The 139954-nt window shown below is 46.2% G+C and overlaps 8 protein-coding genes across 11 annotated transcripts in view; 5 read left to right on the top strand and 3 right to left on the bottom strand.

The window, feature by feature from the left end:
* DMBX1 (diencephalon/mesencephalon homeobox 1) overlaps positions 1 to 5818 on the top strand; it is a 17667-nt gene extending 11849 nt beyond the window's left edge. The window contains exons 3-5 of the mRNA XM_042874087.1: positions 2975 to 3153; positions 4594 to 4948; positions 5418 to 5818. Coding sequence (XP_042730021.1) covers positions 2975 to 3153; positions 4594 to 4948; positions 5418 to 5818 — 935 coding nt within the window. The remainder of the gene's footprint in view (positions 1 to 2974; positions 3154 to 4593; positions 4949 to 5417) is intronic.
* A 27020-nt stretch (positions 5819 to 32838) lies between these two features.
* On the top strand, positions 32839 to 42106 carry LOC122181474 (fatty-acid amide hydrolase 1-like). The gene is made up of 15 exons (XM_042873980.1): positions 32839 to 33043; positions 34084 to 34197; positions 34468 to 34611; positions 34905 to 35038; positions 35708 to 35914; positions 36374 to 36414; positions 36940 to 37064; positions 37254 to 37379; positions 38103 to 38200; positions 38560 to 38659; positions 38934 to 38974; positions 39443 to 39482; positions 41153 to 41261; positions 41574 to 41719; positions 41809 to 42106. Exons 1-15 carry the CDS (start codon positions 32867 to 32869, stop codon positions 41935 to 41937), a joined length of 1731 nt encoding a protein of 576 aa, XP_042729914.1. The 5' UTR covers positions 32839 to 32866; the 3' UTR covers positions 41938 to 42106.
* A 494-nt stretch (positions 42107 to 42600) lies between these two features.
* Positions 42601 to 55210, top strand: LOC122181573 (vitamin D3 hydroxylase-associated protein). Of its 2 annotated transcripts, XM_042874124.1 has the most exons (16): positions 42601 to 42740; positions 44475 to 44602; positions 45532 to 45645; positions 45970 to 46113; positions 46347 to 46480; positions 46797 to 47003; positions 47350 to 47390; positions 47693 to 47817; positions 48361 to 48486; positions 49035 to 49132; positions 49808 to 49907; positions 50653 to 50696; positions 51258 to 51297; positions 52895 to 53003; positions 53766 to 53911; positions 54086 to 55210. In XM_042874124.1, the coding sequence occupies exons 1-16, from the start codon at positions 42731 to 42733 to the stop codon at positions 54212 to 54214; spliced, it is 1695 nt and encodes a 564-aa protein (XP_042730058.1). In that variant the 5' UTR covers positions 42601 to 42730; the 3' UTR covers positions 54215 to 55210. The 2 variants fall into 2 exon arrangements, with proteins under 2 accessions (XP_042730058.1, XP_042730057.1); XM_042874123.1 differs by lacking the exon at positions 42601 to 42740 and having other exon boundaries at positions 43994 to 44602.
* Positions 55211 to 58925: 3715 nt separating this feature from the next.
* LOC122181568 (vitamin D3 hydroxylase-associated protein-like) lies at positions 58926 to 67431 on the top strand. Its single transcript, XM_042874117.1, has 15 exons — positions 58926 to 59313; positions 60135 to 60248; positions 60563 to 60706; positions 61504 to 61637; positions 62014 to 62220; positions 62607 to 62647; positions 62981 to 63105; positions 63246 to 63371; positions 63540 to 63637; positions 63782 to 63881; positions 64369 to 64412; positions 64838 to 64877; positions 65374 to 65482; positions 65671 to 65816; positions 65913 to 67431. Exons 1-15 carry the CDS (start codon positions 59119 to 59121, stop codon positions 66036 to 66038), a joined length of 1749 nt encoding a protein of 582 aa, XP_042730051.1. The 5' UTR covers positions 58926 to 59118; the 3' UTR covers positions 66039 to 67431.
* NSUN4 (NOP2/Sun RNA methyltransferase 4) lies at positions 67202 to 70516 on the bottom strand. The gene is made up of 6 exons (XM_042874118.1): positions 70405 to 70516; positions 69686 to 70092; positions 68841 to 68995; positions 68511 to 68665; positions 67893 to 68017; positions 67202 to 67709 (listed from the first exon to the last, which is right to left on the bottom strand). Exons 1-6 carry the CDS (start codon positions 70501 to 70503, stop codon positions 67436 to 67438), a joined length of 1215 nt encoding a protein of 404 aa, XP_042730052.1. The 5' UTR covers positions 70504 to 70516; the 3' UTR covers positions 67202 to 67435.
* Positions 70517 to 71499: 983 nt separating this feature from the next.
* Positions 71500 to 72926, bottom strand: LOC122181364 (cytochrome b-c1 complex subunit 6, mitochondrial). Its single transcript, XM_042873817.1, has 4 exons — positions 72822 to 72926; positions 72691 to 72717; positions 72393 to 72554; positions 71500 to 71762 (listed from the first exon to the last, which is right to left on the bottom strand). The coding sequence occupies exons 1-4, from the start codon at positions 72861 to 72863 to the stop codon at positions 71730 to 71732; spliced, it is 264 nt and encodes an 87-aa protein (XP_042729751.1). The 5' UTR covers positions 72864 to 72926; the 3' UTR covers positions 71500 to 71729.
* A 330-nt stretch (positions 72927 to 73256) lies between these two features.
* Positions 73257 to 82053, top strand: LRRC41 (leucine rich repeat containing 41). 2 transcript variants are annotated; one of them, XM_042873627.1, is made up of 10 exons: positions 73257 to 73365; positions 73451 to 73537; positions 73934 to 74004; positions 74743 to 75910; positions 77275 to 77520; positions 77953 to 78117; positions 78681 to 78779; positions 79276 to 79398; positions 79814 to 79889; positions 81114 to 82053. In XM_042873627.1, exons 1-10 carry the CDS (start codon positions 73257 to 73259, stop codon positions 81346 to 81348), a joined length of 2379 nt encoding a protein of 792 aa, XP_042729561.1. In that variant the 3' UTR covers positions 81349 to 82053. The 2 variants fall into 2 exon arrangements, with proteins under 2 accessions (XP_042729561.1, XP_042729562.1); XM_042873628.1 differs by lacking the exons at positions 79276 to 79398; positions 79814 to 79889 and having other exon boundaries at positions 73305 to 73365; positions 81114 to 81305.
* A 30-nt stretch (positions 82054 to 82083) lies between these two features.
* RAD54L (RAD54 like) lies at positions 82084 to 101324 on the bottom strand. 2 transcript variants are annotated; one of them, XM_042873625.1, is made up of 18 exons: positions 101297 to 101324; positions 101130 to 101210; positions 100813 to 100932; positions 100061 to 100121; positions 96980 to 97115; positions 96087 to 96156; positions 93482 to 93770; positions 92879 to 93003; positions 91147 to 91297; positions 89095 to 89221; positions 86945 to 87019; positions 86388 to 86518; positions 86174 to 86284; positions 85908 to 86031; positions 85520 to 85598; positions 85233 to 85412; positions 84085 to 84248; positions 82084 to 82944 (listed from the first exon to the last, which is right to left on the bottom strand). In XM_042873625.1, the coding sequence occupies exons 1-18, from the start codon at positions 101297 to 101299 to the stop codon at positions 82743 to 82745; spliced, it is 2229 nt and encodes a 742-aa protein (XP_042729559.1). In that variant the 5' UTR covers positions 101300 to 101324; the 3' UTR covers positions 82084 to 82742. The 2 variants fall into 2 exon arrangements, with proteins under 2 accessions (XP_042729559.1, XP_042729560.1); XM_042873626.1 differs by lacking the exons at positions 96980 to 97115; positions 100061 to 100121; positions 100813 to 100932; positions 101130 to 101210; positions 101297 to 101324 and adding an exon at positions 96835 to 96951.
* Positions 101325 to 139954: the final 38630 nt, after the last annotated feature.

The following is a 139954-nucleotide window of genomic DNA, read 5'->3' as shown; positions in this document are numbered from 1 at the left end:
TCTGACAACAGGAGAGATGCAGAAGCATTGCAGTAGTATGCTGAAGCTAAAGTTGACACTTTGCTGTGCAACTCCAGAGCCCTTTCCAGAAGAGATCATCTTCCCTGACCACATAAAAATTGCCCATCTGCTTTAAGCAAGCTTTGCAGCTGTCTGATATATTGAGGAAATTAAAAAAAAGGTGAATTTTCAGGACAGTCCACTCAAGTGAGTATGCCATGTAGGCAAGGTGGTGAAGGTCTTGGTGTGTACCAGTGAACCACTCTGTCTTCTCAGTCTTCTCAGCAGTAAATTTCCCTTATCCATCTGCTGAAGGAAATGCTAGTAGTGGCCACCTCAAAATGATTCCTTGAGCCACTCACTGTAGCCTATGGGATCTCTGGGAGGCCATAGGGCAGAACTGGGAGTCAAAAAAAGGGATTCAAAGTAGAGAGGAGACTGATCCTGTCTCTATTACTTCAAAGTGAGGACAAATGAGCAGTTTGCTTGTCCTGGTCACCCATTCTCTCCTGGCCTAACCGTTCCAGCACGTAGATGATAAGAGGGGAGTGGATGACCCCAGACCTACAATGTGCCTCCCAGACCTTGGTCTCAAGGTGCCTCTTTCCTAGATGCAAGTATTTTATCAAAGATTTTTGTCATCACCTGTTATCTTTTACACTACAGGATGGAGGACTTACTGTTTTTACCTTAACTAGGGTAAAAGAGGGAGATAAAAAGATGAAATAAAAAGCTCTTCTGGTATTGTTGACTGGGGGATTCGATTGGTCTTCCAACCTCTTATCTTTAAAATTAATATCCCACCTGGAAGCCTTTCTGAATTAAATCCTGCAGCCTCCTTGTCTGCTTATCTTTGGTAGAAGAAACGCATTACATACCTATGAGCTGGTTCCTTTGCAGTTGCTTCACATTCTGTTACTTCTGAATATCTTTCAGTGCAGGGTTATAGATCTCATTTGCCTTCTAGGGACAGTCAGAATAAAGCAGCACAAAAGCAAACGACCTTAAGTCAAAAAACAGAGGTTTCTGATTGTAACTGCAAGGCCTCACCTGCAATTTATATTCTTCTTGCACAAAGCCTGAAAACATAGTTAAAACATTAAAATAATTGCTGGTTAGCTCTCGTTGGAGTGGCCAAACTTAATGCATGAGCTGCTGCCCCTGGGGAGCTGGTTGGTCTAACTCTGCTCTAGAAATTCAGGAGTATTGCAGCCTCCAGGTAGGGTGTTAAACCAGCGTCCTTTCTCCTGCTTTCTTCTTCTTGAAACACAATTGTTAGCTTTGTAAAACATTTAGGAGCAGCTTCAACTTCACGTCATTGCCTCCAAAGTGGCAGCTTTTACCAGTTTCAATTACCCAAGAGCTTGGATACCTTGAACACAAAGGTCTCTTGTACACACCCAGGGCCATACTGCATTTGGCCGAAGCCTTTTGCCCCAGTCAAGTCTTTTCCAGGTTGCCAAACCCACACTGCTTTGGCAATAACCCAGAAAGGCGCAGCAAATGCTGACCTAGAATGAAACAGCTGGAAGCTGGGAAGAGGAATGCTCGAGCAGTGCAGGGCTGATTCGCTACGCTCGTTAGCTGACATATTTGGAACCCAGCTGTGTGGTTCTAGGGCTGGCCCGACAGCAGGTTTTCTTTTACTGTTTACATTCATGCCACGATACTCATGACAAAAGCACAAGCAGCAGTGAGAGCCATCATCTGGCTCCTCACATTGATAATGCTGATTTTTCTCCCTGGTAGGTTGTTTTCTAGTGTGTTTATCCCTCTCTTCTACTGGAAGTCACATTCTTAACTGAATTAAAAATGATACCAGACACCGCTAAAGCTCTTTCTGCATTTTCCTCTTTGAGAGCAAACCTCTTGCCAGACTATTTCATTCCAGCACTGCAGCACAACATGTCCCAACTTGAGAAATACAGGGATTTATTTTTCATTCTAAAATAACTTATTTTCGTTGATTTAAGATCTTTCTACTCCCACCAACTGTTGTGCAATAGTAACGCCTGTGGTAAAATAATAACCCTTAAATGTGGGCCTCAGATTTCCCCCAGCCTGAATTTCTTCTCTGCTCTCAATTCTGTGAGCGCAGTTTGCAACGTCAAACCCTCTTAGCAGCTCCTCCACCAAGATGGGCTCAGCACACGAGCTCTAGGCTTGCAGTCAGCAGGGCTGGGTTGGGTTCCTGGCTGCCTTTTCTACCCCAGATGCTGGAGCGTGTCCACGCTCAGTAAAGCACGTGCCTTCAAGCTAAACACAAAAGCACATGGGCTTAAGTGCTTTCCTGAACTGGAGCCCAGGACGGCTTTCTAGTGTCATTCCTTAAAGACTACAGTGAGCAACACACAAGGCACTACAGAATAGCGAGCTCAGCCTGGTTTCTGGGAAGGTGTATATCTTCTAGTGCAGCTACAGCCAACAAAACAGGCTTGGGAAAGCTGTGTTTGAGCTGTATGGACTCTTCCCACTGATCAGCACACCATGTCATGGCAGCATTGAAGCCTATCAAAGCTCTGCCCACGGCTTCAAGGAGAGCATGACACGCAATGTTGGATTCCTCTCCCATTTGCCACAGGGAATCCACACACCTCATTTTCAAATGTGTTTCTTAATGAAAGAGCCTTAAGAGGTCTAGGCCACATTGAGGGCTGCGTACCTTCATGTTCCACCCCAGTGATACTGGCTTATTTCAATCTAATTTAGATCAGGAGTCTCAATAGTTCCCACAGCTGTGATACAAGTAGGTTTCTGCTCCAGAAGAAGCTTTCTAGTCCCAGGTTTTACCTCCTCAGACACCTCAACTAACCAGCAAAAAGCATGCGTGGGTTTTATTAGATCTAGAGCCCATGAAAACACCACTGTGTTGGCTCATCTGCTATTAGCAAGTGCTTCATTCAAATGTCAGCATACAAATTCCAATAATTAAATTGGCCACTTTTCTTGTCTTCCAACGGCTGTACATTTCAAGACATCATTTTGGAGGCACGTTATGGATCCCAGCACCGCAAACAAAGGCGAAGCCGCACGGCCTTCACTGCCCAACAGCTGGAGGCACTGGAGAAGACCTTCCAGAAGACACACTATCCAGATGTAGTGATGAGAGAGCGGCTGGCTATGTGCACAAATCTGCCTGAAGCCAGAGTCCAGGTACTGCTGTTATGTGGGTTTGTGAGTGGGGATGATTAAATGAATGTACTGGGGTTACAGAATTATAGAATTGTTTGAGCTTGAAGGAACCTTTAAAGGCCATCTGGTCCAACTCCCCTGCAGCAAACAGGAACACCTATAGCTCCATCAGGTGCTCAGAGCCCGATCCAGTCTGACCTTGAGTATCTCCAGGGATGAGGCATCCACCACCTCTGAACTACTTGTGCCAGTGCCTCACCACCCTAATTGTAAAACACTTTTCCCTTATATCCCATCCAATTCTCTCCTCTTTTAGTTTAAAACCATTTCTCCTTTCCCTCTCACAACGAACCCAGATCTTTCAATATACTCCCAATGTAACAAAATATTTCATGGCAAATACAATTATCAGTGAAGAGAGAGAAAAAAACAACCAAACGAAAAAAAGAGCCCCAACTCCTAAACCATTCAACTGAGGTCACAACATATGCTAAAGAAATTCTAAATCCCAGCCGTATTTTTTTAATTTAGGGTTGACTGAAGTGCACACTGGTTTTCATCTGTTCTTTCGCATTTCTTTGGGGAAAATTTTAGAAACATCAACAGAAGTCTACTTATTTATTTATTTGTAAGGCTTTTCTGGCTTTCTCAGAGGAGCAGAAACCCAAGTAATTCCATCTGCTCTTTTCCACCAGTGTCAATAACTGTAACATCTCAGGCCAAGGCTTTATTTATTTATTTATTTAAAGGACTAACTTGTGCAACTTGCTTCATAACCTGCTGGTGGAATGGTGCTTGCATTGACAAGACAAAATAGCAAGCTCCTCACTGGGGATAAACAGTGGAAAAAATAATTATTTTATACGAATGTCAAGCTATTTTGACCTTCATGATTTCTGTTTCTTCATCTAACCAACCAAAAAAACCAGTAACAATATTTACAAACATATTTCTTCCAGGTCTACTGATTCTAGTTAAAGGAACGTGGGTTCTCCCTTCCCTTCCCTAGATTCACTTCCAAGATACCAGCCTCTACCTGTAATGATTTATGATCATAATGACTTACTTTGACTGTCTCCTCTGTAGTTTCGATGCACTCAGAATGACTTTAGCAATCACCATTTGGAGCATTTTTCAGTGTGGTGTAATCAAACAAAACTACAAGACATTCTGATTGGATGCAACAACCTGATCAATTTAGAGAAAATGAAACAAAACAATGAGGTGACTTAAAAAAAAGCAACACGTAATGACTGATGTTTTTCGATATATTTATTGTGCTACTCGTAGAAGCACTAACAAAAGGTTAAGATACAACAAAGCGGAATGAGGTTTGGGCACAGTGGTATTGCAGTATCTCATACGTGGGAGTCTCCTGAAGATGCCCTACCGAATGATGCTGAATTTGGCATTATGTGTGATTTTCAACATTTTTCCCCTTTACTATTTGTGACATTGAAGGTTTGGTTCAAGAACCGAAGGGCCAAATTCCGGAAGAAGCAGCGTAGCCTGCAGAAGGAGCAGCTGCAGAAGCAGAAGGACTGTGAAGGCAGTCACAGTGAGGGGAAGACAGAGCCACCGGTGCTGGAGACCCAGTCCACAATACCTGACACTGAGAAGACCCAGAGCCTCCCAAGTGAGGTGAGCACGGACCTCAACCTAACCCTGTCAGAGCAGTCAGCCAGTGAGTCGGCACCCGAGGACCAGACTGACAGAGAGGAGGAGTTTAAGAGCACCTTGGATGAGGCTAAAGTGGACAAGAGCCATGGTGTGGACGGCAAGGCTTTGAACTGCAAGAGAGCAAGCCCAAAAGCAGGTGAGGGGCAGAATCTTGGTGGTAATTGGGAGCGGGTCCTTGATGTTTCCAAAGGGGATGCTGGTGGTTGGGTATTCACCCTTTTTCCCTATGGTTTGGGTGCTTGCTTGTAGGCTGTCCAGACTTGTCTTCTTGTCCCCAGCGCTAAATGTGTCCCATGGAGGGCATGATATCTATTGAAGCAGGATGGCAGAAAGAATAAAGACCTTCTGCTCAGATTACAACTCGGGGAGAACAGGGTCCATTAAGAGTCAGAAAGCCACAGCAAAGATGTCAACTCCATTTCTAGGAAATAAGATGCTTGGAATGGACATGCGTTTTAGCCTTTCTGTGCTAACACAACTCTTCTCTTTTGCAACCTGGCTGCACAAGAGAAGACCTTGCTGCAGTCTGAACCCTACTAGGTGCAGACCAGCACCCACATCCAGCCTGCAAAAATAATCTCCGTTCCCTCTGTTTCCTGATGCAGAGTCTCCCATCAGTGCGACTGTGACTCCTTCATCCAGCAGCGGCCTGGCTCAAACTCACTCCTACTCCTCCTCACCCCTGAGCCTCTTCCGCCTGCAGGAGCAATTCCGCCAGCACATGGCAGCTACCAACAACTTGGTCCATTACTCCTCCTTCGAAATGGGGACACCATCTGCCATGCCCTACTTGGGCATGAATGTCAACATGGCGCCTCTGAGCTCCCTGCACTGTCAGTCGTACTACCAATCGCTTTCCCATGCTCAGCAGGTCTGGTCCTCACCCATCCTGCAGGCCTCCAGCTCTCTTCCAAGCCTGAACAGTAAAACAACAAGTATTGAGAACCTAAGGCTCCGGGCAAAGCAGCATGCAGCATCCCTTGGGCTTGATACCCTACCTAACTGACTGCCAGATGGGCCACCACTGCCCATAAGAAGATGCACCAGAGGTTGGCACCAGACATGTCACTCCTGGAATCCCTTCCACCTTCATCTCTTCCTGGAGTAAGGTGCTCCCTATCAGGGAAAACTTTGCATTTATTAATGTCTTACTAGCAACACACTTGCATCAGACATTGCTACTGGCTTAGTCTTTAAATATTTAAGGAGGAAGGGGGAGAAGATGTGTGTTTAGACAGATGAACTGTCCCTTTGGACTGCTGTGAGATAACATTCAGAAAGAGCCCCCTCACCTCAACCCCACAATAATGTGCCAACTGTGTTATATACACCCTCTTTTGTTGTCGATGCATTCTTTGGGAAAACAAAGAGTCCTGCTTTGTCTTGTACATAGTTTACAATGTTGAAAGCACCCACTGCCCATGTGTTACTGTCAGTGTTACAGAACTGTGCCCTCTTTTGCTTTTATTCCCCTTTCTCTCAGTTTTGGTAGCTAGTCCCAAAGTCACAAATCAGCCACGCTCCCAACCTCAGCTCGCAGCTAGTTGCTCTTCTTGGGTTCAGAGTCTTAATGGTGCTTAGAGCAAAGAAAAACCATTATGCAATTCACTGCTCTACTTCGCTCTTCTCTGCTAACGCTGATATTATAGCGGCCAGGAAATGATGCAACGGCGAATTTCCTGTTTAAGCACTTCCAAAAAGGCAAGCGTTCTTTCCTTTACTGTCTAATAGCACTTGTTCACAGTCAGAGGACAAAATACTGGCCAAATGCTGCTGGCTGGGGAGAAAAAATGAAAGCCAAACTCACGTGATTACTTTTGACTTGATTGTTTCCTCTTTGGTCTTCAGTGAAGTGTAAACTCCCCTATTTACAAATTATGGGGTTTTCTTTTTGGAGAGCATTTTGGTCTAGCTTCGGCAACAGAGAACAATAAAAACTTTGTATGAACTCCCACTGCGTTCATACACCATGAATTATATGGTTCTTTGACAAAACCACGATTAATGCAAGCTGTTCTTAGAAAAACGCTCCGATCACCAAATTCTACCCTCAAGCTGCGCAGCTTCAGACCCTGGTTAGCAAGTGAGAATGTAACAAATGAAAAATGCTGGAGGCCAAGCAAGGTGGTAATCGGGGGCTTTCTATTCTCTGCAGCAAGGAGTAGACACACTCGCCAAAAGTACAAGGTCCTCAAGTAACCAAAACTCACCAACTGCAAAGTGATTTCAGTCCACAGTTTTGGCCTTATTTCTCTGGAATGACCCTTCATTTTAGTAATCCACCCAAAGTGCTTTTCCTTCTTGAGAAGCAACCTCTCTGCCAACCCGAAGGACTTCTTTTTTTTTTTTTTTTTCCCCAAACCAAATAAATGCTTTGAACTCACCGCACCAAGCAGAAGGGAGGGAGGAAACCCAGATCTAATCTAATATTGCCTAGGACCAAAAATGCAGACTGGCTCTGTGGCAGGTACTAGGTTGGAATCCAAAGGGTGTCAGCCAGGTCTGCCACTAACACGCAGCAGAGCTGGGCTAATTCACTGCAGGCCATCATCTGGTCCCTACTTGATTTAAAGAAGAAATGTAGAGGCAACGTGTGCGCAGCCTACACACCCTCTTGCTCCTGCCTCACTTCATACTAAGGCAGAAACCGTAGGTTGAGTTACCTCTTTAAACATGAGGGGGAAAGAGAAGGAGTGTTTTCAACTCCAATAATACATCTTAAAAAAGCATCTAAATCCCTTAAACTGAGACACAAGAATAGCCAGATTTGGTGGGAAATGATACCTTATCCCTCTTAAAATTGTTGCAAGAAAGGGAAGGGCAGCTTATTGACTGCACAAACTTCCAAGGTAAATGGAACATCTTCCCTAACTAGTTCTGCTCTGCCAAATGCTTCATTTTGGGCCTTTCTTTCCTTGTTCAGCTTTCCTGACTTTGTCAGATCGCTGCAGAATTCTATGCTTTGCCAAAACCAAATGTATTTGTAGGTCGTCAATTTTTGGCTGCCATTTTCAAAGGACTCCAATTAAAACCATCAAAGCGCATTTACTGTCTGCAGAAAGATCCCTTGAACATCCCAGCTTTCACGTCGGTAGCACTGGGCACCTGTCAACCAAACCAGGGACATCAGAACAAAGCTTTCATTTTTGTCCTCCCCTTCTACAAAAAGCCATAAACCCCCCTTTTTGTCACCGGGGCAGATGCAGCCTTTCCATGGGATCTCCCTGCTCATCTGCCTCCATCTGGTGTAGACAGATCACATTTCTTATGTTGAGATTATCCTGAATTGGGATTAAATTGCCTAATATTTAAAAATAACAGGAAAAAAAAAAAAGAAAAGGAAAAAAAGAAAAAACAACAACACATACCATTGCTTCAAATCTATATAAGCCCACCAAAATATTTAATCCCATTTTTTTTTCATTTTTATTTTCTTATGGCCAAAATTAACTAAAACTTCCATAACGAGAGTAAGCTTACGCATAATGCAAAAACTGATTTGGAAGCACAAAAAGAAAGAATTCAGGCTCCCAGCTTGTACAACTTCTGCAAAGAATTATCTGTCAAAACAGACCCTTTCCTGCAAATTGTTTTAATGCCTCTGGGAATTTGGAAAAAAAATAGAAATATATATATATGTATATAAAGAGCAACTCCCCAACCAATTCAGGGCTATATATAGTATATAGTATATACAGTGGAAAGACTGAGGGGAATGGTACTGTGTCTGTCATTCCTCTTCACATTTTAAAAGCCTGAAAACATTATTGAGTGAAAAGGACAGATGCAAACCTCCCCAGACTGCTGATGGTGAAGGTGAGGTCTGCTTGTTCCCTGTCCTTTCCGAGCTATTTGGGAATCTTTTGATGGAGTCTCAGAGAACAGAAAGAGGATTCCCTCCCCTTGCTGTCCCTGCAGAGATCTGATCCACTTCCTTTCCTTGGTGAACCAGCCATGGCTTCAGCCCTTGCTTATTGCATTTGTAGGGTTTTAACCACGGTCCATTCAGCGTAAGGGCCCATGAGAAAACAAGTCATGATATTCAGGGTAAGAGTTTGCAGCAAAATTTCTCCTGCTCTGCAAGAGAAGTCTGATATGTATTAATAAAATGAAAGAGGTATTGAAGTGGTGCAGGAGAAATACCGGTAATGATGCTGGGAGGAAGAAAAAAAAATGCTTTTTTTCCCTTTTTACATTATTTTTCTTTTTACGTCAAACAAGGGGAAATATCCTTTATGTTTTACCCTTTATCCTTTGTTCCTCTACGGGAACAAAGAGCAATGCAAGTTTTTCCTCCACTTCCCCCATCAAAAATCATCATTTAATGTGCAGGTAATAAAAAAATGCTCCCAAACATAAAAATAGCCCTCAACAAATGGATTGCTCCCTGCATCTCTTTCCTCAGTGGGGCATTTTGTAACAAGGAATTCTAGCAGCTCCAGGTCTCTGTTACCACTGCAGCCAGGGCAGATGGACACAGAGGGATCTGTTTCTGTCCCATGTGCCATGCATGGTATTTCCATTGGCACGACAACTTAGAGCAACTTCAGGATACTTCTGAAGAGTTCACATGAAAAGGATTAAACAAACCTCTGTAGAGAGGAAATGTAAATTCAAATCTACCATATTCTATTAGTTTAATTACAGTAGCTATGAAACATAACTCAATTAGGCTTAAAAAATTCAATTACAGAAATTTCCTGCTGGTTTTTACAAGCTGTGTTGATTTTTCTATCCCTCCTTCCTTACTCCTCCATGTACCCCTTGCTGATTTTTTACAGTCTGTCCCAGAGCAATGCAATACACCTCCTGCGTTTACTATTGAGTGAAAAAAGCTATTTCTCTAAGTAGATCTGCTTTCACTACAAACTCATGATAGAAGGTTAGAAAAAGATTGTTCCAATAAGAAAAAAAAAAATAATCCAGCAAAGCATGAACAAACAAACAAACAAAAGTAAATGTGTGGATTCTCGCCATGTCCCAAATCAGCCCAGTGATGATGAAACATCCTTTGCTTTCCAGACCTCTCAGATGCACTGTTTCATCCCCAGCTATGTGGACAGTGATGGTCATGTTGTCCCTGGTTTGTAGGAGATACTTGAGGAAGGGATATACAAGCCAAGCTGCCGATGTCACCTCTTTCATAAATGGATGCCTCTGTTTGATGAAGGTTCTGATTAATGCCAACACTGATTGTGCCACTGGGACCTGTAAGTTCAGATATGTCCCAGGTTATGAAATCTTACCTGTTTCAGAAGAAGCTACCAAGAAGCTGCAGATGCCTTGTCACTGGAGGTGTTGAAGGCCAGGTTGGATGGGACTCTGGGCAGTCTCATCTGGTGCCTGCATTAGTGGTTGGTAACACTGTTAATGGCAGGTGGATTTAGATGATCTTTGAGGTTCCTTTCAACCCAACCCATTCTGTGATTCTATGATTTTAAAGTAAGACACCAACACTGCTTTGAACTGCTCCGATGCCGCGGTGGAACAATTGCACTGATTTCAAACAAAATTTAGTCCTAACATTAATTTGCAAAGAATAAAAAATCTGTCTTATATTAACAGAATTGTATAATTTATTTTTATTTCTGGAGCAGTCTGGGCTCCAGGCTAAAAGCCTTCTGCAAAAGCTGAGAAAGACACAAACAAAACTCGTAGTGCATCTGCTGCCCTACAAATGGCCAAAGCCTTTTAAAACTGTTCTAGTTACTGAGCAGGTCTGTCTCATGCTGGAGAAATTTAGGTGTGTCTGTGCAAAAGAAAACTACTTCTTGGTTTCTTTCCTCATGCCAGGAGGCAATCAATCTTTTTGCTGTTCTAACCCAAGGTATACAGTTAGCTCCAGTGTGTAAACGTGTTTGTGTGTCAAACCTATCTTGCAAAGGAACAAAGGCTTCTAAAGGAAAACAAAAAGGAAAACAAAGTGATATACTGTACAGATTGCTGTAAAATTGAGCTGTAGTGTAAGAACTTGTGCTTTAGAATTCACTATTGAGGAACTCAAACTTGTATCATATTTATTTATTCTGATAGGTAAAAGAAGAAGAAAAAGAGTTTATATTCATTTCAGAAAAGCTGCAGCATGATGCTATGTACCAATTGTGCCAGTCCTGCTTTCTGTAAAATTATTGCCTGTTTTCATACACCACTAATAAAAAGGGGAAAAAAATCAAGGAAAATTTATTCTGTGCATCCTTCATTGACAGCTACCCAAGAAGATTGGCATGGGTGCAAGCAGGTCAACCTGTCAGTGGTGGCTGCATGGGGTTTTTTTTAGCATGGGCCAGGCATTGGTGCCCGTGTCAAGACCTGTGCTTCCCTGCCACATGTCCTTGCTGGTGGTGACATGTGCCATCAGCCATCATGCAGGGAAGGCACCGAATGGCCAACCTCATGGGGATCAAGGAATCAGCATCTTGCTGTTAGAGTCTACTGCCTCCAGACAGGATGGCAAAGGAAAGTCCCCTTTGGCTGCAAGATAGTACTGAAAGGGCAGGCACAAGGGGTCTGCTTGCCAGGCATCTTCCAGCACAAACCAGGAGACAAAATCACGCCTTATTGGGTGGTGGTTGGAGAGACCTGACCAGAGACAGAGCTTGGTTTAAAGGTTAAGTCTGGCTGTTCTCAAATGGTTGGGCCTTTCCCATAACTTGGGCAATTTTCTATTGCTTTAATGGAAGATCAGTTGCCTTTTCTAGGTCAAGAAAGCCAGGATGGGCTGCGCTTGACAAGATAGCATAACTCATTCCTCTACATTGCTACTCTCTGATTTAGTCAGAACTAAATGACGGAGATGGAGAGGCTTCTGTTTGGGCAAGAACCTGGTGATGATGTTTTTCATCTTGGCTACAGATCTAATTTGATGCTTGATGGAGCTGATGGGGAAAACAAAGATGGAGCTGAGATTATTGAGATTTTACTGACCTGTTAATGAAGCTCTTGAAAAAGAAACTAATCAGAATGTCTTCTGCATAAACTTGACCGATATGACTTCCTAGATTCTTTTCCCAACTGTAGAAACATGTTAGTGGAAAAAATGCAGTCGGGAAAAAATAATTGGGAAAGTAAAGCAAGTTCATTTGTAATCATGATTAATGACTTTTCTCATATTATTCTCAAGAAAAGTGATTTTCTCTTAGACCAGGCAGAGAGCCAGGAACAGTGGGAATATGAAAACAGTCTGAGAACAACCTGCCTGCAATATTTTTAGTTGATTTCTTTGACCCATTTCTATCAGTGCCTTTGAGGACCATTTGATCACATGCACACAAAATGTCAGTCACCCACCATTGCCTTAGACTGCAACTATTTCTATTTGTGCTCACAATGAGAGGATGGGTCACGTAGCTTTATTAATCACTAGATTTCCCTTTTCAGTGCTGTTGCAGGTTTGCTTTGAGTATTCAAAACCCTTTGGGAAAGAGAGTCCGGAAGCTTCAAGGCTGTCAAATATCACACTCACTATCTACAGGCATCCACCATGGTTCTATGCAATTATGAGTATGACTTGATTTTGCCTGTGGCACAAGGTTGACAAGACATATTCTGCCACCTGCTAAAACTGGAAGCCAAACTTTCAGGAAGTTCAAGGTGATATTTTGGCCCTAAGAGCCATGTCCGAAAGTTTGTTCCAGAAAAATACAATGTGAGGGGAAAAATAAGATTTGAAAGAGCTCCAGAGCTCAGTATTAACTGCACATGTGGCATTTTGATCCATTTCCATAAAGCATAACATAATATTTGCTAAAGAAGAAGGAGGAGGAAGGGGAAAAAAGACCACAGTTAATATTCTCCTTCGGATCCCCCATTTGCTGATTACTCTGCAAGCTGTGTAATTGGGTGTCTCTGGCAATATGATGAAATGTGCCACAAACATCAAAAAACGGTGCTGTATTAAATCTGCTTTTCATAATCTCTTCTCATTTCCCAGACCTGAGACATTTTATTCAATTTTTCCTGACTAAGTTGATATGTAAAGCCATATAAACATATCAATGCAAATAAATACATATATATTTTTCAAACACTCATCGAAATGCACTCATTACAAATATTTGCATCAAGGATCTCTCACGTTGTTATTACCCTAAGTAACTCTTTTTTCTTTTTGTGCTACTGCATTATTTTTAAGAAGAGTTTATGGACCTGCAGGCTACTTCTTTGTATTTCATTAACAACCTCAACTCCATCTATCATGTTTCAGCCTTATCTTACCTGATTAAAAAATCATTTCCCTATTTGCATTAAGTGCAAAAATCTATGCAAAGTCACCATAATGTTATTCAAGCCGTGGCATAGCAGTGAAGATCCTATTACACACTGGGGCTGTCTCTGTTTTCAGAAGCTGCAAGTCCAGAAGGGACCATGCTGGTCTTTTATTCCAACCTGCTGCAAGGCACATGTCAGAGAAACCTCTTTTGCCTTTGACAACACAAATATTAAAAATGCCTAAGTGACTTAAATACCTGCAACTTTTGTCCATCTATCACTTGAGGCTTTTGCATACATTTTACTCGGTGTCTTCAGGATTTGTAGGCTCTTTTCTGATGAAGGCTGGCTTTCTGTGCAGCCTTGGGAAATTCTTCTGCTCCGTTGCCCAGTTCTGTCCCACTGGCACTACAGATAGCCCAGTGACTCCAGGTGAACATGACCTTTTGAGGCTGAAGCCCAGCCTCTATTGAACAGCTCATTCTTCGCCTTTTGAAGTCAAAAGAGGAAAATACTTTAATTTCTCTACTGTCAGGATAGCATTCAAGTGAAGATGCAGTAGGACTGTATCTTGGCTATCCTAGGCATGCCAGGTTGGACTCAGAGCATAGAAGGCGTTTCGTTTTCTGGCTTCCACAGGCTTGAGACAAGCCAAGCCCATTTCCCAACTCCACTTCTCCTGGGAGCCACCAAAGTGGTGGCTGTTCCTGCTGACTTTTGAGCCCCTTCTCACATCAGCAGCATCTCTACAGGGTTCCCTCTGTAACGCTCCTCCTGCAAATCTTCCCAAGAAGCCCCAACCAGGGGATGCAGGGATGCAGGACAGCATTAATCTACCAACAGCCAGAGGCAGAGAGTATGCCCCATCCACCAGGAAGGTAGGGATTTCCTGCAGTTTGGGCTTCTTTCAAACACATTCTCTCTGCATTAGAAAAGCAAAATATCAGTGTTGGATTGCACCATATCCACAAGAAAACACATGGGAGAACTGATAAACAGCGGTGTGAGGTTTTTTCAATAAACACAGCAGAAGGTCCAATAAAAAATGACGTCGGTAAGATTTTTCATCTCCTTAGAGATCAAACTTCCTCCTTATGTTTTTCAGAGGGAGCATAATGGAAAAACACATCATGGAATGGCTGTTTTGCTCTAGGACATGACTGACGAATCTGGGTATGTTTAAAACAGCCAGGATAAGACAATATAAATGAACACAAAGTATTCTGCAGTGTTGACACCATCTGTGCAGGGCTGATTTCCAGCCCACTACCCACCATGACTGCCCAGCTTGCCCACAGCATGCAGACCTCAGAACCATTGGGTTGTGCCCTTTGCACTGGAAACAACTGGGGGTCAAACCTAAGGTCTCTGCAACACCTGCTGAACAAAGAATGAGCCATTTCACAGGGTGCATTTTTGCCTGAGGAACTCATTTCCACCAAACACTGGGAAGCTGCAAGTCCACACATTATTGGTCATGGGTAAGTGCATGGGGAAGAGACAGGGCTGGAGCTATTTCCTATGAAAAGATGCTTCATCCACACAAGAAAGCCCAGATAAGGCACCTGCTATTCCCCGACTGATGTTGGAGCCATTGTTTTTGCACAGTAAACCTAACTTTATGCCTCAATTTAATCAGAACTACAGCAGTAATGCTAATTTATCTGATCTTCCTTCCTTATGGAGTCAATTCATAGTTGACAAGAGCCACAAAGACTGAATGAATTGAGCCAATGGCCACCTCCATGGCTTGGAGGCTCCAGCCCTGGGTGGCTGCCAGGTACAGGAGACTATTTCTCCAAGGTCTCCATGAAAAGAAGCAGAGAGAAACAAAGCAATATAGGAGCCAGTTTAAAATCTCCATGTGGGTGTCCACATCTATCCAGGGGAACATACGGGAAAAAGTGAAATCCACTGCATAAAACATAGCTGATGGATTTTCATGTGTACAGACTTCTTGTTCTTCAGTTAAAAAAATGAACTTTCCTATAAGAAGACAAATCACTCTCGTGGTGGAAGTGGCTCAGCTCCCTTCAGCTTGTGATTGTTCAAGGTAAAAAATGTCACTCAAAAGTTATGCTCAGTTTTGCAAAAATAATAATAATAATAATAAAAGGTCTCAACTGACACCCACCCAACCTCCTCCACTCTCCAAGTAAAACTGGGTACTTTTATCCATCTAGTAAAACTCCTTGTGATTGCCCTGTGGAGACCACCAAAGATGAAACTCTTCTCTCCAGGAGATTACCTGCTGCTGACGGACCCACCTGAGGAATTAAGGACACATTTATTGAAGAGCAAAGCGTGCCGGCTCCCTGAACACCCACCCTGCTCCACCCCAGCCCTCTCGCCCAGATAAGCCACCTAACATGTTTGCCCAACCTCCCTGGAAAGGCATTTTAAAGGAAGAAAAACCTCCTTCTGATCCACTCTGAAACATGAGATATCTCTCAACCCTCTGTAATGTCTTAATTTCCTCTCCCTGCTCTTCGTGTTGGAGACTATTGCTCAGGCAGGAATGTTTCTGAAGTAAGACAAAAAAAAAATCACATTTGTGGGAAACAGTGGAAGGGACAGCTGATGGAGCAGAGGGAGTAAATTAGTCTTTGGAGACACCCAGGGAGAAAAGAAAGGTGTCTGAGTTGTTGGAGCAGCTTCTCTTTGCACAGAGCTGCTCTAACTGGCATAAATTGAGATGAGAGATATGCTTTTGATTTCAGCCACATTTCCCCTATTTTATTTGTTTGCTTTGCCTCCGCCTGCGCCTCTCAGACACCTTGAGATGTCTCGCTGTCCCTTGAAAGTGGCTAAGCCCACTGTTGTCCTGAGAAGATGCCATCTTTGAAGCGCATCAGCATCTGGGTGGCCCATAGCATGCATTGTGGGATGGACAACCACTCGTAACAAGGGCTGAGCACTTCACTGAGCTGTGGATTCACATAGCTCCATCACACAGAAGGTTTTGTGTAGGGAATGTAGAAAGACTGATATCCCAAACAGTGAGCATCTTATCTAAATACTTTCTAGGTCCAAGCAGATTAGTACATTTTTCCCCATTTGAGCTCAGTTTTTGTTTTTTTTAACTGAAAATGTGTTTCAATCCAAATGTTTCATTTCAGCATTAAACAGAACCTTGCCAGTGGACCAACTTTTTTCCCTTTTCCAACAGCATCTGAAAAAAACATCTCCACTCCTGCCAAAAAAAAAAACAAACCAACAAAAATACAACAAACAAACTAACCCTCTCTCTATTTGCCTTCACTTAACAAAACATTGAAGCTAAGCCCTCAGAGCATGTTGCTGAATGAGGACCTCTGTTTGGCTACTTCGGTTGGCATTGCTTTTTGGCACATCTGGGAGGGGATGAGGGCTTACCTGGTGAACCTTCAGACAGTCAGAGACAACGAAAGTGGGCACAGCTCTCTTTTCTTAAGGATGAAGTGGAACACACATCAGCCAGGATGCCTTGTACATTGAAAAATTCCTGTGCTGTCACGCTTAACTAATAAATCGTTGAGCTATGTAAACAGGGCCAGGATGTTGGTTATTTATTTATTTGTGTGAAAAGAAAAGCGACTTGTCTGCAGGTTGCTTGCCAAACGCATGTCAAGCAGCGGGGAAAGAAAAATCAACAACAAAGCCAGTTTAAAGACAAAATATGAAGAACCCCAAATTGGGTGAAAATTGCTTTCTGACAGATATCACCTATTGCAAACGAGACAGAAATACAAGTAATCTTGTAAAATGAAAGCCAAGGACAGACTTGTACCTGCCTTAGATGAATAAGTATCCCATTATCTTGAAGAATGAGGGCCTCGGGCTGTGATTATGCCACTATTGTATTCTAAACAGCATGGTTTGTCAAATGGAATAAATCCTAGAAAAATCAAATAAAAAAGGGATCCAACTTGAAGCTCAGCACACAATTTATTATTTTGTTTAATGTCGCCCTCTCGATGTTACTGATTATTGGGCAAATAGCACCGTGTTTAAGCATGTGTTTAGTCTCCTGTACCCCTTGCAAGCTCACAGCTGTCACCCTATCACCCTGTGCCAGCAACAGTTCAGGCCAATATCATGGAAACAAACTCGATATTTGAGCCTCCTTCTATTCGGATGACTCTTGGGGTTGCTTCTGAGTGATGCAGTGGCCAGCATGTTGTAGCACACTGGCAACACCAAACCAACTAGGAGGTAGTAGCAGGCAGTTTTGTCGTTAATTTATGAGGTGGAAGCAAATCTCCCACTGTTCTTATTCCATTTTATGGGTCCCGGTGATTGTTGAAATGGCTTCTCCTCTTTCAAATGTACCATCTCGTGTTCTATTATGTCTCAACCTGTGTTAAAAAGAGAAAGGAGGTGTAGAGTACCAAAGAGATTATACACATCATTGGGTGTTAGAAACACTTGATATTGCTTTAACTGCTTGAGTCACAGCATGGGACTGGACATGCTGGAATGTACTGGAATGAGTTGCCCAGAGAAGCTGTGGATGCTCCATCCCTGGAAGCATTCAGGGCTGGTCTGGATGGGACTTCGGGCAACCTGGTCTAGCAGAAGGCAACACCACCCATAGTGGGAGGTTGGGACTGGATGGTTTTGAATTTCCCTTCCAACCCAAACCTTCTTATAATTTTGTGGTTCTGTAGAGCTGCCCTTGCACAAGATGGAAACACTGCTGTGACAGGGGGACTGTGAGTATGAAAGAGACAAAACCATTTCTGCTTTGGATTTGGTTGGCTTCCAGAAGCTGTATTGCTTTTTTTTTTTTTCATGGGGGGTTAAATCCCACGATGAACATTTTTCTGTTACTCTGTAATTGCAGAGCTGACATGGTTCCCAACCCGACACATTTGGATGGAGTTACTGCAACTTGTTGATATGGCTGTGAAGGTATTCTGAATTTACCAGCTATGAGACCAACCTAATGACTTTGCCTTCAACTTGCATAACCTGTTTCTCACATTTTCATTTGTATTAACTGTTGAGTTACATTACAAAATAATAATAACAGCAGAAATGGAGAAGGAACATGTGAGTGACACACAGGGATGCAGACAGAGAATCTTTTCTCCAAATAGCTCTTGTGATTCTGCCCCTACTTGCCATGCATCTTCCCTTCTACTCCCATGACCCTATCTCCTTGTGCTCACCTTGCATGAGGAGCGATCTTTCACATTCTAGTACTCTAAATGACTGAGGGTTATTGAAAGCATAAGTCTTAGATGTGAAAATACCACCGTTCGTCATCTCCTTGGAGTAGGAGCTCTAATGGCACATTGTGCTCACACAACGAGGGCTGATCAGCATAGGGAGCAATGTGACAAAGTCAAGGAATAGCAGCAAAGAATGATGGATTTAAAGAGTCAAAATAAAAGTGGGCACATTTTATTTAGGTAGAGTTCCAACTGAAATCAATAAGAACTACACAATATAGCCTGGTAGTTTGACTTGAAAGCACTATTTGTTAACAGCTATGAAAAATTGAAGAATTTTTAAAGTCTAATTTATTTTACATCATTTTGTGTGGGCTGTTTAACTTCATTGAACCTCATTGCTTTTGGACGCGGCAACGTCGTTCATTCTCTGTTTCACATCACTGCCAGCTGGGAACATCAAAGAAGTTATTCTCAAATCCCTAAAATAACTAGAGAGATTTTGTCATTTAGATAAAGGACATTTTGACTTCAGTATTCAGCTGTCAAATATCTGTAAAACACAAGGGAGAAACTCATTTAAAAGCCAAGATGGCCCCACATTCACAGGACTTCAGAAGCTGGGTTTAAGCACCTTTATTCTTCATCTCCCTCACTGCCCAAATATTATATAGGGAAGAAAACCAGTAAGAGCAACGACTGATGCTTCTTCTGAGCACTTTGTAAATCACTTTGGCAAAAGTTTTCCTGACACTTTCTAGAGAGGAAGAATGGTGGGAAAAGAAATGCAGCAACATAATAACTCATTATACAATAGTTACCTGTAATCATGACATAAAAAAAACCTGATTTGTTCTTTTCCTAAGCTGCTTTGATCGGCCCAGAAATGATATTACCTGCACAACTTCCTTTTCCAACATAACCCAGGAGCAATGGCAGGGTTTCTCTTTGCTTTGTGCAGAACAGGTGAAAAACATTCCACACCCATGCAGTCTGAGTATATTACCCAAACAAACCCTGACTGGAGTCCAAATATCTTACAACAACCTTTTCTTTTAATCATGTTTCTTGTGGAACACGTGTGTTAGAGGGAGCAACACAGGCCCAGCTGTTGTGTCTCAGTTTGGAGAAATCTTGCCACCTTCAAAATTTTCTTTGTTATCATAGAACCATTAAGGGTGGAAAAGACTACAAGAATCACCCAGTCCAACCACCAGCTCACGCATCACTCAGTGCCACAGAAGTGCTACCAGGGCTTTAGCCTTTAAAAAGAGTGTGAGCAACTTACAGGTGGTAACTTCAAAAGCCTTCAGCTTCCTGTAATGAGCAGAGGAGAGTTTCCCAGGTGAATTTAATACCAGTTGATCCTACAGCCCAGGCAAGCTCAGTCTGCTTTCATTTTTTTCATTTCGTGTGAAAATGCCTTCAAAATTTGCCCAAATTTCTTCTCTTTTAGAAGCATTTTTAGTTCTGTTGATTCTCAAACTATATATTTTTTTCTTCCTTATTTCCACAGTCTTTTGCTTTGCTGGAACTTCTCCTTCCTCGCATCTGGAAGATCAAGCATCTAGCCCTAAATATTTCTAATAAAATTCCCACTGGGATGACGATCCCACCTTAAAAAAAAGAAAAAGAGAGAAAAACAATTGAATGCCCGACAAAAGCCATGAAGTCACGTGGTAAATAAATAAATAAAGCAAAAGCTCTTATATATATTTACCTTAAAATCTGCTGGGCACTTCAGCGCTACCCGCCATGGCTTTATTCCATTTTTCCATCCCCTTACAGATGGGCTGCCTGCTCACAGCCATCCCCTGACCCCTCTCCCAGCTCTTGTGCTGTGGGGTGACGCTCCCAAGCGCCCATCTCCCCATTCAGGGCGACGATTGTGCTCTCACCACTGCACTGAAAGCCCCGTGCAGAGGGGAGGGAAAGAGGGGAGAAGAATCCAAAGGAGCTCTGGCACCCCGGCCCGATAAGAAACTTTAGCCCTATTCAGCGGCTGACAACCGCTTGTAGAATATGATCTTAATCCTGTTTCTAACATTCTTTTGCCGTTCGGCCTCCTTATTCCAGGCTGTATTCTTCTAACCGCCGCTTTAGCAAATCCCCCAAATAGAATTACTGGGGGAGATAAACATCAAAGGGAATTCAAGAAATCTACAGTAGGTTCACACAGTAGGGGAAAGAGGGGCAGGTGGGGGTCAGTGGAAAGGGCTGCCTTTCCCCTTGCCCTCCATCCCTTTCTGGTTGCATTCCTAAAGGCTGCCTCGCTATCTCCACAGAGCGGCCCCACAAACCTGCCTTTAGTACTTATTTTCATTCTTCTTGGGTTTTGTTTTTGTTTTTTGCTATTTTTTGTTGTTGATGTTGTTTTGTTTTTCTTGGGAGGATGAGAGCCCAGTAATGCAAAGCATTCTGCATAACTGGAGAGGTGGCAGATGCCCCATCCTTGGAGACATTCAAGGTCAGGCTGGACAGTGCTCTAAGCAAAATTTTGGGGCTGTAGGTGTCCCTGTTCATTGCAGGGGAGTTGGACTGGATGACCTTTAGAGTTCCTTCCAACTCAAACAGTTCTTTGATTCTATGATTACATGTAAAAATGACTCTCTCCCCAACAGAAAGGAGATAGGGAAGGTGGATGTGGGAGAAGGACAGAACAAGAAGAGCATTGCGAGACTGCCTGGTGGCTCCCAGGAGATAAAAATCAGATCATCTATAAAAGAACAGAGACCTAAACCCAGAGCTCCCACCACCCGCATGAAAAGATGAATTTTCAACTAAGAAATGGGGCAGCTTCTTATTTCTGTTGTATCCAGTGCCTCATTACATGTGATTTGGAAAAAAGGCTTCTTTATTATGGCTTTCCTGTTTATCAAAGGAGGCTGAAAATCTTTGTACACTCATTAAAGCCTTAGATTGACAGCTCATCAACCCCAAGCCTCAGGAATCCAGCTGGATCACAACATATTATCACCATGATCAGGTTATGCACCATGGTGGAGACTTTCCAGGTCTTCTTTCATCCAACTGCACGTCAAAACTTGTTTTGGTCAATGCAGAAAACCTCTGAATGCAGGGCACTGACAAAGAGGGCCACCTTACAACAGTTGTTTTACTTCCTTTTAACACATCTTGTGGTTTTGGCATCTCACCTCTCCAGAGAAAGGCACGTGGAGAGAACAGGCATTCCACATATTCATCATGTCCAACAACAAGAGGGGGGGGAAATCACAAAAGAGTGTGCCATTTTCAGCCTACGCAACTTCTGTCACACATTTTCAGCGTAAATGCTTGATTTAAGCCATATGATAACCATGAGTCACTTTTACAACCCTGACAGCCCAAAGAACATGGGAATGCATCATCCCTCTGTTCATCTCTGGTTAGATCTGAAATGGGAAAGCATCTCTCATTTTGAATACTGTTTCAAGGAATACGTGTACTAAGTGGAGAGAATCCAGAGAAAAATAATATGAATAACAAGGAAACGTTATCCATAAAGAAAAATTACAAATATTGACGTTGTGTTATCAGTAAAGAGAAAAGCATGTGGAGCTTCAGACACATACCTCTTTCATCTACATGAAGAGCACGCTGTGAAAGAGCAGGAATGAAGAAAACAGAACACATCCCATGCTAAGGAATTTATTCTTTAAGTTTTGCAATCACAATTTGTTTGTGGAGGCTCTTATGCCCTGTGAGAAGTTCCTAGATCTCATATCTGTTTGGAATACGCCATGTTATTTGATACGTTGGGAACAGCTATTTACTTCTCGCACTTTGTGTGGCCTGAAGACTCAGATATTACTAGACTGTTCCCAAATCTCTGTTTCCAGCTTCATAATCTAGTCTGTCACCCTGCACATCACAAGCCAAAGGACTTCAGTGAATTAATTACCCCTTGAAACAGGGAATCTATTCTCCCCTTTAAGCCTGCCAACAAGAATGAGCTTTCCCCACCTCACCTTCAGCAAACTGTTACTGTGGTTAATTACTCTCCTAGTCCATGTTAATCTCTCTATGAGATCCTGTCTCCTCTTAAGGCTTGTACCTCCTTCTCGAGTTGCTTGAGATTTCATCCTTGATTGCTGATGGCATCCATTGTCCTTCCTGATTATAAAAAGCTCAGCTAGATCAGTTGCACAGGGAGGCTTAAGTGTTTCCAAGACCATAATGAAAATTCTTTTCTGTAGAAACTGTGACCCAGACATGAAACCTAGCCCTCAGTGGGAGACTTCTAATTTCATAGGAGACAAAAGCCAACCACATTAAAAAAAAATTGTCACTGGCTTGAAGAATGGGGATTTATCATTCAGGTGAGAAGTACTCCATCACCCCTCACCCACTGTTTCATTTAGGGTTGTGAATTTGTTGTTGTTCTTGGGATTTATTTTAAATCAGCAGAATGGGTTTGGGAACACTTTGTGTCTGCCCTGTCTGGATGATGGGACAACCAAAAAGTTGGTCAGCTTTCAAGATCCAAGGCTGTTTTCTTGTCTCTGTCAGTGTTTATTCTGACCTGAGGCCCAATTTGGGGAAGATCTGGGAAATAGAAAGGCCACGTGGTACAAAGTGCACTTGTCTCCACGGATGAGGTCAGAGCAGCCATTCAGATCATGGCTCACCCCACACACCTCTATTTCTGTCCAGGGAAAACTAAGCCTCAGTGTGCCCTTCCTGGTTGCATCTATCTGAAATAACTTTTGTCTTTTTATCCAGAAATGTTACTCCTCATGCTTCACTGCTAAGGACTCCACCAAACCAAGTGGTCATCAACCATTTGAGGTGGGGCTTCTAAGCAGTGAGCTGCTGGGAAGAGCACATCCTGTCAATAGACATGGCATGTTCAGACACCTCAATCATTAACTCCATTTGCCACTTTTCAGTTGGAAGCTGCATCCACCAGAGACCTCATGTCCAAGGAGCATCTCTGTGTTTGGCTTGGTTTTAGGATGTGTGAGCCCAGCACCAAAACATACGTCATACAGGAAAGTGTAAAATATCCAGGTATAAATTGCTGTTTGATTTCATCCACAACAGTGTTATCTCCGACTTCAGTACAAAAGTATTTCCATGGGGCCTGAGCTTATGGAATACAGTGGTCTCTGGAAGTCCTTAACCTCATGTTCCTGGTGTGTAGAAAGATTTATGTCCTTGTTGTATGCACTTATAGCTATTCTATTGAGGTTGGTGTAACATCAGGAAGCCCCAAAAATACATATAATAAAGAATAAAAAGCACAATATGGGTGAGGAGGAGCTTAATAAAGACCAGAAGAACCCTGAGAAGCAGCATGATAGTACAGTCCCCGCACCAACCACACAGCTTTCTGTTTAAGTGACACAGCATACCCTTTTTTCATGAATTTACAGAATGACCTTTCTGTTATTATCAAGTAAGGCAAAAAAGACTGCACAGTGTTCAATGTGCTACAGAAACGGGTTACAAATTTGGGCATCCAATTGGTCCAACATGAGGGATCCTTCTGTATGACCAGAATTAGGACTCATTCTACATGTTCAGGCTCTGGCTACACCACAGCCATGTCTGGATGAGTCCCAGGACCCCACCACTTGCCTTCTCCCCTTAAATCAGAGCCTGGGTTTCCAAACAGGATGGTCAGAAGCAGGAGCTGAGTGATGCAAAGCACCCATGTGCCACACAATGTGATCAGAGCTGCAAGGATGTCCTTGCACTGGGAGGCTCCCAGTCTTTTCCACACCACACCGTTGCAAAATCAGCTTCTGGGAGGACTCTGTTTCTCATTTATTTCTCCTGGTCCTGTCCATGCTTCCCTCATTAACCCTGCCAAATTTCAGACAGTTCTTAAAACAGTTCCAATTAACTGGCTTTTCAATCAGTTTGATCAAAAATGCTTTTGCTAGAAGTGAAGCACGCCCGTGTAATCAGGAATTTCCTGCAGGACAGCCACTTTCTGAAAAGAAGTTTAGATTTCCTTTTGGAAAACAATCAGCTCAAAAAACAGAACTATGTGTCTGCGTAGCCAACATTTTCCTTTTTATTTCTTCCAGAATTCACAGCAGATTCTTCTCCTCCCCCCAAAATTTCATTCTCGTCAAAATATTTCATGGAGAAAAAGCAAACCAAAAGCACTCTGCCTTGGCTTGGAGTTCAAACACATGGGGATTTTCACACAGCCCAGACCTGGGGCTTGGAAACACTCTGGCTTCTTGGCAAAGCTGGTTCACCCAAGTAGCTCAGAGGCACACCTCCTACCAGCACAACACCAGGCAGGCTAACCCACCTCTAATGATTTCCAATATAGATCTGCTAAAGCTTCCCTTTCCAACAAATATTTATTTTTTATTAGCAGCAACTATCTGAGGGACATACTTCCAGGGCAGGAGGTTTCTCCCTTTCCCCCCTTGGTGAACCTCTAGATGTCCAAGTTATGATTTTCTACGCATCATGTTTTCCCCTTTCTCACCAAGAACCAGACCAGAGGATTGCTGTGATTTATTCAAGCAACAGCAACACACACAGCATTTCTTCACCTGACCAGATTGCTGCAAGAGGTTCATCTTGGCTGCATCCCTCCCTGCTCCTAACGCTGGGAGATTAGATAGGGAAGCCAGATAGCCTGGCTTTGGAAGCAAGCAAATGAACAACTCTAAATACCTCCGTGGACCCAGTGACCGTAAGTCCTTGGTGGTGGCTGGTCCTTGTGGGATAATGCCAGGAATAGGCATATTAAGCACATGAATGTCAAGTCCTAATTCATCTCTTTAATGTTGTACAGTAGCAGGACTGTACCCCCCTGCTGTGGTGTAATTTCACGCTGAGGAGTCTGATGGGGCTTCCTGCAGACTGATCCTTTATGGATCAGAAAACTCACTTTTCCTTTGTATTAGAGGGCCCGGAGATTATCTTATTAACCACCTCCATGCCAGCTCAGATTAAACACCAGCCTCTGTCTCTTCTGAGGACTCCTGTTTGTGAGTCTTTCCCATTCCTACTGGTTCACACTGCAGAGGTGAAGAGCACTAAAAAACCTTCCATCAGCACGTTTCATACTTACGTAGCAGATGGGCTACTTTGCATTTTCTTGGCTCAAATGCGACACTGACCTTGCTTGAACACTATACCAAGTGTAAGCAGCTTGGGGCACTCGCACTGGGGCTCCTGCATCCTCTTTTCAGCCCTTAGGTGATCTGCAGAGCCATCAGTCTCATCAGTGGGAAGGCTGGCTCAGACGGTGTCATGGGACAGCTGACAACTGTTCAGGACATCCCTGTCCCTCCAATGGTATCAGGCAGTGCACGTGGGTCTGGAAGGTGGCAGAAACCCTAATGTGTTCTCAGAGACTTCTCAGATGGGGGATTTTCCAATTGGAGGAGACAAAAGCTCTCTGCTTTCACCTCCCTGAATGATGCCAGAGGGCCACCCTGTAGACACGTCCCAGCGTGTAACAGGGGATGATAGTCTATAATCTCATTTTCTGGGCTGGCTGCCCTTCTGGTGCCCCTCATGCTCCATGTAAATCATCTGAAGTCTGGTTTCTTTGGTTCGCAGAGCCATTCTTCCATCGTCTGCTTCTGACAGGCCCCTGGCCGAGCAGGGAACTTGTCAGCAGAGACAGTCCCTGTCCCAGGACAGTGCTACCAATCATAGAATGGCTTAGGTGGAGGGGTCCCTGCAGATCATCCAACCCCCCTGCCATGGGCTGGGTTGCCAACCACTAGATTGGTCCTTTGATTTGATCCTCTACGGCACAGTGCTGCAGCGAGGGCAGGACTCTCATCCACGCAGTTTTGGCAGAATGTGAGCTCCCTTCCAGCTGTGCTCAGTGGATTTCAATTATTTGGGGTGAGGATATTGTTCCTATCCATTCACATTGTGTCGAGCCACAAACCCAGTGGCAAATTTCAGCCTTTTTGCAGCTCATGAAAAATAACCTGCTTTTTATCTGCAGCAAACAGCATCGCCTGGGTCTTATCATGGCAAATTCTCTAATGGCTCGCCAAGCATTAAACAGCCCTCACCTGTCTATAGGGCCGTGCTAATATCTTCCCAGCTGCTATCCTGCTGGAGCAGGGGCTGGTTTTAAGAATTCGGTCAATAATAAGGGCGGTTGGGTTTTCTTTTCTAATGCAGAGAAAATAGTGAGAGATTTCTTGGTTTAATTGTAGCATTATTCTCATTCTGATTTCATTTTACACGGGAGGAAACAAGCACCTCTGTTCTACCCCAGGTTCGCTTTAGGGTACAGGAATACGGAGAATGGTCAGCAGTTAGAAACTGTTTCTCACATTCTCCAGGAAGAACTATTTCTTTTTTTTTTTTTTTTTTTGCAGACAACCTACTTAAGAAATCCCATGGGGCAAACGTGCAACTCAAACCCTTTCTTTCTGCATTTACTGCCTGACATCGCTCTCCTCTGCCTGCATGAGCTGGTTCAGGTCAGCATTGGAACTGGGGCTCTACTGCCCTTTCCAGCCAAGGATCTGAAGGTGACAGGGGAGACAAAGTCCCCATTCTACCCAGCGCTGTGGGTTTCCCGAGGCTCAGCTAGGAAGAAGGACCCTCTCCAATCCTCAAGCCGTCAGATCCCGCAGCAGAAGGGAGGCTGTTTGTTTAGACCTATGTGGGTTAGGCAGCTCAGACTTTATTCTTGCACTTTGATAGGTTCCTAAATGAAAATCCAATAATATTTTAAGCAGAACGAGTTCCCATGAAAGTCATTTCTAAATCGCTTGGCTCATCCTACCTGTCGGCTGGATCCTCCATCCCCACTGTGCTAAGCTGGGTGTAACAGCACTGCTCCCAGCCCTACTTCCCTGTGCTGAATCCGGCCCCACCAGGGCAGCACCCGCTCCACTGCTTTAATGAACATGTAAATAGATGGGAGGCTTCTGGGCAGGGTGACCCTCCCGTCAGGAAGTTCTCCAAAGCAGCTCGGAGAAATAATACTTTATTCCTGGCCGTGCAAATAACTGATAGGGACTGGCTAAGAAGGGTTCATGCAAATACTCCCGAATTAAGCTCCGTCTGAAGTGAGAAAGGGAAGATGATAAACACACCCGGCTTTAAAACTGCAAAATATGCTTTGCAGGCATGAAACCGGAGCAGTAACAAAACTATCTGACATCATATTAAACAGCAAAGCATTTCTTATTCTCAGGGCTGCAGTTACCTAAAACCAGAGTCCCATTAAAGAGTCCTAACTATTATTTACATTTCTAAATCTTAAAACCATTAACAAAAGCCACTTAATTCAATTACTTTCCCTGGGCGCCGATGCTATTACATTATTGTCATGAAGCTGAGTTTCTCTCTTTTCTTAATTCATTCCTCTTTTCTCTGCACTGAGTGCCTCCCCCTCCTCCCAGTCTCCCTCTCCCCAATGTCATTGTGTAGAACTAATGGGGTAAACTGAAATGGTATCTGTCCTCATTGACAGGTTTATGAGAATTTAATAAAGCGTGGCGCGGATAAAATGAGATATTACAAGGCCACACAAAGCTGATTGACTTCTCCACGTCAGCATTTTTATTTGGTTATTTATTTATTTCTTCTCAACGCGGGGGTGATCTCACCAGTCCAGAGGAGATGAAGGGAAAGGACAATGCGGAGGAACATGAAGGACCGATTGATCGATCAACTTCTTCACTGTGCAGGTGGGCCTTGCTGCTCTGCACTTTGCTGGTCGCTGGGAAGATGGCCCCTCCAGCACTCCATGTGTCTGCATACCAGTGACTGCTTCCTCCCATTGGGGGTCCGCAGTGCTTCGCCATCAGTGTTGTGAACCGAGCCTCTGGTTGTCCTGGCACCAACGCACAGCCTGAATGGGGCAGAGCGGTGCTGTGTGAGTTGTGTGTTTGTATAGGGATGAGATATGGGGTGTTAAAATAGTCCCTCTGCACCCACCTGGTGGGCCCACCCCATGCCCAGAGCACCCAGAGCCAATTGGTGCACGATAATCACAGCCTGTAACTGGATTTGGAGGGTCCCCAAGAAGGAGGATGTCGCCAACCTGTTCCAACAAGGCACGGGGCTGCCCTGCACCTCAGCTTCCCCTCTGCTCTATGACCATCCTGTCCGTGTAATGTGAACTGCAGAACACTAGCAGGTCTGCACAATCAAATCTCCTCTCCAGGACTTCTGGGGAAATCAGTGTGGATTTTTAAGTGTGTTTGCTCTCATCCCATGGCACACAGGGAGAGCTGGAAATCCAGCCAGTGCAGTAACTGGCTGGTTGTCTCCCTCTCCTGGCCTGTTCAAAAAGCAGAGCTCAGAAGAAAAAGGAAAAAAAAGGAAGGAAAAAAAAAGAAAAATGTGGGGTCTGTGTTTCCCATGCAAGGAAAAGTATGATACTGGTGACCAAGGGCTCAGCACAGCCACACTCAGAGATGCACCAGGACCACGTTCACCATTTAGGACCCCATTTAAATTTTTATCCCAAACTCTGGAATAACATTTATCTGGAAGAAGGCTGTCAGGATTAAATGTGAGGCTGCTCCTGCTAGACTCAAAACTAGGTTTCACGGGGGAACAATTTTATCCATTTCTCTCTTTCTCCTATACACAGTCAGATGGGTGGCAGAGATACCTTAGCAGAACTGTGCTGGACTGAAGGCAAAGTCCTGTGCACAACAGTAAATCCTCATAGCCACGGTGCTCAGGTCTCTCAGCACTGACCGTATGCAGAACCAAGCCCTGCAGAGATGCCCTGCCTAGCAAAAATTCCATCCAGGTTTGGATGGAGCAAGAGCAAATCTTGCATCATTTTATATGAGCACTTCGAACCGCCTGAAATCAAAGCGTTTCTCCCTCAAAACTTGGGCTATCCCATCAACACATAACTCAGAAAAGAGCCTTCTGCTTCATTCAGCGCCCCTTGCAAATCGAGGGCACAAAGCAAGTTTTTAGAAAGCGAAAGACTCGTGAGAGGCCGATTTCCACCGGGCCAGCAGCTCAATCCTGCTCTCTGGTGGCTCACATTCGAAAGGCCAACTGCATCCAGCAGAGCTATCTTCCTGAGCACCGTGTTTCCCCATGGGCTGGAGGGGAGTTTGTGCTCTATTTTCTTTATTAAAAACCTTAAGATATAGTTCAAAAAGAGATGGATACCATTAAGGGTTTGACATTTGCCACTTGCCTTACAACCCATCCAACAGCCTTTCCTTGGCTGACTCCGTCTACGCATCCGCCAATATTGTGCCTCCTTGCTGAATCATAGAATATCCCGAGTTCCACTTCTGCTGTGCCCATCACCACCATCGGGATCCCAGAGCTGGACAACCACTGCTTGTGGTCCCAGGAATGGTTTCATTAATTCAACACACCATGAGGCAGCATCTTTGTGGATTCAATAGGAGGAGAGGGGAGGGCCTCAAGTTACACCAGGGGAGGTTCAGATTGGATATTAGGAAAATTAGTGGTGATGCAGTGGCACAGCTGCCCGGGGAGGTGGTGGAGTGACCATCCCTGGAGGTGTTCAAGAAACATGGAGACGTGGCATGAAGGAACATGGTTTAGTGGGCAACATTGGTGGTAGGATGGTTGGACTGGATAGAGTTCTTTTCCAACCGTAATGATTCCATGATTCTGTGATCTCATGAAGCCAAGTCTCATCCCTTGCTGCTCAGAGGAGCATTTGACCATTTTCTCCATGTTGCCTTCAACCTGTCCACTTGACAGTCAACACGCACTACAGGAACAGTCAACACAGTCACACTGACAGTCAACACAGTGGTGACCCCTTATGCTTTACTCTGCAATGTGCATTAAGGAAGGAGCCAAACTTTTCTATTCTGGCTCTGCTCCCATTCCCGAATCATAAGAAGTGCTCAGCACATAAATGTATGTAAATCTGTGGCAGTATATCCGCAATACCCTGGTGTCTCCTGCTCTCCTCCTCCCTCCGAGCTGCTGGAGTAATTACAGTGTAGCAGTGCCAACACCAAGAATTTCTGCTGATGAATGCACTCAATCTAAACACAGTTTTATGTATCATTAATTCCTTTAGCATTCAAAAAAAATAACTTTTTTGATGGCAGATAATACTGTAATCACTCACAATTGCCAACACAATTATCTTCATTCAGCTGTGTAAAGCAACTACTGGAGTAATTTTAGATGCTTAAATATTTTTCTCTCTCTCTCCTCTTTTTTTTTTTTTTTTTTTCTCTTTAGTTTTTAATGTTCACATGTTTACATGCAAAGCTGTTCTGATTTGGGTTGTTGTAAGATGGGCACTGCTAGAAATGAGTCCTCACTCCTTAATGAGTCCTCACTCCTTCATTTGTGTAGGGAGGAGGTTTTCAGAGCCTGACCTCAGTGCTTTCAAGGTGCACTGTTTGCTTAAGTTTGCTTAAAGTGGTTTTAAACAACCCCAGAGATCTCCCAGAGAACCATAGAATCATTAAGGTTGTAAAGACCACTAAGATCATCTAGAGAAACTGTCAAAGAACATCCGTGATCCTGGGGACCTGTTCAGCTTTTCCTTCCTTCCCACCAAGGGACCATAAAATAGCAGCACCACACTTGATACAGCACAGCTGACTGGACATGAGAAGCACTTCCCAATATCCCATGTCCCTTTCTAGCCAGAAAGCACCAGAATTTAGCATAGCAAATGGATGCATCTGCACCTATTTGTTATGTTTCCCACCTGAAAGTCACCCGGGCTGGGAATAAGAAGACAAGGGAAAATATCTTGCATATTATGTCATCCGTAATGTTGATGGGAATACTATGACGAATCCTTTTGTTCTTGCGAGTTGATGAGCTAACTAAGTAGTGAGCCAGCTAGTGATCCCCATCCTGCCCCCTGTGTAAGAAGCAAGTGCCCAAGGAGCAAAAGATCATCTTCTACTGATAGAGGTGTCTTCTATAGGTAGAGCTATCTACAAGGTGAATGCCAAGGGTGTCACCAAGTGGATTGTTTGGTTGAAACATGCCATTTACTTACAGAGAGGAGAAATGAAGAAGACAGATCGCTGTGAATGTAACTTGGATCTGATTGCAGAGGGCCAGGCCCTGGCAAGGGGGATTGGTAGTGGTGGCAAGTAGTTAACAGCTGGGAGCAACCTGATAGCAATAGGGTGAAATGGGAGAATGGTAGTGCGTGTGTTCCTGGTGACAGAGAACTATTGCTCATTGCTTCTTCAGACAAAAAGGGCAGTAAGTGCAATCAGCCAAGGACAGCAAACAGGAGATGCTGCTTCCTGGAGTGTGTGGATACGCTGTGAATGCCAGAGCTGGATTGCTTCACCCAAGAAACATCTATCTGCACATGCACACAGCTATTCGTCACTAAAACTTGAGAAGCCAGACATCTCCAGACGCCAGGAGATGGCGTTGGAAAACATTCCTGTGTGCTTACCATGCCCTTGGGGTCTGCTCTCAGCTGCTGTCAGACCAACCGGTCCTGCCAACAGTGTGTGCTGTGCATTTCTGTCCCTCCCACAGTAAACACAGCTTTGTGGCACCGCTGGGGCAATGTGGGAGAGGCAGGGGCAAGATCCATCCTAATATGTATCATCCCAAAGTTTGAACTTTGCTAATGTGTATGGAGATAAAAGCAAGACCTTGCCACCCTGCTGCCCTCGGTCTGCATGGGAGTGCAGTGCCCTGGGGAGGGCTCTGTGATCATCTGAGCCCCACTGTCTGAAAGGCAGAGAGGAGAAAAGAATGAGAGAAAAAAAACACAAGGTCTAGGAAACAAAGGCTATTCTTGCATGTAATATGCTTGACCCAGATAAACAAGGAGCTGCTTGTCCTCAGACAGAGAGCAAGAAGCTGTAAGCAATGAGTTAAAAGAGCTGAATATTCCCAAGGCTGAATATTGCCATCAGCAAAGCCGATGCCAGGACTCTTTGTGCATGGAGCTGCATTTCAGCCCAGGGCAGTTGTGCCAGGGCAGCCCTGACAGCCGGAAGGCTGAGGGAAAGCAGGTGGCCTGAACCACAACAGCAGGAAGCCGGGGCTGGAGATGTGGAACGCTCTGCGGTGTTCTGTAGCTCAGCTCTGCATCTGTCAGGGCTGGCTTAGGCACAGTGTGTCCTGCAGGGAGATAGTGGGAGGGAGAAGATAGTCCAAACCCTTCCCAGCAGGTTTTCCAAACTCAAATATTTGGGCATGAACTTTTGCAAACAGTGAGTGGTTGGTTTTTTTTCGTGTTTTTTTTTTTTTTTTTTTTTTTTATTTTTTTTTAAAGACAGACTCATGGAAGGCCAGTGAGAAGGTAGAGGTGTTGGAGCTCCCCTCGAACCTAAGCATAGGGCCTTAGTAAGACGCTGCTTTCCACTGGAGGATGCAGCCACGAGCAAAGCACAGCACCATGCCGTGCTCTACTTGCCCTGAAGCAGACGGCTGGCATGTTAACTGTTTCTCTCCCCCCCTCTTTTCCTCTCACTGCCCCCCCCCCGCTCTCTCGGCGTGCTCAGTCAAGGTTGCAGCCACACAGCTGACAAGTCGCAGCGGGGCGGTTACACACACATCCTCCCCGGCACAAAGCGAGAGCAGCACACGTTATCAACAGAAGAACCGCAGGGCTCTATCCGGAGCGCTCCCCGCTGCCCAACCCTGCGCCCAAGCAGCGAAGCGGTTAACTCGCTCCGCAGGGCCCGGCTCAGCCCGCCCTGCCAGGCGGTCCTCCCCGGGTTTTCCTCCCTCCTCTCCACCTCCGCGGGCAGCCCGAGGCCGGCGGGGCGTGGAGCGGCATGCGGGCTGCCGTGCCTTCGGTGCCTGCCGTGCTGTGCGGCTCGGCCGGGCTGTTGCTGCTGCTCCTGCGATGGCGGCGTTGGAGGGGGCTCTGGAGGAAGGTGAAGGAGGCTCGGGAGAGGCAGGAGAGAGGCTTGGAGCAGATGGACAAGGCTGTGCGCGCATTTCGGCAGCAGGTGGGTGCAGGAAGCTGCGTTCTCCCCACCCCTGGCAGGGTTCGGATGAGTTCCCCTGATCCCACGTGTGCTGAGGACGGGGAGAGAACAGGGCTTCCTTCCTTCGGGCCGATGAGAAGCAATGCCTGCAGTTTCTGGGCAGGTGTTTGGGAGTGAGGATCGTGGGTCCTCATCTGCAGTAATTCTTTAATTTTGAATGCTGTATGGCTGCACCCCGCAGAGATGTGGCCGGAGCGCCGCTGATGAGCGTGGTGTGGTGGGAGGGAAGGGCTGCCCGCATCGTGGCGGTTGAGTGCAGGAGTCAGCAAAAAGCCGCTCGCAGCAGCAAGAGAAGGAAAATCCCAACGCCACGTTTAAAGCGCTATTTCTGCCTCCTGGCCTCACCCGCCATGGTTTTACGCTCAGCCTCCCGCTCGTTAAGGAGCCGTAGGAAATGGGAGAGGCCGTATTTTCTAGCAGAGGCCAAAGTTCGGCGGCACGGCGAGACCCAAGGACAGCTGGCAGGCTGTGGGGGCTGCTCGCCACAAAGCCGGCACGCCGTGCTCTGCGGTCACATCCAGCTGCCCAGCTTGTGGTTCAGAGCCCAGCGTGAATCTGGTGCTCATCCCTGCTAGGGAGATTTCTGCTGGCCCCAGATGAACTCCCTGCATTCAGCCAATTTGTGAGCTCCCTTGGTGATGCCAGCAGCTCTGGCACCATGCTGTTTTCATTCTTTGCTGAGCAATATCTAAGAATGTGGCCAGTTCCCCCCACAGTTCAGTCAATCATGTATTACAGAGCATCTCCTCCAGGGCCCAGCTGAGACCTGTCTGAGCACAACAGAGCCGAGGAAGACCGAAGACTGAGCCAGTCTGGCTGGGAAGACAGGACTGCAGAAAGTTTGGGTTTTTGCTGACCCTGTGGGTTTGATTCCATTACCAGGAGCAAATATTACGTCTGACCACTGAACAGCATTTATTTTTAGGATGGAATACAGTGGGTTCCAGGGGAAGAGGGAGGACCCCATCAGTTAACCTAACCATGTCCAACCTTTCCCATAGCATCCCTCAGTGAACTTGGTCTCCATCCTCTCGCTGTCTTTGCCGGAGCTCTCCAAGAGAATCCAGGAAGGTTCCCTCCCTCCGGAGCATGTCTTCTATGCCTACGTGAGAAAGGTGAGGGTTAGGTGCCTGGTGTCATGGCCTTGGGCTTGGTTTGGAGCAATGAGGAGTGGTAAGCACCACCTTGCACCTGTGTAGCCCCACATCTTTGCAAGGGCAAGTGTTGGGGTTTGGCACGAAAGCTTCTTGGCAAGGAACAAAAAGGGCTTCCTGATGCCAGCTGGGGAGGTGGGGAAGCAGGAAGAGACAAGTGTGCTTTTCAGAATGTGGTTGTCCAACACCGCAGGCTGTGTCTCATGTGTAGGCTTTGTCTCTTTTCCCAAGGCCCTCCAGATTGCTAGAGAAACAAACTGCATCACGGAGTACATGCAGGAAAGCGAGACCCAGCTCCAGCACACAAAGCCTGGGGAGAAGAAGGGTTTGCTCTATGGGGTGCCTGTCAGCATCAAGGACTCCATCAACTGCCAGGTACCACCAACATGATGTGACCGAGCTTTGAAATTGGGTGGTGGGGGGAAGTTTAACCTCAGCTTCATGTCATAGCTGATGCAGAATACGCTTGCTGTGGTGGATGATAGGATTTGCTGCCCATTTCCCACACAAGCCAACAGAGAAGGCTGGTTGGATTTTGTTAGCAATACACCACACAATGTATATGTTCTGGATGGTGCGTGCACATGCTTTTAGATTGAGATAAAAATACAGGGTTTGGGGAAAAGTGCAATCCTGCATTTGGAAACCTGGTTGTACTCTGCCCCCAGGGCCATGACTCTATGTTGGGGTTTGTGAAAAACATCGATAAGCCCGTGGCAGAGGACAGCGTGCTGGTGCAGGTGCTCAAGAGACAAGGGGCAATTCCATTTGTGAAAACCAATGTTCCCCAGTCCCTCATCAGGTACATGAGCAGTTGGGGCTGGGTTTCTATCAAGTCTTTTTCTCATTTCGCACTTCTTGTTAAATAATGACCCCATCACAGAACGGCTTGGGTTGAGTTGGAAGTGACCTCAAAGATCATCTCATTTCAACCCCACTGCTGTGGGCAGGGTTGCCAACCAGCAGATCAAGCACCAGACCCTTGGTGTCTCTACACTTTAATGCCACTCAGAATGAAAATTCATTCTAGCTTCACATGAAACAAAGACAAAGGAGAGCAGGAGAAGAGGAGAAAAAATGCCACCCTTCTTTCCTGTGCTGGGTGTTTTGAAATCACTTTTTTTTTTTTTTTTTTTTTAATTTAATCTAATTAACACCTCAGCAGCAGGCCTGGCAGGGCCAGTGCAAATGTATGTATGGAAGAGGAGGCTCATTAGCTAGTTAACCTTAAATTATCCTGTTTCCAAACCTGCTGTTGTGTCTGCCAAGACTGCTCGCAATGTTATTGATGTGGGGTGAGGTCAGGTGTAATGTCCTGCTCATGTTCCTCTGCCCTGCCAAGTGACCTGTGGCAGTGCATTTCTGGGGACAGCTTGTCACATCCCGCCCATAAGGGGAGGGAAGGAGTGACCAGGTTCTGTATCAGCAGTTGTCTGTGCTCCCCTCATGTGCACACTCTCTGTCTCTCCAGCTATGACTGCAATAACTTAATCTTCGGTCAGACGTGTAACCCCCTGCTCTACACCAGAACTCCTGGAGGCTCCTCCGGTGGAGAAGGGGCACTCATAGGAGGAGGTGGGTCCATCCTGGGCTTTGGCACAGACTTAGGAGGGAGCCTGCGTTTCCCTGCTGCCTTCTGTGGGATCTGTGCGCTCAAACCTACCGGGAACAGACTCAGGTACTGCGAGTGATCATGGAGTCATAGAATGGCATGGGTTGGAAGATACCTTAAACATTAATGAGTTCCAAACCCCATGCTGCAGGCAACACTGCCAGCTACAAGCTGTAATCTCTCAGGGTGACACCCACCACCACCTGTTTTGTTGTGCTGGGATGCTCCTGTTTCTGTGGGCAAGAGGAAATGTGGGAGGTACCAGGAAGGGCTCACTTCTCCCTCCTGCCCAGACACTTTCTGGAGGAGGGAAGCATCAGTTCCCCCACTACAGAGGCAGTGGAAGATTCTACACCTGCGTGCTAAGAATGTATAATTGTTTCTGATGGGTCAGATAACGACCATTCTGGCCTAGGTTGGGTGTTACTTGGGCTTCCCCTTCAGCCAACCTCAGCATCTGCAAAGGGAGGGCAATGTGTTCCTTTCTCTGAAAATTCAGTGGCTGTCTTTTGTTTCTCTTTGCAGCAAAAAAGGAGTCATTTCTGGTATCTTTGGGCAGAAGTCAGGTAGGAACTGGCAGTTGCCCTGCAGGGAGGGAAGAAAGGCAAGGTTGGGAAGGACTTTGAGCTAGCTAGGGTTAGCTTCTCCTACGTGTTCAAAGAGAAAAGCAGGTTCCTTTTCAAGGACTCTTTCAGAGAGCCACCTGCATACCCAGCTCTGGAGAAGAATGCTGGAATATGCATGAGTTGTGTGTTACACAAACCCAGATACATCTTCTAACCCTCCAGCTTGCTGTGATGTCTGCCACGGCTTTGTGGGAGGTGGGGTTAGTGGTTGGAAGGATGTCTTTAGTTGTGATCCGTGAAGATTTTGTTCTACTTTGTAAGCTGTGCAATGGAGAGATATTGTTGGATAACAACTCTGGGTCTGTAGCCATGGGGCTGTTGGTGGGAAGGGACCTCTAGACACTCCTAGTCCTGGTTATAAAAGGAGCTGCTGCTAACACAAAACTAAGTCAGAATGATGCCAAGAGGGGGACATGTCCCTTTAAAGACCTTCTGCCATAAAAGCTTTCTCCTGGTTTCCCTTAGTGACCCCAGCTGTGGGGCCAATGGCAAAAGACGTGGAGAGCCTGGCACTGTGCATGCGAGCACTGCTGTGCGAGGACATGTTCAACCTGGACAGCACTGTTCCTCCCCTTCCCTTCAATGAAGAGGTAAGGGACCTGGCAGGGGATGCAGGGCTGTGAGAAGAGCTGTTGTTTCTTAGGCAAAGTGCCATTGGCGTGCCGACCTGTGATGTTATGTGGTTTGGTATGATGGTGAGATAAGTGCCCTGCCCTGCGTCGTGTGTGTGCTGTTGGCTTCTGACAGTCTTTCTGCTAGAGCTTTTCCTTGTTCTGCAGGTGTATTCCAGTACACAGCCCCTCCGCATAGGCTATTATGAAACAGATTTCTTCACCATGCCAAGCCCTGCCATGAGACGTGCTGTTCGGGAGACAAAGCAGCTCTTGGAGGAGGCTGGCCACACGGTAGGGTGTTGCATGAACCCAACAGACGTGCTTCAGCTGTGCTTCCTTTTGGCTTCAGGACCCAGGAGTGACCATAAAGCACATTTGTCAGGGAAGGAGCCTTCAATCTGTTCAACTTCCCACAACATTTCAGGTTGGGTATTAGGAAGAATTTCATCTCAGAAAGACTGGTGATGCATTGGAAAAGGCTGCCAGGGGAATTGGTGGAGTCACTGCCCCTGGAGGTGCTTAAGGAAAGAGCGGATATGGTACTTAGGGACATGGTTAGTAGGCAGTATTGGTGGTAGGTGGACAGTTGGACTAGATGGAAGTCTGTCCCAACCATAATGATTTTGGGACTGTATGAACATTCATAAATAAACCCATTTCACCTCTTGTGTGTGATGTTCTTTGGCAGGCAGTTTCACAGGTGTACTGCATGTAGCATGCTTGGAAAGCCACAGACTGGTTTTGTATCTGGAAACCAGGACCCATGGAGAAAATAAAGGGGCAGATGCAGATGGCAGCTCATCTGTAGCCAAGCAGTCCTTGTGCTCTCTGTCCTTCGCTGCTGGTTTTGGAGGGTTCCTTGTACTCTGGGGTTGGTTGGATATCAAATGGCTGAGCCCCTCCTGAAAGGATGTCAGAAGGACCCCAGCTTGGGCCTTTGCTAGCCTTTGATGGCTCCTGCCATGCAGCTTTGTTGTGCTTGTGCCACTGACACCTCATCCGTTGTCTTTCCAGCTGGTGCCCTTTGAACTTACAAATGTGGACTACTCGCTTTATAACTTCTGCTTCAGGGGAATGTTTGCAGATGGAGGTGTCACTTTTCTCAAGAATTTGTGAGTATAACCCAAAATAGCTTGTGTGATTGGTGCCTGTCTATGGAAGTCCTCCCTAGACTTGGGCAGCAGATCTACTGAATATGGACAGTGGCTGATCTGCAGAGGGATTTACTGGGCAGCTAATAATCAAGAGATTAAGGTGAACTTTGGCTCTGTTTAAGACTGCTACCAGCTTTGGTAGATCAAAGGAAACTGGGTGCAGAGCCTATAAAACCATGGGAAACGGGAGCCCAGAGGAAATGAGAAAACCTTCTTCTCATTGAGATATGCTATTTAGAGGAGTTGATCCTGTGCAAGTTGATCTCCTGTAATTGCTTTCTAATACTGTTCAGCTAAACACTCTTCTGCTTTTTCAGTGAAGGGGAGCTGGAGAAAGGCAACTTGGGGATATTCTTCTGGTTGGCGAAGTCACCAAACTGGATGAAAACTCTGCTGTCCTGGATTACCAAACCCTTTGTAAGGTGCACTACTTCCTAGCTTAGATGAAGTCAAGCAATAGGTGTCTCCTGTTGCAGTAAGACTTAACCAGAGGGAACTCTCCAGGCTTTGCATACTGGTTGTGCTTAGACACTTCTCCTCCAAACTGGAGAGACGTTATTTCTGCCCCCTCTCCCCATTTTGGGGAAAAGCCACAAGTCTTGCCTGAGCACTACATTTGTGATGCAGATGGCTGAGAGGACAGAGCTGGGATTAATGTAAGCTATTTTCTTTACTACTTTCTCTTTGTCAGGTGCCTCGGTTGTCAAATGTCATAAGAAGTTTGAGAGCAAAGTGAGTAAATGCCAAACATGAGGGTTTGGGTTTCTCTTCAGAGAGCAGCAATGTTTGCTACATTAGGGATACTTCCCTGGCTGCATGCATCTGAGAAAATACAAGGCAGAAAATACAAGGGAGGGAGCAAACTGAGAGCTGTTTATATCCATGTCATAACTAGCACTGCAGAGCTTTGCCAACTGTTGTAGCGCTGAGGATGGAAAAAAGGGCGGGCACTTGCAGCCTCTTGCTTATGAACTGGATGAAGTTTGCAGGAGTGAAATGTGCTGACTGCTTTGCTACTGGTTAATGCATCTGTCATGCAATGAGGGGAAAGCTTGAGCTTTGCCAAAATCCTCCCTTGGCTGCAGCTCCAGGAGCAGAGCTCACCGGTGCCCATCTGCTATTTGATGCTTTTCTCTGCCCACAAAGCTGCTCTGTGCAATACTTCTCACTAACTTGCATTGGTTTTGCTTCCTTTTTCAGCACGGTGGAAGAACTCTGGAGTCTTCATCATGAAATTGAGGTAAAGCATAGGTATCCCAACCTTTCAGCTTGCCTGGGCCACATTGAGTGAAAAGGATTTGTCTTGAGCCACATACAAAGTATATAATAGAGTTAAGCTATAGAACTAACTAACTTTTTAAATATTATTTTTAATTAAAATATAAAAAAGAGCAGCAAAAATGTAAAATTAGTGGGATATTTGACTTAATTTTTGTGAAGCTAGTGCATCAGGCTGGTTCACTGGAAGTGGCTGCAGTTCTTAGTGAGCTCTCAAGGTTTTCATCAGAGATTTTTGATGAAGTACAAGAAGGGTAAGAATTCAAATATTCAGTCAAATATGATGATTTTTTTTTTGAAGTCTTGAAACCTCATATAGAAAAATATGCTCACATTTTTTGCTGTTCACAGGGTTGGGTTTAGTCAGTGTAACAAAATGCATGTGATTATTTGCAGTAACTTGAGCTGGCCATAATTTAAGTTTCATATTGAACTCGGTTTTGAAACATAGCACAGACAAGTTGATTTTCACCAGGAAGACAGGTGTGTAACTCATTTAAATTAGCAGTGACATCCCCCAGAAATGCTAACTCTGTGAGCCATTTTCATCTTCGTACTCTGGCACAGATTTTTCCTTTGACTCCATGAAGAATTTGATTTCATTTCACAAACCATAAAATCTGTTCAGCATTTTACCCCAGCTTAGCCACCTTCCTTCAGAAAAGTGAATTATGTCCACAATAAAAACATACCATCCATACCTTTCAGGAACAACTGGACTAGCAATGAGCCAGTCCCTTGGACTTGATGAAGTTACAGCTTTGATGACAATCTGCATGACATTATCCATCTTCAAAGCTTTTGCACATAGATTTTCTTGATGTATGATGCAATGATATTTCATCACAAGTGAGTTGCTGGCAGCAATTGCATCATCTCTTATTTTATGTCTCTTTTTTACCAACCATTGCTTATCGGTAGCTATGCCAGATCTGTTGACAAAGGTTAAAGAAAATTGCTTTAATGTATTTTTTTTCTGCCTCATCCAATTCAAGAGATTCATTGTGTCTTCTACAGGCACCAAGGAAGCCATTTCCTCAGTGACATTATATTCATTACCAGCAACTCCTATAAAAATGGCACATCAAGCCATACCTGTAGCATCAGTACTTTCATCTGTCACCAAAGCTTAAAATTTGACATTAGCAGCTTTATTTCCCAAATTTCTTTCAATGGACTTTCTATTTTTTTCAGTTCTCTCATCCACAGTTTTTCTTTTTTTAGGTTCTGTTTTCTTTTGAGATACCATGAGATGGGTTGAAATATTAGTACTGGTAATCACTGTTATACTCTCCAAGTGGTACAAGGGCACGTAACATGTAGCACACACAGGTTTCAGTGTGACTGTGTGTGATGGTGTGACAGGTGAGGTTAGCACTGCACTACACCCTTCCCTTCTCCTGGTTTCAGCTGAGGCAGCATTAATAGCACATTGCTCTTTGGTTGTTGCTATGTGATGGGTATGCTGGGCCTGGCTTCTCAGTAGAGAAGAGCTGCCATGGCTCCCCAAAAGCCACTGGATTTTAGGATTTGGACTGATGTGGTTCACCCCACAGCTGATGGAGCCCAGCGGGGCTTCAACCATAGGACAGTGCATCCATCCCACTGACCACCGGTGTGTTTGCCCCTCAGGAGTCTTGCCACCAGTTCATTGCCCAGTGGAAGAAGCTGAATCTGGACGTGATGCTTTGTCCCATGCTGGGCCCAGCTCTCCTTATTGGCTACCCAGCAAAGCTTTCAGGTAGGACTGCCTGGTTGACCTCAAGCCATAGCCTCCCTGCCAGTGTAAATGGGAAGCATTTTTCCTCCTTCCCCTGCTTTCTGAGGCACTGGGCAGCAGTGGGAAGAACTCAGCTCTTGGGCAGCTTGGCTTCTGGACAACCACCCTGGTGTGTGCAGGAACCAAGGGGCAGGCTTCCATCCTGCAGCCACTGAGTTCGCAGCACAGATGCCTATTAGTTGGAAGTGGTGTTGGGCATTCACGTGTGCTGTGATCAAACACAGAGGGGGGTGAAGGTTCTTCCTGTTGCTGTGAGCTCCCTTTTTCCCCCAGTGGCAGTCAGCTACACCATGCTGTACAACTCCTTGGACTTCCCTGTTGGTGTTGTCCCCGTCACGTTGGCGACAGATGAGGATGAGAAGGAGCTGAAGAACTACCAAGGCTATTTCCGAGACTGGTGGGACCGGGGCCTGGCAACGGTGAGTTGTGCCAGGTCCCCTGGGGGGTACAGTGTCCCCATCTCATCTCTGCCATATCCCCTACCCTCTCCCTTTTCTTTTTGCCATAGGCTTTTAGCAGTGCCGAGGGGATGCCGGTGGCTGTGCAGTGTGTGGCCTTGCCGTGGCAGGAGGAGCTGTGCCTCCGGTTCATGAAGGAAGTGGAGACACTTGTCATGAAGAAAAACATGATTGTCTGAGTCCTCACCCAGAGCGGGATTTGAGCTCAGAGCGGTGCAAGCTGCCCTCGCATCTCACCTGCCTGCAGGACTGGCATTCCCATCCATGATTGGGTGGATTGTGGAAAAGTGAGATGAGGTCAAATGTTTACACCAATTTACCCAATACAGTGATTTTTGTTAGTGGAAAGTCTGTTTCAGGTGTGTTTTTGTGGGGAGGTTTGGTGGTGGGTTTTTTTTGTTTTTGTTTTTTTTTGTTTTTTGGACATGTTATCTAAGACACTCAGATTCCTGCTTTCAGTGCCATAGGAAGGGTTTGTGCCTCCAGTTCTCAGCTCCACAGAAGTTGCATTATGAGGGAGGAAGGTTTTTCCTGTCACGCACCGGCAATCAAAGGTCAAAACTAAACCTCTGATAAGCAGGGAGGGAGCTGGACCACTTCCCGGATGGTAGAGCTGCTTACACCACACTGGCATGGGTGAGCATAAAGGGGAAAAACTGGTTAGCAACCCCCCATCCCTTAGGTACGCCTGCCTTCCCCAGAGCAGAGGTATAAACAGTACAGCTCGCTGTCTTGCACAAACCCAGCAGCACGCCAGTGTCAGAGCCCTGCTCTGCTGCACATTCGTGCCTTCCATTTGCAGAGGGAGCCAGGCCAGGTTTTCAGCGAGGTCTCATGGCTGCTGGCAGACACCCACACCGCGATTGGCAGCGGCGGCTGCTCCCAAAAGGCATCTGTGGGTGTCTGAGAAAGGAACTCCGCAATGCGTTTTGCTGATGCAACTGCTCACAGATAAATCGAAACAAAGCTTTGATGGGAAAAGGTATGGGTGCTTTGGTTTTAAAGGCATTGTTATTGTTTAAACCAGAGTCATAGAAATGATAGGTTTTCGTCAGGAGCTGGGCAGAGGGTTTAGCCCAGCCTGTCAAATAGCAGCCCCAGAGCTCTAATTCTCTATCAGCAGGCTTTAAAAAAGGAGTGGAAGAGGAAGGGAGGGGAACTTCAGGCATCCCAGGACTGAATGCTATGTAACAACAGCTCCAGAGAAGCTTGGACTGAGTTTTTCACCATTTGTAGGCAATCACTGCCTACATGGAAAATATTGGTCTGGGATTTTCTGTTTGCACTTTAAAGTTCGAGTTGGGAGGAGATGGTCCCAGGAGGAGGAATGCCCACGTGTTGGCCTGAGCTGGCAGGGTGTAGCTCACTGCCCAGCCAGCCTCATTAGTTTAACCAGTTTTGTTAACCAGTCTCTCATTAGCAAGGAGGTGGGTGGGACATAGGAGTCCTACGGGTGGAGATGCCAGTGGACCTAAACCAATAAGGATTCTTCCGGAAGCCCTGAGCAAAAGCCTCCAACAAACCGTGCCCACTGCCAAGGGCCAGTGCTGGGCTTACTGTGTGGTTTTGGGAACCTCAGTCCAGAGCAGGCAGTTGGCCCTGAAACTTAAAGCTGGGATGTGTGAATGAGGATCACCTCCCCACAGTCAGTGAGGAGAGGTTGGTGATGTCCACGCTGACTTGGCTGGGTTTTGCTGTCCATCATGGATGGACAAGAAGGACACCCTCTCCTTTCCAGTTAGCAATCAGTTTCTCAGTGAAGTCTTGCTTCTTCTCTGTAGTTCCCTTCCTGCTGCCACAGTAATAATTCCATGGGATGTACAAGCAAGGTAACACAACAGCAGCACGAGCACTGGCTTTCAGCTCCCAAGGAAGACCTCTCCATTCGACAGTGATGACTTCCCAGGACCCAGTCTCCTTACAAGCTCTACTACACTACTGGGAGTAGATGGGATACTGAACCCATCAGAGGAGATTTCCCTGATATGGATTGCTGAAATACTTTTTAAGGAGGCTTGGATAGAGAATGACAGAACAGTCATACTCCTTGGAGGCAGCTTCAGATAGGTCCTTCCAGTCTGCCTTTCCAGAATCATTTCCTGCTTGTGCTTAATCTTCACTGCAAGCCTTTTGTTCTCCTAAGCTCCCTCCTCTCCAATAAATGCAAGTTCCCCAGAGCAAGGCTGGCCCAGCCAGTGCTGAAGGCTGTGCGTGCTGTTGCTAGGGGAAGAGAGATGACAGTTGGGTGCTTCTAGTTAATGGGCTTAACTGCTTATTAATTATTAGATGTGGGGATAAGCCAGGCCAGGGTTTTTAAGATACTCAGCTCTGTTAATCAACTATTTCTAGCAGCAGGCAGTGGCCTGGAGAGCCACAACCTTGAGGGACATCCCCTCCAGACCTCGTGTGATCCAAGTATGCAGCTTGCAGCCCAACCCACAGTGTTCCTTGGGCAGGCAGACCCTTTCAAAGTCCACAGTCTTAAGAAGTCCATTCCTGGATTTTGTTAACACAACTTTGTCTCAGAGCTGATCTTGCCCAGAAGGCAACTGAATATTCTTCATACATCAACTCTCCTTAGGAGAGGGTAGGAGACCCAAGTGTTTGTAACTGCACCAGACCAGGAGAAAAATCATGATCCAGGAGCGACTGTGGCAGGTCCTAGACCCCTTGTGGGCTGACCCTCACGTTCTCTCAGCCTTGTTTTGTGGTTCAGCTTCAGCCATTGTGCTGCTGAAATGGCTGGGTCGCAGGAGAATCCAGCAGAAGATGGAAGAAGCAAGAAGAACACGGGATCTGGCTCTGGAGAGAATGGAGAAGGCAGCTCGCAGGTTTAAGCAAGAGGTAATTTGGGGAAAAGCATGTGTGGAAGGATGGGATTGTATTTTGGGTAACTGAAGAAACACAATTTCTGATAGATTGTGGGGGCAAAGGCAGGAATATGCATACTTTGGATCATTACCAGCTTTTTTTAAGGGTCATCACCTCTATTGTTACCAAAAATCTCAAGCTGAGAAGGCAGCCTAAAGGAGATATTTTGTAATACAGATTATGTTGTGGGAATCCTGAGCGTGAGTGATGGATTGGAGTCTGAACCATATCACTGCTCATCTGTTCATCCTGCTAAGACTTTCTGCTCCTATCCTCCTCACCTCTGCCATCCCAACATCTCACATAATCGTAGAGTCATTAAGATTGGGAAGATCAATATGAATATCTTGTCCAACCATCAACCCACATCTGTGATCACTCTAGACCTTGTTACTCACTGAACATCTTGAAAATCTCCGGGGGGAAGGAGGGTTGACTCCACCACCTCCCTGGGCAGCCTGAGGCAATAACTTCCAATATCCACCACACTGTCCTCAATGTACAGGTCCCTCTAACATCTGCGCCTCAGTGACTGAAAGCCATTTCTTCCTCCATACCCCTAGATCAAGAAGCACACAGATTTCAGAAGGTTCAGTCTTTGGATTCAGGATTGGTCTTAAACCCAAAATGAACACCAGTTGCTATTCTGTTCTTGGAAAGGAGCAGTGGGAGGCTACAAACAGTCTACACGCTTTTTTTTCTCCAAGTTAATGATACATTTTTGTAAAACTTTAGCTGGTTCAAATGCCATATAACAGATCTTTGTCATGGAAACCAGGCTGAACTGTGACATCTATTCAGGGTCATTGCCAGGCAGATGTTAGAACATGGGATTTGCAACCTCAACACCAGCCTTTCCTGTTGTCTTCCTCTTTCTGCACCAAATTTCTTTCCCTTTGCAGAACCCAGGCACCCAGACTGCACACATCCTCTCACTGACCATGGTGGAGCTGGCGGAGAAGCTGAAGGAGGGGTCCCTGTCCCCAGAAAGCGTTCTCTACTCCTATATAGGCAAAGTGAGTGATGTCTCCAACATAGAGAGATGCTCCAGGGCTCCTCTGGTGCTGCTTGCAACCAGCCTATTTTGTGGGAGAATGGCAATGCATGAGATCACAATTTGTCAGGATGGATGAAGGGTGGCTTGTGGCTGAATCCAGAGATCCAGGGCAGAAAATTATCCCCAAAATAAGTATGTAAAATTCATAGGTAAAGTCTGAATAATGATTGCTGAATGCTGGAGGTTTGAGGAGACTGAATTCTCAGCTTGAAAACACAAAGTGCTGTTTCTTTCCTTCAATCTATTTATTCATCTTGCTACTCTATCCAACCTCTCTGGAAAGGCTCTGGAGGTGAATCAGGAAGTGAACTGTGTAATAGACTTCATTCATGGCTGTGAGGATCAGCTCCAGAAACTGAAGAAACAGAAGGAGAAGGGGCTGCTCTATGGCATTCCTGTCAGCATCAAGGACCACATTGACTGCAAGGTACATCCCTAATTCCCCCTCCCCTTGGCCTGGGGCTGGAAACAGACAAGGATGTCCACGATGTCTCTACCTTTGTATATGGGATCCAGCTTTATCCTTTTTACCTTATCACAGCTAACCAAGGGTGCCCTCAAACAAGGATGCTTTGGACCATACATGTTATTTCTGTAGTTGTTACAGCTCTGAACAGCATCTTTACTGGTACCTAGAGAGCTTTGCTTCCTATCCCCAAGGGTCATGTCTCCACTGGTGGGATGGTGAAGTTTCTGGGCCAAATGAAGGAAGAAGACAGCGTCATCGTCCAGGTTCTGAAGAGCCAGGGGGCAATCCCCTTTGTGAAAACCAACATCCCGCAGACAATGATAAAGTAATTTCGTGTGCATCTTCATGAAAACACTGTGTCATGCAAGTCTTGTGAACTGAGAGTGAGTGGGGCCACATGCACAAGTTCCCACCCTCTTCCAAACAAATCACGCACGCTGAATTAATCTCAAACTACCATTCCTTGGTCTTTCTGTAGAATGCTACAAAGAAAGTATTTATTTTCGATGCCTCTTTCTTCCTATCCTAATCAACATATCTAGTTCACAGTGATTCTACCCCTAGCATTAATTATGCATTGTCTTGTCTTTATGATTTGTGGAGATAGAAGTACTTCATTCACCTGCTGTTCTTCTCCCCAGCTATGACTGCAGCAATCTCATTTTTGGCCAGACGCTGAACCCCCTCAACCATCAGAAGACCCCCGGGGGCTCCTCAGGAGGGGAAGGAGCTCTGATTGCAGGGGGAGGCTCCCTCCTGGGCATTGGCTCGGATGTAGCTGGCAGCATCCGCCTGCCATCCAGCTTCTGTGGGCTATGTGGGCTTAAACCCACAGGCTTCAGGATCAGGTACACCCTAACAACTGTCCCCTTCCAGCTAATGTAGAGGGTGAAAAGTTTTTCCTGCAGTGCACCAAACTACACAATAAATTTCTGTTTATCAGAGATGGGTTATTCTCAGATGAGGAATTGCTTAAGCACCAGGGAAAGGAAATGATAAAAAACATCTCTAGCACCTGGCAACTTAATGCTCCTGGGACTCTTCCTAATCTAGAAGGGTGCCAAGTCTCTGCAGGGCCTTTGGTCCTCCTAGATAGTCACTGGGGCAAATGGGAAGTCTGCAACCCAGCATGGTGACACACCTTAGAGCATGACACCTTAGATATCTAATCTGCTTCTCCCATTCTGCTTCTAGCAAATTGGGTGTGATTTCTCCTATCGCAGGAATGAGCTCAGGTAAGTTCATCCAGATAATATATTACTACTGCCAAACGTTCTCTGCTGTTGGCAGCGTGGCTGCAGTCCTTGTTCCTCTTGAATGGGACTTGTGCCAGCAGAAGGCTGGCCCAGAAGATGGCATCCTGCCTCTGAGACTTAGGGACTGTCCTTGGCAGGCTTCCTTGCTCACTTCTTGCACATTCATTCCCCAGTCCTCTTCCCTGGCCTGAATAAAACCCCTCTCCTCTGGGCCACTACCAGCTACTATAAGGGAGCACCAGGCCCACCTGCCTGAAATAATGGGATCTTTGTGCTTGCAGTGATAGGGATGCTGGGGCCAATAGCAAGGGATGTGGACAGCCTAGCCCTCTGCATGAAGGCGCTGCTCTGTGAGGAGATGTTCCGTCTGGATCCCACCGTGCCCCCCATCCCCTTTGATGAGGAGGTGAGGCTCAGAGGCAGTCCCATGCCTCCATTTGTCTACCACTAAAGAGAGATCTTGAGAGATTCTCATCTGGTTTCATACCTGAAGACAGTGAAGGGGAAGCAGTGCTGCTGATCAGACGGGTCCCAGCACGAGCAACCATGAGAAGAAGCCACAGACAGGGTTGGCAGACGAGGCCTGCTGAATGCTGATCCCTACCATTGCCTTCCCAGCAATGCCTGGAAAAGACTTGTTGGCTTCCTAAAGGAATTCATTTTTCCTGATCAGAGAAATTCACCCCTCACATCTTTAAAAAGAGCCTTATTGAGAAGCCATGAACCTAAGAAATCTTTACGCTTTGCAATTATCTCTCTGGTTCTGCCCATTTGCTGCTTTCTGGCTCAGGTCTTAGCATCTTTCAATTGTCCCTGCTATACAGACAATTATTCCTGACATATGGCTCTTTCCACTAGCCCAAATGCCCTGTCTTTCTTCCAGCCCTGTCTGCCTTCCTAGGAACGGTCTGATCTGGTACATGTGTCCAAGCAGTGGCTCTTCTCACAGGTTTACACCAGTTCAAAGCCACTTCGGATTGGATATTATGAAGAAGATGGCTACTTCCAACCCTCACCCAGTATGAAACGGGCCGTCCAACAGACCAGAAAGCTCCTCCAAGAAGCAGGGCATACAGTAAGTTTTCACACCTGTGGTTACTAGGAGCTATCATCCTGCTCCTTACAGAGTCTGGACAAGTCATTTCACATCTCTCTTTTATAAAGAATGCCATGGGACAGTGTTTTTTCCATCATGTTTTGCATCTCCATAAGCATCAATCTTGCAGCAGCTTCCACGATCCTGCATCTGCTGAATCCAGTTTACAGATTTTTGGGTGGAGTACAGGTTTGGAGCAGTTGAGCTCCCAGGAATCACTTCTAGCCTAAACTACACTGTGGTTCTGCCAGTAGTATTGTCTATATAGAGTGTTGTTCTAATGACAAGTATAAATTAAGAATATTTGGTGTTTTGAATACTTGGCCTCTAAATATACTTTTCTAAGGAGCAAAGAAGAAAAGCCTATGTAAAGTCATGTAATTGTGTGCTAATGCCTTGGAAACAGGAAAGGACAGAGGGCAGATGGCAGCAGCCCAGGTCTCTTTGAATATGGAGGGAGGTCTACACAGGGCTTTGTAATCCATTTGTCTTTCTTGCCTCTTGAACAATGAATGGTTTTCCGGCAGATTGTTCCCTTTGCACCACCTAAGATTGACTACATGGTAGATGAACTGTTTACCAGAGGGATTTTCTCAGATGGTGCTGCTCACATGGTGGACGCTTTGTGAGTAAAACTCATTGCTTTCAGTGCAAACCCTGAGACTTGACACGGTGTGACCAATGGATGCATCCAAGGTGCTTTTGTTCCTGTGGATGCATGCTTTTATGAACATGATGGTAGGGGGATTGTTGGACTGGATGATCTTAGAGGTCTTTTCCAACCTTACTGATTCTATGATTCTAAAGAGAGAGCAGCAGAGGAGTGATTTCTGGAAGGGAGAATTCATCATGGACAGCAACTATCTCACTACAGTAGGTCACATGCGTGGGTAACCCCGTAGGGTAACAGCATGCCCTGTGTCAGCAGTGCTGTGGCAAATGTTTTTATGCTTGTGATTAGTCTGTGGCACATGGGGAACAGCACAAGCTGTGTAACTTCCCACAGAAGTGCAGAGGGTGAGCTCTGCTGAGCAGCCCGATGCCCACCTTGCCAATTGCTCACTGCCTTCCCTTATAATAGGGAAAATAGGATAGGAAAATAGGGAGAAGGCTTATGGGTCAAGATAAAGACAGATTGCTTGCTGATTGCTATCATGGGTAAAGCAGACTCAGCTTGGGGCAGTCAAGCTGAAACCAGCTCTGGATTTGACTCTGGGGTATGGTTGGCCACCTCCAAATAGGGTTGTGCCCTCTGGCACAAGTTTCTTGTTCTGAGTACCTTTGCTCTCTGTCCTTCTAGCAAAGGAGATATCGTGGATCCTAATCTGAAGTCCCAGTTCAATACTTACAGGCTTCCTGCTTTGGTGAAGAGGATCCTGGCTATCATTTTGAAGCCTATTGTAAGTATGTGGAGACGTCTCATCTGTGTTCTAGGAAGTTGGGAAGATGGGGAACTTGACACATGATGGGCTGCACCACTCAATGCTTTGCTGCCTTGTGTCAAGAGTCTGGAGGTTTTTAAAACGCCATATTCTTAAGTAAACTTGGTCTCTATGCAAGGATCTAAACATCATCTCCACATCCAGGAGATTTTCTCCAGGGCTAGCAGTGCTGTCTAGAGCCTTATTCCTAGGAGTTGTTGTAATTGAATTAAAGAAGGGCAACAAAGGGTCTGAAGGGCCTGGAATAAAAGTCTGATGGAAGTGGCTGAGGGAACTGGAATTGTTCAGTCTGAAAAAGAGGAGGCTCAGGCAAGAACCTATTGCTCTCTACAATCCCCTGGAAGCAGGTTGTAGTGAGGTGGTCAGCCTCTTCTCCCAGGTAACAGAGATAGGATGAGAGGTGATGGCTTTCAAGTGGCTTTCAAGAAAAGGGTAGGTGTTGCACTCAGTGACATGGCTTAGAGAGTGTGGTGGTGATGGGCTGACAGTAGGACTGGGTGATGTTAGTGGTCTTTTCCAACTTTAATGATTCTGTAATTCTATGAATGTGTAAGTTATTGTTGGATTACAGCCATCTCATTGGAAACTGTACCTGATCTTCAGAGCCACTTCTACTAGGACAAGAAGCATGCCCAAAATAAAGTCCCATCTATTTCATCTGCATTGTTGACTAATCCCAAGTTTTTCTTCTTCCCTACCAAAGTACCCACGAATTGCTCGGGATCTCAGTGCTCTCTGTGGAGTGGGGTAAGTGGCACTGAAGTAGAGGAAGGGATTCACGTGGATGTATCCACTGGGTTCATGCAAGTAGATGCCAGCTTGCTGTGCAAAATTACTATGGCTCAGCATGGTGTTGTCTAGGGTGAGGCATCAGAAATTAAGGGTCCAAAGTTCCTCATTGTGGCAGGGCTAGGATATCTCAGCTCACACAGATAAATGCAGCTTTCCTCATGGTTAGGTGGATTCTGGTACTCAGAAGGCAATGTGCCAAGGCAGTACAGATACCTGCATATGGATGCAGTATGATGTGAAGTGCAGACCCCTCTGAGAGACAAAAACTGAGAGCAGTTGAATTTAAAAGACTGCCATGATTTTTGTCTAGGTCAGAATAAATGATATCATGGCAGTAGGCTCTTTTGATGTATGCACAAGTACACGTGGACCCTGTGGAACCATCTAGGCAATGCTATGACTTGTTCCCGGGGTGGTCATGTAGTTCCCATAACAATGGGCTATTTGTACTTGTATTATTATTATTGTTTTCTGTTGCCACAGTCCCAATTCCAATCAATCTTTTCACCATTCCAGGTCTGCCAAAAACCTCTGGGATCAGCATATAGCTGTGGCGGTAGGATGATTTATCTTCCTTCGTAAATACAGTGAGGGATTCCTATCATTGGTTTCACCTCTGTGATGGATCTGGTGTTGGGTCATCTCAAATAAAGCAGCTGGGCTTTTCAAGCAATGCTAATGTAGAGGTCTCTACTTGCTTACTCTCCCCAGCCCAAATTAGGACAGAGTAAAAATCTGCAGTTGTGAACTCTTTGGCTCAGATGTACTTTGTATGAACTCATTTTGGTTCAGCAATGTGGGACAGGAAGTGTTATCATGGACAGCTGAGCCCATCGCTGCTCACAAACCAATCAAGTTCCTTTTCAAAACAACCTGGGTTTTGCATTTGCACTTATTTTTATTGGCCATCTCCTCTCCTCTCTGATCTGATGATTGGAAGCCTTCTTATTTCTTCTGCTGCTTGTTCACTTGCAGTTCGTACTCATTTTATTCCATCCCTGAGTTTAAATAACACCTCTCCTCTCTGGTATTTTCCACTCGATCCCAGTCTATTTACAGACAGCAGTTGTATCCCCTTTTAGCTGGTGTTTTGCAAGGCTGAAGGAGTTGAGCTATTTTAGCATCTCCTCACAAGGATCTGTGTTGCTTAGGACACCCTTACAACCATCCCTGAGAGCAAACATGCCTCCAGCTTCCACCATGCAGCCTCCGTCAGTGTCAGTCATGAGATATAAATGCATGCTCACAGCAGCAGGTCTGATTGACTGAAAGCAGATCATTCTTCTCCTACTCCCACCCCACTCCCTGCCAAAAAAAATAAAAAATAAAAAAAAAGAAAAAGAAAAAGAAAATCCTCTAAAAAGATTTGGTAACCTCAAAGGTATTTTGGATTTTTTTTTTTCTTCAGCAAAGCATTATTCATGGTTTTCATTTATTACAAACAAGAATTGACCCAAAACTTTTGGCCAGCTACCAGCTTTCCTCTCAGGAAAGCACAAAACTACTTGCACTGCATTTTCTGGAAACCCTCTCTTTCGTCAAACTTTCAGCAGAATGATCTCAGGCTGCGTATGAAATTTGAGAACAGATAAAAAATAGAATCATGGAATCACTGAGGTTGGAAAAGACCTCTAAGGTCATGTAGTCCAATCTCAACCTGTCCCCAGCTTCCCATGTCCCTCGGTAGTACTGAGGCTGCTCAAGTAGCCCTATGGTCCATCCGTATTGATTTACTAAGAGACAGTGGAGCAGCAATTTGAGAATGGATTCATTCATTGCCTGATGTTCAGTAGACTCTAGATTCTTCTACCAAACTAACAAAGCTTTTAGGAAATGGACTTTTATTTGAATTACTGTTGATCTCCACTCAATCAAATGCAAAGACAAAACCGTGTGTAAGGACTGGGTAAACATGCACAGCAAGCTGTCAACTCTGAAATGCCCACCTGACATCAGTGCCTATGTCTGGGCAGGATAGACCTGGGAGAGGAAAAATGAAGCCTGCTGGCTCTCTCAAAGTACAGCTCAGATTTTATTCCACCTTTCTCTTTTATCTAAGCATGCTTTTTTTCCCCTTTTCCATGCTGTAGACATTGATCTGCCACTGCTGTCCAACAGGCATTGGTTGTCATCCACTCTGTCTTTCCCTCTAGGTTTACCGCACTGAATTCATTGCTAAATGGAGGAAGCAAAAACTGGATGTGATTCTTTGTCCTGTACTTGGTCCAGCCTTTAACCATGGCTATGCTGGGAAGCTATTTGGTAATCTCCATTGAGACATCTCACGGATGCATCTATGTTATTGTTTGTGGGCAGAGCAGCAGCAAGATGTTTAGGTCTCTTGTACATTCCTCAGACTGTGTGTAGTGTCTGCTCTTCCCTCTGAGGAAGTTAGCACAGGGAATTCTCCACTCTGTGTCTCCTCATGTTCCCACTTCATCTGAGCTGCAGATGTTTGGATTATTATGGGCAGCATTTAGTGACACATCAGTCCCAGTAGTTACTTGGTGAGCTTCCTCCTTATCATCTGACCTTCTGAAAGTGCACGTGAAGAGAGCTGCTAGGGTGCTGGCAGTTCTTATCTCAAGATAAGTTCTTTTGAAAGCGGCCATCTTATGTTCCCCGTAAGGAGCTTTGCAAGGAGCAGACATGAAAATCTGCCTTGCAGAAAGAGGAGATTTGATAGCTTCCAGGAAACATCCAGAGTCCTCCATCCCTCTAACTGCAGCTCTCTGCCCTAGAAATGCCCTAGATGGTGTTACAGACCTGGATACCAGGATTTTACCCTGAAGTGTGAAAGACAAGTTCAGACTTTGTCTGCCTCAGGTCAAATATTCATATCTATCTCTCTCAGAGCAGAGCTAATATCCACCATGCAGCCTTCAAACCTCCCCACCAGGAGTCCCATGGTCTTTTTAGATCCAGCAACTCCAGTCCAAAATTCCTTCAAACTGAATTATCATCTGAAAGTCTTCACTGGCCCAGCACACTTAAATTTTACATGTTCTGTGTGATCTTTTCCAGCTGCAACCTCCTATACCAACTTGTACAATGTCTTAAACTTCCCTGCTGGAGTGGTGCCAGTCAGCACAGTCACAAGAGCTGATGAAGAAGAACTGAAGCATTACCGAGGGCACTACGAGGATCCTTGGGATAAGAGACTGAAAGAGGTGAGCAGAGGAAGTCTTAGCAGAAGGCCATGACAGTATGCACCCCTGGCATATTGTCTTTTCTCCATCATACGATGACATCTGTCTCCTTGTATATCTTTCACTTCCTGTACTGTCAAGAGATGGCATTACACACCCTGTGCTCTGACTCAACACCACGCTTAATTTTTGCAGGCTGTGGAAGGAGCCGTGGGACTGCCTGTGGCTGTGCAATGTGTGGCTTTGCCATGGCAGGAGGAGCTGTGCCTTCGGTTCATGAAGGAGGTGGAGAACCTTTCCCGTGGCATGAGGAGAAATGCATGATTTCTCAGGATCTGCTTTGCTTATGTTGACCTTTAATACCCTGCTCGTCACTCCATCACCTTTTACTCAGTGTGCAACACAGATAGCAATCTGCAGACTCCAAATTCTATTTCAGTAAAATGGCAATAAATGGCTGCTTGAAAGCAGTTGGAAAAATCTATTCCCTATCCAAACTTCCTCTTTCATTAAAGTGAGATAAAACCTGGTCTAGTGCTTGATCCAGTGCCTGGCAACCGTGCCCATAGCAGGGAGTTGGAACTGGATGATCTTTGAAGTCCCTTCCAACCCAAGCCACTCTTTGGTTCTATGAGAAAACTAAAAGAAAGGCAAGAGAGTTAATTTGGAGCAAAGGAGTCTGAAAACCATAGCGAGACAATATTTGGTGTATAATATAAGGCTGAAGAGCTGATTACCTCTATATTTTATTTCCAACAGTGGCAGTGGCAGATGTTTAAGGGAGAGTATAACCTGGCAGGATTCTCTCTTTGGCTGTGCCATTAGTTGACAAAAGGTTGCAGTTAGCCCATCAGTAACTGGTCATCAATAATTTAACAACTAGTTCAGCCTCTTCTTGGTCTCTGTTGTTCTTTTGGTCTCCACACCATACAATGGCAGCGAGCTCTACAGTTTAATTGGGCAGCAAGTAGTGGAAAGCTTTGTTATCACTGTTTGAGCACATGCTGTCTGAATAGTAAATAATCTGCCTTCAGTCCTGTTCCCCACTGTTTTTTCCAGTTAAGCAATAGGAAAAGAAGGTTGCTATTTTGTCTTTTCATTGCCTATAATCACTAAAGGGAAATCTGAGTTCAAACATTTCTGTGGCTCAGTTTTGGTACTTCCAGCTTCACTGTGAAAATTGTATGCTGTCCTTGACCTAGCCATTGCACTCCAGGTTTCCTGTTCCACTTATGTCCAGCACAACATCCTGGCTGTAGGCTTTGCTTTGATTATTCAGGAGAATTTTAATAAAGACTTGTATCTGCTTAGTTTTCCTCACTTTGCAGGGTAAACTTTGTCTTGTTGCAATATTGGGAGCACATAAAGCTCCCCAGAAGAACTGGTATCAGCAGGACATACATACATTGTTAGGACAGGTCACTGTTCTCTTACAATATCTGACATAGATAGGACTGCCTGGTGTAACAGAATGTGACAGAAGATATTAGAGACGTGATGACCAGTGCTCAAGTGAGGAAGTAACTAAAAGCAAGTACCCAGAAATGGGTGAAACTAACAACAATTAGGACTAATCCACCTTTCACTCTGAAACAGCTGTTTCAATTCTCCAAGCATGGTTCCAATCTGCTCTTCCCCACCCCTATTACTGTTCTTCTCCTCCTCATTCAGCTCATCTGGCTTCCTCCTCTTGTCTGCATGCCCAGAATGAGACACTAAAAAGAAAACTTCTTGCAGTAAACGTTGTGCCCAGCCACGGAGCAGCTGGGAACAACTTCATCATTCTCCATCACGCTGCTGAAGTGTCTGTGATCACTTGTTCAGTAGGACCAGACCTGTGCATGATGGCATGATGGAGGATGTAGGAATGCTGTGGATTGAAGAAATAACAAATCTCTGCATCTGGCTGACAGCGGCTGTATAGCTGGAGGAGTTGTGAGTAGGATCCATACCACCCATTTACAGTAATGGGAGGTTTCTGACAGGATGTTTCATGTTGGTTAGTGCTGTTCTGCAACTGCTAATGGATTTTGACTGGAATTAAGGCATGTGTTTTGATGAAAATCTTATGATTCCAATAGATATTCCAGGCTGAAATGAGTCACTAACTGGAGAGTTCCCAGAAAATATTTATTCAGCCCTCTTGAGTCAAACGGAACAATTCTAGAGGAGACCAGCCCATGTCACTATGACTTCAGCAGCTTCTGAAATACCTTTAAAGTTGTTTCAGGGCAACATAGTCAACATATTTTGTTTTGGAAAAGTACAGCAGAATGTATGGATACAAAAATCTTGAATATGGGATACAGTCCTCAGGGTTAATTCTTCGTCTTTTTGATCAAAATGGATTCTAAGCTGATCTGACTTAAAACAAGAAGAAAAAAATTACCAGATTGGAGGGAGGATTGTTTATGTAAAGGCTCTAATGGAAACCAGCCTGCTTGAGAGCTGCAGGTGTTGGGTGGAGGTTAACGACAGTAAGCTGGTGTTGTCTTGCTTCAAGCAGAGATGATACAGCCTTGCTGGCAACAGGAGCAGACTGCCTGGGTTGGTCTGCTGCCTTATTCTGTGTGAGGCACTGTGCAGGAGGTCTGCAGAAAGAGGAGAAGCGATAACAGTGCTGTCTGTCTCAGGGGTCAGATGAGTACCAAAGGATAGGAATTCTTCCATTTCTTTTTTGGCTCTGTCCCATGACCCACTTGAGTGTACTTCCTCTTATTCTCCCTGCATTGCTCAACATTTGAAAGCCCCACATGCAGCCAGGTAAGCATTTTTATTTCTATCCCCAGCACCAGGATAACAGCAAAAAGAGGAAACCACTGAATGGACAGCAAAGAAAGTCAATTGGGTGATTGTTTTAAAACTTGTCTCTTCTATGTCACCAACACCAAGCATGATAGGCAGTGTATCATTTATAAAATAATTATAGATCTATCTGGAGTCTTTGTGCTGGGACTGGATCAGCTTTGCCTGTTATAAGCTGATGAACCTGGAACTGTACTTTGAATTAGGAGAATGTCCAAAAATGAGGCAGGTAGATGCCCTTGAAGGGTCAGTATCTATGATTAGACATAATGGCGTCTCAGCAGTGGTCCTGAAGCTCCTGTTAAAGCTTAGGGGAGATGCTTAGCAGTAAGTGAAGCACAAACCTGTAGTATTACCTGGCAACCCATGGAAGCAGTCACAACTATTTTGATGTTGTGACCTGGGTTGAGTGCAGTGATAACATCATTGCAAAAGTGCTGCACTTGGCCTTGACTGTTTATCTTCATGAATAAACCTTGAATTTTGTGTTAGGCAGGCTGACTCTTTTGCTAGGGACTTGAGATTTGATCTCATTTTCCCCACAGGGCCAGAGGTCTTTCTCATCAGGTTTCCAAGCAACACTTGATCCCCTTTGCCTTTGGATCCACATACAGCTCAGCCTATCTGCCTCTATGTAACTGCTCCTCTCCTTGTTAGGGACTCTCATATGGTTTTTGGAGTGCCTCAGCAGCCCAAAGGTCTACTCAAATGGTGTAAACAAGTTTGGATTTTGAAACCATCCCATTCCTCCGTATGGATTCAACCCTCATTCCCCTCTGGTTGCTTTTTGCTGCCTATGTTCCCACTGCAGGTTGTGGTGGAAGAGCTATGCCTCCAGTTTACGAGGGAGGTGAAAACGTTTGTCCATTGATAGGAAAAGGGCTTCCTCAGCAGCATCCGGCCATCTGGAAGTGCAGCTGTTCTCACTAATAAAACTGCCCTTTGAAACGCCGAGTTGGTTTGGACACAGCTGGCTTTGTCTCTGTTAAACATTTGCAGTGTCTAAAGGGCAGGATCAGAGCACGGGACCCAGAGCATGAGCGGATGTGAGAACCCAATGCCCTGATGCCTCTCAGCAAGAGGAATAAACTCCCACATCCTCTCAGCCCAGTGCAGGAGTTGTATCACTGCCACGTGCAAAGAGCACACCTCTTCCTTAGGAAGCCTTTGCACAAGTCCCAAGAGGTTGGGAGAGGGCTTGGGTATTCACAGACTCATAGAGGATAGAATCCAATCATTAAGGTTGGAAAAGACCGCTAGGACCATCCAATCCAACCATCAACCCATCACCACCATGCCCACTAAGCAAAGGTGCCACTAAACAGGAGCACAGTAGATAACCAGCTTAGTTTGCTACAGCTTGGTTAATTGCTGTCCATTCCACCCTGCTTTTTTGGAGGATGCCAAAGTTGATGTTTTCCATAGGGGCTGATGTTTGCAAAGTTCTTGCCTTCATCTCAGATCATGGAGATGCTCTTGTGGCCTTGTAGCAAGAGGTATTTGTGCTACTCTCAGCCACTGGCTGTCTCAATGTCTGTTGGGAATATTTTGCTTCTGGGCTGCAACCATGTGGAACTCACCACAATATTTGTGTGCTCGTTCATGACATGGACCCACTTGTTCTGGTGCACGCAGGCATTGTGGCAGTGCTGAGCCCTGTCTCACAGGATGAGAGCACCAGTGGAAGCTCAGGTTGGATATTAGGGAAAATTTCTTTTCTAAAAGTGTGGTGATGCTTTGGCACAGCTACCCAGGGAGGTGGTGGAGTCTCCATCCCTGGAAGTGTTCAAGAACTGTGGGGATGCGGTACCAAGGGACGTGGGCAGTGGGCATGGTGGGGTGGGGTTGGACTGGGTGATCTTATTGCTTTTTTTTCCAACCTCAGTGATTCTGTGATTCTTTGATAGGGCTCTTGAAGCAGCCTTAGACAGCTATGGGAGTAGGATGAGTTTAAAGAGCTTGGAGGATGAGTAAGTACCCCACAAACATGCATCCTCTCATCATACCATCCTCATCTCTGTGCAGGGAAATCTTGCGCTTTCGAACTTTTTTTTTTCCCCCCTCCTTTCATTGTCTTCCTAGACTATGCAGGAAACAGGAGCCAAGCTATTTCCTTGCTTCTTTTGTTCAGCAGATCCCACAGCTCTTCCTCCCCAGCAGAGAACTTCCTGCAGCGCAGACAGCCTGCATAAACCCGATACAGCCAGGGTTCACTAGCTCTGCATGCATAACCTGTTGCACTTTTCGGTCAATCATTCTCCACTTCATGCCCCAGTGAAGGCACCTCTGCAGAGGTCAGCTTTGGGTTTATAAGCTATTTGCTGAGCCACACCAGTGGTTCTGGGAGGAGGAACTGATCTGGGGAGACAGGGAAGCTTCTCATTCTCAACCCATCCTCAAAGACCAGAGAATCGCACAAAGTGATGAGGCAGCTCCTGCCAGAGACAGAGCTGGCTCCTGCTGCTGCCCTTGCCCTTCTCTGTGGTTCTGCAGCAGCTGTAGTGGTCTGGAAATGGCTGGGCAAAAGACACATCCAGAAGAAGATGGAAGAGGCTCGGAGGATGCAGGATGAAGCTGTGAAGAAAATGGCAAAAGCTGTCCAACAGTTCAGGGAGCAGGTAACCCATCCTCGTGAGGAGCTAAGACTCACTGGGGTGTCCGCTCATGTTCTTCAGCTCCTCCTCCTACCTCACCTCTCCATAGCTTTTATAACAAGGATCCCAGGGGAGATGTGCTGGCAGCCTTCAGCAAGGGCTGCCCTGGGAGGAAGGGAGCTCACATCTTCTGAAGCTGGATGAGCTGGAGGAGATGTGGTGAAAGCTTACAGCCAGAGAGATGCGAATTACACTTGGAAGAGGCTTGGGACAAAGGTGACAAAGACTCTGAAGATCTAGAGGATTTGAACCAATGAAGGTCATTATCAATGAAGGTGATCAGCACTTGGTCCAAACCCTGTAGATCCTTACGGGTGTGAAAATATCTCTTGCCTATATGGTAGAAGCAAAAACTCTTCTTGAGTCTAAGGTAACACATCTGTCCACACGCCTATATCCTTGGCTGTAAAACCTGGGTTCTTAGTAGCTCTTGGAGAGTCTTCAAAAGAAATTTTACCAGAGTTTCCAGCAAATAAGGCCTCTCAGGCTGCCCAGAAAATTTGACCCTATTTTACTAGTGAAACACAGGGCACTCAGTGTCATCTGTGAGCAACCAGGAGGTGACAAGTGTGTGAATGAGCCAGGCACCCACTCAGCCAGCGTGAATGCAGCCCTGAATTCTGCAGTACTCATTTCTAACCCCCTTCATTCCTGCCCTATTTCCTTCTCCACGTGTTCCAGCTCAATTAACATTTACAGCAGTAATATAATAATAATCTGGAGATAAAGCATAGCAGCTACAAGTATGTATTTCTAAATCATCCTTCTTCATCTTTCTGTCGCAGGTCCCCAGTGACAAGACAGATGCCATCCTGTCCCTGCCCCTGCTGGAACTCGCTGGAAGGTTGCAGGAAGGGTCTCTGTCCCCCAGGACTGTCCTTTATACTTACGTACAGAAGGTGAGTGCCTATTTGCATCCTGAAGGGCAAATTGCTTGTGTTATCCGTGCTGTGATGTGTGGAATGGTGACTTGCTGATTATGGCATGTCTTTAATATAGCAGATACCAGAAGAAAGATGCAGAAGGACAGGGATATCTCTGTACCCATCACCAAATAACCCTTTCAGATGGTTTGAGCCCTTTCAGATGTTCTGGGGAGGGGGTTACCATTCAAATCAAGCTTCTCACTTTGTAGATCCAGATAGCTACTGGATGCAGCCATGTCATTTCATTGCTCTTACCTAACACCTCTTCCTCCATCTGTCTGGAAAAGGCCCTGGAAGTGACCCAGCAGACAAACTGCGTGCAGTATTTCATCCCAGAGTGTGAAGAGCAGCTCCAGGAAATACAACAGCAGAGGAAGAAAGGACTTCTCTATGGCATTCCTGTCAGCATCAAGGATCACATTGGCCACAAGGTGCTTCCCTTAGTGCCCATGAAACATCCCATCCTAAGCTGGGCTGGGTGGTGAAGTGAATGAACATAGGAACCTGGCTAGGCTTGGGGCTGTGACTCCATATCTCATCGCTTCTGCAAACCACAGAGTTAGGAGCTGCTGATGAGTCGTGATGATTTCTTAGATGATCAGCTCCATGCTGATTTACCAACACAGTTAAGAGGACGCTGAGCCCAAAATAAGACCCAGACACCAAGGCTAACAGAAAAAGGACCATGCTGTCATTGCCAAGGGCTTGTATTCCCTCCCTGAACATTCAGCAGATGCTTCACCTGGACAGCAGGATTCTGGGTTTGATCCTGAGCAAGCGTACAAAGAATGCCTGCAATGTTGCACCTATGTCAGGGGAGAGAAATAGCATGAAAAAGAGCAAGGGTGGGTTCAGGACAAGCCTTAACCCTGTGTTTGGCAGCATTGTGCTTATGATAGGAGTGGGAATCCTTGGCCCTTCATGCAAGGGAGTGGATTAGTACACCCCAAAGGGAACACCAGATCTTACTCAGAGACAGGTGAGGCCCTGGGACAGCTGCCCAAATGAGCTGTGGGTCATCTCTGTAGGTGCTCAAGGCCAGGCTGGATGGGGCCCTGGGCAGCCTGATTTACTGGGCACAACCAGCCCATGGCAGGGGCTGGGAACTGGATAGGCTTTAAGGTCCCTTCCAACCCAACCGTGTTATTGTTCTATGATTATGATATTCCTTCCAAAACAGCAGGGAAACTGCACTGACACTGTCCACTGTCACCTCTCCTTTCTGCAGGGGCATCTTTCAACCTGTGGGCTTGTGAAGTTCCTCGGCACTCCAGAGCAGGAGGACAGTGTCCTTGTCAAGGTTCTGAAGAGACAAGGCGCCATCCCATTCGCTAAGACCAATGTGCCACAATCCCTCTTCAAGTAACATACATCATTAGAAATGTCTCTTTTCCTGAACCTAAAACCCAGCCTGTAGCTCATGGGTTTTAGGGACAGACTTCTTCCTGTCTCCTGAGATGTTCCCAGACAAATCTGACTTCCATTTGTTGCCAACAATCTCAGTTCAACTGAAAATGGCTTTTCAGTAAGATTAAGGGGGAAAAATCCCACCATGGCATAACAGAAATCAAGCGCACTTGTGCATGGGAGGTGGCTTAATGGGAACGAGCCATGTGTGAAAGATTTACAGGGTGGAAGGAGGGGTTGGTTATGCCATGTAAGCCCACTGCAAGGAACAGGCAACTAACTCAAGGGGCTTGGCTGTTCCTTACATCCTTCTTGCTGGTTTGCTCCACAGCTATGACTGCAGCAATCTCATTTTTGGCCAGACGCTGAACCCCCTCAACCACCAGAAGACCCCCGGGGGCTCCTCAGGAGGGGAGGGAGCTCTGATTGCAGGGGGAGGCTCCCTCCTGGGCATTGGCTCGGACATTGGTGGTAGCATCCGCCTGCCATCCAGCTTCTGTGGGCTGTGTGGCCTCAAACCCACAGCCAAAAGGCTCAGGTAGGTGCTGGGGTCTGTTCTTCCCACTCTGCTAGGAGACTCTTAGCTCACAGCCACCCTGTGCACCTACCTGCCACGTTCAGGGAGGAGTCAGTAAGCAGACGGATCTGCTGCCTGTTCATGTACGGTGTCTTTGGTGAGAGAATGGGAATTCAAACCTGTCTGAGTTTCAGTCCTTAAATCTCTGGAAGTTCCAAAATTGAACAATTTTTGCTTAAACAAAAGTGGTTTGGGATTTTTTGTTATCATTTTGATCAAGATTTTCTGTTTTACTCAGTTCAAATTTATTCTCTTTCAGGACCTGAAGACTAACAATGTGTTCAGACAGGTTGGGAATATTTTTCTTTTACTTGAAATAACCATATATTTTTTTTCTTTTCCTGCAGTCTGTCTGGAATTAATGGCCCAGTTGATGGGATTGTGTCAGGTATGTGAATTTCAGATTGTTTCTCTCCAGGTGCTGTGAAGAGCAGGGAGAGTGGAATGTGGTAGAAGCTGAGGTTTGCTTCTATCTGCTTTGTAGGACACTGATGTGGGTTCTAGAAGCCCAGGTGCAAATTGCCATGTCTCCCTGGGGTCACCTCAGTGAAGTTATGTCATCTCTGAGATCTTCTGTCATCCTCCAGGCCTGAGGAGGGCTGAGACTGCCAAGATTTGTGTGGGGGCCAATCTAGAACATCCCTTCTCATTGCCCAATGGTTCCTTGCATGATGGCACACCCCTCTGTTTACCACAGACATTTTCTCTCATCCCATGCCAGTTCGGTGTGCACTGGGGCCGATGGCAAGGGATGTGGACAGCCTGGCCCTCTGCATGAAGGCGCTGCTCTGTGAGGAGATGTTCCGTCTGGATCCCACCGTGCCCCCCATCCCCTTCGATGAGGAGGTGAGCCTTGTCCTCAAGGGTTCTGCATGCCTCAAGGACCCAGTTATCTTGACAGTACTGGTGTGGTTTGTGGTTTATCAGACTGAGACACCCCAACATGGGAGGAAGGCAGCACCAGACTGGTGTCTCCTTTGCTCCAGGTGTACTCAAGCTCTGCTCCCCTGCGGATCGGATACTACGACACAGATGGTTACTTCCCATTGCCTCCTTGCATGCAGAGGGCAGTGCATGAAACCAGGGAGGCTCTTCAGGCAGCTGGGCATGAGGTGAGCACCACTATGGGAGCAGAGATGGCTGGGATGGCAAAGGGCTGCCCAGCAGTGTGAGGAGCCCAGGGAGGCTTCTACTCCAGAGGTCTACAACTATAGCCATAATCAGGCCATGGAAATTATTCACGTCCTCAGGCTGCCACATGATCTTATGTTTTCATGCAGCTGGTGCTCTTCTCTCCACTTCACATCCACCATGTCATGACTGAACTGTTTTTGAAGACATTTTTTGCTGATGGAGGCCGTGCTTGGTTGGATGTGTTGTAAGTAGAAGTATTCCCCATGCCCATGAACACAACTCACAGCAAAACCAGCTCTTTTCACACCCCCAAACAGGAGATACTCAACTTCCTGAGAAAGGGCCAACAGCTCCTCTGACATGATCCCCTCCTCTTGTCATTTTTCAGTACAGGAAATATTGTAGATCCAAGCTTAAAACCCCAGGTGAATTTCTGCAGGATCCCAAGGCTTGGGAAGAAGATGCTGGCTCTGATTCTTAAACCTCTGGTGAGTTCCTGGCTTCATTCTCAAAGCTGAGTGGTGTCAGTGAGCCTTGAGGTTCTTGAAAGTGGGATGGTACTGGCATCTCCATACACCTCCAACTAGGAACACTGGGACTTCAGGCCAAGGTACATGCTGTGATATGGGAAGGTCTTTTCCAGGATCCTGCTGGGGTTTATCCAGTGCAAAGGAAAACGAGAACAAGACCAGCTAAGAGATGTGAAAGAATAGTGCAGAGCCCACAGCAAGAGGTTCTCCAAATGCCAGATCTAGTGGTGCCAGGTTTCCTACATGCATTGGGATACTGTGTCAGGGGGAGTCAGATTTGAAGCTCTATCCTAGGTTGGAAGCAAAGCAAAACAAGAGCCACGTGGAGCCTTTTTAAGCACTGTCACATCCCTCCTCAAGGGCTGAGGCAGGACAGCAGTGGACGTTGGCTGGGAGGTGCTGCACCCCACCTCATCTCCCTAACAGCAACTCTTCTCCTTTCCAGTTTCCCCGCATGGCCGACTATTTGAACGCCTTGGGTGGCATGAGGTAAGACAGCATCCTCTGCAGGAGTGTCTGTGGAAATGAACTTTACCTTCTCCTCTGTCTGCAGCGGGGTGGAGGGTGCTGGGTTCACAACAGGTTCTGACCCATTTTCTGCAGGACCTGTCCTGCCCTGGACGCTTCAGATTTCAAGAGCTTGTTTCCCCACTCCTCTGGTGTTACACTGTCCCTAGTGTTACTAAAAGGATGAGGGGACTTGGGTAGGAAGAGAAATCTTCCAAACATTTGTTGTTTAACTGTATGGACAAATGCCAAAGGAAACTTTGGTGAAATTGGGCAAGATACATTACTTTGTGGAATTGCTAAAATCACTGAGGGTTATCAACCTGGAGAATTGCTTGAGCACTTTCTCTTCCTCACCAAAGTGCTTCAAAATGGAGATAAAAAGTTGCTGTGATTTCCACTCACAGGTCAGTGAAGGAAATGTGGGATCATCAGCATCAAATAGAGGTACGTTTTGAGGATTTTTCTCTCCAACATCATGTTATGAGTTGAGTCTTGAGGGCAAATTCCAGGCTTGTGGAGGCGTCAGTATTTAAGAAAGTGGGGTGCTGAGAAGAAGACAGAAAGGCACAAAAGAGAGCTGAGAATGGCATAGCTGGGACTTTTGGGTCAACCCACTTAAGACTTGACTGGCTGCACAGTGGTCAATGCCCATGCTCAGTTGCCCCAGTGCAATAGGGCCAGCTAAGGAGCGACCTTTCAAATTCCTGTCCATATTTTGTCCACGTGCTGTGGAGACAGATGCTTATACACTGGATTTTAGTGTCTGTCTCCCTTTGGGGATATCAGCACTGAGACTGCAAGAGCTGGTTCTACTTCAGGACTGGGTCAGCAGTGGCCTCAATCTGCTGTGGCAGCACTGTGACCCAGCAAGGGTTCCTCCGCCATGCATGCTCCAAAGAAACTGAAACGGTCCCAGCATGTCTCCCCTTTCCTCCCACAGGTGTACCGCTCTGAGTTCATCACCCAATGGAAGGAACTGCAGCTGGATGTCATGCTGTGCCCTGTGCTGGGGCCAGCCTTCACCATAGGGTTCCCTGGGAAACTCCTCTGTAAGTGAGCTTTGGCCTCCCTGGGGGCAGAGAGACTGGCCTTGTAACAGAACTGGGACTTGTGGATGATCGGCGCTAATTAATCTCCTCTCCAAGCAGCAGCTGCTTCTCAGAGCCTTCAAAGAACACAGATATAATTGAAGGAACACGAGCCTGTGGCCACATGTATTGTGTTTTTCTTCTTTCAGCTGCCATCTCCTCTACGATGCTGTACAACGTCCTCGACTTCCCCGCTGGGGTCGTACCTGTCAGCACAGTGACAGAGGCCGATGAGGAAGAGCTGAAGCTCTACAGAGGATGCTGTGATGACCTCTGGGACAGGATGCTGAAGCAGGTATGTGACACAGGAAGTGCTGGATGTTCAGAGTGACGGTGTCACTGAAAACAGCAGCTCCTAAACGTCCCTTCACCACCCGTGTCCCCATTGCAGGCTGTGGAAGGAGCCGTGGGGCTGCCCGTGGCCGTGCAATGTGTGGCATTGCCGTGGCAGGAGGAGCTGTGCCTCCGGTTCATGAAGGAGGTGGAGACCCTCAGCCGAGCAAAGAGAGCAGCGTAGCCCCTCCAGTCCCACCTCAGCAGGGTGGGAAGGGGGACAGCTCTGCGTCACTGCTCCCTTTTGCAATCTGAAGGGCATAGAATTACAGTAAGGAGGGACGGAAGAAAGAAAAGCTATTTCCTGCCCCTCTTCTTGCTGACAATCACAGATCCTGTTAAAGGACACAGCCATTTCCTCAGTAGCCATTACAAGGGCTGTAAGTCTGCCTTCTTATCCTGTCCTGGCTGAGACACTGCAGGACTCAGCTCTAAATAGCCCAGCAGCTGAGGCAGAGACCAAAACATCAGCATAAAAACTGCAGCACTTCATCCCAGTGATGAAGACTTCACAGCACTAAACTTCTTTGTAAAAGGGAATCTTGCCTGCATCAGTCTTCCTTTGAAGAAAAATGATAATACCCAAAGACTCCACCTGGACACTGCAGCTTCACAACACACCTGCCCCCCATTCCTCTGCTTCTCGTTAACCTTTTCCCCTTTTTTTGCACCAGTGGCTGAAAACAACCAGACACTATTGCTGCATTAATAACTATACAGCATTCCCCACCAGCACACTGTGCAGTCACACCAACACTTGTCAGAGATGTGACACAGAGAGCTGAGCTCAAATGATCAACAATCCATGAACTGCACCTTCCCGAAAGGATGGATATGGGTGGGTGGTCACTTTCATTTCCATCTATGCAGCGTCTTGCAAGAAGCAGGGCAAGGATAAGGGAAAACTCAGGAGTGTTTTCTTGCTGGCAGAGGATGCAACTATGTGGCTAACAGCCCTGCATGGAATACATCCGTGTCTATCTATTACACTATTCTGCCCACAAAGATAAAAATATTATAATAAACTTGAGTAACCCTCCACTGATGGATACAATCATACAAGTGCAATTATTACCCAAAATCATACACTTTCCCACTGGCCATTACACAGCACCCAGAACGTGGCAGTTCTCACACCCCTTTCAGCCTCTCTGCCTGTCTGTGGGAGATGGCAACACATCCCTCTATACAGCACTGAGCTCTTTACGCCAGCAGACCTCAAGCATCATGAGTATTTCCAACCCCTGCAGAGGAACATTCTTCAGATCCTCTTCTTTCAGGATCTTACGCTGCTTTTTCTAAAAGCAGACAGGAGAGTAGAGACCTGGTAGAGTAGGAAGCCAGAGATCCATGCCCAGCTAGTATTTATTATCCTGAACATGTTCACATAAGGTGAAAACAATTTAGCCCATCTGAGACATTTAAAAAGAAAAATAAATATCCTTTAAATATGCTCTCCCTGGACATTCAGGGTGTCTCATGATAGCCAGCAATCGGGAAACAACATCAGTTCCAAACGTGATGGCCCAGAAACATATAGTGAGGAAAGCTGAGCTGCCCCAAGCCCAGATCTGCCATCCCTTATGCTCGGCGTAACTTGCAGAAATACATCGGCCCAAAGTTGGCTGTGAGGTGAGGAAGAACGAGCTCCCCTAGTCGGCAACCTGAGAAGAAACAAAATGTGTCCTGGAAGAGCATCCTGAAGTGGCTCAGGTCCTCAACGTGGACAGTGATGTTGAATTGGGTTTGTGCAATGTCTATCGCTCTCTCGACCACATGTTCATTCTGCAGCTGAGACAGGGAGCACGTGGAGTACACCACCTCTCCCTCTGGCTTGGCAGCAAGGATCCCGGCCCTGTGGATAAGATGGAAAAAACATACCATCAGGGGAGGAAGAGGAAAGTATGGGACAACAGCAATAAGGAAGCCAGCAAATAACCCATGTGAGGTGGGGAGAGCTCTTGACTAGGCACATGTAAGTAAGAAGAGGTTTCAGTGCTAATACATACAGCAACAAAACAGCTTCAAGCTCACTCACATCAGCAGCTGCAACTGCAGCATTGGCAACATCTGACGCTCCTTGGTTCTCATTTTGTGGAAGAAGTTGTTCTCCTCCTCCATGACGGAGTGCCTGTCTGTTGTGCAGGGCACATCCACAAGGACCTGCAGCAGCACAGATCCTACATCAGCTCCAGGCCTTGGTCTGTCTCAGAAATCCCCCAGCACCACCTCACCCAATACTTCCACCACACCTGGCAGACAAACTCAGCCCTCTGTACCTTGCCTAGCTTATGCCACCAGATAAAAATGCAACCGAGGATACCCATACTCACAGATCCTGGAGGAAGGGTACAGCCAGAAGAAATATTACTCTGTATCTGGCTTAGTCTTAGCTCTTGTTCAGCATATCAGGCTATGCAAAGCTATACAATTACACTGCTGTCCTCCTCTGAAACAGGAAGAAACTAAACTAGATGTAAGGTGCTGGCATAGGTTGTCCAGAGAGCTGTGGGTGCCCCATCCCTGGAGGTGCCCCAGGCCAGATGGGGCTGGTGGGGGCAACCAGCCCACAGCAGGGACTAGAACTGGAAGGGCTTTAAGGTCCCTTTCAACCCAACCATTCTATGATTCCTTTCACTGATTTCCAACCATTCACCTTATGAAAAGTTCCACCTTGCAGCTCTCCCCAGTCTCTTCCATCATGCGATGTAACGCTCACAGTCTCCCTGATTTCCTTGGGAATGTAGCTATTGAGAATGTGGTACAACCTCCTTGTTCGGGAAAAGGAGACGTCATTGGCTGCCAGATGCCCTGAGGTGAGAGATGGGAAACAGCATGCTGAGAAATTCACTCTGGAAAAAAAAAAACAACACACCAACTCCTATAAGCAGAAAAGATGAACAGAGAGGCATCATCATATACCTCACACTCTCTCCATCTCAGCTTTGCTAACAGAATGGGGCTGAGGAACAACTCCTCCACTTACCACAAGCCCCAGTCTGCAGCAAAGCCAGCGTCTTGCCACCTGGAGCTGCACAGAGGTCCAGGACGAGGTCATTCAGCTGCACATTGAGGGCCAAAACAGGCAGGAGGGATGCTGCATCCATGAGATAGTAGCTGAGGATCCCAAGAGAGTCTGGCCTGGAAACCACCATTTTGCATATAGAAAACAAGGAAAAAAAATATAATTGGAAACTAAGATGAGGATGGCCAAAAGGACCTGGTGCTAACAGCCTGACACTGGTGCAGCAGAAATGCTAAGTCACGACTTGAAGCAGTGATGGAGCACCTGGTGGGAAGGCAAGGCCAACCCAGGGGAGTGACGAGAAGATGTGGAGTCAGGATCCAGCCCTTCCCAGACCTCATTTAAGGGTTGGCAGTGGAGGTGAGGCTATCTCTCTGGAGAGCATCTAAGGGTAAGGAGTTTTTTTTCCTTTGTTTCTGTGTCCATGGCTGCTGCATTTGGGATTGTTCTCATTTGCTGCAGCCTAGGACTGTACCACCCCACTACTATCGCTGAGCTTTCTATCACATTATAGATTACAGCATTACAACTACCAATGTTGGTTTGTAGCAGGAACAGTTACAGAAACACAGACTCATGGAATCATAGCATGGCTAGGTTGGAAGGGACCTTATGGACGGATCAGCCAGCTCCAACCCCTGCCATAGGCTGGGTGGCCCCCCAACAGCTCTGACTGCTTAGGGCCCCATCCAACCCAGCATTGAGCACCTCCAGATACGGGGCAGTCAATAAAGCATTACCAGAAGCCTGACTGTGCCTGCACTATGGTTAAAAGTGGAGTGAAGGAAGCAGGAGAACCATCTCACCACGCAGGATGGAAGCGTGAGATGTCGCCCCTGGGGAAGGTGTAGCACTTGATGTTGGAGCTGACAGAGGCATGAAGCAGCGGTGACGTCTCTGTTGGCACCATCGTCCCATCTCCACCAGACCCCTCCAGGGAAGTTTTCCTCCTCTCTACTTCCACACCCTCACTTCCCTGCCAACACCGCGCCCTTCTGGCAGCTTCAGAAACAAAATCGGTGGCGCTGAGCAGCTCCAGCTGCTGGGCAATCAGGTCGGCAGAGGCGAAGTTGTTGAGCAGGGCTCCGTACTTCTGCTCGCACAGCATTGCAGCTCGCACGGCCGGCCAGCGCTCCTGCAGCTGCAGGCTGTAAGTGGTGTCAAAGTGGTGCAGTGCCAGGCGTGTGGCCGGGATGCGCGGGGAGGTGGTGGCCTTTGGAGAGAGACATCCAAGGGGTGAAGGGGCTGGGAGCCCAAAACCCGGAGCATTTAGGAGGGGAAAGGCAGGAGGGCTCAGGGAGAGGTGTATGGGGTGTAAGCTGGGATAAAAGGGGTGAGGGGTGAAGGAGGGTGCAATGGGAGCCGCGATGGGTGTAACGAGGAGAGGGAAAAGGGTGCAGAAGTAACAGAGCTGGGGGGGTAAAGAGGATGAAATGGGGACAGAAAAAGGAGGTGCGATGGGAGAGGCACAGCGAAGACGGATCGGAGGGAAGAAAACAAGCGCGGAGCTCCCCCCCGTTCTCACCCACTTCTTCTTGTAGAGGTACCGCCGAGGCACCGGGCTCAGCCCCAGCACAGGACCTCTCCGCAGCAACATCGTCGCCCGCCCGCTCCGCGCCGCCATGGCCGCGCTCAGCAGCGCCTTCCGGGGCGGGACCGGAGCTCCCAGCCCTCCCTCGGGTTCGAGGCTGCCGGGGAATGTGGTAAGCAGAGCCGGCCTAATGCGGACCTTACAGCTGTGCGAATAGAGCTGTTTCGAGCTGTTAAGGATTGAGCTTGAGAACCACCAGCAAAAGGATTGCATTGCTGCTACTGCTGCTCTAATAGCAGCCGCATTTAAAAGGTGCCAATTTGCTTGGTCAAAGAGCCGAGGAAGTATTTGCTGCCCAAGGAAACAGCCCTGTAGTATTCCTGTTGTTAAACCTCCTGCTCTGAAGCAGAATGACAGAGCCTGAACTGACAGGTTGCACTTTATGATCCCTAGGGCCACTCCTGTCTCTGGATGTTCTGTGATTTGAGAATTCAATCTCACCACCACAGCCCCAGGGCAGCAGAAAGGGCTGGTGCTTACAGTGGTAATACAGCAGTACTACAGCAGCAGCGCCCCAGAGCACCACTGACTCAGATGGCACCACCACTGTGCCCACCTGCAGCCCCAGGGACAGCTGCTCTGGGCCACAACACACAGGTGACAACAGTCTCCTCCAACCTCTGCTAGCAACAGGGGCAGCTGAAGGCTTTCCCCGAAGGCACGTTAAACAAGAATGGCATCACCTCATAGCTCACAGGAGTGAAGTGTGTTATAGGAATCATAATTGCCTCCCTTCACTTCCTCTGGGTAGCAACATCTCTGGGAAGACCAATTTAGTCTCAACTCACTGAATGAACAGCATAAGTCATAAGTTCAGTGGTGTCTGCTGCTCCAACAGGTGAGTTTTTACCAGTGGGATGGCATCAGCCTCTGCTCATCAAGGGTGCACAGAACGGACATTCCTACAAGGCATAAAAAGTCTCTCCTGGATACAAGCAGGTGGGGTGGGCTCTGAGCCTCACTACTTTCATCATAATTCCATACCAGTACAAATGAGCACTACAAGGACTATGAAATAAGCTGAGAGCATTTCCACAGGAACTTTAAATGTTTAATATGGAAAACTACAGAACATTCACGAGGTTTTTGTGTAGCTGCACATCTTCGATGAGAACAGACACAGTGACATTCTGGTGCTCAGTCACTGCCAAGAAGCCACTTTGTACTTCACATTGGCAATAAACAGGCAGAAGCAGTACTGTGAACCGATGAGGCTCTTCTGATGGACTGTGGAAGCAGATGGACAATCACTCCTGCATTCACTTCAGCTTGCTGAAGAGTTTGTGGGCAACCTGAAAAGAAGACAAAGTGCTCAGTAACTGACAGTTCTCCCAGTACAAAAGGGCTGGGAACCATCACAGCTTTACCACCAGGCTCTTGGCTCTCCAGGTCACTGATGCACATCTGCTCTCCTCATTTTTTTGCAACAAGTTAATTCCAGCAAACTAACTAGATTTCTTATAAAGCTTTCAAGCTTGAAAAGGTAAGTCATAGAGTTAAGGTTGGAAAAGACTCAGAGATCACCCAGTCTAACCTCAACCCATCCCACCATGTCCACTGCCCACATTCCTCAGTGCCACATCTGCACAGTCCTGGAACACCTCCAGGGACAATGATCCCACCACCCCCCTGAGCAGCTGTGCCAGCACATCACAGCTCTTTCTGAGAATAAATTTTTCCAGACACCCAACCTGCACCCCCACTGGCACAGCTTAAGGCCGTTACCTCTTATCCTATCGCAGTTACCTAGGAGAAGATGCTGACCCCAACCTCCTTTCAGGGAGAAAAGCGTAAAGCCCACAGTTCTTAAGAACTCCTGCCACGACTCAACAGCAACCCATTTTTACACCTAGACTGAAAAGCCGAAGGCCTTTCAGCTCCCAGCACCGTTGAGATGTGCCACACGGCAGCGCTGCACTTACGCAGTGGTCCCGAGCATGCAGAAAGTCGAAGAGCTCCTCCGTGCACTGCTCCTCTGTGTGGGACCGAGAGGACACCCTCGCATCGCACAGCTCCAGGCGCTCCCGGGCCTTCACGCACTTCTCCGCCTGCTCGCAGTGCTCCCTGATCGTGGTGAGGGGGTCCTGCGGGCACGCCATAAGCGCGGAGAGCGGGGGTTTACCTCTGATTTCCTCGTCTTCAAAGCCCGGATGGCAGCCGGGGCCCGCAGCCCGAGCTCGCCGCGTGTTCCCCGGCCCTCCACCCCACTCCCCGACTCACCACCAGCTCCTCTTCCTCCTCTTCCTCCTGCGGACAAAGCAAAGCACAGCCGTTACCGCCCGCCCTGACACCGGGCCTCATCCCGGCTCGCAGCGCGCTCCCCGCGCTCCGCCCCGCCCGGCTCCGCTCACCTCGGGCTCCCCAGCGTGAACAACGGTGTCTCGCAGCCCCATGGCGGTACGAGAGGACTAACCAGGGTCACCCGCCGGAAGTGCCACTCTCAGCTCCGGAAGCGGAAGTGATCCAAAAGCGCACCCTGACTTTTTCCCGCCCTTAACGCTTCCCCTCCCAACATGGCCGCACCCCTGACCTCCTCAACATGGCTGCCGGTTTATGTTTTTCCCCCCCCCCCCCCCCATCTCCAGAAATCACAACGCTGTAACCGGGCGTTTCGCCCTCACTGTAGCACTCTGTCTGCTAGCCCACGGTCGCTATGCCGGCCTGCCCGGCCCTAGCGTAAGAAAGGGGAAACCCTTTGCCACCTTCTCAAGATGGCTGCCCGATCTTCCTCCCCAACCCCCTACAATGGCGGTGGAAGCAGGGAGGCGTGGCTCGTCCCTCCCAAGATGGCGGTGCCGAGGGACGCGATGTCGGCGGAGGGGCTGCGCAGCCTGCAGGCGCTGAGCGCGGCGGCTGTGAGCCGCAGCATGGCGGCCCTGGAGCCCGACGTCTGGGGTAAGACGCGGGGCGGCGGCGGCGAGGGTTGTTGGGAGCGGGACCTGCCCGCACGCTGCCGCCGTCTCCTTCTCGCTCTCCGCAGCGCTGCCCGGACACCTCCTGCGGGGTCTCCTGCCGCTGCTCTCCGTGTTCCGTCTGGAGCGAGCCGAGGCTGCCGCGCGGAGAGCAGGTAAAGGGGGGTGGGGGACGGGGGGCGGGCCTGGGGGGGTTCTCTTAACCCTGGAGGGATGCACCCCCAAACCTGGAGGGAGGTAACTCCAACCCTAGAGGGATCACAGCCCCCCAAACCCGGAGGGGAGGGATGCACCCCAAACTGAAGGGACCCCAACTTAATTGGAGACAGGCCCAACCCAGAGGGACGCTCCAGGCAGGAGCACTAGGCGTTAATTTGATTCACCTTCAGCCTTTACCTCATCGCACTCTGAGGGATAAATGTAGAAGATATTCCTCGTCCTGCTGACCCTGCATCCCCCCTGCTTCCATTGCCTGCCCTTGCCGGTGGGAATGCTGAGCAGGACTTCCAGCTGGGGAAGAAGGGCTGAGAGCACCTGGTTTCATTTTTCAGGGCTGTCCACGCAGCCCATCTGGCGCAAGCTGTGGGATGACGTGATGAAAACCAGGCCTCCCAACTCAGAGGTGAGGAAACTGCGTTGACACCCAGGTTCTGGTTTTACTCAAGCATGCCACGTCTGTTGAGCGCTGCTGGCACTTACAGGTGTTTGTAGAGTTTGGGACCAAGGCGTGGCTTTTGTGTAAGAATAATTATGGGAAATAAGCATCTATTGTGAGAAATGCACTGTACGCAGCCTTCCTATCACTTGCAGTAAGCGTGCTGAAAGAATAAATTCTGCCTTTACAGATGCAGTTTTTAGGGGGAGAAGAAGGTAAAAACAATATCTCGTATTGTGGTTAAGCACACACGAGCAGAAACTGCTGATGTGTTAGAAAACACAGAAGAGAGGGAGTTTTGAAAGAAGTATTTTACATGTGAAAACCGAAGAAGCTCCATCGATTCAGCATCACAGAAGAATGGTCACCATGGCCTCTTGGGAAGAAAAGTCCTGATGGTGTGTTCTTTACTTGGCAGAAATGTGATTTAGCTTTGGTTTCAAACTACTGAATATATATAAATTAGGCCAGAGCAGGATGAAAAGTTAACAGTGGGAGCAGCACCGTATTTAGAACAAATACTCAGAGGAAGGATGTTGAGAATTAGGAAGCTAACTGTTCTAGCTGTAGCTTCATTGGATACTGCATTTACCTGTGTAATAATTTGATTCAAAGAGAGTGAGAAAGATGGTGGCTGACTTTTTGTTAACATGGCCCTGTTGAGTAGTTTTTATCCTGGTTGACTCTAAGGTGATTTAATTGCAGAATATACCCTGCTGGAGGAAGAAATTCTTTGAAACATTCTTCTCAAATGTTCTTCACGGTGTCTTGGATGTTTCCTCCGACTGGCGTCTCAATGACCATCATTTCTCACCACTGCTCCACAGCTCACCTCATGTTAGCCAGCTTACTCTGTGCAACATGCTGCAGGGCGCAGTGGAGCTCGCTGCAGAGCACAACCAAAAAGTTCTTGAGAACCTGGCTGGCTCATTGCGGATCCTGAAGTTCCAGCACCTCCTCTCCTCTGACCAGTCCATCAGGCGTTCACTGGTTTTACTCCTTCACCGGCTGATTCACCATGGCTCTGTTAGCCATGTGTCCATGTGTGCCTGGCCTGTGCCTGACACAGTTCTTCTTGTTCTCATTTTGAGCATGAGTGCTGGGTTTTGGCGGTCAGGAAATGCTCTTACATTTAACAGCAGCCTGTGTGGCCTTTGCAGAGAGGAGGGCGATGCTCAAAGCCAGAAGTCAACACAAGATCAACGTGAGAAGGGCTGCTGCAGTGAGAGGGAGTGGAGTGATGGTGAGCACCAGAAGGAATCCCCTGGGGCTCTGGAGAAGGCCAATATGCAAGCAGAGGTGAATGGATCGGTGGCTGGCGCTGGCCGGAACACTGCCCTCTCTGGACTGAATTGTTGTTCTTTGGAGAACCAAGCCTGTGAGGAGGCAAACATCAAGGTATCCTGTGAGCACAGGAGCGGACAAGGAGGCTCTTCTTGCTTCTCAGAACAGCTGTCCCATCGCTCTGTTCTTCGAAAGTCACGCAGACGGATCAAATCTGCGGTAGGGAAGAAACGCCGCTGCCTCAGACGAAGCAGGGGACTTTGTGCTGACCTGGATGACCTGTATGATTTTGTTTTTACTGTTGCTAGAGAGGACAGCTCAGTGTCAATTGACCAAAACACAATAGCAGAGGGACAAAACGCTGATAACTGGACTAGTTCCTCCACAGGATCTCTGTGCTGTGGCCACGCTGGCTGTAAAAGAAGAGGAGGGTCCACTGGGATCTATTCTTTAAAAGCTGCTCGTCGCTTCCGAAGTGTGTCCACGCTGGAGCTGTTGTCCATTCCTTTGACTGGTGACACGTGTCGGACTCTGAGTAACCTGCTAAGTTCCTGGGTGTCTCTAGAAAACCTGGTTCTGTCTTACAATGGTTAGTGGTGTGAACAGGATGTTTCCTTTCAGCTGTGATTTGGTCTGATTTATTTTTTTACTGAAACAAGTGTTGTAAGAGTATTGATTCCTGATGTTGTGAATGGCATTAGCAGAGATGTTCAATTAGAGTGAGGACTTGCTCGAGTGCTACAAGACAGTCAGGAATATGAGAGGAATCTTTATGTCTGAAATGGTGCTGAGATGAAAACAAGCAGCTGCAAAAGCACAGCACATCAGGGGTGGAGAAAGGAGATGCAATGGAAGCCCAGTAGGATCACAAGAACAGATGGGGTGGCCCAGAGACAGAATGGGTGACAAATCAAACTCTGGTCAGATACTGGCTCCTCCTTTGTGGGGAGCTGCGGCCTGAGCTTGCAGGTTTTTCCAGGAATGTTCAAAGGAATCTGCTGAGCATTTGTCCATGTGGATGCACAAACCCATTTGGGTGAGAGACAGGATGAATGACTGACAATGGACAGTGGTGATATGCAGAGAATGCAGCATAGGAAGCTCTGTGGGTGTTGAACTGAGGAAAATAGGCCTGTGATAATTTTGTATTGCTGTTGGTCTGGACACAGATCTGTCACTTACTGGTTTTGTATCTTTAAGTGCTGATCTTTGCAAAAGACAAGGCAAAACACTTAGAAGTCAAACTGCATAATTCTATATCCTCAAAGATATGATGGTCCATGCTTGCAATATGGATTTCTTCGTTTATCTGTGATTCAGTGAAAGGCTCCTGGATTAATTTTTACTAGCAGCAGGAAATAGAATTACAGAATGGCCTGGGTTGAAAAGGACTATAATGATCATCTAGTTTCAACCCCCCTGAATATACTCAATTTTGGTCTTGCATCCTTGCATCCTGTACTGTAGCCATGTGGGACATATACAGAGTGACAAAGTCCAGGTAAAACAGAATTCTTTTTATTCTGACCAGTCTGATTTCTGAGTAACCCTGGAATAGGGTGTTATACAGTTGTAACGAATTTTTTTGGCAGTGCCAGGTCCCAGGAGAAGTGGACATTTGCGTGCTGCTCTGCGTTTCAGCAAATATTTGTACAAAGACAAATGCTAGCAATGAGAGAGAATGGGCCTCATCTATCTGAAAACAGCCTGCAGCCTTGTGCTGAAAGACTGTCCAGAGAAGGAGAAGAACCAGATCTCCATCTCCTGTGTATAGTTGGTCCTGTAACTTAAGCATATATGGATAGAGTACCTAGGAGGAACCTGGGAATTTAGCCTTTGACTCCACTGCTTGGCACTGGGCTGAAAGTTCCACTGTCGGTATAGCTCCAGCTGCAGGTGCACCGGTGTCTGTACAGACACACCTAACTCCTTTCTCTACAAATGCTGTTCCAGGCCTGGGTGCTAACATCTTCTGCATCCTCTCTGGGCTCCGGGCCCTCTCCCAACACTCAGACTGCCGCCTCCGTGTGCTGCGTGTGAGCGATGTCTTTTCCCACATGCCCTGCATGGAACTTGTTCGCTGCATCCTGAGTGTCCTTCCCCGGCTCCACACACTCTCTGTCAGCTTTGACCTCAAAAACCAACTGGAGGGAAACAGGCCAGATGGGAATCCAAGCTGCAGTAATGCAGAAATCCCAGGTAGGAAACTGATTCTGAGCAATGAGTGGGAGCGGCACGTAAATGAGAGCTGAACTCTGCACTGTCACAGTGGCATGTAATTATGTGATTACAGCCTCCCCTTTCTGATTGAGATGGTGATGTGCTGTCGTTCCCAGTCTATGATGCGCTCTTGTGGAGCCTGAGTCTTTGACAAAGCATCTTACTGCTGCATGCCAACCTGATACAGCACAGCTTTGTACAAGGCTGGGCCTAAACTGCTAGCCATGACTGTCCATGCAGCCCACAGGCAATGTACCCACCAGGTCTTTAAATTGTTTAGGAGCTTCTGCTCTTCCAACCTAAAAGATAGAAGGGCACACAGATTTTTGGTTGCTCCAGGACCTAGCTATGCTGAAGACAGGTACTCCAGACCAATCTCTTTCTTTTTTTTTCCTTTTTTTCTTGTCTTAGAGTGCTGCCTGGAGCAGCTGGAGATCCGATTCCCCAGGGAGCCTCTGCACACCGCATTCCTGCTGCCAGTGCTTAAGGCATCAAAGTCCCTTCAGCAGTTGTCCCTTGACAGCGCCACACTGCCTTCATCTCTGGAGCTTGGGCTCCTTTTGCAGGCACTCAAAGGTACTCTGGTAACGTGTAGCTAGTATCACTGTGATACGTGGAATAACTTCCTTGCTGCAGTCTCCCATCCCTGGAGCATCACTGCTTGTTTGTCAGTTAGCTTGGACTCTGCCAGGGCCTATTTGGTTAGCCCTCGCTGGCAATTCTGCTGTGCCCAGCTTTAGTTTGGCAGCGTTTCCACTGCACAAGCTGCTGGGGCACATCTGCCAGCAGTCCTTAGTTGTTCAGGTTCCTGAGCCTCCTAAACTCTAAGCTCTTTCACATCCATGTATTTTTAGTTTGGAACCAGCTTGGGTGAGTCTGTTCTTTCAGTGCAGAAATTCTTGGAATTACCTGAGAAAAGAAAATGGGTGCCAGCCATCCCAGTTTCTCTATTGGACATGTGGATGACCCTGCACAACAGGATGGTTTCTTTTTAACTATCCACAGTCCAGCAGTTTAAGCACTGTACAGTACAGTTTCTGGGTGTTAGCTGTTAGTTACATCAGTTGTTTTTTTGTTTTGTTTTGTTTTTTATCCTAAGACCAGACAGTACTTTACGTGAGAACTTGTTTTGCTTTTAGAGTGTAATCCAAACTTGAAGAAGCTGAGCTTTCATGATGTGAACCTGGCTGACCACCAGAAAGAAGTTCTGCTTTTGCTTCAGGATCCCACGCTACAAGGTACAGCAAACTCCCAGGCACTGGTGCCTGGAAAGGTGCTGCAGCTGGCTGTGCTTGACTGGCTGGTTGACGTTTAGGAGGTGGTATTTGGATGTGCAATGTTATGCAAAAAATCAGGTGTCCCAAGGATAGACCTGTAGGTGCTGGAAGAGTGTGTGGAAGTCTGACTCCCTGTGCTAGCAGGGCAGAGAAGATGAGATGCAAAGTTGGCACATGTTTTAGGGGAGAGTCCATCAACTTGGCTATAAAACAAAGATTTTTAACCTGCAGAGCAGATCAGCTTTTAACTGGGTCAGCTGGCAAAGTCACCTCCCTGGTGTGAGGATTGCCATCTTTATACTGATGGAATGACAGTGCTCTCATACGTGGTCTGCTGCCAGGGAAGCTTTGTTCTTGCAAATAGATTAAAGTCTGGAGCTGTCTGCAGGATGTAATTGTGGAATAATTAAGCACAAAGGGAGTACTAACATGTACTGACAATCCATTTCTTCCACAGAAATAACGTTCTCTTTCTGCCGGCTGTTTGAAAGCTGCACTACTGAGTTTTTGTCAGAAATAATCAATACAGTAAAGAGAAATTCATCTTTGAAGAGCCTCAAACTGCCTGGGAATCGCCTTGGTGCGTACCGTAGATGTCAGCCTTGACTTCAGACCAGCTTTGCAGGGGGTGCCTTCAGGGTTGTAGTTGGGAGCATTGCCTGCCCGTGATCTTAGTGCTGCACTTTAACATATGGCATGAACAGCAGCAACTTTGTCACTTAGTTCACCAAGCGAGGGGGGTGAGGTAACTTTTTTACAAGAAGAATTTCAGCTGCATTCAACAATGTATGAAGCACCCAGGTGCCACAGTTGTTTACCTCTGTGGCAAAAGCAGGTATCAGCATGACTCCAGATGCAACTGAACAGTGAGTGATCTGCTTCGGGTGCTTTAACAGGAACAGACCCAGCAGCAGATGCATCACCATGCATTGACCATTCAAATATTTAAGATAGATGCAAGCTGGGAACTAACAGCTGCATTTCTCCCCTCTTAGGGAATCACAGGCTGGTTGCCCTGGCAGACATTTTCTCTGAAGATTCCTCCTCTTCCCTTTGTCAACTGGATGTCAGGTATTCTATTGCTCTAAACACACTGAATATGCTTCAGGATGTCCAGAGCTCAGCTGGGCTCAGAACAGCAAGAGAAGTCTGAGCACAGATTTTTTTTCTTTGCTTAAGAGAACCCATGCACAAGAAAAGCTTAGAGAATGCTGCAGTGAGCACTTAAAAACCTCAGGGAACTCCACTAAGGCCAAGCTGTGCTCCCTGAGGTGTTGCACTGTCACATCTATAAATGAATCAAAGTTCCATCTTAAAGCAGCTTTCATTTTCTGCTCCCCTGGGAGGCTCCTCCTTGCTCTTAAGGTTAGAACTAATGTATCTACCTCCACTTACTCATAGCCATCAGCATGAACAGCTCTGTTCCCATTGCTCCAGCACAGGGAGAGCACTGTCATTCCGTCAGATCCTGTAAATGCTTCTGTATTCCTTTCATCTTCTTTGGTTTTCAACCTGAACTACTGCTGGTTTTTCTGTTTTTTTGGTTTTTTTTGAGCCTGAATGGCCATAAACACAAACAGTAACCTTCACAAAGCAGGTGGAGGGTGGCGTTTCTGCAATACTGACTGTTTTACTTGATTTTAATCCCATTTACATCCTAAAGGTTCAGCTTATTGGGAGTACGCAGGCATGAGAATCTAACCATAGCCATCCTTTCAGCAGTCTGGTATCCTGAAATTGTCATCTCCACTTGGCTATTATGTGCTCTTCACAAGAGTAAATCTTGTAAAACTTTCTATTTATGTATCTATGCAAGGGAAATGATCTTTTAATCTGGAAACATGGGGATCTGACATCTCCTCTCCACACTAAGAGAGAAATGATCCCTTACTGCTGAGGGCTGCACTGGGAGCTGTGGAGTGGGTCAAGCCCCTTGGGTCCAGTCAGCTGCTATGAGACTGAAGGGCACTGACAGGAGCTTGAGTCCAACAGGATTTTTAGGCCATAGTGAGGACTACTCCAGTCATTTATTAGGAACTGGAAGAGTAAGTTTCATGGTTTTCTCCCATAGTTAAAAAGCTTTTAAAAACTTCCAGCCCTTTATATTGTTGTGTTTCAGGAGGTTTTTTTTTCTTCCCAGTTTAAATTAATGGCCCATTCACACTCTGTATGGCTGAGGGAAGTTTGCATTGAAACATCCTCACTTAGACAGCTATTAGATGGAGCAGTAACTGCTCAAATTAGAGCCTAGACTCTTAAGTGACTTTTTTTTTTGTCCTTCTTTTTTCTGGGCAGCTCAAATTGCATCAAGCCTGATGGGCTCCTGGAATTCACAAAGAAGCTGGAAGGCTACATCCAGCAGAGAGGGGGGAAGATTCAGTTCACCCAGTTAAGGCTCTTTCAGAATTGGCTGGATCAGGATGCTGAAACAGCTCAAGAAGCACTGCGGCGTCTCAGAGCAGTGTGCAGTGTGGTCAATGACTCGTGGGACTCTTCTCAGGCCTTCGCTGACTACATCAGTGTCATGTAAAGGACACAGGGCAAGAGAAAGCTGAGCAGCTTGAACTAAAACACTTGAGTCCATGGCCACTAAAACTTATCTCAGCACAGATAGGGCTCTTCTCCTCCCAGTTCAAACAGGGAACAGTTCTTGTCACTTTTCTGTTCCTCGGGAGAGGTACACAGTGAAGTGATGTAGGTGACTATGTGGGTATTTCCAGTTCAACTCTTATCTTCTCCATTTAACTGGGACAGACACATGAAATAAGCTTCTATGATATCCTGCAGACCTCTGGACCAGGGTTTTTGTACAGATTTCATGTTGGTTTACTCAACATCATATCCATAAATATCTCCACCTTTAGAGATTGTCTGAACGTCGACCCTGACCAGCACACCTAGGTGGTGCAGCTTAGGGGCGCTGGGGTTGAAGAGGATGACATCCAGAGTTCCCTTTCAACCTCAGCCATTCTGTTAGTCTGTGATCCTTCAAATAAGAACTTCTCCCTCCACTTAAAATGAGTAGGGGAAAAAAAACCAACAAAGATCCCCACTTCAACCTTTTGTTTACCTTATAAAAAAAGTTGCATACCAAGTACTCTGCTGTTTCTTAGCAATCATTTATCAAGGTATCTGGGAAAAGCACTGGTCTTGTCTCATCCACTGTCCGCATCTTTTCTTCAGAGGCTTTGAATAGTTGGGTTTTTTTTTTTTTTTGGTAACATTTTTATAATAAAAACAGAATTAAGACTCAAACATACTGAAGTTTGAATTTTATTACTGGGTTTTAATGTGATTTAATTAAAACACTTGGCCAGATGTGGGGATCCCACCCGTAATACAGCAAGTAGTTTTAAAAATGTAGTGACCAAAATGGAGCCCGATTTTCCACTGTGTGTGTGTGAAGGTGAGATGCTTAACATAAAAGCTGAGGATGTTTTTGGCACAGAGTCTCTTGATCCTGAATAATGAACTGAGTTTCATATTTTGTGACAGAAATGGAACCTGCACATTTTCAAATGAAGCTGTAAGTCACAGCTGCCAATAAAAAAGTGTGACTGCATATCAAGTGCTCTAAAACTGCAGGCTTATCATAAACCTGAAGGCAGAATTTTGCTGAGTAGAAGGCACGGCACAAGAACCAGCACTGAATCTGATCTAGCACACAAGCTCTAGTTATTGCCACTATGCTGTTTCTCAGGTATAAGACACAGCAGCAGAGACAAAGCAATGAACTCACTGCTGTTGCAGCAGAAACTAACCAATGCTAAGGGCATTCCAGCCTCTCAGGAACCATGCTGTTCTGCTGCCCCACAGCCACACAACAAATCCAGCATTGTTCTGCTATCCACTGCCCCTTTCCTTGAAAGGGATTAAAGACTGCCCCAGCAGCCTGCCCTCGCCCCCACAGGGGACAGTAACCTGTTAGGGAATCCCTCGCTGCTCCTCATGGGAGTGGTGATGAAAAGTGAAGGTGACAGCAGCATCCCACGCAGCCTTCAGCACAGAGTCCTGCAGGCCCCGCTTATCAGCAGAGTGATTCCACTGGGAGAGGTCAGAGGTGCAGTCAGACCCTTCAGGAGGTGGCCGTACTTGGTGGCCATTCACACAGCGACGACACTTGATCCTGGAACAAAATCAGTGCAAGGTTTCTTCTCTGCTTAGGTGTTAAAAATACAGCCCAATAACATCTGGGTTGACTCCCCCTGTCACCTACACCACTGAGTGGATTTCAGAAAGGATGAATTGCTACCATGTTTTATTTAAACACACAACCACTCTGTGGCACGTCTGACTGATAGGGGGGAAAAAAACATTTTGAAAACCTCCATTTTGTTTCTAATGGTGTTCCCCACAACTTCCAACAAGGTAGGAAAAGGACAGCAAGGCCCAAAGTTCAGGATGACTTCTCTTGAAAGTGAGGAACATTTAGAGATCTTGAGTGATCACCAGCACTGCTAACACAAACATCCTCAGCACTGTGTCAGGCTTGCTGAGCTCAAAGGAGAGTGCCATGCTCCAAGCTGCTCCATCCCAGTTCCTGCCACAGCCACTGACTTGTGCTCAGACTGCCTAGCAGATGCCCTGCTGAGCAGCTGTACAAGGAGAGAAGGAACACCAGCAGTCCTGCCGGTAAGGTTTGTTGCCACACAGACCTGTACAGACCTAAGCTTTGAGTCAGCTTAAAACTAATCTTTGTCAATTCTTGCTTGAATTAAGAGTCTTAGCAACCTTCTCAGTGAAGCATTTTCCTGCACTCCCCGTCCTCTTTCTGGTCTTGGGGACCTGGGGAGCACAGAAGGGCAAACAACAGAGCCTATGACTTGAGCCCCCAGAGAAGTACCTGAGTTGGCCTCATCAGTTCTTAGCAGATGGAATAGCCCTGGCCTTAGAAGTAGCTCAGTATCTTGGCATTTGGAAGCCAGTCACACTACCAGGAGCAGTACTGGCAAAGAGCTCCACCAACTTCAAAGGAAAATTTGCTCAGAGCTGTTCATTAACTGCAGTATTTCACAGCCTTCAAGCACAGTCAACAAGATGCCTTGCTCACTTGTTCAGCCAGGGCAGCTTTTCTAACACAACAAAAAGGAAGACAGCAAGGAAGTGTTAATCTTTAGATGATTAACAGGTTCAGAAGTAGAGACACTTGAGGCCCTCTCTCTTGAACTTCCTCCTGCTTCCTCCTGCTAACTAAGGAACCTCTGAATCGCTAAACCAAGCTTGGAGTTCTTTGCTGACCCCAGCCATTACTGCATCACATACTCACTTGTCATGGGTGTCACTGGTGGTGGTCTCATTCAATGCAAACAGCTCCTTGAGCTCCCCAAGTGAGAAGTGTCTCTCTACATCCTGCTCTTCATCCACCACACAGCTACTGAGTGCCTTCTTGTGGGTCTGGCGTTGAAATATTTTCTCCTCTATGGTCCCTGTCTACAGAAAAGAAGGTCAGAGATGAAGGATAGTTGGATGCCAGTGCAGAACACTATGCTGGAAAGCATCAGAGATCAAGCAGCCATCAGGACTACAGAGTGTCCCATCAGACCAGTATACAGATGAGAGGCAGAGCTGCACTCCAACCATTTCCCTTTTTGTTACTGATCTAGCCCAACACTGCTTCTCTTGCCTTTCACTGTGGCCACAGGAGTGGATCCAACTGAGATATAGATGTTTTGTCAAAGTCAAATCATAATTTATCAAGGATCACAAGTTTAAAGAAAAAAAGTCATCCTTAACTAGATGAAGTTAAAGGGAACGGAAAGGGGAAGGTAAACAAAGGCACACAGAAGACATTTCTGAGCAGTAATCACTACTGACACTCCCTGATAAACTGCTACAGCAGTAGCCTGAAATCACAGAATGGCCAGTGTTGGAAGGGACCTCCAGGATCATGAATCTCCAACCCCCAAGTCTGAAAAGTACTAGTACTTCTCTGAAAGTACTAGTCATGTTCATTGTTCTCCTTACAAAGCATCTCCCTATTAACTGGTAGCCCCATTTCAAAAGCTTCTGCAGTTCTGGGAATGTAGTCACTTTTTATTAAGTAGATATATGCCCAGCCACAACAGACCACAGCCCGACTGGAAAGCAGCAACTTCAGCATCAGACAACCCACAAGATTAAAGAAGTCAGATGCCTTAATGATTTCAAAAAAGAACGTTACCTGGAAAGCCTCAATCATTTCTATTTCTCAGAAGCTAAACATTATTAGAAATCAAGGCCTGAAATAATGATCATTCCAGCTTAGAACTCATTGTTTTTCATGGCAATACATCTAAAGGTAGGAAGCAACCGAGTTCCACTCAGTCTTGGTTGCTGATACAAAAGGGCTGTCTCTCTTCTGGTCCCAATTACATCTGCTGCAGCCTGGGCTAGCACCAAGAACCCCATGCAGAGGAGGAGAGGATAAAGACTCACTGAAAGCAGTCGATAGATGTAGCAGGTCTTCTTCTGGCCATCCCGCCACACACGAGCCATGGCCTGTTCATCATTAGCTGGATTCCAGTCTGGGTCAAACATAACCAGTCTGTTAGCCCCAATCAAATTCAAACCACAACCACCTGCTTTGCTGCTTAACATGAAGATAAATTCAGGGCTCTGCGGAGAAAGGCAGGTTTGGATTAAACAACAGAGGCATCCAACACTTTTACTCACACTCCGAGAAGAGGCAGGAAAACTGCCCATATCTGTTAGGTTCCACTTACTGAGGGGCTGTTAAATCGCTCCACAATCTTTGCTCTCTTCTTAATGGACATGGTGCCGTCCAGCCGGACATATAAATACCTAGAATATACAACACTACAATTTCACTGCTCTGACCTTTAAAGCATCCTACCCATAAGAGAAAAAACCTTCCACAAACTGCCTTGCAACAAAGCTTTAAGAGCTTTTGCATAGGGGCCAAAACTTTTCTGCCAAGTAATCTCAGTAGCCAGAACACAAGCCATGTTAGTTCCAATTCAGGAACATCTGAGGTACATTACAGGTCAGAAGTTCCTGCTGACAAAAACTTTAAAAATAGCCAGTCTCTTTTGCAGTGTAGGCTGCAAGTACAGCCTTGCAAGATTAGACAAATAAAGCCCAAAGACAAACCTCCTGTTCCTGCAGAGCTTTTCAAATAGGTCCAGTGTCTGAGTGTAGTTAGACACTAAAACCACCTTGTCGTTACTGGTGCTTTTTGTAACAGCAAGGATGTAGTCCAAAACCAGCATCTTTCCTAGATAAAAAGGAAAGAAGAAAGCAAGCTAGAACAGAAGTTCCAAATTCCTGACCTTGGAAGGGTCACTTAACAGTACACTAAACATACTCTCATGATTGCTTAACAGGCAGAACATCTCTACTATTGAGCTCCACAGTACCTGAAAGCTGGGGCTCCACAGATTTGGTACTGTAGCCAGCAGGGAACAAATCCAGGGCTCCCATAAAACCTTCTTCTTCTTCCACACACTTATCATAAATAAGAGCAGGGTCTGGAGAACAAACAACTCAAAGTCTGTTGGAGTGCACACTGAAGACCCAAAAATCCACCAACAGCATAAAAACCAAACCCTTTACCCGAGTGGAACAACTCACGATTGCAGAGCTTCTTTAGGGAAGTGATGGAAGAGAGAGATGACACATTGATCTTGCCCTCCTTCAGCTCCTCCACTGGCTTGGCTTGCTTCAGGAAGTTCTTGTACAGCTCAGCCTGCAAAGGTGTCAGTCTGAAAAAGAGTAAGAGCCCTGCAGTCACTCCGCCACCACCACCACCTTTCCTCCTCCATACCGTGGCTTCATTTTTAACTTAAGCACACAACTTTTTTAGCTACATCCCAAACAACCTAAAAACTGCTTCTATGACTGATGGTGCAATGTTGTTATTTCAGCTCAGAGCTGGAAGTAAAGTTCACAGATACTCTGCACAGTCCAGGGATCTGCTGCCCCACAGCTGCACAAAGCATGTCAGTCACCTGGCAAAACCATCAGCTCTGAGTTGGCCACCCCTGCTTGAGGTGGAAAAGCAACATAATGCTGATGGTTACAATCTCATTCCTAGAAGGAAACAGTCACCCAAGCATAGAATTCAGGGCTTTTTGCAGCTATTGAGTTGTTCCTCCCCTCTCTCAGGCAACACACATAGTTCCCAGTACCTGCAGCAGACCACCTGCTCTATCTTCACTGGCAGGTATTTGGAGAGAATGTCTGAAGTTCTTCGGATTAAACACCTGCAAGGAGGGAAATGAAAATCAGATGCTTAAATGACATGAGAAACTCCATTTAATCAACGTTATTCATGTTTAACACAAAGTTTTGACATCTAATCTCCAAAAGTCTGTGACAATCAAACATGTGGCAAAGGCTGGACACCCACCGTCCACACTAAGCACCCACGTTAGCTCATTATACAGAAACTGGAATAGCCTGCCATCTTTGTGAGGCTCCCAACTGCTATTCATGAGACTTGGAGGGGTAAGAATGATCACAGCTATCAAAGCCCAGTTCCCTAGCAGAGAAATTCAGCCCTTTCTCAACTACCAACAGCATTCTCAACTGCTGAGCAACACCAGACCAGTGGCATGGGCAGCAAACAAGGAAAGGATTCAGCCACCACACACAATACACTCAGCACACAGTACAAGCAGTCAGATTCCCAAGTAACTTATCAGTCACCTTCAATCAAGATAGGTTCATTCTGGTCCAAGATTTGAGCTCAGGGCACATCCTTTAGGGTTCTAAAGGTGCCCTGCAGAATAGTTCTACCATACTTCAGAAAATATGAAAAGAACTTGGGGGGGGGAAGAGCAACCAAAATAAGAAAAAGATGCAAGACCCAGTTCTGCCAAGAGACATCAAAAACATGAGGTTACAAAATCCACAGAAGACACCAGGGATATACAACAGCCCCAGAATCTGTCAGAGGTTGTTAAAGAAAGGAATAATCTGGTCTTCAAACACATAAGCAGTGGGATGAAAAGACACAGGCTTTTCAGATTTAGGTTACATATTAAGAGCGTTTTCTAAGCACAAAGACAGTGATGCTTTGGAAAAGGTGTCCTGAGCATTTGTGAGGTCTCCAGTGCTCTGTGGGGATTACGCAAAAAGATGCTTTAGGTCTAACATCCTCTGCTTCAATACATCAAGATGGATTATGTGCCTTATCCAGAGCCTTTCAGCCCCATGCCTGTGATACCACATATCTTTGGATCACTGTCTCACTTGAAAGCCCTACTTAGCTTCTGCCAATTCTCTTGATATTGCCAGTGTGATTCATCTTCTCTATTTGTCTGCTAAGACTGTAGGAGGGTAAAGAGAAGGACACAGACCTCAACAGCCAGGTACAAGCATTCCTGAACACACTTTTACATCCTTTTTTGATAGGCTAAAGAAATAACGTGCCTTATAGAAAAATAACCTCTTCTCCAAAACTATTTCTTGTCTTAAGAGTTTCGCAAGCCAATCTGAGCCAAGGTCATGGCTATCTCTACAGACAGGCTATACTCAATGTGAAATTTCATTTACCATGACTATGAACTGCTGTATTGTATTTGTGATGGTAGCAACAGCTCAGATTTAATTAAAAAAAAAAAAAAAGAAAGAAAAAGAAATGATAACACCTGCAATGCTAAGAATACAAAGGAGTTTCTTGTAAGAGTTCTTTAGGGTCAGTGATTGTCAGCAGATGTGGATGCACTGGTTCTATTAATCAACAGAAAACAAAATATATTTAAGGAATCATCAAAAATCAGAGAAGATAGATGACATTTTACTTCACAGAGGTGCTCCTTAAGGATCAGAAGTCACATTTCTGATGCTAGTACTCTAATCCCATTAGCTCTACAAAGCCAACACAGCTGTGAAAGTATGAGCTGAACTCTTTTGTGACCTGGCTATCATCAATGAACTGAACAATACTCCTCATCCTTTGCTGCTCACACCTGGACCGGATGGTCTGCAGTCCAACCCAGTCTACACACTGGGGTTAAATTAGCACAAATAAAAGAATGCTACCTGATTATTAGATACCAAAAGAAAACAAACATAAGAGTAAAATTGTGATTCATATCTGAGCATGTTTGTTTGGGAGTGACTGCAACTAACTCTGCCATTTTGATATGCTATTTTTCAGACTAAAGCTACATACTATGTAGATTTCTTAAGGCAATAAACATTTGCATAATCACTTGCTGAACAGTCTTAGCTAGCAAGATATTTGTTACAGCTACAACTTGCTTTTTGGAAGACATTCATGCATCAAGGGTTTATGCAAAACCTCTGCAAAGAGAAGAGGGATGAAGTTCACCTGTTCACAATGCTGATCAGCTCTTTAAGCCTTTCTTCTCCTTTCTGTCGTTCAGCTTCACTTGCGTCTGCATCTCTGCCTTTCAAGATAGGCAATTCAAAATGTCTTTTAAATTCCTGTGCAGTCCCTGCACAAACAGAAATGAAAAATGAGAAAGTGACAGCTACTACCAAATAACCTTCGATCAATATCCCCACAGCCCCAGCTATCATGCCATAAACAAGAGGCCCAGCAGATAATACAAACTCTTGCCCCATCAGTAGGATTCGGTTTTCTTTCTAGCCAGGAAAGATTTAAACATGGCTGGCAAATCTGTACAACTTGAGATTATTTTTTCATTCTAACAATGCTGCACTGCCAGAGGTCATTCAAATGTAGTTAAACCTGAGTCCTATCAGGCACGTACTGCTTTTGCTTTCATTCCAGTTACAGTTTTACTCCCAGAATTTGTATCCTTGTCAGCAACAGTGCAGAAATGATGTGCCCTTTCCAAAACGGTCTCTAATCAGTTGCTTACTACTGGTCACAGGCTGAGACAGAGAAAAGTGACCACTACATGCATACGGCTCTGGTAGAAGTATTTATAGTATTAATCTCGTCTCAAAGAGAAAGAACTGCAAGTACAAGGGAGTTAATCTGTGTCCAAAGCACAGGTTGAGAGAAAAAAAGTCACATCAAATAAGAAAGGAAAGAAAAAGCTGAAAACAAGGAAAAAGCAGATGCAGAACATGTACCACCACATCTCACCTTTCCCTTGAGAAACACGGCCCAAATGTTGCTTTTAAGGCTGAGAATCTGATGACTAGGTGTTTAACAAGAGTTGTACATGCACTAGAATTAATGAGAAGCCTTTTTGACAGGATTCCCAAGTCTGACACAAAGGTGGGTGACAAGATGCAGCAAATAAATGATTTACAGATCAGTTTATTCTCAGTCCTTGACAGAAAAATTACTTCTCGATAAAGACAAGCTGCTTCACACCAGAAAGCAGTAGACCTGCTCCTAACCCAAAGATGTAGGAGAGAATGCAAAAGCTATTCTGCTTCTCAAAAACAAACAGAGCTTAGGAGCCAGAGGCAGAATATTCTAGTCAGTTACCAGCAACTACAGAAGGTGTTGGATCCTGAATCATAGAATGGCTTGGGTTGGAAGGGATCTTAAAGATCATCTAGCTCCAATTCCCCTGAAAACTCACACTAATCAGTGTCCCCCTTTCAGGTTCTTTTCAACCCCAGACTCACAGGCCTCCCTTATCAAAGAAAAATAAAACCACCAAACTGCCACATCATACAAACACAAAACACAAAAGTCATGGTCTAGAATTTGGAGTTAAGATTATACATCATCCTCAAATTTCTCTCAATATATTTGAGAGCAGGATAGCAGCCTACCAAAGATTTGGGCTTTGTCTGCTCTGTCTTAAGGTACACCGTTCTACCTTGCACCAGTCACTTCAAACTCCTAATCCAAATGAACACAACAGAGAGAAAAGGAAAAAGCACATTTTCCAAGCTACCTCTGTCAAGAGTACAAGGAGTATGTCATGTTAAACCCTTTTTTTTCCAGAGCCTCTCCCACAAAGGAATTGTACCTGGCTTAGATTTCTAAATTTACTGTAGGCTGTAAGCATTGTGGGAAGCACTATTTTGAGCCAGATCTTCCTGCTCAGCAACTCCTGCAGTACCTCAAAGTGCACATTATGAGAGACACTCCTAGCCCCACACATTCTGGTTGATCAGTACAGCTACGTAAGGAGATCAACCACACAGTACTCAGGACCACATGTTCATCTTATCTTAATAATTAATACTCTTAAAACATGTTTGACATCCATACTTTAAATTGAAACAGCTCCAATTCTGTACAGCCTCTGGAACAGGAGACCATGACATAGACTTTCTGGACTCTCTGAAGGAGACTAAGTCTCCAATCTGTACACAGCTTTTCCTTTCTTTAACTTTTTGATTGCTCCTTTCACTAGCACTGGTAACCAGAGGAAGCCTTGGCATTAATTTCCCCCTTTCTCATGCCTCACACATTCATTTTTCTCACCTAGGATGCCAGAATTAACGAAATGCACCAGGCTGAAATATTCAAGCAAGTCATTCTGGATGGGAGTACCCGAGATAAGGACTCTTCGAGGTGTATTTAAGCTGTTCAGAGCTTGGTATGTTTGGTTTTCAGAGTTCTTCAGTCTGTGTCCCTTTGAAAAAGAAAAAAAGAACGTAGTTGAAAAATCCAGTGGCCTTGATGGAAAGCAGCTTCGAGACCATCATCAACACATGTTGTATTTGTGACAAAGCACCTCACAGCTTTTCATTTGTTCAGAGTAGAATAAGTGTCTTTCCTGTATTCAGGTGTTGTGACTTCCTTTAAAGGTAAGAAACTGGTGGGAAATCTAGAGCAATTACGTGAGGAGAAATACCATTTCCATTACAAGCTTCCCAGGCTAGGAACATGTGAGTCACACCCAAGGAAAAGAACCTGCCATGAAAATACTGACAATCACAAGTTCTAATTATAAGAAATCAAAGACAACAAACAAAATACCAACCCCACAAACAAGAGTGAAACAAATAAAAGAGAAGAACATTTATAATCTGCTTTATTTTCCAAAGACAAACTGTTATATTGATGCTCCATATATAAATACTTGGGACTACTGACACCTCTAATTCCTAAAGGATGACAAACTCTTATTCTTATGCTGCAGGACAAAGTGTAAGTGAAGAAATGCTTATTACAGGCTGAAACATAGGGAAAATGCAGAGCCAAGGACCTGTGCTCTCAGCTGCTGGACCTGTTCCAGGGGCACTGAGAAGTATAGGCAGCCACAGACTTGCAGCATAAATGGTGAATGGGAGCCATCCATCACAGTCCTGATGTCCAAGTCCCTCTCAGTGCCATACCAGCATATGAAGAACCAAACCGCTGGGTGGCACCACCTTCTAACAAATCTAAAGAGCCACAGGGGACACACACTGAGACCTCCAGCTACATTATTTCAAGGAGGCATAGGTTATTTGCTTTTCTCCTCAAGAACATCTCTGTCTCTCACTATCTATAATCACAAATATAGAATGATAAAGCAAAAAGAAAAACTCAAGTTCAGACATGTGAAAGCTTAGCTTGAAAACCAGGCAAGGCAAAGCTAGATCCCAGCAGTCAGTGAGCCAGGTCAGTCCTTGAACAAGTAGCAGGAAGGGCCTCCTTATCCAGATCTCCTACCTCCACTCCAAGCAGCATGCTACACTGGGAAGAGGGTCCTGCTACAGCTGAACCTTCAAACTCCCCTACAACCACAGATAAATTCTCCTGAGTTTTTGACTCCAAAGAGCAGGCCACTTTCACCCACTGTATGCTAAGGGAACAGATGCCTTGGGACTGCTGGACAAACAAAAAAGATCAGCAAGGATCCAACAGAGCAAGGGCTTTTTCAGAGTCACAGATAGGTGGTGAATCTTCTTTCTCTACATATTACACTCCAAGGTAGGTGTACGTGTCTCCATTCTTCCAGGGAACTAAGATACTTACCACCACTTCATTTTTTTATTGATTATTTCTTCTCCTATTTCAGCTTCTGAGAACAGTTTCTCATTCAGGCTCACCCACCAAGAACAAGCTGGGTACCCATAGCCTCTCAAACTGGAATGGGTGCTCTCCACAGGCAAACCTTGCTTGACACCTCCATCCTCACTCCCTGCCTTTTAAGAAAGTTGGGCCACTTCTGCCTGAAATTCAAGAAAACATCAGGAATCGATTCTCCTTAGAGATTTAACCATACCTCATCACATATGACCAGGCCAACGCTGCCCTTCTGTAGTGCCTCAGCATGGAGTCGGAAGGTCTCATAGGAGATGATCAGGATGGGTGAAGGCACTCGCAGGCCGCGTTGGTTCATAAAGCCAACTGTGGGTGGAAAGTAGGAAAAGGATGATGAAAACAGTAACGGAAAAGGCTCCAAACTCTGCAGTAAAAATCAACTTTTAAACATCCAGGAAAACCTTTCTGTTTGTTTCAGTGCTGTTGGTTGCTGACAAAGAGCTGATTCCAAATATATCCATGCTCCATTCCCCACAGCTGCTCCCATTTCCACTCCCTCCCACCTCTGCCCACTCCCACTCTAGCTTCCGTCTGGAAGAAAGATGACACACAGGAACTGCCCTAACTTAAGGGCACAAAGGGACTTGGATTATTCCAAAAGAGAACTTTTATCAGAAATGCAATGATCTGATCTAAACATGTTAGAAAAGAGAATTTCACTCTTGTCAGCCCCCAGAGCTCTAACAACCACTCAGAAACATTCCCTTCAGCTGCTGTAAGCTTCTTCCAATTAGAGGTTTCACTCCAAACCAGCCAACCACACCATTTGCAAACATTTCTGTACCTAGTTTTCGGTCAATCTCTTCTTTGGAGCCTCCATCAATGGCCAGTGGCTGAATCCTTCCCCCCAGCCATTTCTCTACTTCGTTGTACCAGTTTCTCACCAGGCTGGAGGGAGACACCACCATGGCTTTCTCGATTTCAGGCTTGCAGTCTGGACTCTGCCGGAGAAGCGTCCACATCAGAGTGATGCACTGCAGGGTTTTGCCCAGCCCCATCTCATCTGCCATGATACAGCCGTGACTCCCAGGAATACGCCGGCTCGTCACGCAGTCCCAGAGGAATTTCACTCCCTGCCAAGAAATTGTTCTCTTATTGCAGGATGGGGACATTCACAGAATGACAACTTCATTAGAGCTTTATTACTGCAATGCACAGGACTGATATTACAACAGCAAATTTGTATAGCACATCCCAAGAGACATGCATTCTAATGAGACAGAGGGAAATCAGCCGAGACACAGCTAAAACATGGCCACATCTGGTCTGGAAAACACTGCTGGTGATGACAAACACTTCAAAACACATACAAAGCCATACTATGCATTAACTGCACTGTTGTAACTAGTTTCCTGACTTAGAATTCCCAGGAATTTCTACCCTAACTAAACTAGTTAAGGCTGAAGCCACTAGCTAACCTGCGTCAATCAGTGCAAACACGTTAAACATCTTAAAAACACCCAATGGAATGTCCAGACTTGTTTCTACTCCTTCATTAACCCCCAGAACACCCCCAGCAGCTCTCATTGTCTCCACCTAGAAGCAAAGAACCACCGTGACTCACCTGGGGACTCAAAGAGCAAACCAGATTTAACTTCAGAGAAGAAACAGGGCTGAGGTTATTGCTCATCGCATGATGGAGGCGCTCAGCCTGGTTGCTAGGCTCTGACAACATCACCAAGACAGATGAAAGCAGAAAAAAAGTCTGCGAGGTGTTCTATCATGTGATGATAGAGTCAAAGAAAACCTGGGGCATTGTCCTGGCAATGGACAAGATCCCCATAACATCAACCAAACTAGGAGTGACAGATACAGCCTGAACACACCCTTTATGTTCTACTACACAAGACTAGAAGATAAACCACTTAAATTTCCAAGTCATTTTCTTTCTTTCTTAGGCTCATTCATTTAAGCCAGCTGAACAATTATCAAATATATTACTAACTAACAAAAAAGAATTTGGCTGGGGATCTAGTTCAGTAACCTCCCAGTGACATGACAAAGAACAAGGCCATACAACAGCCTGACAGCAACCGGAAAATAAAAACAAAACAGCAGAGGAATCTCAGCAAGCAAAGACTGATCAGTCAGACTAGAACAGAGACTGCTACTGCAGATATCCAGCTGTCAAAAAACAATGTGCCTAGGACACCTCTGTAACTATCAGTACTTGACAAAAGTGCCAGCAGGCAGCATCTTACACAACACAGAGTCCCTCCAGCTATGTAGCCAGAGGCCAGCATTATAATGGCTCACAGGTTAAGTATCAACTCTGAGATAAAAGCACAAACCAGGAGAGTGCTGTAGGCTGCTAAAGTGCCATCTGACAATCTCCCATACAGCAATACATACAGCTTGACCTGTTTAGCTCAAAGATCAGCAACAACAGCTTTTACCTGTGCTGCCTCTAGGCTTACATACTGCATTTGTGATAAACTTAAAACTCTGCAGATACCTACACTAGACATTTGTGGATTAATTCCAGCTGCTTCTGTACTGTGATGTTCCACATGTTATGACAGAAAATGCTTTTAAGCAAATTCCACTGGTAAACTCCAAGTCCACTTAGGTCACTTACAGTTTTCAACTACAAAAGGTAATCTCTGAATAAAATACACTGAAGTAGGACACCACCTCATACTTTAAGAGTACCAGAGAGAACTTTGTTGTGTATCAAGGCAGACACTGCAGGTCCAACTGATTCTGGTGATCAACAAAACAGTGCTGCACAATCTGCCCTGAACACAAGAAAATTTACTGCAATTACATCCTATCACCTTTCACAGAGTTCCAGTCTGAAGAGCTACATCGACAGATTTCAAGTAAAGTCTGAACTTTTAACCCTTACTTTGTAAAATCCCATCTCTCTGCAGAATCTAGTAATTTCCTAAGGAATCACTGGTGACATAAAATCAAGCCAACATGCTTTAAAAGACCTATGCAACCAGTGCACGTATGCCCACAAATTCCCAGATTTCCACTATAAGCTGATCTAACCTACAAGCCTCCAGAGAACAAACTTCTGCATTAGGCAGTACTGTGTGTAGGCTGGGAATGCTCTGACTCTGCTAGATCAGAGGCAAGAAAAGAGGAAAAAAGTTCCTGCCCACTAGAAAATAATAAATTCCCCCATTTTTAAGGGCAAACAGGGCTGTTGTAAGACTTCCAGCACACCCTCTTGTTTAGGACAGGATACAATATTTCAGCATTCGTGCCTCTAAAATAGTGTTTAGAACAAATGTTTCACCTTACGTTTGCAACATGCCAGTCTGTTAGACAGCCTATGCAGACCTCACGGTTACTGGGTTACAATTCCAGCAGAGGCCTGCACCTTTCTGAAATGCACCAAGTTCACCAACCACAGCCTTATGTTCCAGCAGAAAACTTACTTCTCTCTGATGAGGCCGTAAAACACGACTGAGGACAGGATCCACCACAACATGCACAGGCACTTTATCCCTGCAGGAGACAGTAAAGGCAAAGGCTATGATTAATGTACTCAGTCCAGCATATGCTTAGTTAAGGGTTTCTGTTTGTTGTTTTCTTTTTTTTAATCTCACTGCTATTCTGAGGGCTTCTCCGTGGAGTAAGAGAATCAACTATCAATGAAAGTGAAAAAAGGATTAATTCAATTCTGGAATGGAGTTACACAGGCCTGATTTACAATCTGAAATGTCAATGAAACCAATAGCCGAGCTGTGGTTAAAACAAGGGCAGAACATCTTATAGAGAGGTATTTTAAAAGCCAATATTTTCTTAGTCTCATTAACATTGGTGTAATTGCATTAATGAAGAGAGTAAATCAAGGAACACCTCCTTCATCTAAGATCCGGCTAATAGCTCTTCTCAGTCAAAAAAAAAAAAAAGAAAAAGAGGGCACAGAAGAAACTATTTAACAATAAAAACCATTAGGCAGATTAGCATTTGACTGTCAGTCATCTCCCTCTGGCTGTCTCTAGATGCTGATGTATCCTGACTTCAAACTGATCCGTAAGATTTCCTAAACAGCTTATCCATGCATGCATCCTTATTCCGTGCATCATGCTTATATTTTTGACGAGTGGAAGATCAAACAGCCTGTGGAAGAAAGTAAACAATCTGGCATGGGTACATGCTTTCCTTTGATTGTTACCATACCTGAAACAATTCAGTGGCAGAATACTTGGAACCCAGCTTCCCTTGATGTTCAGAGCCCAGCTCAGACACATGTGGGAAGAAAGCACACAAACATACACATACAAGGAGGTCAGAGCTGAAGCATGTGTGCCAGGTATTGACTCACTTGTCTATTTTCAGCTGCTCGTGGGCACTCAGCAGTGGGGGCTCGTACAGAACCAGAGCTCCTTCCTCAAAAGGATCGTGGAGAGAACTCCTCAGCCCTGCCCGTTTAATACCCAAAGCCCGCAAGCCCGTCGGCCCTGAAAGCAAACAAAAGCACAACTCAAAGAACAACATCCTGCTGAAGAAAGCAGAGACTTGCAGAAGCATCTGATTAAGTTTAGAAATGCTGAATTAATTGCATACAGCACTAAGGTGGAGAAGGCAACCATTGCAGACTGCGTTGCCAGCACACACTGCTCTACTGCAGGAAAGAAAGAGCAGAGAGAAAGATGGAGCAATGGCACTGCCCACCATGTTGGATGCAGTAAATTCGGAATAACTCAGTGCAGCAGATGCCAGAAATGCTGGCATACAAGAGCATACGCTAACTTGCAGGGTGATGGATCAGACTCTGGGCAACTTGATCTAGATGTAAGTGTCCCTGTTCACTGCAGGGAGTGGGACTAGATAACTAGTATAATGTAATGGTCCCTTCCAACTCTAAGGATTCTATGCCATACTAGATCCAAGGCAAAGTGTTCCTCTCAGCTCTCAGCTTCACTTGGGCACCACAGCTGCTACCACTCCTTGTTCCACTCACAGTGATTGTTTTACTTTTTTGAAAGACAAGCAAGGTTCAAGGACACACTTGAGCTTTGGCAGCTCAAAAAATACATTTCCATGTATATTGTACATACTGGGTCAAAACCTCTTTTTGGATCATCTAACCAAGGCTTTGCAAGAATTCTATCTTTTGCATAATATCAGAACGAGGCCTGTAAAAGTAATGGAGTTCTACAGTATCATAGTCAGACTCACACTGCCATTACCTAGTCTAGAGAATTATTTGCTCTCTCCTGAGAAATAGCAGATGTTGGGCACAGGAGCCAATTTCTCTGAAAAGAAGAAAATAAGGACAAGTCTCTCTTCCTGATGTTATATGGATGTTGGATGGGTACACTCTTGGCTGGGTAAGGAGCTGGCTGGAGGGCCGGGCACAGAGAGTGGTGGTGAATGGAGTCAAATCCAGCTGGCGACCAGTCGTGAGTGGTGTTCCCCAGGGGTCGGTGCTGGGGCCTGTCCTCTTCAATATCTTTATTGATGACCTGGATGAGGGCATCGAGTGCACCCTCAGTAAATTCGCAGATGACACCAAATTGGCTGGAAGTGTGGATCTGCCTGGGGGTAGCGAGGCCCTACAGAGGGATCTGGACAGGCTGGAGAGCTGGGCTGGAGCCAATGGGATGAGTTTCAACAAGGCCAAATGCCGGGTCCTGCACTTTGGCCACAACAACCCCAGGCGACGCTACAGGCTTGGGGCGGTGTGGCTGGAGGACTGCGTAGAGGAAATGGACCTGGGGGTATTGATTGATGCTCGGCTGAACATGAGCGACAGTGTGCCCAGGTGGCCAAGAAGGCCAATGGCATCCTGGCTTGCAGCAGAAACAGTGTTGCAAGCAGGAGCAGAGAGGTGATTGTTCCCCTATATTCAGCACTCGTGAGGCCGCACCTCGAGTACTGTGTCCAGTTTTGGGCCCCTCACTGCAAGAAAGATATTGAGGCCCTGGAACGTGTTCAAAGAAGGGCAACAAAGCTGGTGAGGGGTCTGGAACACAGGCCATATGAGGAGAGGCTGAAGGAGCTGGGAATGTTCAGCCTGGAGAAGAGGAGGCTCAGGGGAGACCTTATTGCTCTCTATAACTTCCTGAAGGGAGGTTGTAGTGAGCTGGGGGTCGGCCTCTTCTCTCGTGTCATTAGTGATAGGACCAGGGGGAATGGTTTCAAGCTACGGCAGGGGAGATTCAGGCTGGACATGAGGAAGTATTACTTTTCAGAAAGGGTGGTCAGGCACTGGAATGGACTGCCTAGGGAGGTGGTGGAATCACCGACCCTGGGGGTGTTCAAGGAAAGACTGGATGTTGTGTTGAGGGACATGGTTTAGTAGGAGCTATTGGGAATAGGTGAACGGTTGGACTGGGTGATCTTTTAGGTCTTTTCCAACCTTGGTGATTCTATGATTCTATGATTCTATATTTTGATGTCACAGTTTGGAATAGAAATGAACATAGAAAGAACATGTATAAAAACTGCTTGTGTCAAAACCCAGCTCAAAGACTCATCTGAGTCCTGGGAGACAACTATGCTCCCAGGAGTGATTATGCTTGGGAAAAAAATGGAGCAGAGTTAATCCCCTGCCACCTGCTGAAATTCCTTGCAAAACAAGTGTACCACAGGCTGGGACAATGCCTCCACATGAAGAAAGTAAACGAAACAATCTCATCTCCCAGTTTAGAGAGAAAAGTAACAGCCATAAAAAGAAGCCTCTGCAGTTACAGTTCTGTTTCAGTCTCTTGACAAGTCTACTTCTCCATCAAATAAGAACTAGGGCAAACAAACTCTTCTGTGACTAGCTGTTTCATATTCAGCACCTGCTGAATGTGTCTAGAGACATATTTTATGACTAATGTTTGAGTGAAACGGTCCTGTCCTTCACTTTTTCAGCTGGAGGGTGAAGGGGAAGAAGGAGACAAGAAACGTCCCACTTGTTTCTGGGATCGTGTGCTGCCTGATTTAAAACCAGCTGAGGCTTTGAAGTTCAGAGTTACCCTTGTTTTGAAGATCACCTTGAGACTCAACAAACCAAGTAAAACAGAAAGACAACTGGCACATACTGTCTTTTTCACCCTGGCCTTCAGTCTGTTAGCACAATTTAGATATTTTTTAGATGATATTCTTCCATGGCTTAGAATTCATCTTGCTTCTGTATTTGCAATGTGGCATACCACCTTCTGGCACTACATCAAACACACAGCTGCAAGAATACAAAACCCAGTTCTGAAATGTAGGATTATCCAAACAAAGCACTAGAAAAAAATATGAAGATTTTGCTAATATGCTAGTATTTTTCTATCAGAATTAAGTCAGGATTTCTGGAACATATGTCATCACTCCAAAAAATAACACTAACCCCACAGGTACATTTGACAGGCCAAACCATCACGTTTCCCCAGAGTCAGACAATTATTAAACCTCGTCATCTTACCTTTATAATTTGGAATGGGGACTTTGAAGGGTTTGGACAAAATGCTGCGGATAAAAGCCTCCTAAGAATCCAGAGAGAAAGCACATGCTTCAGAAGTTTGAAGTCAGAGATTGCTCAAGACAGCAAGTCTAAAATACATTTTAAGAACTCATTTTTGCCCGGTGCCAAGAGTTCCTCTGTTTAAACTGTTCAAGCTCCAGCCAACCCCAATTATTTTCTATGTGCAAAAGGAAGAAAGTAACAAAACAGAACTGCTCCTGCTCCCTACTCCACTTTCCAAAACTGTTTAAGTTTTCTCATGCATGACATTTATTTTCATAACTCCATCTACTTAAATCCACTGACAGTATTCACTTCTTTAAACACAGTTATGTTCTCCTTAACCTTAAGGTAATTCAGTCAAGCAATTCTCTCCTGTGAAAGAGCTAGGTTAGCTCTAAAGTACACTACATCCCATCTCAGACAACTTCATCTCCATCTTCTCTGGGCTTCTTTGAAAGCTCGGTGAACAAATAGACAGCACTTGAGCCACCTATATCAGAGGAGCTTCCCACACCTGTCAACACCCAAGGACTCCCACCACATCCCCTCCACAACAGCAGGAGCAAGTGAAGGTCCTTCCAAAGAACCACATGCGACCCTTCCATAACACCCGGGATAAATGGGCCCACAGAAGAGTATGGACTGTGCTGGTCAACAAGCTCCACGTGCAGCTCACCCACCACCACGAGCCGGCAGGGACGCCCACTCACATGCTGGCTGCTGTCCAGGCAGAGAGGCCTGTTGGTCAGTTGTGTCAATGGCTTCCGGAACGGCGATCTGAAGCAGTCTCCACTCTCCGCCTCACTGCCGGCCTTCTGCCTCTTTTGAATCTGAAAAACAGCACCAAGGCAAAGCCTGTGAGCAGCTGGCGAGATCGCTGTCACGGTCAGTGAGCGCCCAACCGCAGCTCAGAGCCAGCTGAGCATCCCTGAGCACCACACACCTCAACTGCCCAAGGGCAGAAACAGCAGCACCCAGCAACTACGGGCGAGCCTGTTCCGCTACCGCCCAGCAGCCCCTCACTCACCGCCGGCGGCCGCCACTCGCCGTCCTCCTCCTCGGCGCCTGCCTTCCTCTTGGCCAGTTGACTGGGGGCCAGGCTCCTGCGCTGTAAGAAGGGCACAGCACACCGCATGAAGGGGTGCGCGGAGCGGAGGGCTCAGCCGCCCCCACCGCCGCCCGCCCCGCACTCACCATTGCCTCACGGAGGGGTTGGGGGGGGGGGGGGGGGGGGTGGTAACGGCCGGCACAAGGCCAGGAGGGCGGGAAGGTGAGCGACGGGACGCGCGCGCCGCTCCGCAGGCGCGAAAATCGCGGGAGGTTCCGCCCCGCCCAGCTCGCCCCGCCCCTCGGGTAGAGCAACAGGCATGGCTAAGCGAGCGCCGAGCGCATCGAACCGAATCGACTCGCTCTGGGTGCCGCGGCGGGACAGGCTGAGGGTTTGTTATCCCTGAGAGCGACCAGGATCGCGGCTGATGGTCGCTGAGGTTTATAGGACGAGTGTTTACAAACTGCAAAACCACAGCATGCGAAGATATCCAGCTAAATTGTCCCTTTGGTCCCAAGAAACCTCAGACTTCCTGAAATAAGACATTTCTTCTTTTTTAATAAAACAGAACTGTGAAAAGCAAAATACACTCTTCATCCCAGTTCCTCAGGCTCCACTCAGTGGCGGATAGTGCATGCCTCACATTAATGAGAAACACAATAAAACCCTCTGGCTGTACCCCCACCTCATGTTGCACACCGTGTTCATATTAACCTTTATGTTAACATACTGATGCTCCTTTAAAGTACAGCCATAAAGCAGAGCGGACATAAGGCAAAGCCACATTCTCACACGAGGACATGGAGGTGTAAGGGGCACAGGCTGCCTACCGCTACCTGGGAGCTGAACATCTCGTCCCTCAACTTTATTTTCCTGTCTTTTTCTCCACAACCCAAATGCATTTGCCAGAATTTTACTCCTGAAGTGCTCTGAGAGCTCAGTGACAAATGTCAGATGCTGCAGTTATCGGCTCACTGGGCAGAGCAAAGCTCCATAGGAAGGTAATTGGCTATTTTTCCTGGCATGAGTAATACTCACATTAATTGCCTTCCTCACTCTGGCTTAGAGAGCAGTCCTGCTCTGTGCTTTTTGCCTGCTATAGGAGCTGACACATTTTCTGGCCCAGGCAGGCTGAATTAATAACAAGAAGGGAAGGCAGAATGTTCTTCCTTACTCTGTGTAGACATTACCGTTGCAGCAAGAAGATCTCAGTCCTCTTACACCCAACATAGAACTGAGGAATGCAGACCTGTGACTTGTTTAGCTTTTCTCTGCTAATCATTCTTGGAGAGGGGAACTTGGGACAACATCAGGGAACAGCCATGCCATGAGCCTGGAGCACCATGGGCAGCTGCAAGGGTATCCCCTTGTGCTGGGCACAAGCTGTGAAATGTTCCCAGACATAAAGGTGCTATGAGATACAGCAGAAAGGTTTTGTCTGTCTGTTTTTTGGTGCTTTTTTGTTTTGTTTTCCTGAGGGAAGGCTGAAGGACTTGCCCACGACAAGGTCAGAACAGCAATTCCCAATACAGCAGATCCCACCACTCTGCACTCACCTCCACCCTTCTCTCCAAACTATCACCTTCAGGCAGAGGTTAAATCATCCTCCCCTCTCCCTGTCTAATTACACAATTTACTCCTCCTCTGGCTGTAATCAACTCCCATTTATACAACCCAGAGAGATCACAAGATAATCACCACAGGGAATAACCCTGTCATTTCCCTTGCTGTCTCTGCAGGGTGCCAAGTCCCTTCAGTACAAGCAAGGAGAGATGGCAAACATCCTCCCTGATAACTCTGCAGGATCAGCTTGTCATCCTCCTCCTCCCTCCTGGTCCTATCCCATTCTCTGGTGGATGCAGTGATTTCCCAACTTGCAGGATCCTCTTTTATTCTTCACCCCTCCTCCCCCCTCCTTTTTTTTTTTTCTCCTCTTTTTGAGGCTCCTTCTTTTCATTCTGTAGGAGTCAGGGCCTTGCATCCAGCACTTTGCAGGCACCAGGTAATGAGGACAGGCCCTTCCTAGCCTCCTGTCCTCTCTGTAGAGCTTGTGACCTCAGCAGCAGGCAGAAAACAGCATGAGGGAGAGGTAACGTGACAAAATGTCTCCTGATGGATGCAAACCTCAGGCCTGATTGAGCAGCTTCAGGAGTGCCACATGGATCTTCCTAGCTAAGCTAGGAAGGGACCAGGGCTGCAGGATCAGGACCTCAGCCCCACCAGTTTAACTGGGACATATTAAGCTGGGAAGGTAATTAGTTAAATATCCTTCCAGTTAATTCCTGCAGAAACCACAAGAGGGAAACTGAGTATGGCCACACCAAATTGCTGTCGGCTGGAGTTGTAATCCCCTTTCATCACTGTCAGAGGCAGCTCAAATGCCCTTCCACCAAAGCCACTTACTGTGAGAGAGGAAATGCTAAGTGCTTTAAAAAAAAAAAAAAAAAAATTAAATTCAAGGAGAAAAAATAAAAAATCCTTTTCCATTCCTGAGGTCGGATGCCACTCACATACAGGCAGGCTGCACGCCAGATGCAGGCAGAGGTTCAGCAGCAAGGACTCAGTGTTGCAGCTGTTTTTGGTACATTTACATAAATTCCACCCAAAGGAAAATTGAATCATGAGCCCAGCTGGGTTCAAGTTGTGCAGCTGACAACAGTTCACATCCCAGCAGTGAGCACTGGACTGGGGTTACAGCTGCTGCACAGCGCCCATGGTGCAGGTGGGTGCAGCCAAGGCACAGCCCTGGTGTCACCCAGCCTGGGGACACAGCTGTTGCTTGCTTTAGTCTCAGAGCTCTTTGCAACCGTGCATGAGATTTCATGGTATCTTTTGATTCATTTATGACTGCTGTCCTTTTGGCCCAAGTGGTACCTAATCCCTATTACTGCTGCTGGAGAAGAAATAAATCTCTGCTAATATTGTCTATTCGGAAAAGAAAAAAAAAAAAAAAACAACAAAAACCCACCAAAAACAAACAAAAAAACCCCATAATCCTATTTCTTAAAGCAGCAAAAGCAGAAGGAGCAGGGGGACCTGAGGCTGATAAACCTCCAAGATGCCTCTCCAGCAAGATTTGAGCCCCAGGAATGCTGCAATCTCCATTACTGTGGGTCTGGTACTTCCTTCTCCAAACCCTTTGTTTCTGTGCTGGATATTACACCAACAACCCCCAGGTCATGGCTGGGGAGCAATGAAATAGAGAAAGAGCCAGGGGTATAGGAGGAGGATGTGGACCAAGGGGATGCAGGGGGCAGCTTACCTCCAGGTAAAGCAGCAGCCTCCTCAAGGGACAAGGACCTGGGTCAAAGCCTTGGGGTTTCTCCTTCTGTATTGTTGCTGCATCAAGCACTGATCACAGCCCTGTCACTAATGTGACACAAAGCAGCCTATTTTTTCCAGGCTCATGGCGCTGGCTGAAGAGTGATTTTCTTTTTTCCTTTTTTTTTTTTTTTTTCTCCTCCAAAAACTATTTTTAAAATGTGCACGAGTCCGTGTCAGGGTTTGAATCGATCTATAGAATTTCTATGTTCTATTTTATTTACAAGCTAATTAGCCACTCTTATCTGTCTCACCTTTATGAGCACACACAAGTCAACAACGTAAGCTGCAAACATTACAAAGGCAGGATTTAAGAAATGTTAGACTCAAACTATATTAACACTTCCAAAAACACATCCCTCAGTTTTCAAGAGGAAGTGGTCATGCTGAAATGACTTCCCAAATTCAGCTTTTGATTTTGCAAACTGGTTTAGCCCTTCTGAATGTCCTTTTCTGCAAGAAATTCACAATCAAATGCTATTTTGCCAAGCTCAGACTTTTTACGGAGCACTCAGCCACAGAAAAAAAAAAAAAAAACAAGTGCAAAACTCAGCCTCATGGACCAGGAATAGTCCATGATCACACTGCATTCTCTCCAACCAACCAGCATTGCCACTAGAGTGCTTCAGGGGCTGTGTTCAAGGCATGGGTACATGCTCATGAGTACAAATGCACCTCTGTGCCTGTCCTGTTGCAGGATCAGGACTGAAGTACATAAGGTTACAAGCATCTTTGCATAACAGCAGCCTCCATCACATCACTCTTACGACCCAGAAAGAGTCTCATCGCAGTCAGCCTGAACATGAAAGCTGAAAGACAGAATATATGCGAATGTATCCTATATATACACACACTTGCTAAGCAGTTAATCTACCAAGCTTCTTCCAGCTTGTTTAAAAACACTTGCTCATCAGCTGGCGCAACCAAAAAAAGAATTCCCCTGTAGATAATTCCCCCCCCCCAATCCAAAAAATGGAGGAATTTCTCTGCTCCCTGCTGTTTGAGCCATGCAGACAACAAGCCCTTTCCCCCTTGGCAAAAGAGTTTGGTCTCTGTATCATTTCTGTGATGCATACAGCTCCAAGGGCTAGAAGCAAGGCTGGCCAGCAGCAGAGATGCTCTCTACACCCAGCACCATATTTGTTACCTGGAGCAAATCATCTTGATGCCTGGTAGAGTTGCACCTCTTGGAAGATATCTTTTGAAGTTTGCACAGTCCCCCAGTGAGCTCTGAGGCCAGCTGAACGATCACAACATAGATCATACAGCCTGAAACTCAGTGAGATTTACACAACAAACAGAGCATCACGCTGCTCTGCCAGGGACTGCTTAGCTGGGAAGGGATGCGTCACCCCAACTGCTGCACATTGGCTTGGAAGGGTCCTTCCCCTAGCAAGAGACAAAATGTTATTCTCTCTGTCCCTTGATTAAATCTCAGCAGAAATAAAAAAATCTGGCTTCTGTAAGTAATGGCTCAGGACAGAGGAAACAGCATTTCATTGGGGCAATTAGCGCGCTCTAATTAAACCCTAGTCTTCTGATCAGGCTCTCCTGATTAAGTGGGTTGCAGACACTCTGGATTACATTAACAAAATGAATCAGTTAATTACATGACAATCAATAAGAACCAAAAAGTAGGACAAGCAATTTGCCTTTAAATGACCATTTAAATTCATCAACATGATGCATGTTTGTAAGCGTAAAGGGGAGGGGCTGATATGACAGATCTGTCAGGCACTGGGATAACCATGTCTGATGACTGCAATTCATGAAAAGCAGAGAACTTACAGCACCTTCCTGGAAAGAAAAAAAAAGCATTATTTTCTATACTGGTTTACAAAACATCCGTGGCACAAATAAACCTACTGGGAAAAAAAATCTGCAAAAGCTCAACTCTTTAATAAACTGAAAATCTTGGTTTGGAGTTATGACTTAAAGATCGGCTTTGCTTTAAACCAGAGACATTGTGGTCTTGAACGATTATCTGACTTAGAGCTCCCATCCAAATTGAAAACCATGGTGAAGTGGAAGCTGTAAAATGACATTGTTAGAGAAGCAATTTTGCCCTGAAAAGCTTAGAGTCTGAATGGAAAGACTTAAAAAAAATAAAGGGGGGAAAACTATTTCGGAGAAAAATGCATAAGTATCTGTTGTCATTTTGCAGGGTTCAAAACAGACCATGAGGGATTCTGAACTCTGCTAATGAGGGCTTTTAATCATATATATTAGAAACAAACAGACCACAGCAACAAATAGAAAGCATTATCACGATGGCTATTGATAATTTCTCCTCTCTGAAAGCAGCTTTTCAGTCAAGCTAAAAAGCAATAACATTTTCTTGAAAAAAGTCAGCAAAAATGTCATAAAAAATGAAACATCTGACAAGCACGACAATCTCCCCAACCTTGAAAAAAAAGGAATTGGTTGGTGTGGGGTTTTTTTTGTTTGTTTGTTTTTAATTTATCTTTTTACTCCTTGCTTTATGATTTTTGGATGCTTGGATAATGCAGAATTAAGGAGGTGAGTTTCCCTCCTTCCAGAGGTGGAGACCTCAGGACCAGAAAATGGTGCCTGCAATCACAGACTCATCTGGGACATGAGTGAGGAGGGACCTCTGGAGCTCTCTGGCCCAACCCCATGCTCAAAACAGGGCCAACGTTAGAAGTTAAGTTTGCTTTGGGCTTTGCCTGGTTGAGCTTTGAGGATCTCTAGGGACAGACACAGGGCAGCCCCCTAAGCTGTACTCCAGAACTGTCACACCTGGTTTCTCATCCTTGTTTGGTTTTCCTCCTTTCAGTCTGTTAGCAGTTCCATTTCTGAAGGCACAGGGATTGCTTATTGACAGTAAGCAGTAAAACAAAAAGGCAGAACTGATCAGCCATAGCCTGCCAAGCAAGAAATCTGCCTGACATTTGTGGGCAATCATTCGCCACGTGCCATCTGGTTTATCTTGCATAGGAAGCGGATGAAGCTACCGGGGGATCTTCAGCTCCAAAAACTGCTAGAAGGAGATTGAAGCTGCCAGGAAAAAGAGCGCACTGCAGTGAGATGGCTCTGCTGTCCCAGAGCAGCTCTTACTGACACTAAGAGCTCCGGGCTTTTCCCAAAGCTGGCTTTTCCAGCCAGCTGCTGAGGTGGAGCCAGTAGAGAGTTGAGGCAAATACCTTTCATCTTTTTTAAGCTTCATTTCTGAAGGAAGCAGAATTATGCCATTTTTATGCCATTTTTCTCTTTTCCTTCCTAATAACTTTTAAATCCTTTGGCTGCTCACACTGATTTTTCACAGAGGTACTGGGTTAAACAGGCAGTCAGGGAGAGAAGAGAAACTCTGCTGGCATGAAGCACCTCCCATTGACAGTCACATTAAACATTGCATCTTCCGAGCATAACCTGGCCTCTAGAATCACTCTATGGGATGCAGAAGTTCGACCTGGCTGAGTCCCAGGCGAGTTGTTCTGCTTCATGGCAGGGTTTTGCAGCTTGCTCTGAGCAATGCTGAAATAAGCTTATGTGCAAGCAGGAGTAAAGAATTGATTTGTAGTATGGAAGGAATTTGCACTCAGGGCTTTTTCAGCGATGAACAGCTTGAGACACCCTGCATGCAGCTGCTGAAGAGCTCTGCTATGTCCTGGGGTACACCATGAGACCTCAGATGAGACTAAGACATCACCCTTCTCCACACAGCTGCAATACTGTGCTGCTTTAGAATATCCAGTTTTAGAAGGTGAGAAGTGTGACCAGTGCTTCAGAAGCATAGAAGGGAACTGAGAAGTTGTGATTGTTTAGTCTTAGAAAGGGGAAAATATGAAAGCAATCAGCAAATTTGCAAAAAGTCCTTGTGAAGAAGGACTTCCCTTTGACCATTACATCTAGGAAAGGGAGTGGTAGGTTTCAGTTTTAACTAGGAGATACCAGTTAGAAATAAAGGAAAACCTCGCCAAGAGGAAAAATAATCTCATCCAGGCAGGGAGGGCATTCAATTTTTGCAGTTATTAAGGCAATTCACCCTCAATCTATGGATGAACTTTGAATGAAGGTGACCCCTGAACCTCTCTCATGGCCTAATTTTTGATTACCAACCTAACCTCCACATTTCCATAAAGCAGCAGCTGCCACTGAGGAGACCACTGGCAGGTCTATGCACTGTCTTAAATAAATGAGCAAGTGTAAAGGCAGCAGGTGCAGTCCCAGATACGTGTAATGGGAAGGTGTGACAAAAAATAAAAATACTCACCCTTACCTGAAGATGCAGGCTTACAGAAAAACTCCGCAAAGGAAGAAAATGCAACAACAGATCATTGGTCAGGGGCAGTCAGCCCTTAAAATGAGGTCTAAGAGGGGTGGAGCCTGGCTCCTGGTTGCACAGGTAAACTGCCTTCACCTGTGTTTCCAGGGCTGACCGGGCCTTTTCTCCAAGTGTTCAATCAGTGGTTCAGGCTGTGATTCAGCAGTTCCCACAGAGGAGGATTTGAGCCTTAGAAGAGAAGAAGCAAGTATGCCAGATTCCACTGTGTGCATGGTGCTGTGCAAAGCTCATGGCAATCCCTTCCCTACTGCTCTAAGCTATAAAGATGATGCAAATTCTATGCCTAAATTCAGGCCTAAATACATGCATGTTCTGGATAATTCTGATGCCCCTCTGAACGTTTTCCTTTTCAAAGTCATCCTTGTTTGTCTTCAAGAGTGTGCTTGGAAGGCACAAGGACCATAAGTCAGCTGATGCTGCCACACAAGGTCTAATCAGCAACCCTGGCACGTTCCTGTAGAAAAGAGATTAAAAACAAAACAAAACAAAACTCAATCACTATTTGCTTTTTGCTTTAACCAAGCCTGCCTTGATCTCACAAAACCCAGGGTGCTCGCAGTACAAAGGCACAGGTTCAAAGAGACAGCAAGAAGTTAATCTGAAAGCAAAAAGTGCTCTTTCGGGCAGGTGGGAAGAAGTAATTAGAAAGCATAGCTATTCCAAAGCTTCAAAACAAATCAGGTCAGCCATTATACACTCACTAAAGCCAGAGCACCCTCTACTTTTGTCAGTCAAGAGAAAAAGGCAGACTGTAGACCTATGGACCAGGCTGCAAAGGCAGGAGCTGGCGGGGCTTCATGTGACACTGTTCAAATGGGCAAAGGCACAGACGCTGCGGGTGAGCAAGGAAACTAGTGGCTTTGGGAGGCTACGTCTGTCAAGGCTTTTTTCATTTAACTGTGCTCCTCATTCTCCTTCACCATCAGCATCCACTATTCCCCACAAGCTCCACGAGCTTCTGCGTTCAGTAACTGATGTCCTATTTTGATACTGTCCTCCAAAATGAGCTGACAATGGCTTGGGTTGGAATGGCCCTTAAAGATCCAATTCCAATCCCCAGCCCTGGGATATCCACTTGAGTGTGAGGTGCCAGGCCCTGCTGTCAGCTCCCCATGAGCTCCCCAGTGCAGAGCCAGGGCAGCCAGCAACAGTAGGAGCTCTTTCCCCCGCTGTAAGCACTGATCCCTCCTAAAACCTGAAGCAATTGCATTAATCAGTTTGCTTCGAAGTAGGCCATGCTGAATGTGTTTGAGCCTGGCTGATAAAATGGGGAGAGGAAGAAGTGCAAGGAGATTAGAAAATAATCGTGCTTAATTTGGGAACGTCTCTGAAGATTTATTCCAAAGCATGAAAGCGACGGAGAACGCTCCCGCCCAGAGATTAAAGATGCTCTGACTCACGTCTCAGAGGCCTGACAATAGCTTATTCAGGAGAGCTGCCTGCAGCCACGAGGCAGAGGATGAAGTTTTCCCAAAGCATTTCAATTTGTGTGAGAAGAAAAAAAGGCTAGATTTCATTAGTTTCACCGCACAGCATGAGATGCAGTGGTCCCCATCAATCCTACAGCTGGCTGTGGGTATCTGTCCATTCGTGGGCTGAGGAAAGCCACAGACAGCAGTTGGTCACAGCTTCTGGATCTGCCACTTTTTGATGTTTCCAACTGTCTGTGGCTTCCAAAGGAAAGCAGAGCTGGAGAGCAAGCAGAAGGCCCTGTGCAGCCAGAGGGGAAATCAGCAATCACCACCTCCCACAGAAGCTAAGTGCAGGGGCTGGAGGTGTAAGAGGTTTTATCCAGGTCTCCTTGCTGTGGGGTTCTCTTGGCTCTGTGGGCATCACACAAGTGTGGGTGTGCATCCTCATTCTGCCATCCCATGGGTGGCCTCCTGAGCAAGGAGTATGTGAGTGGTGCCAGGACCTCAGCATCTCTACCCAATGAGAACTTGATGGCCCCACTGTCTGTACCAGCTCTAAGAGAAATAAAATGTCACCAGCAAGGCATGTGAAGGAACTGTCTCATGTTTTCTCCTTTGCTTTGAATCTGGGAGTGATGGAATGGCAGCCATAGTGATCTGTGAGATTGCTAACTGCCTGTGCTGCAAGTCTCTCTGGGGTGTAGGTGAACCCAAGCCTTGGGGGTGAGCAGGGCATCTCTGCAGCACTGGGTTGAAAGAATTGGAGTCAACACTTGGCTGATGTAGGGACAACTGAACATCACCCATTGCAACCAATGTAAGCTCAGCCTCATGTTGTCAGTCTTTTGGTAAATAAACCAGTGGAGAGCTTGTAGCTGATGCTATTAGCACCAACACCACTGGGACAAAGGCTGAGGTACAGCAGCTTCAGCTGCATCTAGGAGGTGGAAGCTTATTTTTAGGGAGGCTGTGCTGCAGCTGCAGTGAGCGCTGCCCATGTATGGTACTACAGCTTGTGGCACGGCACTTGGCCAGACAGGAGAGAGAGCATGGCACTGAGCTGCCTGTGCCTGGAAGGTTCCCCTGCATGCTGTGTGGCAGAGCATCCTCAGTACAACAGCACAGACAGTCCTTTCTGAGCAGCTGTGATTGCTGCTCCTTGTTCTATTCTCCAAGACAGCTGGAGCAGAGACAAGTCCGGCACCGTCAGAGTCTCTGCAGAGTTTGTTTTGATCTTCATGCTGATGGGGAAGGACAGCCAGAGCCTGCTGAACAAAAAAGTCTGTGTCCTAGCTCTCAGCTTCCAGGTAATTGTACTCATCTTACATCCATCATCCCAGGGATAGCAGGCTCTGTTGCAAGACCTAACGCCCTTTATGCCATTTCTTTCGTGGAATGGGCTTGAAATTGATTCTGAAACAGAAGAAAGCATCTGTATCAATTTTCCCCTTGAAGGTGTGACAGTGTCTGCTTTCAGCCAGGTTAGTTTATTTTTGTTCTCTGCTGTGCTTGTGGTCCCCTCTCTTTATTCACTGAGACAGGTAGAGAGGAGCCCATCTTTCCTCAGTCGCACTGCTGGTGAGAGGAGGTGACTGATAACATGTGACAGCAGAATGACAGCCACCCCCACACTTCACACAGTGTCCATCACCTCCATCCTCACAAGCTCTGTTTCCCAGGGGAAAAGTTCAAGGAGGAGATCTGAGGCAGATCTGTTCTCTGCAGCCCGGTCAGGTCTTTCCAAGTCACAAAATCTGACTGACAAATTGTGGAAGGAAACTGAATTTAAAGGCTAATGCATGAGGTTTCCTAACGTATGGCAAAGCGACCCCATTAAAAGGCACCCATTGGTTTTTAAGCAGTGCAAGGTCATAGGACTGCTTTTTTATGTCATTCTTGAGCCGCTGAGGCTCATGCTTTAAATTTGTCTCACTGACTAGGATCTGCAAAGCTAAGAAAGTGCAGAGAGGTGACAGCCATGCCCACAGGACTTCCATGTGCAGCCATGGAGTGAGACTGTAATCTTCTGGCTGGAGACAGAGCTCTGAGTCCCCAAGGAGAGGGATGTACATCCTATAGATGCTGAGGAAATTCAAAATTAGGAGGGTAAGGAGTTTTTTTTTCCAGATCTCTGTTGGATTAAATACTAGGAAAGCAATCAAAATTTCACCCATTCTTCAGCAGAAATCTTATAGCACCATCTGATCTTGAAGATTCCTGTTAACACTGCGTTGTTCAGCAAACACAGCTGCCAGATCTGAACCTAGCATCATCACACTTGCCGACAATATAAAATTCATGCCATTTCAAAAGATGCTGAATATGGCTGTGGCCAGTATTGACCTTGGGGCACACTGCTAGATGCTGTCCTACAAGCAGACCTCATACCACTGACCACCAGCTGCCAGGCATGGCCATTCAGCCAGTCTTCACAATAACTTCTTCTGCTCATGTCCAGCAATTGAGAGATCTTGCTTTCATTTGCAAATCCATTGTCATCCTTCACTGTCTTTCCTCTTGGGTTTGTTCTTTTTTCTCCTTTCTCACTGTCTTTTGAAGTTGACTTCCAGTCATTCTGTATTTGCACCTGGCTAGACCTTGGTGAGGGAGCACCGGGAGAGATGTTGAATTCATGATTTGCTCTGTCACTGGAAGGAACAGCCCTGGCTTGTAGCTCAGGCTCATTCATCAGTGTCTTGTGTCTGTGCATCTGAACCTCTTGTTTTCCAATTACTCTGGGGCTGCCTTTAACAGCATTCGATTGAGAGGTCTCAACATGGTTCTCGTGCAATACTCATGGAGCAGATGGAAATGCTTGCAGTGAGACATTCATCCATATGCAACATCTGTTGGGGAAAACATCTCAGATCTTACTGCTGCTGCCTGCAGTGTTGCCTGTCAGCTTCTGGATGAACTCGTAATGGGATGTTTATTTGGGCAGGGGCAGCATTGGTGGAAAACTCTCTAAGTTAAAATGCTATTGCTGCTTCTGGTAGAAAGTCTTCAAACACTGTAAATACCCCAGTGAAGCTGCTCTTTTTTGTCACTGACTGCTGAAATCCTGACAAAATGCTGGGAAAAAAAAGTGTCTTGTGGAATATTTTGACCAGATTAATAATTCCAAAGGATGTCTTTTCACTTGAAGAGCACGTTGTGCCTGCTGGAATCTTAAGATATGAAATTAAGGTCTGAAAGACTTGGGGAACCAAAACCAAAAATATTTTCGGAAAGGGCAGAGATTACTCCACTGAAAGAAATGGATGTTTGAAGCAGTCTTAAAATCAGAGAGTCATGGTTTTGGTGCCCTTATGTTAGGAGAAAGAAGGGAGCGAGGAAACCGAGTGGAAGCCTTTTCCACCAGCTGGAAATGGATGCTGTATCTGATGCACCTGCCTAGCACAAATGCACATGGATTTATATTTAGGGCCAAGTGAAGGGAGGCCCTGCATATCTCCAATTATCTGTAACGCAATAGGCCAGCTCTCCTCTCCCTCTTGCCCTTCTTAATTTGTTATTTTTATTTATGCTAAGAAAGACATGTTTGCCATCAGTTGTGTCCATTCTCTAACCATCATTCTTGATCTAGCCTGACCTTCCATTGGCCACCAACAACCTACAGGCAAAAGCCTGTTATTCTCAACAAGACCTCAGATCCATAAATGCTTTGATTCAGTAGAAATAGAGTTTTTCTGGGCCTTTCACGTGCAGACACAAGTTTCTCTAAATGCTGTCCTGAAGTCTATGAAATGCTGAATGTCCAAACTGCAAGGCAATGGGCTCAGGCAGTGCTTGCATTGATTAGCATAGCCCTGATTGATGTGTGGATGCTTAATGATTTGTTCTCTAATGTACTTTCAGTGGTGCTAATAAAATTTCCTTTGAACAAGAGGGAACAGGTGATCACACAATTATGTGTGTCTTATCTGTCTGGATGATTCAGCCTCATGTTGTTGTCATAGCAGCGTGTCCCCGTCGCTGGCTCTCACACTGAGGTAGGTCTCCTTTGTATGTTCTGCTCAGCAGTTTGCAAATAATAAACAGAACCTGATCACCTGCTTTATTAGGGGAGGATTTGCTGTGTTGTTAGAGTTGTAACTGCATTTGAAGGTGGAAGAAAACAAAATGAAGCTGATTGTTAGCACCCCTAACACACTCCTGTTAGGATTTCCAAGGATAAAAACCGCTTTTGACTTCAATTCTCAGAGCCAAAGGAAAGAGATGTTAAAATTGTTGTTGAATCCTCTGGAGTGAGCATCTCATTCCCTCTCCTTCCTAACTGATCAAAGCACAATCTATGGCAGTGCTGTATCGTTGCCCATGTAGCATGGCCAAGGAGCAAGACTTGGTTATATAGCCACCTCTGTCTGACACGTGGCTCCCTCCAACCCAAGCCACAGATCCACCCCTCAAGAGTAGCTAAGGAAGAGCACAGTGGAGATCCTAGGAGAAGCCTGCACTTAGGAGCAATCGGAGTGCCACTGATTCTCCTTCATTTGCTCCAATAGACAGAGCTGAACTTGATTCAGATTTCTAAGGAAATTTTTGAACATATTTTTGAAGAAAGATTGAGGAAACGAGGAAATTGAATGGGATTGCACTGTGGCGCTGTGACCTCTGTGTCCAGAGCCCTGCCATAAATTGGAAGAAAAGTGCCAATTAATCTGACACTGAGGAAGGCTCAGGCAACAAAACCGTTTCATGTCTGCTCATTTCCCCCCATGACACGCAGTGCTCTCCACCTTGCTAATTGGAGAACGCTTGCTAACAGCTCTCTGATGTGGGTTTAATTAAATACCTTCTGAATGCCTCTGAGCTGTGGGGAAAAGTGGTGGAGCCATTCCAAGCGCGGCAGACTGAGGGACCGCTTCAAGTCTGGGGCTGCTTTCTTCATTGCTGAAAAAACACAGATGCTATGGGAGCAGTAGAGGAGTCTCTAATAACAAGCTAGAAACTAGAGGCTGATATAACATCCGGCTGGGGAAAGAAGGGTCTCCTACATCACAACTATTGTCATCCTGCAGAGAGGATACTTGGTCATCCTGGTATAGCTGCAGCAAAGGAAGAGTCTGAAGGAGGAAAGGCACACCTATGGGGGATATCTCTGAAGTGAGGATGCTGCTGTTGTAGCCCAAGAAGAAGGGATACAGATCAACAAGGAGGGGTAGAGCAGTGAATGGTGGAGGAGAAGAGAAGAGGACATGGTGTTCTTGAAGGGCATAGCCCCTTCAAGTGAGGTCAAACCCTCAGCCAAAGCTTCAGCTATGAAATAACTCTTCCAGTTTCTTTTAAGTACCCATTTCCCCCTTCATCCCTGCTGCTGAGTGCTGCAGGAAAGAACTTACAAATAATCTCAGAGCAAAGGAAAGCGTCTATTTAGCTTATCAGAAAGGAGGTCAAGAGGTGATTTGATTACAGTGCATAAGAGTCGTCAGCGGAAGAAAACACCAGTTTCTAAAGAGCTTTTTAATCTATCAGAGAAAGCCAGAACAAGAACCAATGGCTGAGAGATGAAGTCAGACAAATGCAAATAAGACATAAGGCACATATCTTTAGCAGAGAGGGAGATAAATGAGAAGAGCAAACTCAAGGAGATCGGTACTCAGTGCCTCTGGGTGCCTTCAGCTCAGAGCTGGGTAGCAGACCTAAGCCAGGGAGAAGCTGGACTGGTTCCAAAGTGGAGTTTATGGGTCTGCAGTATATAGGTATATGTGTACAGGGTCTTCTTTCTCTCTTAATAGCAATTTCAGAAAGTTTTAAGTTCCTTACTAATTATGGGGTAGAAAAATGCTTGATATTCATGGTTTCAAAGACAAAACCTTATCATTGGGCCTGGGATTTCCAAAGGTTTTGTGGTAGTCTGAGTGTTTGACATCCTTCCTGTCAATGTGCCAGCCACGTCCTGGTGAAAAATTCCAGCTGAGTGGAAGGAACAGTTCTGCCATGGGTAGAAATGAAAGCATGGACAGTTAGCAGCGTAAAACAAAAACAAATGTAAGGAGGTCTAGCTCATCATATATTCATGTCTGCCCTGGCATGAGACATTAGCAGGAGTGTAGGTGAAAAAAATGCAAGTCTGGAGTGATCCTTTATTCAAATTTCTTCCTTGTGTCTGTAACTTTGTGACTGCTGGACTCTTAGAGGTTACCACATAGCTATCAACAGGCTCTGAATGACTCTACTGCCATTACATTTTCAGGCTGCTTTTACATCTATTCACACCTGCCTGGAAAAATAACATTCATAATTTAATAACAAACAATGTGTTATTTGGCTTCTTTCCACTGATGCCTCTATTTTTTGTGTCTGTCAGGAGCACAATATATTTACTAATTGCCACCTTTTGCACGAAGCTGAAGCTTCTCACCCTCACTCCTTCATCTTTCAGTCAGTGTCCTGGTGAAGTCAGTCCCATTCAGTGATAAAGGGGCACAATCACTCCATCAGTAAGTGTGCTGTGGCCAGTCCACCTATGAGTTGTTCATAACACAGTTGAGCAATCTTCCAGGGTTGGATTGGAGGGGGCAAGGAAAGTATATACAAACAGTATGCCAGAAAATATGTCTTATCTTGGGTTGACTGGGAAAATTCCTTTTTTTTCCTCATACTGCTAATCCCAGCATCTTTGGGCATCTCTGGAAGAAGGGACAGTAAGTATAAGCCCTAATTTCCATGTTTCTCATCTGAATTCCTCCCATTTGATGATAAAAAAGGGTTTCTATGCCTGGATTCTCCAGCAATGACCAGACAACTACCTCTTACTGCCACATTTTCTCCTTTTTCTTTGTACAACTGTGTTCAATTAAGGAAAAGTTCTAACAGATAAACCAAGCAGACCCTTTTTGGCCCTGAGGCTGTTTCGTGGTGAAACAGGTATTTAAATATTTATCACTTGCATGTGAAGGAATATCCTGGATTGCACTTCTGGCAAATAAGACAGTTTATTCAGCATCAAGTTAAAGTCATTGTTAAGATATGGCAATAGTTTCATAGCAGTGATGGGTGCTTACTAGCAATTTGATAAATTCTACAACAACTGAACCTGTCTACATTCTCCTGTGCTCCATGGGCTGTCGTAATCATAGAATCATGATGGTTGGAAAAGAGCTCTAGGATCATCCAGTCCAACCCCAACCCACCACCACCGTGCTCACTGACCATGCCACTCAGTGCCATATCTCCTCAGTTCTGGGACACCTCCATGGGCAGTGACCCCATCACCTCCCTTGGCAGTCTGTTCCAGTGCATCACTGCTCCTTCTGAGAATAATATTTTCCTAATACACAACCTGAAGCTCCCCTGGTTCCATGGGTGGGAAAAGTGGGCTGAAATTGGGTTGCCCTGCGAAATGCTTGCCAAAGCCTACTAAAGGCAGATATCTTGGCTCAAACAGAAAAACACGTGGAAAAACATTCTGATTCAGCCCATATTCTTTTTTTAATATGATTCTAAAAATAAAATAATCCAGCCTCATACATCAATGTTTCTTTAATTTAAACATTTAATCTTTTTAATTGAATCAATTTAATTTATACAATGTCAGTTCAAGTGAAGGTTAACGAGTGAAAAAGAAAATAAAACATCTGAGTATCTAAAGGAAACATATTGCTTGGGCCACTCTGGGAGTTAAATAGTTTGGGGGTGCGACAAAAGTCAATGTTTGGATTTCCAAGGAAAGATTTGTCGGCTCTTGGTTGTGACAGCTGCTTCCTGTATTTGTCTGGGTGGCATGAACAATCCTGCCTGAATCATTAGGGATGCATGGGAATTTTCCTTACTGTTCTTTGCAAAAGAGCATGCACAGAGTTTCCATCTGAAAACAAGACCACCAATTCCAAGCCAAACAAACTAGAAGATAGTCTAGAGATGGAAGAGTTCTAAATGCGCAGACCGAAGATTGTTACTCCTCTTTTAACAAGTGGATAATAAAGCCCAGAACCCTAAAAAATGGTGATTAATTATTTTAATAATATTAATTTTCTAAATCAAAACACAAGATCTGGGTAAATGAATAGTCCATCCTGCATTTCCTCACTTCAGCTCTCCTTCACTGGACCTGCCTGTTTGGCTTCCAGCTGCTTTTTGTCCTTGCCCAAATATCAGAGAACAGCTGGCATCCTCCTGCAAACTGGAGAGTGGGGTCTCCATCAGCAGCACCCAGAACTGAGCAATTAACAGCAAGAGGCTTTTAGCACGCACAACAAAAAAAGGGCTGGGGTTTGGTTTTGTTTTTTGCTCCTTTTTAAAGGATGCCATTAGTGTTCTGGGAAGAGCCTGGACTTGTATTCTTTAAGTCTGCCATCTCCAAAGCTTTTATGGAGAAGAGAGCATAACTGGATGAAATTCTTGTTGTCGTAGCAAATGATCAATGCACTTATCCGTAGTGCTGTAGCGTCTGCAATTAATTCATAGCCAGAATAATAGCAGAGAACCCGCTGTGTTGCTATTACCTTATCTCTGCCTCACTGCTAGGATCTCAGGTATGAGTGAAACCAACCATTAAATACTTGGTTAAAAACCCATCTGCTGCTGGGGAACAAATGGAATGATGCAGCTGTGAGTCTCAGCAAGTTTCTGATCTCTCAAAGCAAGACCATTCAGGTTAGGCTGCCCAGGACTTCATCCAGCTAAGCTCTTATTTTGAGACCCCCCCCAACTCCCTGGGCCTTTGTGCCATTCTCTGACCATTCTCAGTGTGATTTTTTTCCTAACTTTTAACTGCAATTTCACTTGTCACAGTTTGTGTCCATTGCTTTCTTCCTTTCATTTGTCATCTCCAAGAAGAGCCTGACTCTGTCTTCTCTACACTACTACCCAATTAGTGACTGCACATAGCATTCATTTTCATAGAATCATAAAGGTTGGAAGAGGCCTCTAAGATCATCCAGTCCAACCCCCAACCCATCCCCATTAACCACGTCCCTCACTGCCACATCCCCACAGTTCTTGAACACCTCCAGGGATGGTGACTCCTTCACCTCCCTGGGCAGCCTGTGCCAGCACATCACCCCTCCTCTAGAGAATAAATTGTTTTTAATACACAATCTGGACCTCCCCTAGTGCAACTTCAGGCCATTTCCTCTCATCAGTGGTTCATTTCCATGAACTATTGGCCTCATCAGCACCAGAACAGTCCTCTCATATTGTCATGTGCTTGCAGTGTGCTTCTCCAAGTAGGGAACATTCTGAGAGCTGTGGCTCTCAGGGCTGTGCAAGGAGACATTCAGATGTCCTTGGTGTGGCAAGCAGACAGGTTTGTTCATGCTGCAATAGAACATGCTGCGGGATAGATATGATTGCTTCTCAGCCACTCTCTTTAAGGACACAAGCAAATAAAAATGCAGAAGAAAATCAGCCGTGTTACATGGTGATGCTTTTAATTGCCTTAGCTAAATGGGAAATTAAACACTGAAAACTTCAGGTCCTGTTTGATGCTTAGCATTCGTGCTCTGAAAGGATGGGTTCTCCGAGCACAGCTTCCGTACGCCCAGGAAGCATGAAATCACTCCCAAATTGCTCGACGTGTCAGGTAATTGGCCTCCAGTGCCTGCAACGCTCTGGCTGCAAACTGGGAGAGCAGTCGTCTCCTCCTGAGCAGGACAGAGTAGAGACCACGGGGCTGTCCATGTGCGTTGCGGGCTGAGCAGAGCAGGCACCAGCTCTTACCCAAGTGAGTAGCTCAGTGCTGGGCAGGGTAGGGGAACCAAGTTGCTGAGAAAGAGCAAGACAAATTTCCTATCAGCCCCAGGCTATTCACTTTGCATTTTCTCCTTGTCACGCTCAATCAAGATACATTTGATGTGAGATTAGGAGGAAGTCAGAGAGAGATTTCTTTTCTTCCCAGAAAAAAAGCAAAAAACATGGGTTGGATGTGGCGTGTTTCTGCTTGTCTTTGCTCACAGACTGCCCCACACTGGGAGCTTTGCTCTCTCAAATAGGATCCATAACAACACCTCACCTGCCGATTTTGTTACCCCAGTGGCCACTTCCACCTTCTGCACTGACAATGTCCTGCTCACAGGACGCTTATCTCAGCAGCAATAAAGAGCAGCTCATCATCTCCAGCAAAGACAGTGCAATTACAGAGCGTCACTGATCAGAGTGGTGATAATCACCAACGTGAGCTCAACTCCTCCAACAGCTCATTTGTTTGTTTTGAAGGTTTCTTAATATACCAAGAGATGGGGGAACTGGTGCTAATCCAAGCCCCAGCAGGATCTTGGCCAGGAAAGATGAGCTGTCACCACTACCACATCCTTCTAGACAGACAATACAGACAATAACAGCTTTGATAGTGCAGGGAGGTTCCCTCAAGCATCACAGTCACCTGCTTGCTGTCCCTCATCTTCATCCAACTCTTGTATCCAAATAATCACCCTTGAAAGGAAAGTGAGGGGACCTGCATGTCCTATGCACATACCTTGAATCATAGAATGGCTTTGGTTGGAAGAGGCAAAGATAACTAGTTCTAACACCCTGCTGCAGGCACAGTTGTCAATCACTACCTTCTCTGAGTCCAGCAGAGAAAGAGCTATCGGGGCTGCACTGAAAGTCAGAGAAACACAAATGTGAGCAAGCTGCCTAGCAGAGTAGCAGGGTCTCCAGTTTCTGATGGTTTCAGATCACAGGCAGATGGTACTGTTTGCTTCTATGCTGGAAGAGGTACTCTAGCTGGCCTCAGATGACTGGCCTTAGCAGAGCATAAACGGGAGAAACAAAGCCTCCAGCTTGGACAACCTCTCCAGCCCTAGAGTCAACAGGGCTTCCCTCTCCATGCCCTCAGCCAGCCTGAATGCTTCCAAGACCAGGTAGGCACGTCATCCCAAAGTCTCCAGCACACATGCTGCAGTCTGGCACAGAGCTGGCATGGAACATACCCATTAGGCATTCCCAAAAACCCACAGTTCTCCTAGCTTACTTTCTTCCTTTTATTTTCTGCAGTCTTAGTGAACACAGGGTGTTCCAAAGAGCTCTCTGCCAAACTCTGGTACTTTGAAGCCAGCTGGCGGAGCAGCCCAGGGTGACAAGGAGAGGAGTGGAGCCCAGCTGGGTGAATTCACAGTAGAAATGAATCAAAGGTAGAAGAGACAGCAGCATGAGCTGCTCCAATTCAGTCTAACTGGGGGTCCTCCCTTTATCACAGCCCCAGCCTTTGCTAAGCTTCAGATTATGTTCCTGGTTAGCAGTAAAGGTGGCTTGTAGCAAAGCCCAGGTTTCAGCTTTAATTACCAGCAGAATCTTTACACTTCTGCAGAAACTGAGCTGAGAAAGAGCCAACACCTGTGATCCCTGCTGGGGAGATGAGCGCCTGCTCAGGGAAAGGCTGGCAGTCAGGGAGAGAAGGGTCAACAGATGACGATCTCCTCAGTCTTTCTGTACAGACAATCTCTAATATTTACTTAGCCAGAAGCGTAAAAGTATGCACAGAAAATTAACAAAGTGGGAGCTCTGGTCCTTTGTCAATTGCCAGTAAGAGTCTCCTTGGCGACTATGTGGGAGAAGGAAAATATTCTCCCTCCAGTGCCTGGGAGACAAGGCCATGCTTCCAGCAGCATTCTCCAGCTCTAACCAAGGGGTCTCATGCAGAACCTTGCAGCTTTGCTCTCACATCTGAGCCCCTCAGGTCAGAGTCCTGCACTAGCCCACACACAGAACCATAGATGTGGCACTGAGGGATGTGGTGGTGATGTGCTGACAGTTGGATTGTATGATCTTAGATGTCTTTTCCAACCTTAAGTATTCTATGGTTCTCCCACCTGCTGGCTGGAGCTTATCTTCATTACCGTGGATTAAAGAAGCATCCCAGTGACTGCTCCATCAGAGAGGAACCCTCACAATTCCACCTTTGTGCCCACTGTGGCAAGCACAAGTGTCAGCTAGAAAGCAGGGACACCATTTGCACGTGGCCACCAGTATACATTTGAGCTATGGCAGGGAGCCCAAGGAACTGGAATCCAAGCCTGGCTGAATGGTTTTGGAGCAATCAGGAATCTCCCGTATGACATCCTGTGCTGGACTGGAAATGGTGCCTTTGTTGGGTGATAGAGGAAGACAGAACGGTATGGGCTGAGCTGCTCACCGCACAAAAGTCTGGGGCAGGTCCATGTATTTGCACATGGTCTTCCTCACGATTCATTTTTATTTCTGCTCTTGACAAAACACATACTGATCTGGGTGTGCAGTATTCTTCGGGTCCAAGGTCACCTTATATTCAGCCCAGAACAACGTAACCTTAAAGGAATAGAGTGTAACGAAAGACCTGGGTGGCGCTGAGCCCTGAGGAATGACAGGTCTGTAAACATGACGACTACCTAAATTTTAAACAGCCCTTTGCCAACTGCCTTTACAGCTGGTTCCCTGCAACACCCTGCTCCTGCAGTGCAGAGAGCTGGGGAACCCCTCTGAGCTGATGGTGACAGTTAAGGAGGAAAGAGAGCCTGTGCAATGCCATTCCCACTTCAGCCAGCCCAGTCAATTAAAAAATAAAGACAGAAGCATTTGGTCCAGGGCTGCTGCTCCTATCAAATTCATTATCTCCCCATACCAACAGAAAGAGGGCAACCATTCACGTAAGACAGCTAATAATATCTGAGTACAGGACATTGCTGCTAAATTATAGGGAGGGCTTGGGAAGGGAAATTAGTGTCATTTGCAAGCCCAATAATAGGGGCTGTGCAGTATGAATGCCTATACGGGAGCTGGAGGAGGGTGTATGGCTTATGCAACCGTCCCTGGCATCAGGGCACATCCACCTCCTGCCCGAGCAGCCAGCTCCACCAGCATCCCAGCCTAGTGCAGCCAAGTCCTATGCTGGGTTGGGGGTCTCAGCCTAAGGAATGCGAGGAGGGCAGCACAAGAAAATCTCATCACTCCTGTCTCCGTTCTCATCTCCATCACTCACAGCCACTTTGACACCAAACATCCTCTACAGACCCCACACATGGATGCAGACACCTCAGTGTCTTGTCCCCATGGCTCCCACCTTGCCTCCCCCCCCCCCGAGAATGCCACCTGCAGTCTGCATGCCCACAGATGGGACAACTCCACATCAGCTTCCTTGCTTGCTCCCTGGGCACGGCTACCCCTTTCCTCCTTCATCATCCTATAAGTCAGGCTCTCATTCCAAGGCTTCCTCCCACAGCAGCCACACTGGCTTTAGAAAGACACAATTAAGATGAAAGCCACTTATTTAATACTGCTCCTCTCCCAGCACTGCTCTGATGTAATCTCTGATCACTGAAACCAGCCTAGCCCATGGATTTGCAGGGATGCATCTTTTCAGTCTTCTCCCTTTTACCCCCCCTCCATTCAGACCAAAGTAGTTTCTTTCTTCCTTCAGCACTTCCCGATGGTGCTCTAAGCATTTTGCAGAACAAAGGATGCCCCATTTTCATGCTGACCAGTGGGAACCTGGAGCCAAACGCTGGGCTTGGACTGGTGGAAGGCCAGAGAGGTCACACACACCATACTGAGCGCTTGACTCAGATTTGGCCCAGGGTACAGATCAGGGATGAACTGCAACAGGGCAGGAATCCCTACACCAGCACATCCCAGAGGGAACATCCTAAGGTTACCATGGTGGGAGGAAAGCATTGCTGGGGGATACTGGGCCATCTCCCCCACCTACAGTGGCCAGCTTGCTCACTCCAGCACCAGCCTGGCTCTAAGCCCCCAGGCATGCCCTGTCCTCACACACACACACACACAGGAACTGCAAATATCAGAGTCCTCTCATCCTCATCGTCTCCCCCTCATTGGACTGTCAGGTGTTGAAGCCCCAGCTCTCTCCTCCACTGCATGCATCCATCAGGTTGCATTTTCTATCAGACAGGAGGTTTCCTGCTTGTCAGCACTTCCACCCACGCGCAAAGCTCTCTCCTGAACTCTGTATCCAGCCCTCCCCGCTTTGCTTCTCTTTTTGGTTAGGGAAATGAAGAGCAGATCCACATGCATCTCCGCCCCCCTTCCCCCCCCTTCCTTCTCACAGGGTTATAGGGGTGTCATTTACAGAGGTCCCTGAGCAGATGGGCTCATCTGCCTGAGCCCTTACTTCAGTCTGGTTCATTTTGCTCTCAGGAGAGAGATGGAGCAGAGAGAAGAGGGATAAGCTGCCCTGTTACAACAAAAAAAACACCAGTAATTTGCAATTCATCATTAGCCCAGGTGCACTCTGCTGCCATTACAGGATGACACTTTCCTCTAATGCTTACGAACAGCAGCTGTCATGCCACAAGTCTGGGTACAGAAGCTACAGGCTGCTCCTAATCTCTCCAAAGGGCTCAAATGTGGCAGTTTCTGAGGATTTCTGAGCTGGGTCCTGGCTGGAGATGGAGTGAGCCAACCACACCAGGAGTTGGAAATGGATGGGTTTTAAGGTCCCTTGCAACCCATCCCATTCTGTGATTGTAAGATCCTCCCTGCCCTCGCATCCTATGGGACCGGCTCTTGTCACTTACAGGTGTGATCAGGAAATGAAGGGTTTTCAAAAACCCTGCTATTAACAACAATAAAAATAATAGAGCAGGAACATATGTCTCTCCGCAGGTCCATCACTTTCTGCTTGCTCAGATTGAAGTGTTTTGCCATCAGAGTGTGACAGCATGCTGATATATCACCAGAGCCATAAAGCTGCTGGGTTTATTACTGTTATCAACCAGCTTTTCTAGAGAAACAACAGCACACCACATGTAACTGTCTGTGTGTCATTCATTTCACACTCTGCTTGGGAACTGGTCAGCTAATTTCAACCCAAATATCTCTAAAGGTGGAAGGTGCCAGAACACTCAGTCTGTGTGTGTGTCTGGAACAGAGGAGTGGGATGGAGCCCCAGTGGTTGCTCTGTGGAGTCACCCTAACCCAAGCCTCCTGCCCAGGCACCCTGTGCTCAACTGTTTTCATGGTATTTCCTCCAACCTCATGCACACCTCAGCCTCATTGCTAACATCACCATTCTCAGTGAGACCTGATTGGGCACTAGCACTGAAAGTCTTTCGTTCCATCCCTGTATACTATTCTGTTAGTACCCCCCAAAGAACTGTTGGTGTTCTCATGGGCTGCTCAGGGAAGTAGGGTAGCTCTGCTCTGGGAAGGTCAGGGCCATCCATCTCCCTCAGCAGGGATGTCACTTGCCAGCCCAGGGGAGCAGCAGGGAATTTGTCATTTGTTATTACTGCCATGAATTAGCCTTTTTCCCCTTGCTGGCAGCAGGAAGCGATGATTTCACCCTGTCCAGCAATTTAATTCCTAGCCCACATCAAACTGCTGTTTGCTGTGGCAAAACAGTGGTGTGCACAGATTGACATTTCCTTTTGGAGAGAATCCAAACACCCACATCACCCCCCAGGGTGGGGTACGTCCCAGCACCAGTCTGCTCAGACAGGCAGTACATCAAGAAAAGAAGCGGTATCTCAAGATCAATCTACACCAAAAGGCTTAGAACTGAGCTCAACTTCTGGCCAGTGTTTGCACTGGGCAGCAGCAAACCCTTAAAGCAAAGCAGCTTTGCTTTAAATGAAGTCACCACAGCAGTCACACTTCCAGCATCTCCAAGGTTGGGATTTTCACACCTCCCCCTCCTGTGCATTGGATTCAGAGTCCATTTTTCACAGGTACAGAGAGTCACAAGCTTGTGAAAAGAAAGCAGGGGGATGATCTCAGCTGTTGCTGTTCCCCCACCTCCCAGCAACCACTGCATCTCCTCCACCTTGCTTCCCTTCCACCTCTCACAGCTGGCAGAGCTCTCACCAGGAAGCAAGGCTCCCCACAGCAAGCATTGCCTGGGAAATGAAATGCTTCAGTCTAACACCAGGACAAGCTTTCCACCTGCAGCAGGGATGGCTCTTGGTGAACTTCCAACCCAGAGGAAGCTCTCCCTGAGAGCTGCAGGGGAGGAGGCATTTTCCCAGGGCTGACTCCTGCCCATGATGGCAGCTCTGAACAACCCAGGTATCACCTTGGGACAGAAGGTGAGACACAGGCATGCAAAACACTGTCACATCACCCTGCTTAACCTGTGACAGGATGAGTTCCCTGGGTTTGTTATTGCAGTAGTCACAGCTATGCTGAAGAAAAGCTCTCCAGAGAGTGGATTTTGCTTGGAGACTGCTCCATACCTGTGTCAAGAGGGAAATTAGCAGTCTGAGCCTCCTCCAGAGCTTTTCTTTCTTCCAATTAATACATGAGTAATCAGCATAATTTCCTCCCAATTGTTTAATGCTCCTACACCAGGGACTGCACTCTCCTAAGCCAACCAGCCCCACTGAGGGGACCACTGAATTGCTAAAACAACTTCTACACCCTCAGGAAGCACAAACACTGTCTGCAAGTTTGTCAGGACCTACTGAAACAAAAAGAGGTCAAAGGTGACAGTTTACTGGATTACATCATTACCAGTGACAAAAAGCAGTGTCACCACTATGAGTTGTAATCAAAACAGCAGTCCATGCAGTGGTGGCATGCAAATTCCCCAAACAAAAAGCTCAACATACAGCCCTCAGTGGGTACAGTGATGTGCACTGTCTTTTTGCATAGGAAATGAATGATCCTTCTGGATTTCCTGGAACCCAGACAAACCATCAGCTCTGATCACTACATCACAACACTGACTGAGCTGAAGGCTCAAACTTGCAGGGTAAGAACAGAGAGGAATACTACCTTTCTCCTGCAACAGGATAACACCAGGCCCCATCCCATATTGAAGACCATGGGGCACATGGTTAAAATTGGCTGGACTGTCCTACCCACAGCATAATCTAGATTTGGCACCCAACTTCCTTCCATTTGAGAGAATGAAAAATACACTGCGTGGGCAACATTTTCCCAGCAATAACATCATCCTAGCTGTGAAGAAATGGGTCATCTCCACTGGTGCAGGTTTTTTAATGAGTGTGGTACACAGGCTCTTATTCATCACTGTCAAGAATGCACAGCTAACAGTGGTGACTATATTGAAAAACAGAGCAAGCTCTTAGCTAGAAACCACTGTCAAATAGCGTTACTGCGCCCTTCATATCTGTTGTTGTTTCCATGAAACTAAATAGGAGGAATTACTTTCCGCATGACCTACGTGTGTTCTTCACAGTGGGATTTCCTCTGGGTTTCTGCCAGCATCCACAGATAAGCACAGAAAAATTTCCATGTGGTTAGGTCCCACAAATCCTCTGAGGATCCTAAGGACATCAGTTGGCACTGGGTACACGTGGCCAAAGAGGTGAGATTTTTATATTCCTGAAAGCAGACTTGTCTCTGAGCAGCTGTTCATATGGTCAGCACACACTACCATCATATTAAAAAAAAAAAAAGAATAAATATTAAATGCATCCAGCATGCACTAGTGATTCAGTGTCATTCAGGGAAAGGATATCAGGATCCCTGTGGAATGGTTGTGTTGTCACTAAGCTCTGTTCAGAGCAATTCTAGCCCATGCTGGGTTTAACCATGAGAGCAGTGAGTATTTATGGACCACAACAAATATGGGGCCATATCAGAGTTCACTGTTTCTACATTAATGGCTTGGCATCACAGAGAGCTGTGGAAGCCCTGTCCCTGGAAGTTCCCAAGGCCAGTTTGGATGGAGACCTGGGCAGCCTGACCTGGTGGGGGGCATACAGCCCATGGCAGGGGTTTGGAATGGGATTGGCTTTAAGGTCCCTTCCAACTTAAGCCATCCTCTGATTCACAATCTTGCAGAAAAAGCAGGTTTGGATTGTTCATATATGATCCATGCCATTACACTCAAAGTAATGTCTTCATTGTTACCCTGGGATGTTGGATCAAGGCTTCTTTGGATGCAAAGCTGTCAATAGAAAGCCAGGGAAGTAAGAAGATTGAAGCAGTCTTGTGATGACCTGAAGCTACAGCCACCTGCAGGCACAAGTCTTTTGGCCCTGCAGAAAAGCAGAGTCTTCATTAAAACACCAGCTGGGCTGGCAGAAATCAACCTTGCAAATCATCCTGCGAAGCCCAAGTGATGCAGGAGGACTCTTGGCTGTCCACTGGGTGCCCCTCTGAGCTCTAGGGCACCTGCTGTCCTCTTTCCCACGTGGTTTGTGGGCATATCCTCAAGCTGTGTTTACAAAGGGATTTCAGCCTCTTTTAGGCTAAGAGGTTGCTATAGAAACAACAGATAAGAGATTGAGCTCACTGGGAGAAGGCCTGGGCTCTACTGGCTTAAACAATAGAAAAGCCCAACAGGGGAATACATCTGGCTGGAGACTGAGTACAGAGCACAGTGTTGCAATGAACATATTCTGCTTTTTAGGAGACTGGATTTCTGCAGTACTGAAAGCTTTTCTGTCTTCTGGAGGGTGAGAAAATCCACTAAATAAGGATCACAAAGAGACACGTGCATCCAAGGTGGGGTTTGGCCACCTAGTAGGTTCATGGAATCATTAAGTTTGAAAAGACCTCCAAGATTATTAGACCAACCCCAACCCACCCCCAGCCATGCCCACTAGCTGTGTTTCTCAGTGCCACACCTCCACTGTTCTTGAACCTCCAACGATGGTAACTCCATCTCTCTGGAGATACGAAGGACCCGATTTAGGATGCAGCAAGATGAATGAAGTGACAGACTGGTGGGGGTGTTGCCCCAAGGAAGCCTGAGCCAGGATCACAAAAGTAATCCATTCCAATCCAAGCCTGAGCCATTTAGATATGCAAAGCAAGACAACAGTATGTCACCCCAAGAGTACATTGTCCCAAAGGAAGATCCTGACCGCAGCAGCATAAAAAATACCCAAGAAATTCAGCTGCTTGTTTCCTCTTGCAGTCAGCTTCAAACAGAAGAGGAATCCATCACCTGAAAAAGCCTCTAAAGAGAAACCTCTGTGCAAAGCCCAGCCAGCGCTCATCAGCACAAGGCTATGATTAACTGCTGAAATAGCAGGGCATCTCCATTTCCAAAGGCAGAGCCACTGCACAGTCCTGACAAAAACTCTTCACATTCAGCCTGTGTTGGAACAAACCAAATCAGTTAGAGATTGAGAATGAGCATCCCTCTGCAGATCTCTGCAGGGAGTTGATCTGATAATAGAGTGAGCTGGGGAGGCACTGGGAAGCACCCAGCAGGGGGGACCAAAAGGAAAATCAGAGAGGAGGCTCAGACCAGAGAGTCCGCCAGCAGAAAGCTCAACTGGCTGCAAATGGGGATGTAGGGAGTCTACCTTATAGCTCTATTATAACCTCCTGAGCCTGCCTAGAGTTTGTGCACGGGAGCAGTGCTTTGGATGGAATCCCACTTCCCAAATTAGAGGCAGACATCAGCAGAATGAGCCAGGATGAGGTGACTCTGATGCCACGCTGCAGCTGGGAGCTATGAAGGACCTTATGAGACAGGCCCCAGAGGGAAGCTGTGCAGAATCATCTCCAACCCAACATCTAATAGGAGGAAGAGACATAACCTGAATCCAGCTGTCAAAGCAATGCATGCCCCAGTATGGAAGGGAGTGAGTCCCTCCCTAGGTGAGGGTCACTGGTTTAACCTTTCTGTTCACCCCCCCTCTTCTCACTTGAGCTACTTAACAGCAAGAAGAAAGGGAGAGCAAAGGAGCTGCAGCATCCTCTAGAAGTCAAAATCAAAGGACACTAAAGGACAGAAATAGATTCAAGAGAAAGGCAAGGACTTTCAGGAGGTGTGCTCTGCTGCTGGATCAGGACATCCTCCCCTTGGCCAGTTCCTATTACAGACAGCAGAGATACATACAGAGAAACTGATGGTAGTGGAACAAATCCTTCTGGAGTCAGGCACGAGCTTCCTCCTGCTATTCTAAGGGTCATAGGCAAATCCCCAGCCAATAACTCAAGCAAGCTATAGATATCATGAAGCAACAAAAGCTGAACTGGATTAGGTGAGCAGAGGAGGAATAGCACATCCATTGACAGTTTCAGCAGAAGCAAGGTGATGAATCAGGCCCAGCATACACCCAAGGACCCCCAGCAGGAACAGGGGCAAGCTACCTACAGCATAAGTCCAAGGAATATCAAGGGAAAAGGTCAAAAAAAGGCTAGAAAGAAAATTACCGCTAAAATAGAAAAGTAAAAGTCAAGCTCAAGCACCAGGACCAGAGAGGCCCTGAGCTTAAATAGAACCCCCAGACCAACGTGCGGAAAGAGTGTGCGTGGATGGGGTCCTACCTGAAGCTGCTCAGGGCAATTAAAGCTCCTTAGTGCACAGAGAAAGCAATTAGGACTAGAAAGCAGGTCCTTGAGATGCAGCCAGGGTCCAATACAGGGACCAGTAAAAGTAAATCTAAATTAGCAAGAGGAGTTTCCACATCCCTTTCTGTTAGCATTTTATTGCCAACTGGCAATGGAAAAGAGGAAATTAACTTTCTGACCGTTTCTTCTCAGAGGTGTTAGGTGGGGTAATGAAATAGAAAATTCATTTCCAAAATACACTCAGCTGAAATCTGACCATCTCTCCCTGGGTGGTTGCAGGGGGGGAGGGGTAGATTGTGCAGAAGAGGTAGAAGAGGCAGGTGAATTTCTTGGGAGCAAAAGCTTGCTGTAGGGATGCTGCCCTCCCTGAGACTTCACTCTTTGGCACATTGATCCCCTTTCATGTAAGGCTGCAGGTTTCTCCCCTGCTGAATATGTGCTGAAAGGCCCATCTGTTTGCTGTAGGACAGGCAGCTCCTGGCAGATGAGCTGCCAGCGTCCACACTTCCATCATTCTGCTGTCTGCCACTGTCTCCTGGATATTAAAAATCACCCACAGAAATGATTTCTCATTGCTCTGTGCTCCCTCCTCCGGTCTGTCACCTCCAGCCACTTGGCAGGTGATTAGCTGGGCACAGGAGCAGGGAAGTCAGGCTGGAGGATATGGCTCTCTCTCTAAATAAACACACAGGCTGAATTAGAGTTTCTTTTGCTGGACAAGCTGACTATTATGGGATCGCATCGCTAAGCCGCATTAGGGCTTTGTGGATGCGGCTGGCCTACTGGCCTCTTCACTGCTGCTCTGTCCTCCCATGGAGCACTTCTGGCCCATGGCCATGGTTTCTGCAAACCTCTTGAAGTCACACAGGCTTAGGGCTCTGGTCTTGCCTAATGATCCTTCCAAGCTTGATTTCACTGTGGGACAGACGCTCTATGAGACCCCTCTACATTCATGACTGTCTATACTCTGGTGAGATGCTCTCTTCAACTCAATCCCTCAAAAAACCCATATAACAGGGAAGAGCCAAGGAAACCACTCTTCTGTGTGTTTTTCAGGCAGCTTGGCATTTGGTAAGTATGCTTCACAACTTGAAAGGTCAACGGGATCCATACTACAGCTGTGGGACCTTGTTATGTGTTTAGAAAGCTAATTAGCAACATGAGTACTATGGGGGAATTCTCTTCTGTCCCTGTGTAGCTTAATCTCTTGTCCTCTGAGACACTCGGGAAAAAATACAGATGGCTCTTGAAAGAGCAGCACTATGAAGTCACAGCATCAGAGAATTGTAGGGGTTGGAAGGGACCTCTGGAGATCATCTTGGTCCCACCCCCACCTGCCCACCCATTGACCAGCATTAAGGCAGTGCTGCAGACCTCAGCATTTTGGGGAAATTTTGAAGTACAGGGAAAGAAAGGGAAAAAAAACAAATAACAAACCAACCAAAACTGTTTCAAAGGAAAATCAGCGAAAAAAAGAAAGATAACTGTGGTATATCCTGCAGACCTTAGGTTTGCCTGCTAATGCAGCTCTGCAGAGACATGCTAGGTAAGCAGCAGGATGAAAATATTACTTCTGAGGCTATGAACAGGTTCATTGGTGCCGAATTAACACTCCCATTCATGTTCCTTTTTCATACAAGTGGTGTTGGGAGAGCTGACCAGTATCTCTCACTTGCTGATCCCCCCACTTTGCCTCCCACTCCCCAAGCCTCCACTTGCCTCATTCTTTGTATAATGACCCCATGCACCCACTTGCAACATGACTGATGGTCCCCAGAGCTGGCAGACCATCACACATCCCCACACTCAATGTGCCTCCTGTAACCTGATGCAATCTGCTTCTGCATAGTCACAAATTCCCCATTTGAATTTCTTCCTTATTTATACATCCCATAAGCCTTCCTCAGCCCAAAAGTCACAAAGACCAGTCCAAATCTCCAAGGAGGGCTGGCTTTTGTCCTTCATCATAAACACAAAGTGACATTTGGATATGGCCAGTACCCCGCAAGGCTCTGAGCACCTGCTGGAGCTGTATGTGTACTTGTTCATTGCAGGGGAGTTGGACTGGATGATCTTTAGTGGTCCCTTCCAACTCAAATGATTCTATGTCTCTATGATTCTAGGTCCCCTTTGAACCCTGGATCTGGTTCACCCTCAGGAGCCATTCAAAGAGGATTAGCTACAGCTGCTCTGGATGGGTTCAGGATGGATTTCCAGCCTGCTGCCTGTGTGAAGATGTACTAGAAATGACATGAAAGTGAGCTTCTGGCTTGATGATCCTTTTAATAACAACACTGCAGAGGGCCACGATTACTGTCTCGCACCAGAGCTCTGATCAAACACGATCAATTTTCAAGTGAAAAAGATGGCTTTCCTGACCATGCTGCTAACAACACTGTGTCCCGCATCCATCATTTAAAAATATCTTAAAATACAGCGCAGATTTTTCCATCCTCAGAGCTTTGCAACCAGCATTACGCAGGCTTCAGCAGCAAAGCTATGAGCGGGGGGATTTCTACATGAGCCAGGTATCCAGGCGTGAAGCGCAGCAGCAAAGCACCTGCACACCCTCTGTGCACTACAGTTCCTTGCTCCTTGCTTCAACCCACCCAGTTTGTTTCACTGCTTGTTGTTCTCTCTAGAGAATTTCCTTGCTTGATGAAAATATTTTGTTCCTTTCCAAATGACTGCGCTCCTTGGCAATAATCATCTGTGTCAGGCAGAGGTCCTAATAGCTGGGATTAAGGAGTGGGGATGAAAAATACCGAGTCATGCACAGTGGGGATGCTGACCTGCTTGCTGCTTCAGAGAGAGGGGTTTGCAAGGAGCCCCCAGCAGCACAGGACCTCTTGGAACTCCTTGCCGAGCACACATCCCTCTTGCCCCTCCTCACTCCTGCTCTGATGCTCACCTTTGCCATCCGTCATCCTTCTTCATCCTGAATAATCCCACAGTTTAAATGATGTCAAGCTTCTGCTAAGCACTTCACCTTTGTCCCCTGGGCTGGGTCACAATTATTCTCTAAGCATAGAGATGTTCAGGGTGCTGTAAGCACAGGTGTTGCTGGAGACTATTGTCAGGTTTGGAAACTTATTCTGGGGACTGAAGCCCTGCTGGGGATGTCAAGGGCCGGAAAGAATGGCCATGAAGTGCCCCCACACAGAGGAATCTCAAAGGTTTGAAGGAAACTCCCCACTCTGGAGAGAGCTGCTTCTCATCCCACCCCATAGCTGGTAGATGTGTGACAGCAGGGAGTGTATATGATCGCTTCAACAGAAGTTCCTTCCATCATGCATGCATTCTCTAGCTAATTGGAAAGCTCAATGGGAGCTGAGGAAAACAAATAGCTGCCCCTTAACACACTTGAGCGCTTTCCTTCTTCAAGGAAGGCTCAGCATTCAAATGAGCTGCTTATTTACAGCTCTCGTGTTTGCTTGGAGAGCTGCACTGCACACACTGGGTGAGCAAAAGGTTGCCTGGTGCTTCTTCACAGGGAGTGCTGCTGGCAGCCTCTGAATTCAGCAGTCCCCACACATAAGTTTGGACATGTGTGTTCTGAGAGGAATAAGCGACATAGGAATCCAGATTAGGAGATGTTGCCCTGACCAACCCACCTTCTGCACTGGGATGTGTCCCCAGCCCTGCGACAACTGCAGCCAACAGGGACACGTGCCTGTGCCTCATCCTCCCCAGGTAACAGCTATGCGTGCTCGCTTGCAGGAGGACACCCAGCTGAGAGCTGCAATTCTTATTTATCTGGAGGAGAGGGAGGCTTAGGGAGCTCAGTGGCACAGAGCGACAAGCCTTTCTTCTGGGTATGACTTCACAAAGCTTCTGGAGATTTCTTCTTTTCCTCCTGTTCCAGCTGAAGATGAAAGATACAATCTCAAGCTTCTGTGAATTGAAAAATGAAACAAAATTAAAACAAAACCAACTGGTTGGGGTCAATTAAAATGTTTTGTTTCAGTAGTCTCTGAACATGCTGTTAATAATCAGCCTAAATGGTGGAACAAGGGTGTTTCAAATTGCAATCTTGATTGTTAAAGTGGGACCTTTCAAGAATTTCAGGGCTGTTTTATTTTTTTATCTGAGCCATTTGTCAAGGCTGTTCTCATTTTACCCTCTGAAAGTTTCAGCTTCAATAAACCTGCTCCACTTCTGACACCAGCTGAGAAAGGCCCGGCTGTCCTTGCTGGCTCAGTCATGGCCGAAGCTGATGGGGATCCAAGGTCACACCCAAGGTCACTCCCTAAATCAGCATCACATCAAAGGTTTGAAACTATCAGATGAGTTCTGGATCTCTCCCTGGATTTTGCTTTTAGCTTTCACCAGGATTTTGCTAATGCCTTAGAAACTGCAGCCCAAATTTCATCTCCAAGTATTACGTGCAAACCACATTAACTTCTTAGGAGATTAATGGGACCATGTTGTAGAGATGGTGGACATCCCCACTTCATTTGCACTGCTGATCCAGGTGCCTTCTTCAGCATGTTCTGTGATTGCCCTACCTGGGCAGCTTGGTTGTGGCTGGAATGAAAAGTAGGTGTGTGGAAAAAGAGAAACGTCTTCAGTGCTGTCTTTATTGCTGAAGCAGAGCACAAGGTATGGCCTAAGACCATTTCAATAAATGATGCTTCAACACCTGAGTTATTGCAAGGAGCACAGCCAGCTCCCTGAGTGAGCAGCAAGTAGACGTTCACTTAGGAAAGAAGCTGGAGAGAAGTTCAGAAGCAGCATGGTAGAATGAAACACCAGAGCTGGCTGCTCAGTGATGACGAGCGCAGCAAGGAAGGGGTTTCCCAGGGTTGCCATTACAAGCACAATTCCACACAAAATCTGGAAGAGAAATAATCATAGAATCATAATATCATTAAGGTTGAAAAAGAACTCTAAGATCTGGTCCAAGCATTCACTTGCCACCAATATTGCCCACTAAACCAAGGCCCTAAAAAAGGGCAAAAGGCCTTCAGGGAGCTACCTCAGCCACTTCTCCATTCCAACATTGGGAAAACAGCCTCAAGAAGACCTGCATGAAAGCAGAAAAGATCCCGTAACCCGCACACACACATACAAAAACTGTTCTAGGATTCTTGGAAAGCATGCTGGGAACATTGCTAGGATGCAGCATGAAGATTCCTAGGAAGAGGATGGGAAATTCCTACAGAGGATCCCAGAAAATCCTGAGAAAACATTTGTAAATCTCCTGGTAAGCATACTAGGACATTCCTTGAAAGTAACGTGGGATATTCCTGGAAAGCAAAGGGGAGATTTCTAGGAAGCAATGCAGAAATTCCTGGAAAGAAATACAAAAACTTCTGGAAAGTAACATGAGAATTCATGAAAAACATATGCAGCTATTCCTTGGAAGGTTGGATATTGGGAAAATCTTCTCCAAAAGAGCAGTGATGCGCTGGCGCAGGCTGACCAGGGAGGTGGAACATGGTGCTCTAATAATGGTCACCATCCCTGGAGGTGTTCCAGAACAACCAGTAGGATGTGGCACTGAGGGACGTGGTCAGTGGGCATGATGGAGTCAGTTGGAATTGGACTGGGTGATCTTAGAGGTCTTTTCCAACATTAATGATTCTATGATTCTATTAAATTCCTGGGAAGCACTCTTGAAAAAATTAAAAACAAAACTAAACTAAAAAAGATAAAAGTTGAGGGGGGAGAAGGAGAGAAATTCCAGGTAAACAAAAAGGGGAAATTCCTGGAAACCAACAAGAAAAATCCTAGAGTACAAAGCAGAAATTCCTAGAAAATATTCTACAGAATTCCTAAAAAACAACATGGGATATTCCTGAGAAATGACCTGGGACGCTCCCGAAAAATAATGGGGAAATTCCTAGGAAGAAATGTGCGAAATTCCCAGGGTCATTTCCAGAAAGTGATGTGGAGATTCATAGAAAGCATTGGGAATATTGCTAGAAAGCACTGGTGCTGATTTTGAGGGAGGAGAGGGTGAGAGAAGAGGGTGAGAAGAGGATGAGAAAGGTCCGACTGCCTGACTCCCTCATGACTTGCTGTTTTTTCCATGCCATCCTCAAATGCTGTTTCTCAGCCCACTTCTGCTCAGGGGGAAGAAAAGATCAGAAAGCTGATGGCATCACTTTCATAATGCTCTCCTCCCCAGCCTGCCAATTATCTCCAATAACCCATCACACATATGATTGACTTGCCTTTGCTTTCATGTCTGACACTTCAAACACTGGGGATGGTAAGGCAGGGAGAAGATTTGGGTACTCAAATGAAGCAAGGACTCCAAAAAATAAATCTGCTTTGTCTGGAAAGCAGAAAGAGACCTGGGATCTCCAAGAGAAAAGGAGCTCCTACCTCTGCCACCGACCCCAGACAACTCCTTTGGTTTGTGCTTCAGCTTCTCCATCCATCCCTTTTATCCAACCCATGTTCCAATGGGGAATGGCTTCCTCTATGAAGGAGGGAGCCGCTCGAGCTCATGGAGCCACAGAAATAAAGCGGTTCTGGTGCTGGAAAGTGGTCACATAACACTGCCTCTGAGGATCCAGCCTGATGCTCTTGTCCACTACTGTGGTGCTGGAGGCACCTCACAGGGCCTTGGTTTCAGCATCCTCCCAGCATCATGTGCTGGGCATTTCTGTGGAGCGATGGCTGCTCTCCAAGGGAATTCCTGCTCAAGCAGCCTGTGCAGATCTGCCTGCAGGATGACAGCTGCTGCTAGGGCAGAGCCGTGCATGCCCACGGGCTGGCTGCATGATGAAAACAAAAATGCCTGGCTCCTGCTGGATGTTGTTTTTATTGCTTGCCTTGTGGCTGCTGCCATGGGACTCTCTTTCAGAGGAGGTCACCCAGCATTTCTGTTGCAAAAACAGGAGAAACAATTGTGGAGCTGAGCTGCTGTGCAGTTGGGAAAGCGGATCAATGCATCTTCGGCAGATCAATCACTGCCTTGGGCAAGGGAATTCTAGCTGGAAAAACTCCCCTGCATTTGCTGGGCCATTATTAGAGCACCATGTTCTAAATCAGGGTCTCCATCTAACAGCAGTACTCTACTTGATTAATGCTGATTAGCCCAGCTTTGCATGGTATGTTGATTAAAAAGCAAGGTTCATTTCCCAGGTTTCCTTCCCAATCACATTCCCTAATTTCTTTTGGCACTTCCACAGCCTCTTAATTCTTCAGTTCTCCAAGAAGCTCATCAGACAAGGACAATGCTGAGGTACCAGCAGACAAAGGTCAAATGTGAACAGTATCCTAAGGGAAGCTCTCTCCCACACTATATTGCAGATTGGCTTGTGGCATCTTGACCTTAAAGTGCTACAAAATCCAACGCTACTCAGGATTTCCTTACACCCCAGCAGAGCTCTCTTTGTCAGGCCTTCACATACATATCTATTTGGTTCTATTAGATCTGGAAGCAAAGGGACCTGTGTTGCCTCCTCTCCAAATTGTTAGTCAGATTGCCATAGGAATGGCTATATGAAATTAGATCAATGGCCCACCAAATTCTGTGGCTACAACAGATGCGTAAAATGCAACAGAAAAAGGGCATGTATAAAGTGGTCTTGACACAAACTTCTCAGCTTTGGTGGTATATGGTTTGGAGCTTCGTTAGAATCACAGGATCATAGAATCATCTGAGTTGGAATGGTTGCTTAAGGGTCACCTGGTTCAACTTCCCTGCAATGAACAGGGACACCCACAGCTCCATCAGGTGCTCAGACCAACCTGACCTTGAATGTCTCCAAGGACAGGGCTTCCACCAGAGGATGCACTCATCTCTTGAGGTTTTACAGCCACCACAGAATTCTGTCTAATCCCTCCCTGAACTCACACCACAATATCCTGTGGCAATAGATTGGGCAATTCAGTTGCACTTCATGGAAAAAACAACTTACATGTGTCTATGTCAAGGCTACTGCTTGTTTGCTTTCAGAAACATCTAGTTATGAGGAAAGACAGTGATACTTCCTTCTCAGATATAATATACTATGGTAGGTTTCTGTCATTGCCCCTTTAGGCACTGTTTGTTCTAGCCAGGGAGTCAGAAACGATACAGAAATGATTTTGCAGCTCGTTGGAAGTTGTTTTAATAAAACAGCCAGAGCTCAGGAAAGCAACATTCCCATTACTGCTTCACAATAAAAAAGTGAAAATTCAGAGTATCTGTAAAACACAACCAAGTAAATAACAAGTTGGCACCAAGAGCAATGAGTTAATCTAGCATCTGAATATTCACTGCTATTAAACAAGATGAAGGCTTGCCTCCTTCAGCTCTTATGTAAATAGAACTCATCTGTGATGCAGATTTTATTAATTAACTGGCAAATCGAGAAAACCCCAACAGGCTGTAATTGAACTTCATGTTGATGATGGATGAGGAGATGCTTACAGGCCATCCGCTCTGTCTGTGCAGCCGCTTTGGAGCTGCTGCCACCGCCACCATCCTCCCAGCAACATCCTGAGCAAAATCAACAAGATCCCAGTGGCAGACATCTGGATCTGATGGGATGCCTGCCACATTTGCCTCCTGAAACACCCTCTTTGGCAAGGCAGCGCATGGCAGAGCTCAGTGGGAAGGAAATTAATGCATCACTGATGCAGGAGGTGAAGGGATGAAGAAGGAAGCCTCCTGTGTGGATGCTTTATGATTCTTGTTGGGGAACTAATTTTCCTTTTATTTTGATAGAGAAACAGTGAGGTGGCAGTGAGGCACCCACCCTCGAAGCTGCTGAAGCCCGGGTTTCTCTGCACAGAAAAGGGAAGTGGCATTTCAAACAGTGAGATACGAGAAGAGTCTCATTATTGCTCTGGATGGCCCCTTCATTAGAGGAAAGCACAGTATTTAATGAAGGGGAAATAAAACAAGAGCTCCCTGCTGTGTCCAGAAAGGCTTCTCTTTTCAGCTCTAGTTTTTCTTTGTTCTCCTTATTTATGGAAGTGAGGAAGGCTGGGCCTATCCATCCTCATAGCATCCCATCCCTGAGTCTCATGACGGCAGCTCCAAGGTCACAACAAGTCAAAACAGAACCATAGAATCATAGAATCATTAAGGTTGGAAAAGACCACTCAGATCATCCAGTTCAACCGTCAACCCATCACCACCATGCCCACTAACCATGTCCCTCAATGCCACACCTATCTCCCTGCAGAAAGCCACCCATGAGTGCAGTTATTACTGCACTTGCCAGCATTAGGCACCTCCCTGTGCCTGCACTCAGATGGCCAGAAGCCAGTACTGAGTACTGAGGTCTACCCCTTCTCCAACCACATGCAACTTGGATGTGGTGCTTGGGGATGTGGTTGGATGGCAGATTTGGTACATGATGGTTGGACCTGGTGATCTTAGGGGTTGGAACTAGGTGATCTTTGAGGTTCCTTCCAACCCAAGCCATTCTATGATTCAGTGATTCTATGATTCTGTGATTCTAAATTATTCTGTAATTCTGAGATTCTATGATTCTGATACCAGGGGGAAACTGAGGAGTGGGAGATGTGTCATCCACGCTCAGCACCAAGTTTGAAGACCATATTTGATTTAAGGGCATAATGAACACTCTCCCCTTTAGCATCCTTGCGAAATGCCCTCATATTACAAGAAAGGGTCTTGTTTTCTCATCACCATCTTCAAA

Source organism: Lagopus leucura, unplaced genomic scaffold, assembly GCF_019238085.1.
Source record: "Lagopus leucura isolate 7727_CA_CO unplaced genomic scaffold, USGS_WTPT01 Super-Scaffold_100009, whole genome shotgun sequence".
Classification (NCBI taxonomy): domain Eukaryota; kingdom Metazoa; phylum Chordata; class Aves; order Galliformes; family Phasianidae; genus Lagopus; species Lagopus leucura.
Note: the sequence above shows the minus strand (reverse complement) of the source record. Positions and strands in the feature narration are given on the sequence as shown.

Bases quoted from the DNA above. Each gene is read 5' to 3' on its own strand.
- RAD54L (XM_042873625.1), bottom strand. The intron at 93,004-93,481 runs GTACAGAAATGT...TTCCACCCACAG, and splicing joins AGAGATTGACCGAAAACTAG to TTGGCTTTATGAACCAACGC. The intron at 91,298-92,878 runs GTATGGTTAAAT...TCTTTTTCAAAG, and splicing joins GCCTGGTCATATGTGATGAG to GGACACAGACTGAAGAACTC.
- LOC122181573 (XM_042874123.1), top strand. From the start codon at position 44,393: ATGATCCAGGAGCGACTGTGGCAGGTCCTAGACCCCTTGTGGGCTGAC. The intron at 47,391-47,692 runs GTAAGTTCATCC...TTGTGCTTGCAG, and splicing joins TATCGCAGGAATGAGCTCAG to TGATAGGGATGCTGGGGCCA. The intron at 48,487-49,034 runs GTAAGTTTTCAC...GTTTTCCGGCAG, and splicing joins TCCAAGAAGCAGGGCATACA to ATTGTTCCCTTTGCACCACC.
- NSUN4 (XM_042874118.1), bottom strand. From the start codon at position 70,503: ATGGCGGCGCGGAGCGGGCGGGCGACGATGTTGCTGCGGAGAGGTCCT. The intron at 68,996-69,685 runs GTGAGATGGTTC...GGTGGTTTCCAG, and splicing joins TCACGCTTCCATCCTGCGTG to GCCAGACTCTCTTGGGATCC. The intron at 68,018-68,510 runs GTGAATGGTTGG...GTGCTGCTGCAG, and splicing joins AAGGTGGAACTTTTCATAAG to GTCCTTGTGGATGTGCCCTG.
- LRRC41 (XM_042873627.1), top strand. From the start codon at position 73,257: ATGGCGGTGCCGAGGGACGCGATGTCGGCGGAGGGGCTGCGCAGCCTG. The intron at 73,538-73,933 runs GTAAAGGGGGGT...TTCATTTTTCAG, and splicing joins GGCTGCCGCGCGGAGAGCAG to GGCTGTCCACGCAGCCCATC. The intron at 79,399-79,813 runs GTGCGTACCGTA...CTCCCCTCTTAG, and splicing joins ACTGCCTGGGAATCGCCTTG to GGAATCACAGGCTGGTTGCC.
- LOC122181568 (XM_042874117.1), top strand. From the start codon at position 59,119: ATGAGGCAGCTCCTGCCAGAGACAGAGCTGGCTCCTGCTGCTGCCCTT. The intron at 60,249-60,562 runs GTGAGTGCCTAT...TGTCTGGAAAAG, and splicing joins TTTATACTTACGTACAGAAG to GCCCTGGAAGTGACCCAGCA. The intron at 64,878-65,373 runs GTACGTTTTGAG...TTCCTCCCACAG, and splicing joins ATCATCAGCATCAAATAGAG to GTGTACCGCTCTGAGTTCAT.
- LOC122181364 (XM_042873817.1), bottom strand. From the start codon at position 72,863: ATGGGGCTGCGAGACACCGTTGTTCACGCTGGGGAGCCCGAG. The intron at 72,718-72,821 runs GTGAGCGGAGCC...CTTTGTCCGCAG, and splicing joins TTCACGCTGGGGAGCCCGAG to GAGGAAGAGGAGGAAGAGGA. The intron at 71,763-72,392 runs GTAAGTGCAGCG...TCTTCTTTTCAG, and splicing joins TGCATGCTCGGGACCACTGC to GTTGCCCACAAACTCTTCAG.
- LOC122181474 (XM_042873980.1), top strand. From the start codon at position 32,867: ATGCGGGCTGCCGTGCCTTCGGTGCCTGCCGTGCTGTGCGGCTCGGCC. The intron at 35,915-36,373 runs GTACTGCGAGTG...TTCTCTTTGCAG, and splicing joins CCTACCGGGAACAGACTCAG to CAAAAAAGGAGTCATTTCTG. The intron at 37,065-37,253 runs GTAAGGGACCTG...CTTGTTCTGCAG, and splicing joins CCCTTCCCTTCAATGAAGAG to GTGTATTCCAGTACACAGCC.